The 133045-nt window shown below is 36.3% G+C and overlaps 6 protein-coding genes across 10 annotated transcripts; 3 read left to right on the top strand and 3 right to left on the bottom strand.

Moving 5' to 3' along the window:
• Positions 1-34360: 34360 nt before the first annotated feature.
• Positions 34361-47314, top strand: LOC121729901 (coiled-coil domain-containing protein 28B). Its single transcript, XM_042118594.1, has 2 exons — positions 34361-35180; positions 47295-47314. The coding sequence occupies exon 1, from the start codon at positions 34564-34566 to the stop codon at positions 35146-35148; it is 585 nt and encodes a 194-aa protein (XP_041974528.1). The 5' UTR covers positions 34361-34563; the 3' UTR covers positions 35149-35180; positions 47295-47314.
• Positions 36763-38639, bottom strand: LOC121729898. The gene has a single exon (XM_042118590.1). It carries the CDS (start codon positions 38455-38457, stop codon positions 36850-36852), a length of 1608 nt encoding a protein of 535 aa, XP_041974524.1. The 5' UTR covers positions 38458-38639; the 3' UTR covers positions 36763-36849.
• Positions 43830-52224, top strand: LOC121729897 (60 kDa SS-A/Ro ribonucleoprotein-like). 3 transcript variants are annotated; one of them, XM_042118588.1, is made up of 12 exons: positions 43830-43861; positions 44146-44437; positions 44629-44803; positions 45705-45863; positions 45947-46158; positions 46612-46817; positions 47418-47554; positions 47648-47779; positions 48130-48294; positions 48649-48782; positions 49080-49324; positions 51989-52224. In XM_042118588.1, exons 2-12 carry the CDS (start codon positions 44243-44245, stop codon positions 52122-52124), a joined length of 1896 nt encoding a protein of 631 aa, XP_041974522.1. In that variant the 5' UTR covers positions 43830-43861; positions 44146-44242; the 3' UTR covers positions 52125-52224. The 3 variants fall into 3 exon arrangements, with proteins under 3 accessions (XP_041974522.1, XP_041974523.1, XP_041974520.1); XM_042118589.1 differs by lacking the exon at positions 43830-43861 and adding an exon at positions 43919-43940; XM_042118586.1 differs by lacking the exon at positions 43830-43861 and having other exon boundaries at positions 43959-44437.
• A 6674-nt stretch (positions 52225-58898) lies between these two features.
• On the top strand, positions 58899-82740 carry LOC121729900 (serine/threonine-protein phosphatase 6 catalytic subunit). Of its 2 annotated transcripts, XM_042118593.1 has the most exons (7): positions 58899-59245; positions 59753-59898; positions 60004-60145; positions 60284-60438; positions 60600-60712; positions 60824-61039; positions 82720-82740. In XM_042118593.1, exons 1-6 carry the CDS (start codon positions 59078-59080, stop codon positions 61012-61014), a joined length of 915 nt encoding a protein of 304 aa, XP_041974527.1. In that variant the 5' UTR covers positions 58899-59077; the 3' UTR covers positions 61015-61039; positions 82720-82740. The 2 variants fall into 2 exon arrangements, with proteins under 2 accessions (XP_041974527.1, XP_041974526.1); XM_042118592.1 differs by lacking the exon at positions 82720-82740 and having other exon boundaries at positions 60824-61096.
• On the bottom strand, positions 61441-68242 carry LOC121729899 (eukaryotic translation initiation factor 3 subunit I). Its single transcript, XM_042118591.1, has 5 exons — positions 68142-68242; positions 67781-68007; positions 67428-67560; positions 66516-66683; positions 61441-62004 (listed from the first exon to the last, which is right to left on the bottom strand). Exons 1-5 carry the CDS (start codon positions 68142-68144, stop codon positions 61546-61548), a joined length of 990 nt encoding a protein of 329 aa, XP_041974525.1. The 5' UTR covers positions 68145-68242; the 3' UTR covers positions 61441-61545.
• Positions 77302-130670, bottom strand: LOC121729896 (hormone receptor 4). 2 transcript variants are annotated; one of them, XM_042118584.1, is made up of 8 exons: positions 130591-130670; positions 95851-95955; positions 86882-87973; positions 86588-86805; positions 86075-86470; positions 82281-82473; positions 79527-79642; positions 77302-78635 (listed from the first exon to the last, which is right to left on the bottom strand). In XM_042118584.1, the coding sequence occupies exons 1-8, from the start codon at positions 130613-130615 to the stop codon at positions 78555-78557; spliced, it is 2226 nt and encodes a 741-aa protein (XP_041974518.1). In that variant the 5' UTR covers positions 130616-130670; the 3' UTR covers positions 77302-78554. The 2 variants fall into 2 exon arrangements, with proteins under 2 accessions (XP_041974518.1, XP_041974519.1); XM_042118585.1 differs by lacking the exon at positions 130591-130670 and adding an exon at positions 106992-107370.
• Positions 130671-133045: the final 2375 nt, after the last annotated feature.

Raw genomic sequence — 133045 nt, 5'->3', positions numbered from 1 at the left:
ACATGAAACTATTATAAAATATTATATTTATATTATCATAATATTAATCTTAATCCCTCTGTCCTCTAACGGCCGTTCCCAATATTTGATCTATCTCTGGTTTTGCCCTACTAGAGATAGGAATAGCTCACAATTGACATAAAATATATGTCTCTAATGTCTAATGTGCGCTATTCCTATCTCTAGTAGGGCAAAACCAGAGATAGATCAAATATTGGGAACGGCCGTTAGTGTTTGCATCTACCTCACTATCTCTGCAACATCCTAAGGTTTGGCTGGAAGAAAATGCCACAAGGTATTAAGCCCACCTTTGTACTACAGTGCAAAAAGTTTTTAAATAGAAAAAAAGTAAACAATTCGATCTAAAATCTAACACATTGCACACGTCATATCTTTTGACTTTATTTGTTGACTGTCTATGCTAGTGCTGCCTCTGGCGTGAAATCATTGCAGTAATAATCCAATTGATATTGTAATTATTGAAGTTTCAAAGTTTAAAGTGAAGCAAATCACCCGTCGTTCCACTAGGGAAGTTTGAGAGGGAAAAATTGGCAGTTTGTCAGTTGGACGGTTGGACCCAATGTCTTGTTACGGAGGCTTTACATAAATGAATTTATTAAGACTTCAGTTGCCTCGCAGAAAACTTTTGTTAAGTACCACTTTGATCTTTTTAACTACAGTATTTATATAAGATGGTAAACATTATTAACATTTTCTGTCTTCTCCGTTCGTTATAATAATTAATTAAATCGCAATTTTGCTCTTCCTTTTTATCGAAGTATTATTATTATACAACATCCTTTTCGTTTCATTTTTACCCGTCTCTTTTTAACAAAAAGAGAGCAAACGAGACAAAAATAAGGAAACCGAAGAACTTTAGAAAGTAATCAAAAAAACGTTGACGCGAAAGTTTTTGCACATTTCACAAAGCACTTTGCAATAATCATCGGAATTGATGGTAACGGCGCCACTCAACTTTTTCCCGCCACTCGATAATAACGGGACGATGGGCGAATAATTCAATTATATTGAACAGATCTTGCGGTGTATAAAATTGTACGATGTGGCCGCTATTTAACCGACATTAGGCTCGATTAGTATGCGTCCGCCCGAACGCATAGTTTGGCTGTTACACCGCGAGATCACAATGAGGATTGTCGATATATTACATTTGCCACCAGACGGTAGGATCTTTCGTATCAGACGTGTCGTGTCAGACAGGCAGCTTAGATATCGTAACATGTGGAACATTGAGACCTATGAAATAGGTCTTTGTGTGGAAGCTATTTCGTGATATATGACAGCTGTTTGACATGACAATTGAAACGATAGGCCCTACGGCTTAATGTAGACACATTAAGCCGTAGGGCCTATCGTTACCCACCGCAACTTTACCAAAGTTGTCTGTGTTAGATGGCACAGAAGACTTTGGTAAAGTTGCAGTGGGTTGATCGTATCCGTAACTATGCCTAAGCGGGGAGTGGAGCACCATGGGGTTTAGTGGGCCCCGTACATACCCCGACCGATGTCCACAGTCCGCCGGGGATGCGTAAAGCATTTCCCCATATACAAAAAAAACAAGACTTTAGACATATCAAAACCTAGAATGTGAGATAAAAGCTGCAGAACCATTCAATATTGCTCCAGCGATAGACATTTAGCATTTTGAAGAATACCGAGTACCGACCGTTAATCGATGTTATTCAGATATGAAACTACTTTCGGTAAGTATTTAAAAATTGAATTCAGAATCGTTTAAAAACTCAGAATATTCACAAACATTTCAGAACTCTATTCCAAAATAATATAAGTGAATACTACACGCCCGATATTGATTTTACTATTTAATAAAATATATTATTATAATATGATTATTGATTATATAGGCGATAGTTTAAGTTCATGTAACTATAGTTTGTAGTTTTTTCGTTCTTTCTACGACTTTCAAAAAGTGTATCATGTGATACCCATTTTGAATAAAAAGATAATTTTTTTAAATATTTTTTTCATGATACAGCAATATTACTGGATACACAAGTTCATGACACAGGATAACTTTAAGACGAATAAACGCAACAAATGCAACGTTACAAAGTAAGTTGTTAACCAAATAGGTTTCACTATGTCGTGACGACACTTTGCATTCCAAGGGCACCAGAAGTCGGAAATCCGATACAATGTGTCTTGGTCGTCAAAATCAATTGGATAATACTTGGGGGCAGTGAAGTGAATATCTTCGTGTGGCAAAACAAAAGTATTCTGATAAAGTCTAACTGCAGCTGCACTCAGAGACAAATATTATAGGTCTTCCAGAATCTGATGGCAAAAAGTGAGAAAATAATTAATTGACCCTAGCAATACCGGGGTAATTTGAATAAAACATTTTGATCCCTTTTTAGGGTTCCGTAGTCAACAAGGAACCCTTTTAGTTTCGGACTGTCCGTCTTATTTCCATTTTTAAACCACACGAAACGGCACTACGAAACCCGACACGACGCGAAACTTAGGGCACAGAATAGATAGTACAAGTAGTTAGGGTCAATATTTTATATTAGCGCAGAATCGAAACGCATCGATTATTAAAACTGAACATTACAAATTCAGTTTCAAGAATTCAAGAATTTTCTGTGTTCAGCTTTTGGGAATTCGCTTCGCTTCGACTCTGCGCCTTTATAAATTGACCCTTAGGGCCAGGCTTGCGACACTGCGTTGCGGCGTCGCATCGTATAAATCTACGATGCCGCAGAACGCATCGTGAAAATTTCCGATGTAAAATGTGGTATGTACTATATACTTAAATATGAAATTTTTGCGTTGCGACATCGCATCGCATTTCTGTGCGATGTGGCCTGGCCCTTACCATTCCATAGTACTGATGTTTGTGAAAAGTAACGTAAATGTATAAAGTTAATATACCTAGCGGAATAGAGAAACAAAGGCCTGAGCAAGAGAGATGTCACTATCAGTAACACTGCGTGGTAAAAAGAGACGTGTGATACGTGACAGCAGCACTCTTTTTTTGACGTCCAGTCGGCACGTGCCGCACGGTGATAATTTAATCTCATAGAATTCATGTTCAATCATGCTTGTGTAAGTGTATACGTACACATATTTTTCACACAGATGAAAACCAATTTTGGTTACGTTTGACAGCTCGAGATTGTTGCTCTATTCCGCTAGGTATATTAACTTTATGCGTAAATGTAAATTACTTAAGAGGATACACCGGGGGCGAGAGAAATTGAAAATAGGTATTTGAAAATGTATTGCTGTCTCACCAATCTCAAGTCTCCCACCGCAGAGCGCGATAGAGACAACACGACAAAAGTTCTAATAAAAGAACAGAAAATCTTCGATTCGTTGTCCGCTGATTCCTTCTCCAAAACTTAACGATACGATTTAAGTACTTTTTTCATTAAGAATTAAAGCAAGGCTTGAGCTGTGTTCCTATGTTTTATTTTTTTTTGTATATTTTAGCCAGTTTTGTTTTCTGGGTGTTTGAACACAAAGGAAAATCTTGCCATTTCTTTGGGTTTTTGGACGTTCTTATCTTTTTTAATAATAAAATTATGAAAAAAAGGAAAACATGGGGACATGCTAATAGTGGCCATAGATATTCAGGAAAAAAATCATGACTCTACCGGCATTATCCAGGGAGGAAACAGGGGACAGCGTGTGTATGGAAAAACGGCGGTGTGGAATCCTCTTAAGAATATTCCTCAATCCGAAATTCACCGCCTGAAATTGTCCTTCACCCTTTACCACTGTCTCCCACTTGTACAGTGTACACATTGTGACAGCAACATTAGGGGCTGACACTTTATTCTATTAATAAATGATGTGACAAAATGAGGTGAAAACCTCAGTGAAACGCCTGATTATGCCAAAGACCCAAAGACAGTGTCAGCATAATATTTCATTCTGTAATTAGCTACACGCGGTACAAAGAGGTATCTTGTTTAAATTTTCAGATTTCTGTATTATAATAATTATATTGAATTAAGAAAAAAAAATGAATTCGCGTGGATGTGAAAATACAAGGGGCATCGCGGGAGTGCCGGCAGCCGTAAAGACAAAACAGCAGGCATACAAGTCCTCATGTTTTGCACAACCCAACAAAATGCACGGTGCCGCCAAAGTAGTTTTCATACTTAAAATTCATATTATCTAATATTATGAATTATTATCGAGCGGGTTCGAATCCCGCCGACGGAACAAAAATTGTTCAATGTTCCCAAGTCTGGATGTGTTGTATTAAATATATTGTCGTATGATATAATAAAAATCTTAAATATAATAATATGTATATGTATAAGTAGTATAAAAGTATTAAATATATTTCCGTTGTCTGGTACCTGTAACACAAGTCCTTTAGGTACTTAGCACGGGGCCAGACTGACGTGGTGTGAAGCGTCCATAGATATTATTATTATTATTATATTCATAATATCAGACATACGTAGCCCTACTTCTGGTGCACACGAATAAAGACAGATACAATTTTGTGTAGCCTGTAAGTAAGGCTTTTAACAGACGAACGGCACTTGTCTCAAGTCTTAACTTATCTAGAGGTAAAGTTCATTGTTTCTAAGCCCGTATGAGCTTGTTCAATGTTCAGAAACATATTGCTGAACACACTTTCTGAACCGCTCACGCCAATACCAAGATTAATTACAGTTTAAACGGGTCAGTTACGCTCGGAACGCTCAACGTGACCACAGTATAAAAATCATTCAGTAAAGTAAAGCAACAGTGTCCATAAAAACGTCGTTAACATAGTGTTACATGCGCGGACGTGACTTATGAATCATAATAAGTTTGTCCATTTGTAGTTAAATAATTCAATACATTCACATTATACAATACAATTTCAGCACATTTTCTTGCGCAGAATAATAATTATCATGCAGTACTACACTCAACCGTATTCTAGAAATCAAAATATTTACCCAGCACGGTATGAAATTTTACGCGCGTGTGACATTATGTACACCATTTTAAAGCTACCTGAAATCACGCGAAAGTGTGCTTGCGCTTTAAGGCTGATAGTAACAACGATGGTTTCAGCCTGAAACAATCGTTTTAGGTCTACTGTATACACTTATATTGTGACGTCTCAGTTTCATGGCCTTTTGTACTTCCACGATAAGGCGACAAGTAATCGTTTACAGTAAACGATAAATTCCCCTGGGGAAAATAGTGAGGCATAAAAAATTTCTTTCTTTTATTAAACTCGTAGTTCATGAATAAACGAAATGATGGAGCGTGTAGCAACGAATATTTTGCCCGACTGCGGCAACGTCTAATAAAGATTTATTTGATATTTTGGTGATTAGACCAGTGCCGATACCTTCAAAAATAATAAAAAAAAAAAAATTTAGGATTAAACCCATTACAAAAGGAGGAGACTAATATAAAAATTAAGGGAAAAATAATTTACGGGCGATCTGAGGTCGGAAAGGGGGTGTGGGGGTGGATTTTTAAGGGTACAAAACGGTTTATCTCGATTTCCGGCAAAACTAAAAGTCCTATGGAAAAAAGTTAAATAGCAAAAGTTGTAGCTAAAACTTTTGTATTTACGCTTTTTTTCACATAACCCCAAAATTTATGTGAAACCTATCTATGTGATATCCTTTTTTTAAATGCTTTACGCGGATTTAGGCGATCGGCCGGGGTATGTGAGACTCATGGGGGGTTAAGTAGCCATTACTTAACCCCATGTTGGTCCCCTTCCCGCTCAAGGCAAAGTTGCAGGTACAGTAATTTGACTCTATGGGCCATTAGAAACAGCCAGGTTGTTTTCATTGCGACCAGCCATGCACCGCGGTCGCTGTAAGCTCCAGCCACAACACTGCGTTTCGGCGTCGTATCGCAGAAACAACATCACATTCTGTGCGATGTTGTTTTTGCGTTCGAATTTTTGTGTTATAACAACGCATCGCATTTCTATGCGATGTGTTTTTCCAACGCAAAAAATTCATCGCAAATGTCGCTGACGCTTCGCCCACAATGCGTCGTGCGTTCTGCGACGTTGTAGATTTTTACGATGCGGTGCCGCAACGCATTGTTGTGGCCTAGCCTTAACCGGTATGAAACACGACATCAAACCTTTTCTATACGCCTTATTGTTTTCAGGTCAGCACGCTTTATATTGGGGACCGCCGTGATTCATGGCAATGTTGTTCTAAGCTCCGACAGTAGTTTTGTTTCACCCGACTACTCCTAAGTCAAGAGGATGTTAATGAGTTTTTTTTTGTTTTATTGGTTAATGTTTTGACATTAGTTAATCAAAAGCCCATACCTATAAGACAAACTAGGAAATATTACATTATTATAGGATTAATCTGTCAGTGTATATTAAAGGATATAAGAATAATCCTATTGAAATAACTTCATCGCATTAAAAGCTACCGGAAACGTCCTTGAATAGGACAGCGCGAGCGCGCATTTAAATGCATTGAAATGTAAAATGTATTTACTTGTGTCAATGAGCTATTGATATTAAAATCAGACTGCTGTACCATCAAAGAAATTGGTTAATGGGCAGATGACGGAACTACGTCATTCGGTCGGGACTCGGGTTACATCAATTCAATGTTAAGGAAAGGTTACACAGTGCGAGCAGTTGAAGTGACAGTAGGCAGCTACTGTGCTTGTGTACTCGCATGATAGCAGCTCGACTGGCCTCCCTGTCCCTGGCCCTCCCTAGTCGAGTTGTATCTGTGATAGGGGAAGGCGAGTGACGAGTGAAAACAAAAAATGTTGTAGTAGCTCACACACGAGCAACTGACTGGCTGTAGCCTGTAAGTAACTCGTATGATGCGATCACAAGGCGCAGGTAGCTGCACCTCAATAAGAGACATACCTCACCGGGATGCCATGGCGACGTGGCCAGTGACTATGGCCCTAACTGCCAACTGACTAGGCCAGCTCACAATATGGCCCATATAACCCAGGCCTAGATTAAACATGAGTTACTTAGTTCAATGAATTGTACATTGTACACAGGATCTCACATAAAACGCGCACAAAGTCCCAGTTACTTGTTTATCATGTTCCGTAATGAGTTGTTAATGAAATTCATTTCATCAAATTCAGAATACATTGTATCCCAAGCTCTGTTTATCTTATATCTTTAAACGAGCAATTCTTGTATATATAATATGGAATCTCGGAATCGGCTCCAACGATTTTCATGAAATTTACTATATAGGGGGTTTCGGGGGCGATAAATCGATCTAGCTAGAAATCATTTTCAGAAAATATCTTTTTATTCGTGTTTTATCGATAACCGATAAACTGAAAAATATGACTCTTCCCGACATCTATTGGCGAATAATAATACTATTTTGTTAGCAACTAATTGTTTCAACGACCAGCAGATGGCGTTATTAAGTAACACGAAGTCAATGAGTGTTTGCTATACCGAGCAAAGCTCGGTCATCCAGGTACTTATAATTTTAATACGAAGTTGAAAACGATTGGAGCCTTTGTCAATAGAGTTTCAAACGCGACGTTTCGAGACTCGGAGTGATAAACGAAATGGGAATGCGATATCAAAAGGAACAAACAAACGATATTTGTAAGACTTGTTTCACACGGCACAGTCCAGCACGTTTTTTGCCTATACGTCTACATTCACACTTCGATTGTACTGCAAAAAATCGTGCAGAACATTAGCTTTGTCCACACTGTGCCTTTTTTTGTTCATCAAGGGTGTACGGTGTCATAAATCACACCGTAGCATTTTTCACTTAACAATACATTTTACCGTCAGTACGCGTTCATAATTAGTAAGCACCGCGCGTGCTCCCCAGCACCTTTATAATATCAATCTTATGTGGGACAATAAATAAAAATCATATACTCGGGAACACATTTGGTATCATTAGCAAAACCCCCACATAATATGGTCCTTCGAGCTTTGTGACCTTCCGCGATTTGGCCAAAGCAGGATCATTCGCGAGTGAGGACTATCAGTGACTATCAGAAAATCAGTTCAATAAAATCAGCAGACAGTACAGTAGTGGTGTAGTGGTAAAAAGCAGTGTAGCATAGTAGTGGTAAAGTGAAATAGCAGAATAGTGTAGCAGAATAGCAGTGTAACAGAACAGCAGTACAGTGGAGTAGCATAGCAGTGTAGCAGAACGGTGGACTAGTGATACAGCAGAACAGTTTCCCGCGAATCAGTGCAGTTGTGGAAGTGGGAGACGAGCATCAGCAGCAGCAGTATTCAGCATAGCAGTGTGGTTCCTGTCTGCAAGCAGCAGACAGCAGCATCAGCATTAGCATCGCTTCAGCATCTCATCAGCAGATCATCACGCTCTTCAGGGCGTGAGCAGCAGCAGCAGCAGAAGGTTCCTGAGCAATCAAGTAAGATCTTTCCATTTTTTCACTTTGAGCAATAAGTTACTAAAATGGAGGATATTTACGAAAATCAAGAGCAGTTAGTAGGTGCTATAGAGCAGTTGCTTGCGTCTTTCAAAAAGACGGGGCGAGATCGTAGGACAGTAGATTACGTTAAGCGGAAGTTACAAACCCTTGACGAATATTGGGAAGAATTTAAGCAGAATCGACAGCAATTACGAGGATACGTAGACGAAAATTCTGAGCCTATGAAAAGTCTCAATGAACGGGCTACCAGAAACTACGAGATCACGAAGTCAACTTTACAGCAGTATCTCTCGCAAGTGACTTCACCAGCAGTAGCACAACCAGAGGGTAAGGTACTTGAGGTCCCAAGTCGTGGAGCAAGCCCATTACCTATCCCTGGTCCGTCAACAGCAGCATCAGCAGAACGGGTGTCGAGAACAATTTCTCAAGGTGTCGACAGCAAAACAGCAGAAATGTTACGTAAGCAGATGACGAACTTTAAAGCATTTTCACGAACAGTAAGCAACATTGACCTGGAAGCGTTAACAGAAAAGTGGCAGTTTGAAGACACGTTGCAGCAGTTACAGATGAGATGGGTAGCAATCGACGCTCAGCATTGGGAGCTCGATAATGAATTAAACGGGTCTAACTTAGAGTATGAAAAGCAATTTACAGCGCACGAGAAGAAATTTAATTTCATCAAGGAGAGCATTAACAAAAAGATGTGGTCAACGTCCCATAGGGAGAAATCAACCCCTAAATTAGATATCCCTACATTTGGCGGTAATTATCACCAATGGATGTCATTCAAAGATTTATTCAGTGAGGCCATTCATAGCAATTCCTCACTGTCTCAGGCACAAAAAATGCAGTTTTTAAGGAGTAAATTGACAGGCGAAGCTGAAAGGCTCATACAACATTTACAAATTACATCGGCTAATTATAATATTTCTTGGGAAATTCTTAACCATAGGTACAACAATAAAAGGCTCATATTTACTTCGCATGTCAACATATTGCTAGGGCTGCCAACCATTCAATATCAATCAGCAGCACAACTTAAAAAATTACACGACACAACTAAAGAATGTTTAAATGCACTAAAGAACCTGGGAGTCGATATTAGCTCATGGGACCCCTTATTGGTCCACCTGTTAGGGCAAAAATTGGACAGTGAGTCGTATACAGAATATTTGGAATCAGTTAAGAATCCTCGAGAATTGCCAATTCTAGAGGAATTCGTGAATTTTTTGGAAGCGAAATTCACTGTTCTCGAATCATCGCGCAGAAAACAAGAGCAGGGCGCATTTAAGCAACCAGCATCATCGAATCAGCAACAAAATTTTTCGCATAAACGAAGACTTCCTCCGAGCAACTTTAAATCTAGCAATAATAATTTTTATTTTAATCATAAGTCAAACTTTAAGGCGTTGCATGCAACCAAGGTAATTTGCGGACTTTGCAAAGGCGAACATGGTTTATTCAATTGTTCAAGATTTCAAGAAATGCCATGCGATCAGAAATTAAAAACCGTAACCCGGTTGCGATATTGTGTGAATTGTTTAAACGAACACGATACTAAAGAATGTTTTTCCAGTAAAAGGTGTCGCTTATGCGCAGGATTTCATAATAGTTTATTGCACGATGCATGCACAAAACCCAAACCCAGCACTTCTTCGAACCATGTGGCGACGGCCCACCACGTGTCTCAACCAAACACTTGTGAGGTCTTACTAGCAACGGCAATGGTTGGTGTGAAAGCAGCAAATGGAGATCAGCATCATCTTAGAGCCCTCATAGATTCTGGTTCTCAAATTTCAGTAATTACAGAGAGAGCAGCGCAGATTTTAGGATTAAAACGACGTAGGTGCAAGGGCACTATCTTCGGCGTCGGTGAGCATGAAAGCAGCATCAAAGGAATGCTTACTATACAATGCAAATCATTGCATAATAATTTTACATTTAGCATAGACGTTATCATCATGAGCAATCTTATCAAAAATCTTCCAAATGTTAATTTACCTAAGCCTTCATGGTCATACATCGAAAACATTAATTTAGCAGATCCAGAGTATTACATAAAACGTCCGGTAGACTTACTTTTAGGAGCAGATGTCTACTCCAAAATTTTATTGAATGGTATTTTGAGAGGTCCGACTAGCGAAGAACCCATAGCACAGCAGACTTACCTTGGCTGGATCCTCTGCGGCTCCGTCAAATCATATCAATGTAACGTCATGGTACATAACAATTATGACGACTTACAAAGATTCTGGGAATGCGAAGACATTTCCCTAGAAAAGGAGATGACGTCAGAAGATGAATTTTGTCTTCAATATTTTTCTAAAACAACTAAAAGGTTGGAGGATGGAAGATTTGAGGTTCGTTTACCTATTATAGAAGAATTAAAGCATAAATTAGGGTCATCAAAAACTACAGCATTAGCACAGTATCAGAGTTTAGAAAGGAGATTGGATCGAAATATAGCATTAGCAAACGACTATAAAAGGTTCATGCAGGAGTACATGGATCTAAGTCATATGGAACGATCAGCATCTGAAAGAAAAATGGAGTTCTACTTACCTCATCATGGTGTTATCCGAGACAGCTCCACCACAACGAAGCTACGCGTAGTATTCAACGCATCAGCAAAGTCTTCGAGTGGATATAGCTTAAATGATATAATGTACAAGGGGCCCAATCTTCAGCAGGATCTACAGCAGATAATTTTGAAATGGCGTCAGTTTAAATTTGCTTATACAGCAGACATCGAAAAGATGTACAGGCAAATTTGGGTGTTTCCCGAAGATCAAGCATATCAGAGGATATTTTGGCGGGAGTCTAAAGACCAACCCGTGCAAGCATATCAATTAAAAACAGTAACTTACGGAGAAAAAGCAGCAAGTTTCTTAGCAATAAATTGTTTAAAGCAGTTAGCAGCAGAAGAGAAGAAGAAGTATCCAGAAGCAGCGAAAGAAGTAGAAGAAAGCTTCTTCGTAGACGACTTTTGTGGAGGTCATCATACTTTACAGCAGAGCAAGCAATTACAGGCAGATTTAATTGAGCTTCTAAAATCAGGAGGTTTCAATTTACGAAAATGGAGGTCAAATGAAAAGCAACTTCTAGCAGATTTAGATACAGAGCAGTGTGACAAGCAGACGTACGAATTTAAGCATATGGAGTCGACGAAAACTTTGGGTCTAAGCTGGGATCCCCAAGGTGACGTGTTTACATTTCAATGCAAAATAGAATTATCTGAAGCAGAACCAACTAAGCGATCTTTATTGTCCGAAATATCAAGGTTATACGACCCCTTGGGTTGGCTAACGCCATTGAGTACCACACTAAAATTATTATTTCAAAATGTCTGGTTATCGAAAATAGAATGGGATAATAATCTTCCGCAGGATATTAAAACAAAATGGTTAGATTTACGCCAAGAGTTGCAAAATATAGACACATTTAAAATACAACGGTGGATCGGGACTTCTGAAAACGACAAGATCGAGTTTCATGGATTTTCCGACGCCTCTACCAAAGCATTTTCGGCGGTAATTTACTGTAAGATCATAAAAAATGGTGAATCATCGGTATCATTAGTGGCGGCCAAAGCACGGCTTGCACCATCAAGCAAAGTTCAGACCATCCCTAGATTGGAATTAATGGGGGCTGAACTATTATCAAAATTGATGAGCAAGGTTCAAAAATGTTTACATCAATATAAAGCAGAAGTGTATGGCTGGACAGACTCTACAGCAGTCTTAGGATGGATACAAGGAGACCCATTACGATGGAAAACATTTATATCCAATCGAGTCAGAGCAATAACGCAAGTAATGCCAAAATCATGTTGGCACTACGTTAAAACAGACGAAAACCCGTCCGATCCAGCGAGTCGCGGTTTAAATGTGACTCAGCTTAAAGAAGATAAGCTCTGGTGGAACGGCCCATCATGGTTACCATCATTTACAGTTAAAGAGCAAACATTATACGAGACTACACTAGAGCTAAAAAATCAATACAAACAATCTAATACTATAATTCATACGGATCCTCAAGCATTAAACATAATCGAACAATTATTAAATAAGCATAGCAACATAACTCGAGTTACTCGTATACTTGCATGGATATTGCGAATAACAAAGCACAAACAACGCCGCGAAGGATTTCTCACGTTACGAGAATTACAATACGCAAAAATGCTTATTGTAAGGAATGTACAGCTGGAGCACTTTAGTGAAGAAATTAAACTATTATTAAATAAAAGACCATTACCATCGAAAAGCAAAATTTTAAATTTGAACCCGATTTTAGACAACGATAACATTTTACGAGTTGGTGGCCGTCTCAAGAACGCGAGCGTAAGCACCGAAATAAAATATCCAATCATCCTACCATACGAAAGTCGACTCACAATTTTACTTATACAGCAAGCACACGAACTAACATTCCATGGCGGTCCACGCATTACATTGGCCAATATTAGGCAGAAGCATTGGATCATTGGTGGTATAAGAGCCACCAAAAAGCTCATCAGGAAGTGCGTGACCTGTAGGAAACACGCCCCTATTTTAGGCCAGCAGCTCATGGGCGATCTTCCCACGGCACGTGTCAACCCGAAGCCAGCATTCTATAACACCGGAGTAGATTTCACAGGATACATCGATGTAAAGGCAAACAAAGGACGAGGTATCAAGACCATGAAAGGATACATAGCATTATTTATTTGCATGGTCACAAAAGCAGTACACATAGAAGTAGTGTCAGATCTTACGAGTTCAGCATTTTTGGCGGCTCTCAATAGAATGGCAGCTCGTCGCGGTACGCCTCGTCACATCTTCAGTGACAATGGCACCAATTTTGTAGGAGCAAACAGATTAATGCAGGAGCAATTTCAGAGCATTTTTGATGATAATACTTTTAGTGAGATAGCAAGCATGAATATCACTTGGCATTTCAACGTAGCGAAGTGGTGCCATGCATCAGGTTTATGGGAAAGAAACATAAGAAGTTTAAAGCATCATTTAAAAAGGGTTGTAGGTGAGCAAAAACTTACATATGAAGAATATGCTACCCTATTGGCTAAGATAGAAGCAATTTTAAACTCTAGGCCCCTCTGTGCACTCACAGAGGACCCAGAGGACTTAGACTATTTGACACCAGCACATTTTCTAGTCGGCAGAGCAGATTTAACTATCATAGAAACGGAGCAGGATGCTAGGGCAAGATGGCATTTAATATCAAAAATATATTTCGATTTGTGGAAGAGATGGAGGATCGAATATATGACTCAGCTCTCAGTAAGATCGAAATGGTTAAGAGCACGAAATAATCTACAAGTCGGCGATTTAGTCACTATTCAGGACGAGAATATGCCCCCCGGCAAATGGCTCATGGGGAGGGTATTGGAGCAGCATCCCGGAGAAGACGGATTGGTTCGTGCCGTCACTCTGAAAACAAAAAACGGAATTATAAAAAGGCCAGTAGTTAAATTATCATTGTTACCTCTCTCGAACGCAGCAAGCAGCGACCGTGAAGAAGAACCTGAGGAACAAAAGGAAGAGCAAAAGCAAAGAAAACCTGTCGCGCAGAGTAGTTTCATGTCCATGGCGATAGCATTTATTTTATTTATGTCAATTGCGACGACTTCTTACGCAGCTACAAATTTACCTAGCAACATGTCTCTATATTTTGATTATACCGGAAGTGCAAAGGTCATTCGGGATAAGTGGACTCTCATAGCATACTACAATATGTCTCCATACTGGGAAGGATTCACCGCAGCAGAAAAGTTCATTAATTATACTGGTATAATATGTAGTTATATTCCCGACTATGACTATTGTTCAACAATTACGCTCCAATTACAGCACGAGTTCGAGGAACTGGATCACTACAATCGTTTGTTATTAAATCAGCGTTTTAAGGCGCGTGCGAGGAAGCGCCGGGCGCTTATCAATGGTGTCGGTTACGCCGCCAACTATCTGTTCGGAGTATTAGACGAGAGATTCGCGGAACAGTATAGGAACGACATTGAGCTTATCAGACAGAATGAGCATCACCTTAGCAACTTGATACAGAATCAAACATCAGTCGTCGAGGCACAATATAATTTACTGAAACGCACAGAACAATCGATTCAGCTTCAGCATAAGTCAATAAATAACCATCTTGAAGATTTGTATAATTTTACTAATTCTCTCAAGTCGGAACATATTCAGATTTCGGACGTTCAACATTTTTTACTGTCGTCATTCACTGCGATGAACCTATTTCAAAACCTGAAAAGAATTCAAGACACAATTTTAGATACTATCACAGATATATCACATGGCAAGTTTAATATGCATTTATTAACTCCGGAACAAATTAAAAGCGAATTACAATTCATAGGGAGTCAGTTGACGAAGGATATCACGTTACCCATTGACAACATACAATCAGACTTACGGAACGTTTACAGTTTACTTAGAATTAAAGCAAGAATGTTAAAGGATTATTTTATATTCGAAATATCGTTTCCATTAACTAATAGAGAAGCATACAACGTGTACAAAATTATTTCGATTCCTAAACAGATAGCAGGAAATGCGATCACTGTCCTCCCAGTAGATGATTACGTAGCAATCAATTTAGGAAAGGATTCCTATTTTACCCTTTCCACATTTGAGCTTCAATTATGCTTCAATAACGAGGAAACTTATTTATGCCATCTCAGCAAGCCCATACATTATCTCCCACCAGATGAGAGGTTCTGTAAGATCGACGTAAGAACGAAGCAATGTCTCGTCAGCAAATCAGTATGCAGAGATCAGTGGATTCAGTTGAAAGATGAATCCCAATATTTTTATTTTTGCTGCATTACATATCAGATCAGGATCATATGTTCAGATCGTGTTAGCACAGACCAGCTGAATGGGGCTGGAATATTGAGCATCGAGCCTAACTGCATTATAAATCAGACACCAGACCGAGACTTCACTATGTACTCTCAGACCAATTCCAGGAATGAGATCTATTCGAATTTGGGCGTTATTGCTCCCAAATTTCATAATATTAATCATATGATCAACCAATCACATTTGCAATATTCGGACATCGTTGATAACAGCGAAATTGAGATAAACAACTCTATCAGTGATTTAGGCAAGCAAGTTGAAGAGTTGAAAGTTGCCACTAAAGATTTAAAGACATCAGACAATCAGATATCAGGTCACGACGTTCATCAATACAGCATCTCTTACAGCCTTCTCGCTGTCGTGGTCGTAGCAGCGGCATTCATACTGTGGAAGAAGTATAGAAAAAGATTCAGCAGTGTCTCCCCGCAAGCAGAACCTAGTGTAGTGTTTAGTGCGCGAAAGCAGAGTACGGCTGACCGTCAGCCGAGTGAAGTGTGTAGTGTAAATACGAGGGACATAGCAACCTCCCCTATATTTACGAGATGTCATTTTCCTTCAAAGTCATCCTAATTTTTGTATCTTTTCGGCTCGGGAGTATGTACGGTGTCATAAATCACACCGTAGCATTTTTCACTTAACAATACATTTTACCGTCAGTACGCGTTCATAATTAGTAAGCACCGCGCGTGCTCCCCAGCACCTTTATAATATCAATCTTATGTGGGACAATAAATAAAAATCATATACTCGGGAACACATTTGGTATCATTAGCAAAACCCCCACAAAGGGCATGCGTTATAGCGCAGTCAACATCGCACGTGAGGCATGCCCGCGACGCTATGACGCCAATATATTTCCAACGCGGGTGGATTTTGACGCATTCATTGAATATATTATGCCAAACGAAAGTTGAATAAAAAGATGATGAAATTGCATAGTGTGGACATTCGACGTGTGCATGGTTCTATACACATTGTATGCCCCACTATTTATTCGGTAAGACGTATACTGCAAAAAAAACCTGCAGTAAACGTGCAGGATTGTGCCGTGCGAACCTTACTTTTTGCGATGTTTATATCTATACTAAGTGTTTTTGTGAGTCTCAAAGCATCTTATAGCACATTGACTCAGTAAAGATGATAGACAGACAATCAGAGTCTGTCTATCATTTTTTCTGAATATAAAAGTGATAAAGAAAAGATGATAGACAGACAAACAAAAAGGTACAAAAAAAGTTCGAGTATGACAATTATTTTCTGTTCAGATTACGTGCCTACCTTAAATAATTTTAAGAAACATTGCAGATGTGAGAGCATATTCCCTCTTGAAAGGCCGGCAACGCACCTGCTGCTCTTCTGATGTTGCGAGTATCCATGGACGACGGTAGTTGCTTTCCATCAGGTGACCGGTTTGCTCGCATACACCCTTATTTTATAAAAAAAAATGTTCACTATTACAAGATAAAGAGTGCTAATCACTAGTAGTTATTTAACCAATGTAATTAAACATGCAAACGCAGATGGAATGGTTCTGGGAATTGGAATGATTTACGTAGTGCACAGTCGTCTACAGAGGTTACAGATTTAATCCAGTAAGGGCCGCGCTACACCGGAATTTCAGCGGCGAGGCGAGCACAGTATCATATGATTTTAAACATTATCTTCATTATTGTAATACATAGTATCGTTCGAAAAATCTACGGCCGCCCCGTAAGGGCTACTGGCGCCTGTGTGCAAAAAAACGATTTTGGCGCCCCTTTAGGCAAATTTTTTGGGTCCTTGGTTTTGGCGCCCCTAAAGATGGCGATTTGGCGTCTCCAGAGGATGGCGCCCGTGTGCATTGCACACATTGCACATATGGTAGCGGGGGCCCTGCCGCCCGTGGCCGCTCGTGGCCGCCGACGGCCGCGATTTCTCAAGTGGTATTACAATAATGAAGATACAGTTTAAAATCTTAGCACACTGAAAGTGCTCGCCTCGCCGCTGCCATTCCGGTGTAGCGCGGCCCTAATAGTGTAGCCGCCTACATTATTACTGGATTAAATCTGTAACTGCAAATCTTTTAGATTGTTCAGAAAAAGCGTAAGAAAAGGCACTATGCTCGATTTTAAGGTCTCTCTGGTGGAACGAGGAGTGAGCGGGGTGGGTACGCGCGCATATTATTAAGTCACGCTATTGGTAGATCAGTGATCAGAAGAGTCGTGATTGGTAGATCAGATCAGACGGTGACTCGTTATTGGTTGCTGTTTGACGTTGGCTATCCATACTTCCATATCCATACTAATATCAGAAATGTGAAAGTGTGTCTGTCTGTATGTTCTTCTGTCTTTCTGTCTGTTATCTCTTAACGCCCAAACCGCTGAACCGATTTTGATGAAATTTGGTATGAGGATACTTTGAAACTCGAGAAAGGACATAAGATACTTTTTATGCCGGAAAAATGTACAGTTCCTCCGCGATAAAAGAATTTTGGCACAACGGAGTCGCGGGCGTCATGTAGTTATAAATAGTCGCACATTGTCGATTAGCCGAGTGATTTTAAAAGTTGTGAGGCCAATTTAAATTAGCCGTTGACAGAAATTTTTTTATGAGTATATTTAAAGGTTATGTCGCAGTTGTTTCGCTGTATATTCAAGAGGATCGTAAAATTGGATCCCCACGAGGAAAGTATTTAATGTGTGTGCCATGTCCGTGCCATATAAACATTATGTTAGCCCAACGCTGTCAAAATAAGATTAACATAAAACAAGTTATACTTATAGCCTAGATTAGATATATTATGTACCTATATAAGCATAATATAGGAATCTATATTTTTAGAGAACTCATGTTGTTTCATTTTAAGTGTGTGTTGGTTCCTTAATGTGTGTTCAGTTGTGATATTGTCATAATAATAATGTGCAGTTTTTTTTTAATTGGCCTTTTTTTGAATTTAGAGATAAAATAAGGTAGTTAAAGTTTTAAATGAACTGAAAACTTTAAAATTATGTAAAGAATCAAAGGGTTTAAAAATGATAAATACTCAAATGGACCTTTTCATAAATGCATTTATTTTTTACTTGACAGTTACGCTAGAAGGGTATTTATTAAAATATGGTGGCGAGTATTATGTTAATAATATTATATTATATCGCTAATATGTCACATACAGAGCGTTGCTCGCTGTGATTAATCTGGCAGAAAATCATTGCCAACACAAACTATATGCGAGGGCTGATTACTATTTATAATTAACTGATACACTACAAAGGTAATTTATCAATACATTAATTATTATAATATTTCCGTCATAGTTATTTAACTCATTAACGGTACTAGCTTTTGCCCACGGCTTCGCTCGCGTGGAATTCGGAAATCACGTAAAGTACTATATTCTTGAAAACCTCATTTGGAAACATGATGTTTTTCCAAGACCAAAAGTAGCATATGTTATTATCCATCCTTTCAACTAAGTCTATGCCAAAATCAACTCGATTGGTTGCTTCGTTAGGCCGTGAAGAAAGGACAAACAAACAAACACATTTTCGCATAATTTATAGCTGGTGCCCGCGACTTCGTCTGCGTTAGTATAGTATAATAACGGCAATGTATAATTTTCTCCTTGGTCCCGTACTCAAATGGTAAAAACAGGACCCGATTACAAAGATAGAATATCAGCCTGTCCGTCTGTCCATATCCAGGCTGTACCTCAAGAACCACGCTTAAACCAAGTAGTCGCCGGGGCAAAGCCCCCCGCATAATAATCAAATGACACTCGAAAACTGTATTTGCTCAGAATAAATTCACTTTTAATTAAGAAGTAACTTTCTAACTGTGTTCCTAAAAAATGAGAATTACAACTCAACACTAACGACACGACCCCATTTTGTTGAAAACCCCTATGACCCATGGTAAAAATGTTTAACACGAGTTCAACATTTTTACCTATCACAAAAAGTAAGGAATTCCTATGATGGTCTGGTCAAACCCCAATAGACGACTAACAATTTTGTATTATGTGGCGTACCTAGATGGCCCACGCCACATAATTCAACTTCGTCGTCGTTTATTGGGGTTCTGGGGTTTTGCCGAAATAAGTCCAGCCCTAGTAAGACAAGTGGCAAGCGATTATCGTAAACGCTAACAAAATGTATGCGGTTTGACATAAGTCATCGCTTCGCTAGCGATGTCAAATCCCATACATTTTGTGGCGTTGGCGTTGGCGTTTACGATAATCGCTTGCCGCTTGTCTAGGCCCTTTATTAGGAGGGAAATGAACTTCGTATCACTTCCCCCCTAATAAATAAGCCTTCCCTGGACTTCCACGATCACAAATATTTCAAGACTAAAATTATTCAAATCGGTTCAGCCGTTCTCGAGTTTTTGTTAGTCTCGACAAAATTAAAAAATCATTTTACTATTGATCGTCTCATCAACGAGTACAAGATGAAACGATGATGATGAATTCTGTGGCGTAGAGTTTCTCTGCAAGTCAAAACATATAAATTACAAGTAATATTTTCCCAGTAAGTTTAACTTGCTGCTCGACTACAGTATGCAGTAATATGACTTCGGAATTAGTTCGGGTAAACTGCAAAAACTATCCAGGTTAATACCAAACTAATGGTTCGTGTAATGTATTACAGTTTCTCGTTAATGCATTAGACTACTCTAAGTGTTACATATTACGGTTTTGCTCGATCGAGCAATCATGTAGATAAGAGTAAAAACCACGGCTCGGGCTTTCGTACACACATTCAGCATTGCTCGATAGTTTTACTCCTGTTCGAAGGAAATTTGCTACGAATAATAAAAACTAGTGTCAAAAAAATTATCAAGCCGGCTCGATTCGAGCCTTCAAACTGGCTCGATGCGAGCCTTCGAGCTGTGAGTTTTGCGGTCCACGCGGTAGTTTTTGCTCGATTTCGAGTAAAACTATCGAGCAAAACCGTATGTGAGTACTTAGCATTATAGAGGACGCTCACAACTCGGTTGCGCCAAAATTAGTTCATCGCGTGGGAACTGTACATTTTTCCGGGATAAAAATTATCATGTTGGGACTCAAAGTATATTCATACTTACCAAAATTTCAATTTCGGCAAAATCGGTTTAGCGGTTTGGGCGTGAAGAGGTAACAGACACACTTTCCCATTTATAATATTAAGCATGGATTCAATGTTATATATTATGTTATTTTATATCACGGTCGGTATTTCCTATACAAATACTAAGCGGAGGTAGGTAACATACAATTTTATGTGTTCCCGTTTGTGGGGTAACGTTTCCCGTCGAAAATCTTTCGGATATTTTATGTCTAATCCGACCCGAGGTTTTGCGTTCGAGTGACTTAATACGAGTACGATGTCCCATCACGGGTTCAATTCCAGGGTACTGCGACTACTTTCAATTTTACTACTACATACTTTGATATTTATTTCTGCTTTAATATATTTTACTTCTTTTAATAATATTATTATAATATTTATTTATACTACGCTTCCGTGGTCCAGTTTCTCTTGACTCGGAGGTCGTGGATTCAATTCCCGCGTTGGAAACATGTTATTTCCAAGTTTGGTTAGGACAACGCAGGCTGATCACCTGATTGTCTGACAAGTAAAAAGTCGGTTCTGCGCCTGATCTCTCGCCAGTCGTGTCCGTCTACCGTCCCACTGGGTTATGAGAAGTAAAAGGAATAGAGAGTGCTCTTGTGTATTGCGCACACACTTGGGCACTATAAAATCACTCCTGCGTAACTGGCCTGGTTTCAATGAAACCGGCCACCGTCACCGAAACCGGTGTGGGAGTTATTAGTATTATACTACGCTTACGCGTAGTACATAATTCGTTTATACCGCGAGAACTCTACATTTGATGCTATGATAGTTTCTAACTATCATAATATCCGTTTTTTTTTAGTCTTTCAAATATTACTATATTAGATTATCTCCCACGTCGGTTTTAAGCCCTTTAAACGGGAAGAGGTAACAAAAAAGTAATGAGTGCCTTCATTACTTTTTTGTTACCTCTTCCCGTGAATAGGCATGATGACTATTTTTTTTTCTTATCGGTAATTGAAAGACACTTAAAAAATAAAAACATCGTTGAAAGAATGACTCTGATAGCTTAAAAATTCACCAAGATATGAAAATTCAAATATCTCACAACAAAGACCTGTCCGAAAGGCTCCATACAAAGTGCTACGAAAGTATGACGTCAGTCTTTCGTAGTTTGTACGCATCGGGAGACAACTTTGTTCGACAGGTATATTAAATATTGCGTTTATGAAGGTGGTTTCATAACAAAAGTTGTTTTTAATTGCATAAGTTATCGAATTGTATACAAATATTAAGAAATTTAATTAAAAAAAAATCGACTTGAAAAATTCAACTTTGAAGGCGCATAACAAAAAAAATACAAATGCTATCAAGCTGAAATTTTGGGAACACTTATTTTTTACCGTGATTTTTTTTATTTTATTAACAAATTTCGCTAATCTTTGACCTTGTCATCCCTATTGCTACATCGTAAAAATTTAGAGCGCCACTGACGAACGGGACTTGTCGATGGCACGCGTCGACGGCAGCCTTCGACTGCCGTCGACAGCCGCACCGTCGACACGTGCCGTCGTCTGTAAGAAGCCTAAGTAATCTATGCCATGTCGATCAAAATGCCTAGACTAGTTTTTGCGATAAGAAGTGACAAACATACAGTCAAAATTTCCATTCTATTATATTAGTTTATGTCTACATTTAAAAGCCGCATCCATCCATATCAAAGTTTGAAGTGTTCTTTTTATTCGCTACTTTGTACGAGAATTATAAATTCATGAAAGTGATATTAAACTGCAAGAGATGCGGAAAGGCTCTTAAAAGATATTACTCGTATGCCGTACATTGCGCTTTATATTATTTAACTGCATTTTGCTATGAAATATTTTTACCCGAACCCAAAAGAAATGACTATTCTGTCCGTCCTAACTCCTACCAGTATATCCATGTGTTTGTCTGTGGCATCGTAGTTTTTGATGTATTTTCATTTGAAAGCTAAAATTATCGAAAATGCCAGCTCAGTGCTGGAAAATTTAGGTTCATCTATTTCATGAAAAGTTGTAAGCAAGTTATTGGTTCAATATTTTGCATTCTAATTCCCTGAGACTTATAAGAATTTTGATTAGGAGTTTTTTTTTAATTTCTTACAGACGCACTTAGCTATACTTTTTATGATGATTAAACTAGAATAATTATTGTATGAAGAGTTTGACAGATAATAATATATAGAGCTTCATCTTCATTTAATTACACTTTGGGGCGACTAACCCAAAAAATCAGACATACCTAGTCCTCTCTTCACACTCACGCCCGTCTTTCATGTGCCAGGTGAAAAAGGACGACGCGAAATCATCGCCAAGTTACTTTTTTCTTAATAACTCGATAAATATACAACATTTTAAAAATCCGCCAGGTCAGTGTCTCAATGATAGAATTTTATAGAATATGTTGAAATATTTAACTTAGTTTAATGCACGCGGTTATGGCAATATATGAAAAAATCGTGAAAATTAGATGCGTCTTTCTGATTTTTTTCTATCGAGAAAATTTTAAGGTATCGTGTTTCGCTTAGATCAAATTCTTGGGAATATAATGTAGTATCTATGTTTAGAAAATTCCGGGCTTATTTTCAAGTATAAAAATGAATTATAAAATCGACTATTTTTACTTAGTTGCCCCCACTGCCGCACTCAGAGACGAATTCTGAGTGCGGCAGTTAGTGTTATTTAATAATTTATATACGTGGGAGAGCCATGCTTCGGCACGAATGGGCCGGCTTGACCTGAGAAATACCACGTTCTCACAGAAAACCGGCGTGAAACAGCGCTTGCGCTGTGTTTCGCCGAGTGAGTGAGTTTACCGGAGGCCCAATCCCCCCCTACCCTATTCCTTTCCCCTATTCCCTTCCCTTCCCTTCCCTTCCCTTCCCTGCCCTCCCCTATTACCCTATTGACTATTCCCTCTTGATCCCTTCTGATGCTGCGAGTGTCCATGCGCGATGGAAGTTGCTTTCCATTAGGTGACCCGTTTGCTCGTTTACACTTTGCCCCCTTATTTCATAAAAAAATAACCAAGTTGTAATAGCTAGTGTATTTTATTTTGTGACCGTAATTTTAATGTGATCGGACATACGGCTTCGTGTCTCATATTTTTATCGTGAAAAAGTTTAGCTTTGTACTCCCGACCGGAAAGATACCACGGTCTCTCAGAAAACCAACTTGAATCGCGTTATGTTTCGCAGAGTTGATGAGGGTACCGGAGGACTCAGAACAAAAGACCGGTATATGTTAATATTACCTATGTCTGTCTGTTTGTGGCTTTATTTGAAAAACATAATATTCAACGGAATTTGGCACATTTCTGTCACAGTATAAATATTATACAGTAGAGTAACTCAGTTGTATAAATTCGTCAACCTAATTAATTCAAGATTTTGAACGACATGATACTGTATTGTTTTGCTACTAGCTATAAGAAATCAAGGCATTATGTACTAAGTTACGTATAGTATTTAAAATATTGTGCATAAGCCACATATTATATTTAACAAATCGATAAATTCAAGATACCCTTACTAATAAACATAATATTCAAGCAGCAATACTAAATATAAACGGTTTCGGTGACGGTGGCCGGTTTTTGACTTTTTACATGCCCATCCGACGCATGGATCATCTTGCTTGTCAGATAATCAGGTGATCAGCCTGCGTTGTTCTAACCAAACATAGAAATAACATGATTGCAACAGAAGAGCCAAGTGGTAGAGTCATGCTTCGGCACGAATGGGCCGGCTCGACCGGAAAAATACCACGGGCTCAAAGAAAACCGGCGTGAAACAGCGCTTGCGTTGTGTTTCGCCGAGTGAGTGAGTTTACCGGAGGCCCAATCCCCTACCCTATTCCCTTCCCTTCCCTATTCCCTTCCTTATTCTTATTAATAAAAGAATCGAACCCACAACCTCCGAGTCAATCAAGCCACGCTCTAAACCACTGGACATAGAAGGCATAACAGTTGTACCATTTCAAGAGCCACTGTCGTTATCTATCGTGTGACCTTCCCAATTTGCCAAACTGCCGCACTTGGAGACATATTAATACTCATTAATATGTACTTGGACACATATTAATACTCATTAAAATGAGTAGTTAACTTTAATTTAACGAAGAATATGACAGAAATGGAGCTTTTGTCAAAATCTTCATTGAATTAAAGTTTTTTATTGTCTTTGGGCTCAAAGAAAAGACATGATAATTGTATACTTTTATTCGCAGTTTAAATATTTAGTAAGAGGGCAAGAATATTTAGGTTAGTAAAAAGCATTTTACCTTTCTGACGTCGGGATTAAATTGGTTTGAGCCTCACGTGTTTATCTAGCGAATTTTATGAAAATGACCTAAATTCGGATGCTTAACGAATTATCCGCAGTACTAAGTGAATTTTACTGTATACACAGTGGGACGTGTTCAGAATCCTGCTCCCTTCGGAGAAAACTTCACAGTTTGATAATGTTACCTAGATTTTATGAACTTCCGACGAAAACAGAGGGCAGTCATAAGTTAGACGTGTGTGTGTGTGTGGATGGATGGACCAATTTTAATACGTGATCGAGATTTTTTTATTATCGCCTAGCTACTGAGAAAAGGTGTTTTTTTTTTTTAATTTCTCAATTTATACTTATTACCTTAACCAGTACTGATTCCGCTGTTTCTTGTGATATAAATGTTACTAGATTCCTTACTCGATTTAGTTAGTAGTAGTAGATAAAAATCATACTCCGTTGCGCTCCGCGCGCTAATTCGTTTATCGCCCGTACATTTTTCCAGGATAAAATACTTTAGAATTAGGATACTTCCTAATTCCTTAGTCTTTTCTCGGGGCTCAAAGTATACCAAATTTCAGCAAAACCGGTTCAACGGTATGGACGTGAAGAGGTAACAGACAGACACATACAATTTTTAATATTAGTAAATATGGATAGTGTAAGAGTTTTCTAGATATATTTTCTTCTTTTGGACCTTGTACTTGTAGATCATAGATATAGGTCGCACATTGCTCGTATAACTTAGGGCCAGCCCACACGTACCACAACCACACGACATCGCAACGACAAAATGTCGTCGAGCAGTGGGTACGTGTGAATGGTGTCGCTGCAGCTTTTGTAGTTGCGTTGTGGCACCGACAAAATGCCGACGTGATTGCGTTTTCGCCAGTGGTTGCGATGTGGTTACGTACGAAAATAAATGAAACGGATGAAGGTAAGAGCGCGGTTGGTGTGCGCGCACTGTCATTGCATCGACTCAACGTTGTGGTTGCGATGTGGTCGGTATCACACAAGCGGTCGATAACGACTGCAAAATGTGGTACGTGTGAATGATCCAGTTCATTTACAATACGAAATATACGCCCTCGAACACGTGGTGTGGCTGTCGTGTGGTTGACACGTCTGGGTTGGCCCTTAAGATGGATCCAGAGGGGAACTCCTAATTTAACCAAATTATTGCGTCACCAGATTCCTTTCGTAGCTCCGACTTGGCCCGACCTTCTTCCTGTAATTACATTTTTTGTGCCCACTAAAAGCCTTGACAATTTATCAGCGTTATCATATTTATGCATACTTACATACGTGTCCATACAAAATATAATAATGATAATGATGTCCATTCAAAATATGTAAAGATGGCCGCAATTCGTTTCACCTTAATTCGTTCGCGCAAGAAACGTACATAATTCAGAGATAAAAAGTGTTATATGAGCTTTCCCGGGACTCCATACCATACCAAATTCCAGCAAAATCGGTTACACGGTTTGGGCGTAAAGAGGTAACAGACCAACACACGGACAGGCAGCTGACAGACAGACAGACTTCGCATTTATAATAATAGTAAAAACTATTCATTAATATAACTTTTTAAGAATAAAAGTACGGTTCTTTATAAATTATAATGTAATAACTTCAGAATTTAAACTTTACCGACATAACATTATACAACATTGGAGTATATCCTCGCTACAAAAATCAACAAAATAAATTGGATCAGTTTTATTGTACACGGAACACCGATATATCGTAGAACAAAGATGTTCATAAATAATGTAACACACGTTCGCCAATCTCCTACACAAAGGACATACGATTATTTTGAAGGTCCAATCTTTAATCAGCTAATACAGTTTAGACTTACCACTTGTTGATTGATTCCCACTATATTTCCAAAGAATATATCCATACCAATATTATAAATGTAAAATGTGAAAGTATGTCCGTCTGTTACCTCTTCAAGCCTAAACCACTGAACCGATTTTGCTGGGTATAGAGAACATTTAAGTCCCGGGAAAGGACTAGGATACTTTTCATTTCGGAAAAAAATATAATTCCCGTGCGATAAACTGGCGCAAAGGAGTTGTGGACGTTATCTAGTGGTTAAATATTATGGTAGAGCTATTTCGCTGATACAGGATGTCAGAAATACCTGTGTTTACTGAGTTACATACTTATTGATTTGCCTTTGCCTTTGTCCCGATTTTGATTTTTAATTTGAATCTTACTTTAGTACAGTTTCTATCCAGTCTGGATCGTATTAAACAGCAAAACATGATATTCTCCAATTATATATACGTCAAACGATTGATTTTAGGAGATTTTAATAGTATTTAAACGCTTGAGTGTTTTATGTTGACTAATCATAACGTGTTGTACTTTGGTTTGACATTTTAATATGAGAATAATTTCCCAATAGAATAAAGGTACCCAAAGTCATTAAAACAATATCGAAACTCTATTAATGTTGGATTAAAATAAATTACAATATGCACAGTTTTACTACCCATACTTTTACTAGATTCCAAAAACTTTATGTGACAATATACGATCATAAATTCTTTTTTGCGAGTAGTAATAATTTTAGTTACAATTCGGTTATTTTGAATTCAAATGTAGAATTCCATTCGAACAATAATACCGGGGATTACCAGCGTAGCCGTTAAAGCCTCTTTACATATTGATTTCTGAATTCTCGTGTAAGTACATATTGGTTGCCGCAAATTCATAATCCTGATATCAAGGCTTATAAGTTCGATTGTACATTTTTATGGTGAAAACAAAACCATCCATTTTATTATCAAAACCATACATTCTTAATATTATTATTGTTTACTTTGTTAAGAGCACATTTAACAATATTATTTTGTTCATAATCTAACAGAGAGCGAAGTTAAGTTTATTTTAATACAATCTGATGTATTTGCTTTAAGTATCTTTTAAACATTACCTAAAGTATATTTTTGTAGCTAAGAACCTGATGGATTTATTTAAGCTTTGTATCAAATACTGCTTTAAGGCGCTGTGGTTGTTGCAACTACGTAAAATGGGTTTTTTAAAACACGTTTTTAGTAAAGGAAATGTCATTTTATAAGTATAAAATAAGTACCGTTTTAAAATTGAGAAAAATTCCTATGCGCAAAGGTATATCAGTACACAGTTTGAAAAATTCTGCTCGATAGAAAAAAATCTCAAAAATGACTGTTATAACGCTGTTTTTCATAATTACTTAAATCATTTTATGGCTAAATTACACACTTTCTAGAAAAAACAAAAAAATGTAGTATATATATGTGTCGTAACCTAACGTAAACGATTTGATATATTTGATTTGTGTAATACTAAAAACAAAAGGTTTTTTCTCCTATTTCCTATTATCAAGGCACGCAGCGAGCGCGTAACCGCCACTGTACAAGGCGCGCTGATATGAATGTTAATTTAATGTGCTTAACGTCGATATTCGTACTGACAGACATCGACCTGCTTAATTTAGGGACTACTGGGCCTTAAGGCGTACCGCGCGGCTCCGCCCGCGTAAATAATGAATTTCGCGGGATCCGCATATTTTCCGCTGTTCTCTTGCTATTGCAGTTCTTGAACTACAGCCTGGAGACAGGTGCACTACGGACAGACAGACGGACAGACATCGAAGTCTTACTAATACGGTCCCATTTTACCCTTTGAATACGGAACCCCAATAAAAAATAATTTTCAATTTTGTTAGTATCGTTAAAACTATAGAACAGCTAAACCGATATCGTTGATTTTAGTGCTAAAATATTCGTGAACGTCCAAAGAAGGTTATATTATATTATAATATGAGAGTTTATACATTTAAATTATCTCTCTTTATCTCTATATTATAAAGGATAAAAATAAACTAAAATATCATTGACAAGACGTGTTCGTTAAATGGTCACTTAAATCTAACGCAAATATAAACCTTAATGTTTAGGCTGTACGGTTCATTTTCTAATACTTGCCTTGCTCTTGTAGCACTGGTGGTCTCACACGGCTCTCCTCCGCTCGCCTCTCCATTGCACACTATACACTTTTACATTTTTTTCTTCATTTCTTTTTTTTCAGAAACTATTTGTTTCGTTTCCCTATCGTGTGTGAAATAACAGGTCTTATTTTTCATGAACTAATTACTAAAACTAGAAAAGTTTAAGAATATTTACTTTATCAATATGACGTTATTGTAAGGTAGCACGAAAGTTTTTATAGTAAGTAGTTGAACTTAAGAAGCATCAGACAAATATTGATGAGATATTTGATAAAATTAATATATTTTTAACAATTTAAAAAAAAAACTTTATTTAAATTTAACATATCAGAAAAAAATTGTTTTATCTCTCAAACTTCGTATCAAAGACTACTCAATCGAAATGTATTTATAACATAACTTCACATCGTAAAAATACTACTTATTATAATATTATTTCTTTTTACTACTTTGATATTATTTAGTATATTATTTTTCTATTTACAAATACAATTATTTTCTTATTTACTTTTATCACTTCGTCTCTCGAGCGTAGCGCTCTACACGCGGCGTAGCACACGACTGGCCGTAGCGCTACGAAGTGCTACGAAGTGCTACGACAGTCTACTCGGCTTAACCCTCTTATGTAAGCAGTACGGCTCAAACTTTCGATACCTTATGGGTGAAGCCAAACGAGCGTAATTTGTGAGTTGTGTCGCAGAATTTCGGCTGGCAGAAATTCTGCTGCATTAAGTTTCATACAAAAGTCCTTTTTGATACACACGAGCGTAATTTTGTGAGTCATGATTTGTATTAAAAGATACGCGGCAGAAATTACGAGACTCACGACTCACAAAATTACGGTCGTTTGGCTTCACCCTATAAGATATGTAATTGATTGTACCGTTGGTTCTTGGTGGAAATGCATGTTGAACACTAATAAAACAATATTTGCGTAATATAGTGGAAAAAGTGCACGCAAATATTGTTTTATTAGTGTTCACCCTATAAGCACACTGGCTTATGTTATAGCACAATTTCAATTATTACACGACACCTATCACTAATGCAAATTAGTTAATAATAAGGGACAATTCGTACATCGCGCGGGAAGCGTACATTTTTTCGGGATAAAAGTATCCTATCTCCATTTCCGGGTTCTCAAATTTCATCAAAATCGGTTCATTGGTTTGGGCGTGAAGAGGTAACAGACAGACACACTTTCGCATTTATATTAAGTGTGAAATTAGTATGAATATACTAGCTCCTCTCCGAGTCTTAGATAGTATTGTTTTTTTTTTTTTAATTTAGCAACCTAAGACCAAAACAAGCACTGCTTACTATAATTATAGTATATTTATAAGGCGCACTAAACAATAAAAATACCTACTATTCATTGAGTTAAAGAGCAAAGTATATATTTCTAACGTGGGAGAGCCATGCTTCGGCACGAATGGGCCGGCCGGCGACCGGAGAATTACCACGTTCTCACAGAAAGCCGGCGTGAAATAGCGCTTGCGCTGTGTTTGTTGTGTGAGTGAGTTTACCGGAGGCCCAATCCCCTACCCTATTCCGATCCCTACCCTCCCCTATTCCCTTCCCTTCCCTACCCTCCCCTATTACCCTATTCCCTCTTAAAAGGCCGGCAACGCACCTGCAGCTCCTCTGATGCTGCGAGTGTCCATGGGCGACGGAAGTTGCCTTCCATGAGGTGACCCGTTTGCTCGTTAAAAAAAAAAGGATAAAATCCGTTGTCTGATTGCCATAACACAAGTTTTTACTTAGCGTGGGATTAGACGACGTGATGTACGCCACCTAGCTTTTATACTATTGTATATGTATGCTTAATAAATAATTTGAATTTGAATATAGACATTTGTTTGTCTGTCGGTCTGTCTGTCTATTTGTCCATCTGTCCTCTCGTATTGAATCTCACACACATGACTTGGCCGTTAAAACAATTTTGTTGGTAAGGACTAATCACTAAAGATTATGAAGATACTTTGACTCCTAGGAAAAGACATCTACCTATACAGGGGATAACAAAACTAAGAACACGTACACACCCTAAAGTATTCATATCACTTAGTTTTATTACACCCTGTATAAATAAAAATGAATGTTCAATTTTACTAGTCTCGCTAAACCTTGAGAACGGCTGAACCAATTTTGATAATTTTAGTCTTGAAATGATGCAAAATTCACTGGTTCATCTACTATTTGATATTTAGAAAATAGTTAATATTATTCCGCAAAATATACGCTGCACTACGATTAAGTTACTAGACTCTATTCTTATAAATCTTTGGTTATCTCCTACTGGTTTTCTTCTCTCACTGGCAATCTTTTAGCGAGTAAAAAAAGATAATCGCATTCCAGACTCGAATTAAAGTAATTTGAATAATTTTGCCGACCTGTACAAAGTTTTCATATTAAGTACTAACTTTGAAATTAAGGATGATCGCAAACTTCTCGGCTCGGCCTTGTCGAACTGTAATATAACCCGTTTCGAATATTGCCCGTGAATATATTGGATACTTGTATCGACTCGAGGTTAAGTTATATGATATACAGAGTGTAACACAACAAGGTGATAATAGTTTAGGGCAGGGATGGCGAACCTTTTCATATTAATGTGCCCTTTTTCTGAAGAAATCTTCAGATAAGTCATTTAAACGTAAGTACGTCAATATTTTTTGTGATCCTATAGGTATTTTGAAATTTGTCTACTTTGGTGCCCACTATGCAGAGGAGGACCTTTATCCTTCATAATTGGTTAATTTTGTTATTCTTGCTAAAACTCGAGAACGGCTGAACCAATTTAGCTATTTTTAGTCTCGAACTAATCGTGGAAGTCTAAAGAAGATTTATTACGAGGAAAATGATGCGAACTATACCGGGTCATCTAGTGCAGCCTTTCCCAAAGTAGGCGATAACGCCCTAAAAGTAGCAGCACTGAAAGACAGTGCCGTAAATAGGGCGGTGCCACCGGTGCCCAGGCACAGGGCGTAGACTCTGGGGGGCGCAAGAATGACCAGACCAGACAGATCCTTATTTTTCGAATTGCTCCCGATAAGTTCCCGCTGCGCCCCAGAGATGTTTCCCAATGTAGTAAAAAATATCCACAGCCGAACATATAACCTCCTCCTTTTTGGAAGTCGGTTAAAAAACAAAGGTGCAGTTATATAGAAGCTCGCACAGGGCGTAAAAAAGGCTATTTACGGCACTGCTGAAAGATAAACTTTTTTTTTACTTTTCCATGAGCAAATCCATAGATAGCGATGAGGCGTTTCCCTATAGATATCACAAAAAATGTGCTCTTTCAAGGCTATTAATTTCAAAGTGGGAGTTTTGCCGGGAATGTGAAACAGTTGTTTTGTATTATTTTCCTAAAATTGTGTTAACTGGGTTTTAATGTGTAATATTTGTAGAATATTAACCATTAGATATTCGTTATCGTGCACAAGTGTAGGCAAATGCTGCAACCATTGAGATATACTATAATACTTTATCTATGGCTGCAACTTCCAGAAACGTGTTTTTTGTGTTCCCTCAAAAACTCCGTCAAAAGTTTCAGTGTTTGAAGCGTCTACCACTTTACTGACTTAACCGACTTGACTCCTTGACTGCTTTGACTTTTACTTTGGCTAGACTTTAGACATGACGATTATAGTAAACGTTGATGAAAATTATTATGAAGAAGACTGACTACCTTTGTATGTGGTGAAGTACACCCCCGGTGCCAGTGCCAAAAGCCAACAAAAATGTACAGTGAATTCAATATGAAGGACACGTACACACCCTTTTATGATGCGCAGGGGAAACCCATCATGGGTGCCCCGGGTTGGGGATTTGCCTCAGTTAGCTGAAGCACCCCGGGGGTATGTGGGACTCTTACCCACTAAAACCGCCTGCGGTTTGCGTTCAGCCGTATACGGATCCCTCCGTATACGGCTGAACTGTCCTGGATCTGTCTAACACAGGACTGCCTCCACATTACACGTACACACTCTAAAGTATTATCAGTTATCACTTAGTTTTGTTACACCCTGTTTAAGTCGGCGTAGGGCTTATTTTTGACCCAACGAAAACAGACAGGTTATTTTCAACTAGGGTTAAATTACTAGTGATTGGACAGTACCAAGTTTGCTTTAAAAACTGCCTGATTTAAAGAATAACAGGTAGTTTTTAAATCAACCCTAATAAATATAGTGTTTTTGTGCTCTGTCCATTGTCCAATGACTAGTACTGTCCAATCACTATTGAAATTTCGTCGGATTTGTCAGATTAAGATAAGCTTACACATAAAGCACTGATGGTTTAAGGGTACGGTAAGCCTGTAGGAACATATTTTGAAGATTTCCTACAGCCTTACATTACCTTTAAACTCATATCTAAGCTTCCAAACGATTTTATGTCACACTCGACTAAATGATTTGTCCTTGTTGTCTAAAATCTTGTAATAAACTACCTTAAGTTAATTGTTAACAATTTTTTAATGTATTTTCTTTTTCATAACTTTCAAACGGCTGTTGCTCTTTAACCCACAGTTAAAATAAAAAACGCTATTATTATTTTTCTTCCATTATACCTCACTTACAAAACCTGATAACTTTCAGTGGCGTAAATTTTCCTAAATTATGGTATAATTTAAGGTAAAATACCAGTCATTACAATTTCTCAGTAGTCGGATACTTTATACTTTGATCGTAAAAATAAAAGTTTTTTTTAAATATGAAATAAGGGGACAAACGAGCAAACGGGTCACCTGATGGAAAGCAACTTCCGTCGCCCATGGACACTCGCAGCATCAGAAGAGCTGCAGGTGCGTTGCCGGCCTTTTAAGAGGGAATAGGGTAATAGGGGAGGGTAGGGAAAGGAAGGGAAGGAAATATCGGAGGGTAGGGAAGGGTAGGGAAGGGTAGGGAAGGGAATAGGGTAGGGGATTGGGCCTCCGGTAAACTCACTCACTCGGCGAAACACAGCGCAAGCGCTGTTTCACGCCGGTTTTCTGTGAGAACGTGGTATTCTCCGGTCGAGCCGGACCATTCGTGCCGAAGCATGGCTCTCCCACGTTAGAGAGTTTGTGGTTTTTATAATAGGACGTAAATAATAATGGAATTAATATTGAGGGGCATTCACGATACAATAAAAATACCTAGAGTATTTTTATATTGTTTTTTTTTTAACTGTTTATTGCACACACAAATTTTTACATGAAATATACACAGAAGAAAAACGACACAACAGGTACTGCTTATCTCTAATAGAAATATCTTCCAGCAGTCCTACGGAAAGAGATGTGATGGGAAATATCAGATAGGGCGTGCACAGATAAAAAAAATATAAAACCTACATACTAATACACAATATACAATTAAAAATAATATCTATTATATAATACACATACATTACATAATTATTATAATATAATATACAAATTATAACATATACTATGTTATAATTTGTATATTATATTGGTTATGATTTTGCAAATGAAAAGAGAAAATTAGGAAACATGCAAAAGTTTTTAATATTATTTTTTATGATACACATGTGTATGTTATTATAAACGTGTTATTGTATGAATAACAATACTATTACGTATGTTTTGTACATTCTTAAATAGAGAAAACATAGAAATGGCTGTATGGGCAACGTTCCCTTTGCCTGTCCTGACCGAGACGAATTAAAAAAAAAGGTTGTTGTCAAATGTCAGCTGTGGTAAAATGTCATTCTTTGTTTTGAAATTTGAGTGTCAAAAGGTGCGAAATTATTTTTTTGCTTCATAAATTTTCACCTTTGTTCCCCTACTTGATTTAACATCTTAGTATTAAAAGCAATATCTACATAATTTATCAATTATCACAGTTGATCAATAATAGGTTCGGTAATTACAAGGTGAAAAGTTATGTGATTGTCTTTCAAAACTCCATACAAAACGAACATACAATATACATGAGCTTGAACTTGGAAGAGGCTAACGAAACGCAACAGCTAATGCAGAATGAGGGGGAAGAAGACGAGCAGAAAGTCGAAGCAACCTCCCCAGTCACCAGCAACAAGATATCGAGTGGGGCAGCTAGCCTTACGTCTAAGAATCATTTGACGACTACGAACACAGGTAACAATAGCATAAATGATTCTGCGAAGCTGTCCTACGTTAACGAACGTCGCGCCTACCACAGAGACTTCATGCGGAATAACAACAGGCCAAAACATGTCCCCAAAGAGACCCCAGACGTAAAACACATGGAGAAAGATCTTATGGAGCTACTGGACGATTTTCACACGGGAAAACTCAGTGCATTCGGAACAGGATGCAGTATGGAACAGATGATTAGTATACGAGACCAACAGGAGCACCTAGCCCGCCTGCACTTCCGTCTGTACGGTGAAGCCGAAAAGCCCTCTGATGACAGCTTCGAAAACAATACTTCCAAAGATAAAATGGCACAGCTAGTCCAAAGTTTAGAACAACTGTCCACTTCTATTGAACTCTTGCAGTCAAATGGGAATACAAGTACAGCTTCAGATAGCTAAGACCTAAATCAAAAATTTTAGCTTTATAATATTTAATAGTGAAAGCAGAGCAATAACAGACTATGAAATTAGTCACCACTCACCACGCTTATATTCCAGCAGATAAAAATATGGTGTATTTGTATATTTTTTATTATTTGGTGTATTTATTTTGTATTCCTTATTATTAAGCTAGTCTGTAAATTAAGCAATATTCAAATGACAATTACTTTTCAAATCTCTTAATATTATAATGATTTGTCCAAAGCTTTTGTCTTATTTCCTACTTGTATTACTAGAACAAGCTTTTGCCCGCGGCTTCGCTCGTGTTAAGAAGTATTATTATAAACAAACTTTCATCCCCTATTTTTAATTCCTTGGGGTTGGAATTTATCAAAATCCTTTCTTAGCGGATGCCTTCGTCATACCATCTACCTGCATGCAAAATTCCAGCCCGATCCATCCACTGGTTTGGGCTGTGCGTAGATAGATCACCATGTCAGTCAGTCACCTTTGAGTTTTATATATATAGATATGTTTCCCATAGCTTTATAAGTGTGTTGTTTTTTGTTATAGATTAAAGTTAAGTAATACATTTTATTTGAATATGTTTCAATTAAATTTTTATATAAAAACAATAGATAAAGTAAGTACTTAAAAAAAATTAAAGACAACACTCTTTTGTACGCAATCATTTATTTACAAAATATTTACACAGAAACATAATATTAACAATTAAATTATCACAAAAACAAATTGTAGGTCATCAAAAAATTAAAAAACATACCCAGCTTCTTTTCATAAAGAACAACACAAAACACAAAATTGGATTAGATAAAACTGACAATAAAAATTTTACACTTTGGTTACAATAGAAATATTATGCTAAGTACTCACATACAGTTTTGCTCGATAGTTTTACTCCGAATCGAAGGAAATGACATATTTGACATATTTAATTTCATCGAGCCAGCTCAAAGCAAGCCTTTGAGCTGTCAGTTTTGCGGTCCACATGGTGGTTATTGCTCAATTTGGAGTAAAACTATTGAGCAAAACTGTATGTGAGTACTTAGCATTAAAATTATAATAATTAAATACATATTATAACAAGGAATGTTGACATTTAGCTTTTTAGGGTTCCGTACCAAAAGGGTAAAAACGGGACCCTATTACTAAGACTTCGTTGTCTGTCTGTCTTGTCTGTCTCCAGGCCGTAACTCAAGCAGGGTAGTGTTGAAATTTTCACAGATTATGTGTACTTTAATATTTAATTTATAATTAATATTTATAAATAATTTGTGTACTTTAATTTTAAAATAAAATAAAAAATTAAGCAGGGCTCCCATATAACAATAATCCCATATAAATAACATTAGAGCAAAATTTTGGCCTAATTTTGCTCTATAATAGTACGGAACCCTTTGTGCGCGAGTCCGACTCACACTTGGCCGATTTTATTTTGTCTTTTAGAAATGATGATTAAGTCATGTAATAATAATATTTTGATTTTTTCTCTTCATCATTATAAATTAAGTATTAAAATATTTAAAAAGAAAATTGATAATTCTGAACAATTTAGAAATATGGCACAGCTGCCTAATACTAAATTATAAATATAATAAAATATTTTACAGTTTTATAATATTATAAAGTTGATTTTTTTACATTGTTGATTATAAAATTACCTCTAGTATAATCAACAATGTAAATATTTAAGTTACATTATAGGAAGAGCCTGTGATACCCATTATTGCCCTTAATAGTTTTTCTACATGTAGGACACTTTCTGGAGCTTCTAAGAGCCCGTTTTATACAGTCCATACAGAAGATATGGCCACATAGTGTTGATGCACATTCTGTTGATCGGAGGTTGTCTAAACAGATCGGACAGTTCAAACCGACAGAAACTTCCGGACCTTGGGAACTATTAGATATACTTGAAGTTTGTGACACATTCGTTTGTGGATTAGAATTATTCAAAATATTGCTATTCGATGAGTTTCTTAAAGCATTACTTGAAGAATGGATATGATTTATTAATGGAGTACTGCTAATTGCTCTATTTGTAACATTTGTAGATTGGGTGCTAGTTCCTGATAAACCTTCCCTGGACATTGCATTAACTGTAGGGTTGTTAATTGATTCGTTTGTAGAGCTTAAATCTGTTGCAGTTGAAGGTTGAATTCTTTGCTTAGTTGCCTGCCTGGGCGGAATTTCAATTTCAACACTTGACAAATCATGTGTAACATTAGTAATGTTTTGAACTGGTGAAACTTCAATAACTGCTGGCAGGTTGTCAACAGTCTTATATTTTGTTAGTATAGTTCTATTGTGTGCTATTATTTCATCTATGTCTATATCAACATCAATAGTGCTGGTTGAGGCTACATCATCAACGTCTATTACAAGCTGTGAGTCTTCACTTCTAGTATTAATACTGACGAAAGGTAATTCATAATCATCATCAATAACAATTGGTAATTCTTGATTATTTCTTGTATTTACCTCTCGGTCTTCTATTTCTATAGTTGAGTTATTGGCAGACAAGCATTCCAAGAAGATTTTGTCATTCTTCAGAATAGTTTCACTATCTGTCGAGGTACTGGGTAAAGGTGAAAACCTCTTGTATGGAGAACTACTGATAGGAGATAACGCAGGAGGGCCTTCTAGATCATACACAACTGTAACATCACTGTCAGACCCAATGTCTTCTTTTGGTATATCAAGTTTCCTTAATTTTAGCGGTTTTTCACCATGTAGGTCTTCTAACTTAACTTCAGCATTATTTTGAGGAGAAGAAACCTTCCTTTTTCTATCATATTCAATTAATTCTAGCTCATCATCATCTATAGTAATAATTTCATTACAGTCTATTGCTTTTGGCATCACAGTTTCTATAAAACTGATTGTTGGTATAGAATTATCACATGTTTTATCATGATTCTCAACTATACTGTCATTAATCAGTTGGGGGTTGTCAGTATTACTAGTTATATCACTTTTTTCCATACTCACATTGTCTGTTTTGTTTTCCTCTAATACTTTATTATCCTCTGTTGTCGTTACACTTGTATTATTACTATTTTGGTTGACTACAAGAGTAGTAGGCACTGCAGGATCTTCAAACATTTTTTCCAAATCTTTAAATGTAGGCATTGCTTTATTTTGAGAACATGGTCTTCTGTTCATAGTTCTTTTAACAGGGGTCTTTTTTATTCTACTTCTGGCTTGTTTCTTACTTTTGAGTAGCCTCGACATGGGAATATTGTTTAAGTCTGGTCCTGACTGCTTTGAAGTTCCAGCTATTTGTGACCGTTTTTGTTTGTTCATTTTAGTTTGTAAAAATGCACATTCTTGTCGTGTAGGGAAAAAATCGGAAAATCAAGTAATTTTAGTATTCAATTTGACTGACAATTAGACATTTTAGTTTTAGTAACAAACAGATCCTATATAAGATTGTACCATGGAACTAATAAGTACTACCGTATATTAAGTCCATGGATTGTACCTATTGACTTGTATTGACATTAATTTGTTTATAACTTGAATAGTGAATGGTTTTCACTGTTTCACGATTCTTTCCTCTTTCCACTGGCTTCAATTTAGAGAGTAAAGCGATTAAACCGTAAAGAAATCTCGTTTTCTTCGCTATTCGCGCAACAACCAAAACATTTCAATTTGCATTTCAAACACGAATACAATGACATTTTATTTTTTAAATACCTATTCAAAATGAGGCATTTTCTTATTTTTTTTAATTTGATTGTCAAACAGTTTCCATTTTAGTAACTAGATGGCGTATGGGTAGACAAGTATCGGTAATACCAGGCAATACCATCAATCATTGAGGTAGGTACTATAGACTGGAGAGAGCCTTATATCGGTGTTTAAGCGTCAAAAGCGTGTAATGTTATGTCCTACTTACTAGGACATAACAAAGGAATCGGTCTGCATATTTCATGTAATAAAAGTGTTAATAAAGGTTTTTAGTGAACATATTTTAATGCTAGATATTGTTGAGTTTTGTAGTTCCGCTAAATAATAAACCATAAAAATGGTCAAAGAATGCCTCAAACACGTGGATTTAACATTAAATACGTAAGTTTTGAACAACGTTTTTTGGTCTTTTCAGTCGGTATTTTTGTAAGCTAAAAAGATAATTTATAAGTTTATTAATCCTTTATTCGTGCTATTTAAGGCATTAGTGCTAAAAATATCACATCAATTAATAATTTGGCCATAAAAATTGCATAGCTTTTTATTTTTCATTTATATTTTTTAATTTTATTTTCAACAATCTTAACTAGATGGCGTAAGGATAAACACTTCTAGATTTTCTATTGGTTCCTCACTGATCTGAAATTATCTGCAGGTTGGCACCTCTGACTATATATGGGTTGTGTTTCCAAAAAATATCAGTGTACTGTCAAGTGTGACATAAATCAAAATATCCTAAACCTAAGCGTTCATTGGCCTAAGCTATTAGGCCAGTATATGCTGACACGTCAAACTGAAAACTGACAACTGAAACTGAAAGAGTTTTGGCGGGCATGTCACTTTCAAACTTCTTCTACTTTTTATTGTTGGTGTGGTTTTTATTATTTTTTCCCAAATTGTATTATTTGGGTTTTTGATGTTAAAATATTAGCCATTAAATATCCTAGTTATCTTGCACAAGTGCAGGTAAGATGTTGTCAAAACCAAAATGTATAATTCCAGTGACATTTGGTGTGAATATCGGTAAATAGGGCTATTTCTTCCGTAAGTTTTAGCTAAAACATCGTTATAATAACTTTATTATCCTATTCATTGGAATATTATTGCGTCTTTTTCAAATTGAAACGTATCAAGTTTTACATTCTTTTGCCCAGGTTTTATAGCAATTATTGATGGTATTCCCTGGTATTACCGATAGTTGTCTACCCATACGCCATCTAGTTACTGAAATAGAAACTGTTTGACAATCAAATTAAAAATATAGGAAAATCCCTCATTGACTTTCTTTCTTGTATCATAATGTGCTTCGAAATAATCGAGAAATAGAAATATTCAAGAAAATAAACGCATACTACTTGTATGAAAATAAGCACAAAATGGCCACGCGATGACGGGCTAAGACTACATCAATATAATACTTTATCTATGCCATCAATAATTGCTACAAATGTGGGCAAAAGAATGTAAAATAATTAATGTGTTAATATGTTTCAAATAATGTAATGTAATTATTTTTATAATTATATACTTGGATAATCTTGCGAAATAACAAAAAACAAGCCATATAAAGCCATATAAAGATATTCACACCAAATGTCACAGGAATTATACATTTTGGTTTTGACAACATCTTACCTGCACTTGTGCAAGGTAACGGATATTTAATGGCTAATATTTTACCAATAATGAACATCAAAAACCCAAATATAATATTTTGAATTACAACAAAATAATTATTATGTGTTGAAGCATAAACACAGCGTCGATATGAAGATTGCGCGTGTAAGCTCACCTTAATGTCGTGTATACTCACTGACAATTTTATCTGTTTATCCCAGCTAATTCTTGACTTAGCTAATAAATGTTTGGCAACACTAGATTCCTTCAACGTCAACGTCATAGTCTTCACCAGGATGTTCTTCCTGCGACGCTGTGTTTATGCTTCAACATATAATAATTATTTTGTTGTAATTCAAAATATTATATTATGTGTTTTCACATAAACACAGCGTCGATATGAAGACCTGTTTGATATCTGCTGGTGACAAACAAAAAACGCTATATGAAATAACTTAATTATATTTAGTATAATATCAATATCATACCTAAATGAAAAAAATATTGCAAAAACACTAATGTCATAAGCCAACAAAAATGTATGTAAACATAAAATAAATTCTTAACAAAAAAAAAACACAAAATAACCCTTATGTTCTTTTGTTACGTGGGTCACACTGAAAGTGTTTAGAACTAGCCAGTTAGAAACATTACTAATGAAAACTTTTTTTAAATTACAATTTTAGAACTCTTTGGTAGCATAATCTGGTATATAACATTTATTTGTCGTTTGTTTTGGTGAATTTTATACGTGGGAGAGCCATGCCTCGGCACGAATGGCCGGCTCGACTGGAGAAATACCACGTTCTCACAGAAAACCGGCGTGAAACAGCGCTTGCGCTGTGTTTCGCCGAATGAGTGAGTTTACCGGAGGCCCAATCCCCTACCCTGTTCCCTTCCCTACCCTCCCCTATTCCCTTCCCATCCCATCCTTACCCTCCCCTATTACCCTCTTTCCTCTTAAAAGGCCGGCAACGCACCTGCATCTCTTCTGATGCTGCGAGTGTCCATGGGCGACGAAAGTTGCTTTCATCAGGTGACCCGGTTGCTCGTTTGCCCCCTTATTTCATTAAAAAAAAAGGTATTCATGAGCGAGTCCGATTAGTAAAAAAATACAAATAAATAATCGGCCAAGTGCGAGTCGGACTGGCGCATGAAGAGTTCCGTACCGCTACAGTGATTTTTGTATGGGAGCCCCCCTTAAATTTTTATTTTATTTTAATATTATTATTAAATATTAAAGTACACATATAATAGTATCATCATATAGTAGTTATTAGATATTAAAGTAGGTACACGTATAATAGTGTAATAATATAGTAGTTTGAAGTCACACGGTAACCAGGCGACCGCGTCGTACGGTTACAACTACTAGACCTGGATCCCAGAAGGATAAGACATAACTTACTCTCTGATGGATGAAACCATAGGTTATTAGTAGTGCCTCGTGTACTTAGAATACCTACAAATTTGTGTAGCTCTAAGTGTGACACCTGGTCAGGTACCAGGAACCAAAGTGGACTAAAAATGAGTCTTACTTTACTTATTTTCAAATGGCTAATATTTATATATAATTTGTAGATTTTTGTTCTGAACTAGTATCGTGTAGTGTAAGACACTTTTCAATGACCAAAACTATTGTCAGACGTTTTAAAAGTAACTTTGTTGCTATTTTTTTTTTTCAAAGGCATTATTTTTATTTTATAAATTTATATAATACCTTATAAAACAATACGATATTGCAAGAATTTATTTTCTACTAGCTGTTGCCCGCGACTTTGTCCGTGGCAGCATACTGCATAGTATAATAACAAAGATGGTCAATTTTCCCCTGTTTCCTTACCCAAAGGGTAAAAACGGAACGTTTTGCTTATAAATCGGAAAGTAATTGACGTATATCGAAAAATTTTTTTCACTAATATTTTTTTATTTTTGACAGAGAATATGGAATGCTAATAATCAAAATTAGGTAACACGAGCTTTTGCCCGCGGCTTCGCTCGCGTTAAGAAGTATTATTATATACAAACTTTCATCCCCTATTTGAAGCCCTTGAGGTTGGAATTTATCAAAATCCTTTCTTAGCGGATGCCTACGTTATAGCATCTACCTGCATGCCAAATTTCAGCCCGATCCGTCCAGTGGTTTGGGCTGTGCGTTGATAGATCACTATGTCAATCAGTCAGTCAGTCACCTTTAAGTTTTTTATATATATATATATATATATATATATATATATATATATATATATATATATATATATATATATATATATATATATATATATATATATATATATATATTAAATATAATATTAAAGTACACATATAATTAAGGCCTTGCTGAAAATTTCAAGTGCCTACCTGTTGCCGTTATTGAGATAGAGCAAAAATCACGTTTATTGTATGGGGCCCGCGGCGGAATGGGCATTGTCCAAAAAAAAAATCACATATACTTTTTATATTTTTTTTCGTTAAAATAGGGTATTTTAAGAATACAAATTAAATAATTTTGAAATTCATTGGCTAGTTTTTTCTCAATAAATTTTTCAAGTTTCGCTCTGACGTCATCATCGGCGGCTAATTGACATCTGCAGTGTTTTAAATTTCCTTTCAATCTTATTTATAATGGCTGGTTCGTAAAATGCAAGTTCTCATTATGTGAAAGCTGATACGAGAAGCTTACCAAAAGTTCGAAACATAATGTTGGTCGAATTTATTGCTAATTTAACGCCATTGAATGTCAAACTAAGGTTAAACATACTTATATATTTGTTCAAAAATATAAGTAACTAATGGGTATTTTTTTTCTTTTATATACAGAAAAACGATCACTGACCTTATTCCTCGAAATGTTTTTGTAATGAGCAAAATTAAAAAAAAAATGGACAATCCCCATTGTGCTATGACGTCACACCGTTACCGGGCGCCCGCGTCGTACAGTGACAACTTGTTTTGCTTTTAAATCGGAAACTTATTATATTAAACTTAGTATCCAAGTAATTCTTTCAGTCACTAATATTCTTTATTTTTGACAGAGAATGTGGACTGCTAATAATCAAAATTAGGTAATATTCTCCATTGAGCATACATACCATTTTCCACGTTTGATATCTAATATCTCGCTGATTGTGTAATGATTTATGGTACATGCGCTTATACGCTAGTTCCTTCCGCTATTCCACCTGGTGAGGGTATTCTAGGGGATTTCTGGGGGGAAATCAAATTAGTTCAGGGGTACGTCGCCGACAACGAGACCATCTGGCAACATTGGTATAAACTTTTTCCTGTTTCTTATATTCTACTAGCAACACCATACTTATCTGTCAAAGGCGAAAACAAATTTTGTAGGTACTAGTAATCTGTGGGCGAAAAAAAAGAAAAGCTCCGTTACGAATAGACGGTATATTTATTATTTTTATTTTATGCACATAATTTTCTCTATTAATTTCAAATATAATTACACCCATGATTTCTAGAAAGTAACTAGAGTTAAATAAATCTCCAATGTATCTCTTTTGTCTGTTTACATTACTGTAAATTGCTTCGAAAGAGTGGTTCAGATGGGCTCCATTGTGCGTTTTTTCAGGCCACATCTACAGTATTTGGGACACATGTACCTATTAATTAACGTTACAAACGCGTTTCTTATCATTTAAATCCAGTATTTTTTAAATTAATTTTTAGGCTAATACCCTCTGCAGGGTAACAAATTATAAATTTTACTCGAAGTGAACGACTACGACCGAGCAACCCTGCTAGCGCTCACAACGAACGGATTACGATGACGACTACCGCCTTGGACCCAAGTCTCAAGAACCGTTTGACTAGGTACCTTCACACTGGGTGCGAGGTACCAAAGTACTACCCAGGATGTTGGATGTCCCACAAGTACTTTGAGGCTGACAAGCTGAAGGCAATTGAAGAAGCACTCCAAAGAGGCGTCAACCACAACGAAATCATTGATATAATTGTGAAGGTAATTTGAATCTTGCAGTTTTAATTAATATGCTAAGTGCTCACTTAAGGTAGTGATGCAAATTATTTAATTTGGATAATTTGAACATAACTCAGTTATTTGTCACTTTTGTGATTTTCTTTAAGTTACTCTAAGAAGTGCTAAGTAAGATAGTTTCTTAAGGAAAACAATTTCAACTAATTATCCCACAGGCCTACAAAGATGGGTGGTATACCAGGTTTGAGACAATTGCTTTTGCTCTCATCAAATGTCTGATGGTTGGTACTCCAGCAGTGAAGGAAGCTGTGTACAAGGCAGCATCGGAAGTGTGTGTGACTACCGAGGAAATGTTACTCTTCAACAAGTTCACAAGGCTCATGCATACTGGTAAAGTCATTTGGAAAACCATCCTAATATTAAACTAAACTGACTTCTCACTTCTTAACTGATTTTGATGCAATTTGTTATCCTTTGTAATAACATGAGATTATTTTTTATCCGACTACGCCAAAGCAAAAGGAGGGTTATGATTTTGACAAGCTATGTAATTATGTATGTATGTATGTTCATCTGTTCCCTCGTAACTTCTGAACTACTTATCAGAATTCGACAAATAACATATCATTAGAAGTATCTTAATTTAAAAACAATCTTGCAAAATAATAAAAAATATCATATGGGTATATAGTAATATAATCATTAGACATCAGATTATATGCACGATCAAAGTGCATGCAAATATGCACGAAAAATGGCCGAAATATGCACAATTAATAGTCACTTATTATAGAATTTATTTGGAAGAGTTTTCCAATGTTGCCTTGATAAATGCGTCAATTTTCATATTTCCATCAAATCTAGGATTTTTTCTTCTTTCCTATTGCAACCTTAGTGGCCATGGAAGTTCATTACCTACTTTATTCCATATTTTTTTTCAAATGTTACCTATTGCAAATAAACATTTTGTATCTAGAAAGATATTGTACCTATCGGGCGTATGAGGAAGTATTTTAACAAGGGTGGGGCCACATATTGAAGTATTTTGATCTATCATACCTATGTTTTGTGGCCTCGGTGTGTAATAAGACTAATAAGACAGCTAGTTTGGAGACTATGAGGGCATAATATGGTCGAAATATGCACTATCGCCTAAAAGTGCCATTATATGCATTTGCATATGCAAATGCATATAATCCGATGTGTAATAATCATCATAGTAATGTATAAAATATTGGACATAAAGTTAAAATATGTTGAAAGCTAACATCCCATTCAAATCATGACATAGGTAACGGCCATGGGTGGTGCAAACATGTTAGGGAGTGGTATCTGTCTAAAGATGCTATGGTGCTGGCTTTAGAGATGTCTAGAGTACGAAGCAGACATGGACGCTCACACAAGACATTGCTACGAAAATCCCATGTGAAGATTCCTGAAAATGATCATGGTATAGCACATTTTTACCACAATTTTATTGTTTTTAGTATATATAATTTTCAAAATACAATACATTTTATGGTTTATTTTCAGAACGGGATGCAGTTTTCAAATATGCAATATTCGGTCTTAAACGTGCCAAGCAATTGTTGAGCAAACACGAAGAGACAAAACCAATCTTTGAGTATTTACAAAAAGTGGAAGATCTCCGTGTGTGCGAGTGTGCAATCACAGCAGCTAGTAGTATAGAGCAAAACAAATTCACACTGGATCATGTCCCAGGGCATTTTTTGACTTCTCAAGATGTAAGTGCCATTTTTATGTATTTTTGACAGTTCATTCATAAATATACCTAATATTTATGAGTCAAAAATATGTCAGTTAACATGGACTGTTAACTTTAAGATGCAATGCATTTGTGCTTAAGTCAAAACTATCTTCAAACACTGTCAGATTCCATTGTGTGCAATATTCATTTAGACACAGATCAATACTTCCATAATATCCATACTTTCTTATTCTTACTAATTTATAAATGCAAAAATGTGTCTATCTGACCTGTCTGTCAGTTACCTCTTCATGTCCAACCACTGGAGCGATTTTGCTAGGTATGGAGACACTTTAATTCCCGGGTAAGGTCATAGGACACTTTTCATCCCAGAAAAATGTACAGTTCCCCATGATAAACGAATTTCGATGCAACGAACTTGCGCGCCATGTTTAATAAATAAACATAATATAATAATTGTTATTTGTAGGTATGGAATGCAGTCCTACCGCAGATGCCATTGAAGGAGATTCTCTACAATATTCAGCGCATTCACAACATGGGTTTCCTTACGGATGACTCAATGACTACATCCATCCTCCTATCCCTGCTCACCAATTCCGATGTGATCAAAAGCAGCAAAGTCACTCCGATCGAAGTTTACATTACGTTATGCAACTACAAGAAAAAGTCCAGGTATTATTGTCATTGTTTTAAATATTGCCAATTTTTTTATTTGTAAATAAGACTTTTTTGTGTAAATAAACATTTAAAAGTAACACATTTTAAAAATCATAAAAGAAATTGGTATAAAATAGAAATTTGATTTATAATTCACACATGCAACGGACCAGAAAAAATGGGTTACAAAGATCAGTCACACAACTGTAATCATAAAAACTTCTGAGTGTGTAATTAATAGTTGCTACAGTTGCAATAATATTACAATTATTTTTGTGTGTATTTTCTAATATACTGCCAGAGTAATTATTTACAATTATTACAAGGTGGATAACAAAACTTTTATTTTTGCATTATGTCAATGTAAGCCATTAATTATTGGGATTGTGGCATCATAATCATTATCTAAAGATTGTCCGCCTATCCTACAGGAGGATAGTCCTAAGTTTCGTGTCACATTTCGTGACTTTGACTGTGTAAATGGAGCACTAATTAATTCATCAAGCCCCATACAGTTACCGGTTTAGTATTTACTAAATACTAAAAGAAAAAAAGCTTTTTTAGGGTTACGTTTGTAAAACTAAAAAGCTATTAATTTATTATTAATTTCCATAGGCCAATGAAGTACGAGAAAGCGAAGGTAGCGCACGAGAAGCAGATGCGGCGGCGCGTCCGCCAGATATACGACCCCAAGACAGACCAGTGGGAGTGGAACGTCACCCGGCGACATCCTAAAGAAGTTAAAAACTGGGGTATGCCGTAAATTTTTATAAAGCGCTTGTGTACTGCGCACACACTTGGGCACTATACATTTTTAACACATTTGAATCAATAAATGTTTACAGGTATCGACCGCCCGCCAAACCCTGAAGTCTTAGTTGCTCTTAACAAGCTGATTGATCAAACTTGGCTGTTGACTCCACCGACCAAGGCTCGCTATTTGATCACGTTGGATATGAGACACCATATGTTTAAGGGTAAGTGAGGTCTACGACAAGCAAACACGACTGTCGTGCGAGCTGCAGACATTGAAATTGGATACAGTATAAATAATATATAGTATAAAAATTAGAATATCATGGACCACCATAATATTTTGCTAAGTAATCTTTGCGTGACAAACGAAAATCTCATGAGAACCATTCATTTTCTCGTAATGTAACTAGGCCATGTTGCATACTTCCCCAGTACACAAAATTTCATTATTTGTGCAGTACTTTCAATTTCAAGAAAAACATATTTCAATACAATCAAATATTTCTCCTATGATAGTGTTTATTTATTTTCAACCCGTATCTGAGTTGTAAACACATGCTTCAAACTTCAGGTCGTCACTTCTGCAAGAACTTACAAGTAGCGAGGAAGGGTAAGAAGACAACAGCCAAAAGCACACCCAGCGGCAGCGGGGAGCCCGAGGTAGAGAAGAAGGAGAGCAAGAAACACCTGCATGCCGAGTGTTTCTACAACAAGCACGTCACTCCTGGACACGCTGGTATGTTATTTGATTTGATTAGTTGCGAAAGGGGATAGACGTAAAATTAAGACCAAAAGTTTTAACAACACTTTTTGCTATAGATGTAAGGCGTGCGCGTGTGAACTTCGTTACATCTGGGTGTCCCTTGACTCTCAAGTTTTTTTTATATGAAAATGTATAGGATGTGACGATCAACTGGACCTATGTTCGTTCCTAAATAAGATTTCAGAAGATTTAAAATTTCATAACAAGATTTATTCATGCCAAATCCTGATTGCATTATCCAAATTATATTTCTACAATATTGCATAGTAATTAAACTCTTGTTTCCATTGTGTAAATACTATTTATTATTACAAAATTCCATTTCAGCAATAATCCTGGCTCTACAAATTCTGAAACGAGAGCACAACGCCAAAGTAGCGGTGTTCACGGATGAGGGCATTCAGATGGTCACCATCGAGCGCAACTTCAGCAATATTGAGGAAGCTGAGTTTGTGTTGCGGGTAAGTGTATAGTTTACACTTTCATTCTTGCATCAGTTCAGTCCATTGTTCTGTACAATGATACTGATTCTGTTTCTACCAAAAAATATAATAGTTATGAAATGACAATGTCGTTGGTATGATATATCATCATGAGTATTGTATTTTATAGTTTGAAAGGAGGTGGATTGAACAAGGAATGGTGTTGCAATAAAATACTAGAACAGGGAGACCGGCGACATTTTCCGGCAGCTGCTTCGGATCCCCATGAAAATGTCTTAACTGCCAAACGCGTGATCTAAACTCACGTTTTTACAGAAAGCCAACCTCGGCCGCGTGCAACTGGACGCTCCCATCAGATGGGCGACGGAGAGCAAGCAGAAGTTCGACGTGTTCATCAACATGATCGACCGTCCGTCCCGCTACATGGAGCTGGACGTCGAGGACCGCGGGGGCCGGGGGCCGGGGGGCCGGTTCGGACCGCCGCCTCCAGAGGATATTGTCGACCATTGCCCAGTTAGGGCCCTACAGAAGTATAGGACCAAGGGTGTGCGGGATGCTAAGTGAGTATCATAAGAGCTATTATAACCTTCGATCACTAATATACAAGATACACAGTCCGCGGCAAAAAACGACCTCACTAAAAGAGCACCAAACGCAACATTCTGGTGGACATTCGATTTAGTAGTTCTCGAACGCTCCGCTGGAAAACATGCCCCAGTGCTCGTTCAACAATTGTAAAAATCATACGCTTAAAACGCAAAAAAAGGATGGAATTTCATATTTCTGGTAAGTATTAATTTTATCCTAATATATTTCATAGAATTGTATTGTAAATATTGGTATTTCGTTAAGAAATCTACAAAAAACAGTTTTAAAATTAATTTGTAAATAAATCGACACGAGGTATAAACCATCTCAATTGCGAATACTCATACTAAAGGTACTTGTCGTAGTTTATCATGCCCACTTGAAATGTTCGGGTTATACACAGTGTTTCTGTTCCATTTGGTGGAGTCGCTATTAATTATTATTTATTTTATTGAGGAATATATACTTTTTTAGGTTTCCTCGAGATCCAGTTAGATGTGGAGATTGGATATCAGTTATAGCACGGCAAAGATGCGAACAATTTTTCAAGCCGACTTTAGCGAGCGTTGTATGTTCTAAGCATTTACATTCAATGTATACACGTATATTTTAGTTAACTATAAAATTAAACATATTAGAACAACATAATATAACAAGTAACAAATAATTACTCCGCACTTTATGCATTAAACTTTAAAAAATAGACCATTAAAATTATTACAATCAACAAAAAAATGTTGAACAGTTCGACTCCACTCATACTTCACTTCGCCCTGTTCCAGCGACGAAGTGCGGCCGTAAAATTGAAGTGCTTTTTTGGCATTGTTATAATTTAAATATATATGCGGATGGTTGAATTTAGTTTGAAGCGTACGTCATTCGTAAAAGTTTATTGCTTTGTAAACACACAATGTACATTGTTTTATAAAAAGATCTTTAATAACTATAATTAAGGTTGATTTTAGATAAATGTATACTTTTTTAAACTCTATTACTCGGCGACAGATTTTCGAGAGGTTTTGTATGGGACTGTGTATCTTGTATATTAGTGATCGAAGGCTATTAGTCACCGGGACGCCATCGCGACGTAGCCAGCGACATTACCATGTCACCTCTACGTCGTTGGAAAGCGGTGTTTTTAATCCTTACACATACGATTTTAACTTTATTTGGGTTTTTAAGTAGTGTGATACGAAGTAACGTGGCTTCAGAAACAAAGCTTCGCTCTAATCATCCTCCTCATCACCTTGATGAGTGGCAGTCTTCCACAGTGCGTTTTTCGCGTAACTTTCTGCCGCGCACTGTAAAACTCTGGAATGAACTGTCACCAGCAGTATTTCCGGACCGATACGACCTGCAAACCTTCAAGAAAAGAGCGTATTCCCTCTTAAAAGGCCGACAACGCACCTGCAGCTCTTCTGATGTTGCGAGTGTCCATGGGCGACGGTAGTTGCTTACCATCAGGTGACCCGTTTGCTCGTTTACCCCCTTATTTAATTTAAAAAAAAAAAACATGTTTCATTGCAACAAACTATGACAACAATCGATGGCGGACGTACATAATTCATTCGGATTACATGATACGTCATGTGAATACAAAAATCGTAGTGTGTCGGCTGGGCTTAACTTAGGGCTCCCACACAAAACTGCGAATTCGCATCGCTTTGCAAATATCTGCGACAAAATTCATTCTAAAAATGACATTGCGATGCGAATTTGAATAGGCTGCTTGACCTAATTTTTTTCTGTATGCTAATCGCTTCTTAGTCATTCATTTTCACAAAAAAAAAACTAATATTTTAACATTTTACACAGTAGAAACCCATAAAAATGTTGATTGAAAAATATGCCTTATATATGGCGCCGAAAACACTGTCCGCCATAGTGTGACGTCATACGTTTTGTATTTTAAACTCTTTTTATTGAACATTTTTATGTGCTAAATGTACGAGTCTAAAAGTGGCCAAAAATTATAAAATAATTAAATAAGAAATTAGAAATCATTTGTAATGTTGAAAATTTTTGGAGAAAAGTTTTGGCAATTTCATTTCCCGTCTACAATAAATGGAGATAATATATAAAACTGATGTTTTATTTGAATTATTCAAGAAAATATATTTTAGAAATCTTTCTAGGCTTATTCTTATTATTTATGTACAAAAATAAACTTACATATAACGAGTGCGATAAATAAAAGATATTAAATTAGGAGTCTGATGACGTCACATCCAAATCGGAAGTACCGCAAAAGCGTTTTCGTCAGTACAAATCCTATTTTCATAAAATCATATTTTCTAATCGACTTTATTTATCAATCATAAGCTTTTATTTGATGATAAGGGTGAAATACGGTTTCCTAAGCCAAGTTTTACTAGAAATATGCATAAATTGTTTAATGAAATTTAATATAGGTCAAGTAACCTATTGTGCAGGTCTGACATCTGCTTATGAATGATCTTCTCTAACAATACATGACTTATTACACAACTTATTACACAGTCCCCGCGTTCCATTTAGCGTTAAAAACGATCAAAACGCTCAAAATAGGAGGCATTTTGAGCGTTTCATAGTTTTTAACGCTAAATGGAATGCGGGGTCAGTGTAACTTTGCTTACTATATTTATTACAATTTTCAGGTTAATCGTGCTGTCTCTGGCAACGCACAACTCGGCCACGACTGACGGCAGCCACGAGGGAGTTTTGGACATAGTCGGCGTCGATGAGCACGTACCCAAACTTATGGACGCGTTCGTGCTTGGACAATTCAAATAAACATCATCAGTCATTAGCACACTGACTTCGCGAAACAGCGGTGGAAACACGACAAAGCGAGATGTACCATCGAAGAAATTGATTAATAGGCAGTTGACGGACCTACGTCATTCGGTCGGTGAGTTAGACATAACGCGACCAAATATCGCAGGTCCGCCATCATCAACTTCTCTATTCTCTTCTTCTCTCTTCTCGCATTACATTCGAAACGACGCTTTTTTGCAGAACGCGGCATCGGTGTGCTAATATTAAATCAAATCAGAAATACAAGCTCCAAATATTTCAGTATTTTTCTTCAAAAAATATTAGTAAGGCAATCATTCTTTGAGTTTGAGACTAAATATGATACATTGTTTATTTCAGAATTCAGATATATAAGTTTATTTTCTAGAGCTAGAATCTTAACTGTAATACATCTAAAGAAAGATTGCAGAAAGTAATGAAATATTTGAAGCTTATCTTAGCTTATCCATTTTATTCGCTGTCAATTGATATACAATACGCATTGAAATTTAGATGCATGATTAGTACTGAATCAGGGTGAAATAATTTAAAAACTGATCAAGTCTCTCAATGGAAATCTAATGCCTTATGTGAACCTTTAACTTTCTTTGTCGTATATACGAAGAACGATGGAGATAAGAGATAAATGATTAATCTTTATTAATATACGTTCAGACTATGTTCGTCATAAAAACATTTCATATAAAGGTGTTATAAAAACATTTGCTATTGCCTATTGTATATCAACTGACCTAAACCAAGTCTCCTAGCCATCACATGAGATTCCATAAAATATGTTTCTGACCAAATTCAAATTGTGAACACTTGAGACTTGGTTAACATAAATCCCTTTATTATGTAGGTACCTACCTCATTCTGAATACCGCAATGTGTTTCGAACTGTTCAATGTCAAAATGTCAAAATTAAGTGATTTTCATAATATTGACTTTTTAAAATCTTTCGTAGTTTCGTCACAGGTTTTTTGGATTAACGTGTGTTAGGTTATAAAATTTTGAAAAAGTGATAATTATAATAAGCTTTTTGGTATAACACTTTGTTTTTCATAAATGTTATATGTGATTGAGTCGCTAACAATACTGTCCGATCTCTGTTAAAGTCCTAAGTTTTATTTATGATTCATTAAGTTTTTTGCCTGCACGGGCGCTAAGGATCTAGCTTGCTTTTATTACCCTAATTGTAAGAAATTGTTTTGACAACTTATGTTTCGTTGGTATTTTATTGTTAATTATTAAAAGCTTTTATTATGGCTTTTCGGGTCGTCGTAGCGTAGGCGCATGTATTTTAGGTTAAGGTTCTAACCTTAGGATAATTACCCAAGGGTTGAATAATATAGTTTAGGTACGCTTGTAGTTTTTGAAAGGTCCACACTGTTAGGCTTTGTGTAACGGTTCTTAGTGCGGTGACAATATGTGAAATTTCTTTTATTTGTAAACTATAAAAGGGCATATTTCAATAGCAGCCGCCGCTCCTTCCGGCTACTTATGTTTGGGAGATAGTACTCTGCGAATTAAATTGTTTATTACTGCTAAGCGGTTAAGTCAGTTTCATAGTTTAAATATCAGTAAATGGCGCGTCTATTGCATTTTTTACAATTAAAACGAGAAATTTGAAAGGAGATCGACAACAATACTGCTAATTGTTACAATCACACCCACAAGAAGAAATAATTCAATAAACTTCATGGTAGTTCCATATTGTTAAATCTTGCAGTAGAAGTTGTTTAAATTCTAGTTAATCTGATTGCCAAAGGGAGCTGCATTTGTATTTATATTTGGAGTACTGCCTGTCAAATGTATGCGTAGCACTTATTATCATATCTTAATAGCTTGAAGAAAGCTGATATATGCTCACTCTTTTGTAACCGTTTTGGTACGGGTTAAAGTGTCAAATATTTTTTATTAATCCAATGAGTATATATCAGATTTCCGTCGCTCGTAGTAGTAAGATGATCCGTTTATTCGTGTTACTTTTGTACTGACATAAACGGAGTTTCAGAATCTGTGATCACTTGGTACTCTCTCGGGTTTAAGTAATTTTTATATTTCATGTTGTAAAAGTTTGAAAACTAAAACTCTAAATTGCTAGATACGCTTGTAATACGGAATATAATATTGTGTTGTTATGATTTTTTAATTGTAAGTTAAGATGTAAACGATTAATAAAATTTTTTTTCTAAGGCGTAAAGGCGCCTTGCAGCATAATATTTTTTAAGTAAGAGGGTTTACACCTGACGCGGTACGAAATCGTATGTCGCTGACATGAAACGCATTATCGTAACCTGAGATCGTAACGCATAATGTGTAAACGCTCCGATGCTAAATATCCACGAGTCGATATAGCACGCAACAGTCGTTTATTAGGTTTTACTGACAGAGGTCCGTGTAAAGTGAATTAGAATTTTTGGATCCCACACATATTGGTGGTTGCTTAACTAAATCAAAGCCAAATGTAACTAGAAAAATTGGCTCTATGAAACATGGGCGCCGGCAGGGGGGTGCCACTTGCACCCCTTGGGAATCTCGGGATCGACAGGAATTTGATTGAATTTTGAATTCAATTCAGAGACGTATTCTATAAAGTTATCTTTATTGGTTATCTTCCCTTGGTATAATCCAGACATGTTGTTCGTAAAAAGTAAAAAGAAAAGAAAGAAAACTAAAATCTGCACCCCCTGGAAATTATTTCTGCCGGCGCCTATGCTATGAAATGAAAATTACTATTTCACTATCTCCAATATTTTGTATCAGATTAAAGTTATTTAATAATACCTATGCAAAAGGGAAGCAAAAATAGATGTTAACATTTTGTTTCTAGAAAATGAAACGTTACTTCAAAATAGCTAATTCAAGTTTACAAAAGTTATTTGATTTATTGCGTTGTTAGCTGATAAATAAAATTGAGGTCTATTTTCTTAATAATTTAGTGAAAAAAAAAGGCTTAAAAAGGTAAGGATAAAAAAACTGGCATTTCCTATAGTATTTTCAGTTGGTAAATCCGTCCCCAATGGAGGAAATCATTGAATAATTGTATTATTCCTATATTTACATAATTTAAGTGTTCATTTTATAACCATTCACTGCGGCATATCGTATGCACCTTTATGTAATAACATAGGTATTATGTAATTGCATGTATGTATGTTATTTTAAATATAATACTTTTTCTAAAGAAATGTGTTTTAAACTTTTAATGCACTTAGTTTAGAGCAGCTATCCCCAAGCCGCGGCCCGCGGGCCGTATGCGACCCGCCGGGACTTTATCTGTGCCCCGCGTGATATATTTTGAAATTCACGCCCACTGACAAAATAATGTAGTACTTAGTCGTAAAAGTCATGAAATTTGTTCCACTTTTAAATCATTAATTTTGAGGAACGTTATTTTTTAACCCTCAGGCCGGGCGCGCACTAGCGGCCAGGTCTCGGCGGCCGTCGAAAGTATGGTGTAGCCGCTGGCCGCCGTGCGGCCAGGTTCGCGTGGTCTATGGCGGTTTCATACAAAGGTCATCTATCTCGCTGGCCGTCGCGACCTGGCCGCTAGTGCGCGCCCGGGCTAAACATTTTTCTTGCGGCGCGGGCTGCACCAAGACCAAAATATGTTTGTGGCCCGTTTGAAAAAATGGTTGGGGACCACTGGTTTAGGTTTTATTACTTTAAGGGCCTGTTTCACCACTTTCTGATAAAGTGCCTAATAGGCTATTCACAATTTTTTGACAGATTCTCCATACTTGATCTGTCAACTTAATTGGTGGATATTCTATCCACCAATTAACTTGACAGATCTTGACAGAAGGCTATCCTTATCAGGAAGTGGTGAAACAGGCCCTTATAATAATATTTCTGATAACTTGAGCTATATTATATCAGGCTCACAAACTAAAGCAGTGAAAAGATGATAAGTACAATACCTACTTAGATCGTAAATCGTTACGGGCAAGTAAGTAATTTCATGTGGCTACCTGTTACCGATATAGATTTACGAAAAAAAAGAGACAGACGGACAGACAACGAAGTCACAGTATAGCAATAGGGATATTACGGTATGTCATATTGCTATACTGTGACGAAGTTGATGCCTGTTTTCACTAACGGTCTCCTAACGCTAAGTGTTCCCTAGCGATCTTTGCGGGTTAAATATATCTTAAAACAAACACATTAAAAAAAATGTTTTGCAAAAGTTCTTACGCCCTAAGGACGAACGTGACACACAAAAATTTGTGAAATCTTGAAGGATATGTACCCTTAATGGCCGCTAGGAGACGACTTAGCGTTAGGAGGCGGTTGGTGAAAACAGGCATTAGGCCGGTATTAATATTCAGTACCTACTCAAGATGCATCTCGGTCTATGGAGGGTAGATGGAGGAGAACTATCTTATATGGGGGATATTTGAAAAAGTGTCCAGCTGTACGCAGTAAATAACAGTTGGAAAATCCTCCAAGAGTGGCGCTAGCTGCAGCAATGGGTATGGAATGAATATAGCCGTTGGTGGCAAAATATAAATTGAAGTTAGCCGAATAGCCGAGTCACAGAATTACTGGGTTAATACCAATATATTTTGAAAAATATAACCTAAAATAGCTGAAATAAAAGCTGCTAAATGATTTAAAATTGTCCTGTTGCTACTGTAGCGGCACCCTAATTTAACGCATTTCAGCGGATACTTTTTACATACAGAGACAGTTCTCCTCCATCTACACTCCATCCCCGCGTTCCAGATGACGTTAGAAACGCTCACGCTCAAGACCGTAGTTTTTCCCGTTCCACTAGCATGTGAGCGTCAGTGATACAAACCCAAGTGGAACGGATTATGGATCGTTTTGAGCGTTTTGAGAAAAGTTTAAAAAAATAACTTTTTTTTTATACATAGGTACATTGAACCGAACTTGGATATTACGATCCTTTTCTTCAAGTCGTAAATAAAATTAATTTTATTGTTTATAGTTACATTTATCTTACAAATAAAATACATAATATTATATTTGTTTCGTTTTTAGTATTACATTTTTTTTACTTAGTTAAACTTTTATTATATTTGAGTTTTCACATTGAATCATATTTTAATAACAAAACCACATACTTTGAATATTGACTATTGTCAAAATATACATATAAACGTTAGCTAACAGTACCGCTTAATGCTTAGTCAAGTACGAGTAAGTCAACAGGTATGGGAGAGATGAAAATTAATATTAATTATTATATTTTATAAGAAATCATTTGACCTTTCATTTAAAACAATTTATTTGCCAATCAAAATATTTCATTAAGTGTTATTTAATTTATTTAATTAAAATATTATTTGTAATGAAATAATATTGTAAGGTTTTTTTGTCTCTACTCTCTCCTGAAAACTTTCTGAACATGGCTTTCGCGATATAGTTACGTTAAAATTTTAAAAAAAAACTAGAACGCCCCCTATGACCCATCTTCGTCAAGGGTAGTTTTGAGCGAAAATGATGACGTCATAAGTGACGTCATAGCCGCGATCAAAACGACCCCGGTCGCCAAAGGGAACGGCAGAAGGGGACGTTTTGAGCGTTTTGGTCAAAATTAACGTCATCTGGAACGCAGCCCATATCTCGGTTTCTAGACACGGTTCAGGCTCTGTGATTGGTTGGCTGTCAAAATTTGGACCAATCACAGAGCCGAACCGCTAAAGTCTAGTCAATGTCTAAGCATTGACTAGACTTTGGACCTGACGGACATGACGATTTAGAAAACCGATGATGGCTGCGTTCCAGATGACGTTAATTTTGACCAAAACGCTCAAAACGTCCCCTTCTGCCGTTCCCTTTGGCGACCGGGGTCGTTTTGATCGCGGCTATGACGTCACTCATGACGTCATCATTTTCGCTCAAAACTACCCTTGACGAAGATGGGTCAAAGTGGGCGTTCTAGTTTTTTTTTAATTTTAACGTAACTATATCGCGAAAGCCATGTTCGGAAAGTTTTCAGGAGAGAGTAGAGACAAAAAAAACTTTATATTATTTCATTACAAATATGTAAGTAATATTTAAATTACTTAAATAAATTAAATAACATTTAATGAAATATTTTGATTGGAAAATAAATTGTTTTAAATGAAAGGTCAAATGATTTCTTATAAAATATAATAATTAATACTACTTACTCGTACTTGACTAAGCATTTATGCGGTATTGTTACCTAACGTTTATATGTATATTGTGACAATAGTCAATATTCAAAGTATGTGGTTTTGTTATTAAAATATGATTCAATGTGAAAACTCAAATATAATAAAAGTGTAACTATATTAAAATATGATTACTTAAGTAAAAAAATTTAATACAAAAAACGAAACAAATATAATATTATGTAAGTATTTTATTTGTAAAATAAATGTAACTATAAACAATAAAATTACTTTTATTTACGACTTGAAGAAAAGGATAATATCCAAGTTCGGTTCAATTTACCTATGTATAAAAAAAAATATAGTTATTTTTTTAAACTTTTCTCAAAACGCTCAAAACGATCCATAATCCGTTCCACTTGGGTTTGTATCACTGACGCTCACATGCTAGTGGAACGGGAAAAACTACGGTCTTAAGCGTGAGTGTTACTAACGTCATCTGGAACGCGGGGGATGAAGATTGTAATATAGAATTGTTTTCCCGCCATAATATACTCGGCACTGGCCATGGTTATTTAACCGAAGTGCCATAATAAGAAATTGTTTGACATAATTTGACATTAGACATTTCTGATACATTTGACAGATGAATAAAAAAATTAGGAGAAGAAGGGGAGGATCACCGTTTTTTCGTATTTCGGCTGTAAAATCTAAAAGAACTTGAATTTGCATCTTCTGAAAAGTTATTATCGTGAGCTATTGTAACGATAACATTCGATTGAGCGACCAAGACAAAAGTAAAATATATTTCAAACAAAGTTCACACTATTCGCAACAATGACGGGTGACATAGATAGATGGATAGAAATCGCGAAAAAGTGTAAATATCTCCCTGAAGATGATTTACGGGAGCTGTGTAATATCGTTTGTGACTTGCTGCTGGAGGAGCCCAATGTGCAGCCAGTACAGACGCCGGTGACGGTCTGCGGCGACATACATGGACAGGTAACATTTATATCTTTTTCATCAACATTTTATATTTCGAAGCTGTCGCCCGCAGCTCCGAATGTGCTAATTGTAATATACTTCCAATTACTTTTGATAAAAAGGAAAGTAGATTATACTGCATTAGAATCTGTACGGCACAAGACTTGCTAAAAATGTTTCTGCCTAGCCAATAAACATACAAACTCTATGTTATGAACTGGACTCAAAAGTTCAATGAACTGTATCTCCAAAAGAAAGGCAAAATAATGTAATTTTTATTTGCAAATAAAATAAAAAAAAGGTTTTGCGTGTGAAAAATATTTCATTTCATTACCTAAAATTGCTTACTATTTGATAAAAAGTGAAATATCAAGTATGATAACAAGAAGCCAGTAAATGTGGTCAGTGCATACAATAATTAACTGAGTGATGAGTTTGGTGAATACAATTTGTTATGTGTTGGAATCAGACATAAATAGGAATTGTGTAAAGTTCATAAACAATCTTTATTTAATTATTTTTCAGTTTTATGACTTAGAAGAATTATTCCACATTGGAGGACAAGTACCTGACACAAAATATATTTTCATGGGTGACTACGTAGATAGAGGGTATTATAGTCTTGAAACTTTGACTCTCCTCATGGCACTAAAAGCAAGATATCCTGACAGGTAAAAATTCTTTAAGGCTATTTTTGCCTTAATTTTTATTAAAAACAAACTTTGTTTGGTCAAAAGTTTGATCATATTTTAATTCTTACTTATATTTGTTTTTAGGATAGTTTTGTTACGAGGAAATCATGAGACATGCCAAACAACAAAAGTATATGGGTTCTATGATGAATGCCTCAACAAATATGGTAATGCTAATGCGTGGAAAGATTGCTGCAAAGTATTTGACATGCTGACCGTTGCTGCTGTAAGTGTTAATACAAACAATCACAATTTACATAATTATTATTTAAAACACATGATATAAGAATTATTTATGGTAAAGCAAATTTTATCAATTTTTTTTAAAGACTTAGTTTACTAATCCTACAATTTTTTTTTACAGTTAATAGATGAAACCGTTTTGTGCGTTCATGGTGGCTTATCTCCGGATATATCAATGGTTGATCAAATACGCTGTATTGATAGAAACCAGCAAATACCTCATAAAGGTGCTTTCTGTGATCTTCTGTGGTCGGACCCTGCAGATGTTAAAATGTGGTAAGTTACAAATTCCACCAAGTAATAAAAAATAAAAGGCTACCACAATAAATAGTCATGTACATTATTTGGCAGTTTTGCAGACTCTATCTGGATCAAATGAAAAGAAAATAAACATTTTAATATTAAAATACATAAATAATTACTGTTTTTTTTTGCAGGAAAGTCAGTCCAAGAGGTGCTGGATGGCTGTTTGGTAGTTATGTAACAGAACTATTTATGATCTATAACAATTTAAACCTAATATGCAGAGCACATCAGCTTGTAAATGAAGGTAAGTGGAACAATTAAAAAATCTAGCTTATACAATATGATTGCCCAAGGCTAGACGATCATAATGTTATGTCTTTATGTTGTTTTTTGTCTAATCTTTTTTTTTTTTCAGGTTATAAATACATGTTCGACGAAAGGCTCGTGACGGTCTGGTCCGCGCCTAATTATTGCTATAGGTGTGGGAACGTCGCTTCAATATTAGAATTCAAGACAGTGAATGAACGAAATCCTAAAATATTTAATGCGGTGCCCGACAGTGATAGAACAGTTCCATCCCAGTATAAAACCCCGTATTTCCTATAATCGTCTAAGTGTACAGCTTAATATTGTAACTAGTATTCCACTCTTGTAAGATAACATTTTGTATATTAAATTGTTCTATTTACTTTTTTGTTGTTTTATTTTGGTGTGGGTGTTAATAAGAAAATACAGTTAAAAAAGCAGCTTATTTGCAGTTGCAAAATCCTGTTTTGTAAAAAATTTAGATTTTTGCCAGTCGTATACTACGATTTCATATTATAGTAGTTCAACGGAAGTCAATTACAGAGCTGTCAGTCAAGTATATGGAATAAAATTACCCGCTCAAATAAAAATCTACTACTAATTTTCGCAAGATACTAGGATCTCATACATACAAAATTAGAGTTATATTTTTTTTCTTTATAGAGAAAAACGTTATAGAAAATATGAAGTTATGGTAAAGACTAAAGATAAAAGTAAAACGAAACATATTCTTAATACTTTATTGCGATGTGAGTCGCATTTACAAAAAGTTTTCTGTATTAAAATTTGCATAAATTTATACTGGAAGAAAAATTTACAACCGAAAATTATTTAATCCCTATTGTAATCGAAAGTATAGTCAAAATATGATTGATCAAAACTCTGTACACGCACGTAACCATCTTCGCCACCTGATGCGTAACTTTTTCCGTCGGGGTGGAATGCCAAACTGTTGATAGGTCCAAAATGACCCTTGACTCGTCCAAACTCCTCTTCGAAGACAAGGTGGAAGAATCTAGCATCGAATTTGCCCTGTCTGGTGGACGTGGTTGTCACCTCCATAGCATCTTGACCTCCACCGAGTACGACATGGTCCAAAATAGGACTGAGAGCGGCAGAATTCACTGGACGTTCAGTTTTATATTCCTTGAGGAGCTCCAGGGAACTGGTATCAAATAATTTGGCAGTTTGGTCCTTGGAGGCAGTTACAAACATGGTACCATCACGAGACAGCTGCATGTCGTTGATCTGGTGTGTGTGCTCCTTGACTGAATGCACTTTCTTGCCAGTCTAAAGAAAACAAGTATAATATAAAATTAAAAATATAAAAACAAATGATACTGTAACTTATATATTATGTAAAATTTCCTAAAATGTACCATGAAAGAAATTGTTTCATAGCAAGTTGAGATCTACGTCAGTAACCCGACCAGGGGGCAATTCAATTAAATTAAATTCAAAAAAATTCGACGCAACGTTGTGGTTGCGATGTGGTCGGCATCACACAAGCGGTCGATAACAACTGCAATATGTGGTACATGTGAACAGTCCAATTCATTTACAATACGAAATATACGCCCGACCATGTGGTGAGGTTGTGGTTGTTGTGTGGTTGTGGTACGTGTCCAACCCAACAACACGTACCACAACCACTTAGGTAATCTATACTATAAATGCGATGAGATAATATTATAAATGCGAAAGTATCTCTGTCTGTCTGTCTGTCTCGCTTTCACGCCAAAACTACCGAACTGATTGTTATGAAATTTTGTACACAGATAGTCTAAAGCCTGAGAAAAGACATAGGCTAGCTTTTTAACTGGAAAAATGGGTAAATTCGTTCAAATTACTTAAGTTAAAAAACTCACATCAACCATGTTGATGTGAGTTTTTCGATTCTTTCGATTGTTATACACGTTATTAATTAATAACTCACCTACCAACTTAGATATCAGAAACAACAGCGCCAAAACTACTGAACCGATTGTAATGAAATTTTCTACACAGATAGTCTAAAGCCTGAGAAAGGACATAGGCTACTTTTTTATTGGAAAAAGGGGTTGTAAGGGGGTGTATGCGTAAATTTGTTCAAATTAAGTTAGTTCCAAAACTCATAACAGATGGCGCCAAAAGTCGTTTAGATCGCGCTATCGCTTGCTCATATGTATTTCTATAAGAGGTGGTACCATGTAGGGCTCAATTTTTCGATTCCTTTGATTGTTATACACTATATCTATATCAAATAACTCACCTACCAACATAGATATCAGAAACAACAGCATACCAATAATAAATACTAAATAGTTTATGGGTAAAGCTAAAGTTGTGTAATGCAGCTAAGTTGTGTAAAGCTAAATAAGCGCCTTTAAAATTTGGTATAAAAAAAGTTTAATTTAAAAAAAAAAAAAAAAAAAAATATATATATATATATATATATACAGGGTGTCAAAAGACCGCTTCCGATAACTTCGTGGGGTTATTATAGGGCATGAGATATATCCATTGGTGCAAGAAATTTTCATGTAATCGCCAGTTTTTAAAATAGTCAAAATTTTCAACACGCAATGTATAATGCGTGCAGTTAATGAGCGATAATATCGCCCGCCGCCAATGAATGAAACCCCGGGCCGAGCCGGCCCCCCCGCGCCGCCCGCGCCGAATACCGCGCGCGCGGCTCTGCGCTAGTCATGAGTTAAGACAAAACAGCTGATCGTGGTGTGCCCTATACCCTAGCCCGTAGGTAGTGAATAAACCACCAATATTGTAATGATTATTAAATTACAATAGTTTTCACGATTTAACAAAATGTTACAATTTATTAATTACCGTTTCTCAGGTTTTTACTCAAAAATACTCAGTTTTTACTTCCGGCCAAAAAGGAAAAGAAATCATAATTCACATCCGATCATCATCCGATTTACACATCTGTAAAAATACATACACAGTTACCTACTGCACCTATTAATACCTATCAATGGAAAACATACGTGATAACATGTTCACTGACCTGTGATCAGCTGTCTGCTTTTATGAAATGCAGTTCGAACTGTGCTCCATGATCCATCTAACTCGATGTAGATTGCAGAGTTATTCAACACTTAACAAAAGTAATTACAGGAGACATTCCAATTCTTTAAACACTTTTTATTGCACTGTTTAAACCGCACTATCGTCTATCGACGACGATGTTCACCTGTTCCTTAAAGCATCGCACATTCATCGGACGTATCTTGTCACGGCCCGTTATTAATTACAAACATAAAAAAAAATAGTTAACAATACACAAAACAAGCAATAATATGACAACATCTAAACGTAAAATTACAAAACTTAAACAAAAACGTCACAGTACCTACACCAGCACGGCGCGTGTTAGACAGCCGACTGAACAAAATTGAAGAAAAAACTTTGTAAAATAATAGGGATGTATCCCTGTGCAATGTGAATATTTTGAGTAATCGATAATTTTTTTATCGATAAATCGTATTAATTGTTTTACATACGAGTACGTATTGATTACTGTCAAACTAAAAATAAACAAATATCTACTCAATATTAAGAAAAGCGACAATAATTAAAAGTTATTTAATTAATTAGGTATTAAAGTATTTTAGACGCGCATAACGCGTACCACGGTATAACAATCACTTTATCACGATAATGTAGGTATCGAATTTAAAAAATGAGATGAGATCTACTAAATAATAGTTATAATTTTTATTATTTAATGGTAATTTAAATATCGACTAAATAGTATTGAATTTATAGGGTACAACACTTAGATTGTCCTTGAAATGGATTAGCGACACGTGCGTCGGCACCTGCAGAGCGGCGCGCTTTGTCGGCGCCGCGATCAAAGCAAGCCGCCGCCGTTCGGTGTCTTTTGACTACTTCCGAAAGTCGATACACGACGAACATTATTTCAAAAATTAAAATAGATTTTTTAATTTAGTAGCCATTTGAGCATTGAGGTAATAGGTTGTTAGAGTTGTTAGGAGATAAGTTTGATTTTTTAACAATTACTTCAAGTATCAAAACGTGGTAGTATTGTGTAAAGTGTTAATAATTGATTATTATTTCAGTTGTAATAAAATACTTTGTGGTGTGATACATTTCGTTAACGAGAAGTTTTTTTGACGTTCTTGGTGGTGACTGGTCTTATTGCTTGGTGTTAAGGACTATTTTCAAAATGCATAAAGAAGTAAGAACACTTGAACTCAACATTTTTCACGTAAGTTAATTGCCAGTTTTATGTATGAGGTTTTTTCGTGTATCATCTGTTATTTCGATTGATAAGTGACGATTGCGGATAAACAGTTCATCCGCATAGGTTTCGTTACTTACGATGAACTTTTTAACGAGTCTAATAATCTTAGAAGTTTGCCATACTGTCGTAAGTTGTTACACATGCACAGACAGTTACTTACATTTTTCTACATGAGCTACCATTAAACTCTTAAGAGGATTCCACACCGCCCTTTTTTCCATACAACCGTTGTCCCCTGTTTCCTCCCTGGATAATGCTAGTAGAGTTATAATTTTTTTCCTGAATATCTACGGCCACTAATACAATGTCCCTATGTTTTCTTTTTTTTCATAATTTAATTATTAAATAAGATATGAACGTTCAAAAACCCAAAAAAATGGCCAGATTTTCCACTGTGTTCAAACGTCCAGAAAACAGATTTGGCTAGATTATACAAAAAAAGCAAAATATAGGAACACAGCTCAAGCCTTTTTTTAATCTTTAATGAAAAAAGTACTTAAATCGGTTAAGTTTTGGAGAAGGAATCAGGGGACAACGAATCGTTGATTTTCTGGATTTTCTGCAGTTGTCTCTATTGCGTTCTGCGGTATAGGCTTGAGGTAAGGGAGACAGCTATAGATATTACACGTACTTTTTTTTCATTTCTCTAGCCCCTGTTGTATCCTCTTAACACTGCAAGTAGCTTAGATGAGAGGTCAGAGGTCAGAGTTCTAAGTTCCACGTCATGGTGACCTTCATGGGTTTGAAATTGAAAAGACATACATTAGGGTTTCTGTGTGTTCTGTCGTAAGTCGTAACTCGTAGTGTATCGTCATTCGTCGCATACGACCTTTCGACTTAGCGTGCGTAGGGCGGAGCTAACAGCTGATTAACGCGGTCAACGTTCTCGGGTTTGTACCTACTCGGAACACGAGAACGTTGACCGCGCGCTTGCAAATGCTTATTGGGGTAAAAATAATAAAATTTAAAAAAATATTTTAAAATATTTTTCTATGTGGTTTATTATCATGTTTAAAGGGTTTTAATTATAAAAAAATAAAGAATAAAAAATTTAAAAAATTAAAAAAAAATTAAAAAAAAAATACATATTCGTAATCAGAAAATGTAGTATAATCATACCCCAAAGTTATCGGAAGTGGTCTTATTACACCCTGTATATATATATATATATATATATATATATATATATATATATATATATATATATATATATATATTACGTGCACACTACACGGCTGTTTTGGGTATTTTGATTAAAGGAGTGAGCACACTGAGGGCCGTGCCGGGGCTCAGAGTGCTCACTCCTTTAAGGGGTACCAGGGTTTTAACAAGCTTTTGACACCCATTTTGTTGACACCGCGTGCTACAAACTGAAGTTCACGCGGACGAAGTCGCGGGCAACAGCTAGTTAATATTAAGGAGGAAATTAATTCGTTTAACCCATCAAGCCCTAAGCGGCAGCCAGCTGCCCCATAAAAAATCTATTGTGTCTACAATACCCATGATGGAGGTGTTAAGTAAGAATTATACACACCCTCAAATCCCACTGTATGAGATCTCCAGCTTCATGGCCTGTGATGATAGTTTCATCCAGCGTTCCCCAAACCATGGAGGTTACTTTTGAGTCTGTGATCTCCCATTTTAATATTGGAGCTTGGGTGGAAATTGAGTCATCAATTGTCCTTGTGTCAACAATGAAAACCTGTAATAAAAATAAGTATATAAGTAACTAGAAAGGATGTCTAAAATTTTAAAATGAGAAATTGAATAATATAATGCTCATTATAAATATTTCTTTTTGTGCAAAAATGTCAAGATTTGTACTGAATAAGCGTCATTTGCGGGAATTATTACTTCACTTCTTTAATTTGAAGAAAACTGCAGCTGAGGCCCATCAATTACTTGTAGGAGCTTATGGTGAAGCTACTTAGAGCGAGAGAAGTTGTCGTGAGTGGTTTCAAAAATTTAAAAACTGTGATCGTTTGAAATCGTTGGGAATGATTCAAAAACAAGGAAATTTTGTTCCACATGAACTGAAGCTGAGAGATGTTGAACACCGGGTTTTGCACATGTAAAATTCTTCTTGCCAGGCATCAGACAGGCAAACAAAATAATTTTATACATCGTATAGTTACTGGTGATGAAAAGTGGATTCACTTCAATAACTCAAAGAAGAGAAAATCATAGGGACCACCTTTAGCAATTCCTCTCAATCAATTCAGCAAATGAATTGTCAAAACTGTCAAACAGACAAATGTCAAATTAGTACGAATTACTACAAAGCAGAGTGAACATTTTGCAATTTTAAGAAAATGAATCTTATTACGATTCATATTATGATTCTACAAAGCGACCATTTTAGTGTCCGCCATTTGTTTTAAGTTTCCGCCATTCCTTTTTTTGTAAAGAATGGCGGAAACTTATTTGTACATTTTAAAATATTTACCTCACACGGATGACCCATGGCTTTGTCTGTGGTGTAAGCAGCTTGATTAGCACTGAAGCTGAAGTTACATGTTCTCACTGATGAGTTGGTTTTAATTGTGGCTATGTTTTTACCAGTCTCTAAGTCCCATAGTCTGAAAAATAAAATTTATAATATTAGGCATGCCATGCTCATAAAAGATTAACACTTGTCATTGCAAATACAAGAATATAAGTTATAGTCTGTTATGTTGTATACTTTATCAGTTAGTTCATTTAGATTTTAGATTCTTGAGAACATAATGTAATGCATGAATTGTACACATACCGTACATACTTTGTACACAAACAAAACACCTTTTTACCAATGCATACCTGCAAGAACTGTCACCTCCTCCGGTGATGAGGTTAATGGTCTGCCAGTCCACGTCCAGGCACCAGACGACGCCACCATGGCCATTAAACGTACCCAGACGCTCTCCATTCAGTGACCACCACACGTTAGGCCTGGCATCCTTAGCTGCTGAAAACAGCAAGTCCCCCTCACGATTGTATTTAATCTGTGTAATAGCACGCTCGTGCCCTTGTAACATAAGCGGTTTCTGAAAATGAGATGGCAAATGCGTCAGTCATTTGTTAGGAGGTACTAACCTGTAACTAAGCAAAACAGTTTAGTCTAGTATCACTATTAACTTTCACAAGTACAATGTAATGTATGAATTATAATTCATATTACCATTTTTGTGCTGTAGTTTTAATAATTTTTAACAAATTTTAGAAAACAATTTACAGCCGTGTGACATGTGGCGGAGCAAAGAACTTGTCAAATTGACGTTTAGTTTTTTTTACGTACACACGCGCATTAAGATCTACTATGATTCAGCCTTGATAAAAATAATATTAAAATATTCTACGAATAATAAAATATTCAGTAAATTAATATTGCTAATAGTTGAAAAAATTTATGTAAATCATAAAAATGTTAAAATTTAATTTAACCCTTATGTGTCGTGGGGTAAATGTATACCCCACTCCACAGTGTACGGAGGAGACGAAAAGTCGGAAATTTTCTATTTTCTTCATTTTTTTTGTGTGTATAGAATGCTTGTATATTTTTAATTTATCAATATTTCCGATTGCGCATTTTGTTTGGGTTTGGATAAAAAAAAAAACTAAATGAAAATTATTTTATTGTAGGACTGTAGGTAAAAAATCGACACATCGGATCAGGAAAAAAGCTTGAAATATACCTTATTTAATAGGCTTTCAGGTGGAATACAAAATTTTATTTATTATGTAAAAGTCTTGGAGAAATATGGATTTTTCCCTTCCGGGCCGCAAAAAAACGCTAAATTTTGGTAGCTCGCAGCATCAAAACTATTGCGAATTGACACGCGGGTGTTCTACTCTCGCATTCATTTTACTAATGCCTATTTAAAATTGAAGAAAATAGAAAATTTCCGATTTTTCGTCTCCTCCGTACACTGTGCACTCGCATAAAATCTGCAATGATTTTTTAGGGTAGTGTACTCATAGTAGGTGAAAAATCATCCGTTTAAGAGCTGTGCAGACCTATGGGGTAAGTTTTTACCCCATGGTGTTTAATACGTAGGTATGTAGTTTTTTTACTTTCCTAAAAATTCGTTTTTTCTATATTTTTATAATTGAGGCCATAATATGAGTATTTTTTTATCTAGTTCAAATTAGTTGCTAACCGGCATATATCTAGCTTGTGCTTATTTCTAGTATTCCTACAGTGAATGTCACTTTTAACTTTAAATTTACTTATATTTTTTCTAACATAATATATAACATTATCCAAAATGTATTGAGAAGCAACAGTTAGAATACTAATTTCTTTGAATTTATCTCTCAGAGATTCTAAAGCAGACATTTTATACGTACGTATGACAAATAGAAGTAAAAGTATGACAAATAGAAGAATTAAATAGAATTGAGTGTTTCTTATGTGTGGAAGAAATGTTTTTCTTTTGAGAAAATTTTGCAACATTTTTGTTTCAGAAAAGTAGTTAACATTTTTTCTGTATACATATTTCATTACAAGACTTATAATTGAATTTTTATTAGTTATCCTGCATTAACCTACTCAAATATATTTAAGAAAGTCAGCTATACCGTTCTTACTGTTTTATTTAATAATTTTGTAGAAGAGTGATTACAAGCCAAATGTAAAAAAAGGTTAAAAGTTACTTCTTTCCACAATTGGAATTATAAAGACATTTTCTTAAACAAATATTGTTTTTTTTTTTTTTTTTTTTAAGATTTATATGATGTGCTTGTTTAGAATGTAAATTATTCATAAATATAGTAATTTTCTAACCATCACGTCATTTTTTCAAGTTTTTATGTGGGGTAAAATTATACCCCACGGTGTTAGTTGTGTAACAAAAAATCACCATGTTAGTTGAGGGTTAAGTATTCTTACCGTATCATCGTGATTCGTGACCTGGTGGATGAGCACAGGGCCGTAGCTAGGGGGGGGGCATAGTGGGGCAATGCCCTACCTTAAAATCACAATGCCCTACCTTAAAAATACCAATAATTGGCCAAGTGCGAGTCGGACCCGCGCACGAAGGGTTATACCGCGCACGTACCGTTATAGAGCAAAAATAGTATGGGACCTACCTACCTACCTAACCCTTAAATTTTTTTTTTAACTTTTATTATTATTTATTAAATTACATATATTATTAAGGCCTTTGTGAAAATTTCAAGTGCCTACCTGTTGTGATCATTGATAGTTAAGCAAAAAATGTTAGAAAAATCACGTTTGTTGTATGGGAGCCCTCCTTAAATATTTAATTTATTTTGTTTTTAGTATTTGTTGTTATAGCGGCAACAGAAATACATAATCTGTGAAAATCCCGTTTTTACCCTTTGGGTACGGAACCCTTAAAAGGAAGACCTAAAGGACTTGCATTACAGGTATTAGACAACAGAAATATACTTTATTCTTATATAAACTATACATTATATAGTTAAGATTTTTATTATACCTTTAAAAACTTTTTGTTCCGTTGGCAGGATTCGAACCCGCGTCCCCCGGATTAAGCTGCCACACGCCCAACCATTGGGCCACAGAGGTCGTCGATAATAATTCTTTGTTCTGTGTATAGATGACATTTGAATCACGATTACATGAAGCGATGCGTCCATTTAATTATAATCTTAATGAAAAAAAAAGATGTAGTACTGCAGTGTGCGAGTCCACGTTTTCAACTTTAACTGCAATTAATAGGCCTCAAAGACTGTCAATGGGTCACGAAAGAATGGCTGGTATGGTATTTCTGGCCTTTGAAAAAAAAAGAACAAAAAAAGTTGATCTGAACGAAGTTCTTCGTATTTTTAATAATATGGCGAATCGTAGAATTCAGCTGTTTTAAATATTTTATGTTATTTTATTATTAATTATTATTTTAATAAGTTTGCAGAAACAATAATAATCTAAATATATTTTTAGTCGTATCTATTGACTCGTATCACCCAACCCAACAATTAATTATTATTTCCTCACTCTCACTCACACGTGGATCGCTACATCCAGAAGTTTAACCATATTTTTCGCTTGTTCTTCGTAATTGAGGATTTAATAATATGTAGTTCTTAGATATAGTGCTCATGCTTTGTCACAGAATTTTTTTAAGTATCTAAGAATAACTATTGAATGAATTGAATACATCATTGACCTAGAGATAAATCAAAACAACAATTTATACTAAAAACAAAATAAAATCAATATTTAAGGATTCGTGTTTTTTGGCCTTTTTTGCTGCATATTGATATTAATGGCAACAGTAGGCACTGGACATTTTTGCGAAATCACTTAATTAATTATTAATAATACAATTAAAATAACATTTATATTTAAAGGGGGCTCAATTACAAAAAACACAATTTTGGCCTATTTTTTATCTATAACGGTACGAAACCCTTCGTGCACGAATCCGACTCGCACTTGACCGATTTTTTTTGCTTCCGCCCTACCTGTAACCGACGCTGCCCTACCTCAAATTTGACTCTAGCTACAGCCCTGGATGAGCAACGTCTCAAATTCGTTTGCTTTGCGCATTTTTGTGATTTGTGAAGTCGTGAAACCCGGTGAACTAAATTTATTCTATACTTATACAAAAATATTTTTACTAGCTGTTGCCCGCGACTTCGTCCGCGTCAATATAGTATAATAACAAAGATGGATAGTCCGCAAATAGATATTATGAAAAAAGTTAAATATAACCTCCTCCTTTTTGGAAGTCGGTTAAAAAGTAACCTAAGTTACACCTTACTGCATCAGCTATCTACCAAAAACAGTCCTGGCAAAATAGTTCCAGCTGTTTCAGAGATTAGCCGGAACAAACAGACAGACAGACAGACAAAATTGTAAAAATGTTGTTTTGGTGTATGTATCGTATATAGATATTATGCATGTAGTAAAAACGGCTCTTTCAATATTACAAACAGACACTCCAATTTTATTTATTTGTACAGATTTCCACATGTAAGTAAATAAAACATTTTCAAGAAATGTTAATTTTTAATATTACCAAAATCGATTAAGTCTAGGGATGTGCTGTGTGTCAAATTTTGTCGATAACAATTTTTTGTTCGTCATATTTTGTAAACTATACTTTACTTTTGATAGCAAATAAAATTATACTTAAGTATTTTATGAGTTAGGTAGGTATCCATAGTCCAATAATATTATAAATACGAAGGTGTCTGTTTGAGACTGTTTGCTGCACTTTTAGGCTTTACCTAGTACCTGAACCAATTTTGATAAAATTAGTATTTATTACCAGGAAAGGACGGATTTTTTGAAGAAAAATATATTATTATGAAAACTTGGAATTATTAATAGTAACGTAAGTAAAATGTATACTTAGTCATAAATTATTGATAAAAATATGAATAATCGGGTTGAATTAAAATTGAAAATACATAAAATTTCACATACATTTTATTTTCTTAAGTTATTAACCATTGATTTCCAAGAGTACAACTAAAAAACAAATTAAAGTACAAACACGTTATGCATCGCTAACTTAACACAACTGTAGGTAACTTCTCTTGGCAAACCAGTACAAGATCGATTGACTAACAACACTCGGCGCAAAACTCGAACGAGACAAAAGACAAAACCACAATTTAACGGGATTCTTGATCAAATTCAACAAGGGCCTAGTCCGTCTAAACGCGTTACAGCAATCAGAAACTAATGTGAACAGCTAGTGAACATAGAAATCCTATGGCATTGTAATACTTAAACGTATCCTATTTCTGAAAGCGATATAAGTCTTGAAATTGAGCGAACCCAACTAAATATTTTAGTGACATACGGCACACTCAAACATCCTAGTGGCTTACTCCTGATTTGATCTCGATTCGAAATTATAGTTGTTTTTTAAAATACATACTTAATTAATCTTGACGAAAAAATTCAAGCGAATTGAAATCAAATCTTTATCGAAACAATATTATTATTATGTACCCAGTGTGAATTTTAGAAGTTAAAAGTTTGCTATCTTAAATATACCTAGGTACGCCGTACGTACTTACTGTTATCAGTATAAAACACATTAAAACGTACATAAATTTATATTTCACTGGTAAAACTCACAAAAGGCTTCTATGTATGGAAAATGGTATTAATATCCGTTCAGAAAATATTTAAAAGTATGTACATGAAATTTACAAAGAATATTTTATCAATATTGATTTTTGGATAATTATGTAAATTATTTACCTGTATAATCAAATTAAGACGTTATTAATAATGTGGGTAGAGGCACTTTATGTGAGACTGCGTGGTGTGGCTGTGACTTTTTACACTTTACATATTTTATTTACAACGCCAGAATTAGCAAGAAAAGCGAAACGTGTTTGTAAATCCGCAACAAAAACACTGTTTGAGTCAAACATATAACCAGAAGTATAGATATCTAATATAGATATTAAATGTATATTTATATACTTAGAATTCAATAACCATCTGTGACATGAACTTACAACAAACTCATCAACATTTCCAAATATATAATATTCTCTATGGCTTTACACGCGTTATCGATAACTATTTTATTACAACACTAATGTACAGTAACCCTTCTCACCCAAGTACAGGGAACACTAATTTTTACACAACAAACCTTACACTATTGATGTGAAAATATTTTGTCATTATCTTAGATATCAGTTACTTATGGACTGTAAAAGAAAGTGTGAAATGCATTAAGTTTTTGTTATAACCTTATAAATAACTATATTATAAACATCATTTATATTATTATAATATAATTTTTATCAGTCGAAATATTTTGCAATACACATACACTACAACGGACACCTATAGTTTAAATCGAAAATTGACCAAACATAAATGTGTATTTGCATTGCCGTTTAAGCTACCATGTAGTATAAGTCATTTATTGATAGACTCTACTAACACCTACTTTAAGTTCGTTTGAATGTTGTAGCTGATCTAGGAGAGATCGCGGGACGTACTACGTGGAATTTAGACGGGTACAACTGAAGCAAATTTAGTGAAGCCCGACACTGTCGATTACGGGTATCGATAGTTTGCAAATAGAGTCGAAAGTTTTAGGAGAGCAACGAAAAGCAAGATGACTATTTTACATGTCATTACCTTTTATCTACAAATTATTATTGTATAGCCTCTGAAGGCTTTTCGTGTACTATACTAATTAGGTACTCGCCAGTAATGCGCCAATTTCATATTTACTTCTAACAATACTATCTTTTGTACAACGCCAATAACTCTTACAATTAAATACATCTCTATCCTCCATCGTTAGTTTGTCCTTACCGTACGCTACGCTATTAACAAAATAAGTGTCAATATTACTTACAAATTACCTTTAACATACTAGTAGAACGATGCAAGATCGTAATTGCAGTCCAACCTACAATTTCGGTCATTATACGTTTTAAAATCTATAAAGGCATCTTTACCTCAGACTTTAGATTAACACCAATTAGTGTTTGTATCGACTAATATTATATTCAATAATTTAAATTAGATATTTAAGAATAAATAAATATGCAGCTATCCAATTGTCATTATCTTTCGCCATCCTGGCGCCAATGAAGAAGGATAAAAGCGAGAGCCTTTTAAAACGCATAGTCCGAGAATAAGTATTAGGAACGCGAAGTGTTTTTAAATTTTCCTAATTTTCAATTATCACATTTAACTAATAATTTCATCATTAACTTATCGATATAAAAACAAAATAATTGAAATCTATTTAGGCATTTAATGGCAGTATCGAAATTGAATTTATTCATACTAATTAAAATATACAAAATATTATAACTACACTTAACTAATGGTAACACAAGAGGAACGGACGCGCATCGCTTTTTCAGGTAACAGATGGCATTTGCGTACTATTCTGACAAAGAGAGTTTATCACCTACTTATAAAAGTAAATATGAAGAGGTTTCATAATTCGGTCTCAGTAAAGATTGATGTTCATTAAATAAATAAGTTGGAAAAAAAGATTTCAACTCGTTTGAATTAAGGAAAATTATGTGAAAATGAACATTAAAAATTGTCTCTGAAATGATTCAGTGCTCATAAATCGTAAGATACAAAACTAAACGTTATATCAAAATTTTACGGAAATTAATAAATATTTTTCATGTGTAATACGTATTATATCACAAATTACCCTTTACTTAATGTATCACTAGATAAATATGTAAGAAGATCATAAAGAGTAATAATATTTGATGAAACTAAAATATAAATAGACTAAAAGTGGCCTATTTAGTTGCAGTCTCTTATAGATAGTTCAGTTATAACGCCAAAGTTCAAAGTCAGTTATAATTTACGCGAATATTTATAACACATTCGTCATAGTTTTGAAGCTGATATAAAATTGTAAATCGAACTCAAAAATTACGAGCTGGCATGCTACTTTGATAAAACAATCGATAAATTGATGTGAGTAAAATCCGTCCCTAGTAACGGTAGCACGTTCTTTGGCTCGTCAATGTTTTTTTTAAGTATTCTTACATTAACGTTTTAGATGAATTAATACCTAAAACCTAAGTCCTTAGAACGAACTTTTTGGTTGTTATTACTTAAATTTAGTGGCGTACATTGCCCATACTTATTCTATTGGTAACTGTTCACCGTTGTTGGAACGTTTAATACATTACATTAACGAGTAATAAGACTGGTATCAAATATGCACAAGTTATTATAACACTGATTATGTTAGTGAAATTTAGAAATTATTGTTATGATTGTAAATGAGAATAAATAATGATTAAAACCTTTTTAACGTAAATCGTATACAGAATAATATAGTTGATCGTTTACTACTTTATTAAAAATGGTTAAGCATTAAGATTTAAGAATATTATAGTAATGGTAACTTGTCTCGAAACGTTATATTTTTTACACCTGGCTGTGTTTTTTTAGGAAATAATTTATCGATAAAAATTTATTGAACATGTGGACATCACTAGCAAGATATTGAAGATACTTACTGATATTTTTAAATTTAACTTTAGATATAAAACTTAAGTGTACCACAACTACAATATTATATTTAGTATGAAGATATTATTTATGTGAAGATAAAAAAGGTAAGTAAGTAAAATTTTTATGGCTGGTGAATTTGAAATTGGAGATGAAATTTTATTTTGAAAAGAATAATTGGTAAGTATAAAAATAGTACTTTGATTAAGTGCATGCAATAGGTTAGGATTTTATGAATGTTACTATAAAACTATGAATATTTATAAATTTATGAGTTATTTAAAATTATTGAGACTATTATAGCTAAAGTCAGTTTCGAGCAGTTGATAAATTGGCTCCTCAAATCATAATCTCCTTGTTTTAGCTAGACAAGGATACAAAATGAATTGACAACCAAAAAAGCAACCTTTTCAAAAATCAAACCAATGATGCTGCGACTTCTAAATAAAGCCTAGTCGTCATGACTGCCTTTAACGGACTTCCAAAGTGGAGAGTATTCTTTAACCCTCTCTATGAGCCTATCGGCCGTTCCCGTTTTTTGCAACCAATGATATTCTACTTATACAGATCTGTTACGTCCATACTATTTTCCGGCTTAAATCTCTTCCGAACAATTTTCAAATTCAAAATTGCAAACATTGACAAATTTGACAGATAAGTGAAACAAAAGATACGAAAAACCATTTACATAAAAGAGACAGTTCTATTTTTAAACGTCGAATCGTATCGCTGTCTCTTTTTTCGCCTGAGCTATGACGAAAATTAGATTTTTTCCAGATTGTTCGAAAAAATAATTTAAAATGTAAATAATCGAGGTCTTTATTGCAATCAAGACATGTGGTAAGAGATTCCATGTGTTTTGTTTTCTTTTGAGTCATAATTGGTACATTTTCGAAACGTGCACGACGTCATCTTCAATTTATTTAGGTAAGACAAGACGCGGCACGTTCGTGACTGCGCTGGATGCAGACTAAACAACAGACGACCCAATTGGGCCATATTTGAATCTTCACAACGCGCGCGGTAGTAACATATCTGCTTTGAGTTTTTCATCATTGTTTGCAACAAAAAACGGCCACGCAGTCTTTTACTCGTATATTTTAAATGATAAATGATCAAATGAAATCTTACAGTGCCTTAAATAATATCATGATGATATTGAGCAGAATTGAACACATTCAAGGAAGCAAAGTAACAACTAAACTACCTGTAGCACCGCATCGCCATAAAAATATCATGCACAGCCCTCGAAACGGAGTTTTTAACTGATGAAGGATGTTCTGGGTGTTTTCGAATTTTGAAAAGGAACTCAATAAAAAAATAAAACGTCAAAATTATGACATTTACATTTTTTAAATTGTGTTTTAAAAGTTGAAAAAAAACGTCAAAATGATGACCTTGAAGTATTAACCAAAATCAAACCCTTGTGAATGAAATTTGTATGACAATAATTATAGTGCTACACCTACATGGGCATAGGACGAGTTTTTATTTTCGTGTTCGATTACGGTTACAAACCATTTAAAGCTTTTGGTAATATCCACCTGGTCATTTGAGACGGTTTCTGGCACGAGACAATGCTGTCACTAGAATGAATAGAGATTCCTCTAGAGTCTAGTAGCCTCATTTATTTGACATCTTTAATAAAACTCAGATGGCGCCACAATGATGTTAGTGAGTGGGGGCCCTTTACAATGCAGGCAGTTACTAAGGTTGGCGATATGCGATAATTCTCTACAAAATATATTTCCGTACAGCTTCAAAAAGCGTCTCCATGGTAGTAGGCCAAACACTGGAACATTCGATTAAAAACTTGCACTAAGCGTCCGAAGTGATCGCACAAATTGCAAATTATTGACAATAGAAATGCAAAAGTTGTGACTACAGATTGTGGCGTCGCGCGCCTGTGGGAGACTGGGGTAAGACGGGACACCTTAGTTACCGAGCATTTAATAACTCTACAAGTTTTATGCTCTGAACCTAATGTGTCCCAACTTACCGCGCCCTCCCCTATATGTTAGCATAAAAACAGTATAGTATACAAGCAGTCTTGGTAAACACTGAGAATAGGTACTTAGTGCTACTTATAACGAGTCGTAAAATAAGAAATCCTCCGTAATACGCCAGCGGCCCTGGTTTACGTAAGTCTACACAAAAAAATGCAAACTAAAATAGCAATATTTCATTTACAAGAAACGTCTCATAACAACGAGCTTACACTATACATTAAACCTATATGTACAGAAATAATATATTATGCGATTTCCGATTGACAAAATTTAAATAGTAACGTAACTATATTTAACACTATATAAACTACGTATAAAACACGCATTCGAGTCCCTATTGCCTACGGATTAAGAGCTATTTATTTATAAATCAGTCTGTCGATTGGGACGTTATATTTCAACTAAACATAGCACACATCACTATCCTTGCACGCACTCAAGAGTCAGTCCGAGATCCGACAGCGTCAGTTCCGATGCTTATTGTCGTTGCCTAGCGTTGGGCGAGTGAACACAGCGTGGTGTGGCGTGTGACGACGACACGTGTGGCGCGAGGGGCGCGTGTGGTGGGGGCGGGTGTTCCGTACATCGCGAACTAGACGCCCTGCTGCGCCATGTACTATCTGATCTCCGCGGAGTTCAGTACGAAGGGCACGTAGAACATCTTGCTCTCCAGCAGCAGGTTCGCCGCAGCTTGGATCTGGAAGTTGTATTAAACAAATGAATACTCCTTTAGTATCCCTTAGAACTTTACACAGGGTGTAACAAAACTAAGTGATAATACTTTAGGGTGTGTATGTGTCACTATACAGAGTTTACTGTGAAAGAAGCAGCGCTGAAAGAGCAACTTTTTTTAAAACATTTGTATGGGAAAATTCATGACGCTGGGGCGCTTGCCCGTACGATTTATGAATCACCACAAAATTGGTACTGCTACTTTCAGTGAATAAATCCCTCACTCACAGTCGACAGTCAGTGAGGGACTTATAAATCAGTTTTATTACTACTAATGTATATTTTGATATAAAAAAAACATACATTTTTAAGGTTAATAAATTACAATAGTTGTGAACTATATTTCAATATAACCAAGCTTTATGCATTGTATCTAACTTAAAAACCTTATTTTAAATGATAAAGTGAACGGGCCCTGAGATGTCCTTAAGATAAGACTAAATGTCACCGCTTTAACGGACATATACGGAGTACCACAACCACGGACACTTTACAAGTTTACACAATAACACGAGTACAAAGCTGAAGGGGAAAGGAAGTCTGGAGTCGATTTAATAATAAGACTACTGGCGCCTCTGGTGGCCGTTTGGTGAACTAGTCGTGTATCATGTATTTGAAAAAAAAAACTTGTCAAAATTACTGGACGTTGATCCGTTGAGCGGGACTCGGGAGTAAGGCAATTTTACAAAATTCAAAGCATAATAGCTCTTTAGCCAGAAGAGACATTATAATGCTCTGAGTCATAATATTTATTATGTGTCCCAAGTGATTGGCCATTATACCCCACTTTCCCCTACACGGTTTTTTTTTAATTTCTACTTTAAAAGATAATGTTTAAGTTTTAACCAATAATTACCTCTGGTATCCTCGCAAACAGTTCCTGTAATCTTCCCGGGTGATGTGGCGCGGCGTGCTCCAAGTAGCTGCGCAGCACTTGCACATACCTATCTTGAATACTCTCTAGCTCGACTTCTAGAAAGAAGGAAACTTCAAGTTAAATTCTTCAATTAATGGTTACTCTTAAAAAAAAAACAATTTCAAAAAAAGAATATTCGGAATTTTAATTTTTCTATCAAGTCTACAGTTGTATCTATCCGCCGCTAGATGGCGCCGCGCGGTACTCAACGGCGGCACAACGCGCGGCGTGACGTCACGCGCTCAGTAGGTCACTCCGATAGCGGGGCAACGACCGCAGCTAGCCGTTGACCTCCGAGCTCGCTCGTGTCCTTACCCGCTATACCCGTCTCGCTCTCGCCGCGCGCCGTATCAAACATTTTACGTGTAATACTATCGTGGTTTTTATTAGCTTTACATAAACCTTCGTTATTGTTAGCTGCTATTGATTATATCGTTAAAATCATCATCAGTAATTTGCCGCTCGAATTATATTCGCCAACTACATTAAAATATTGCACACCATTTAATTACTTTAATGTAAAAACTACCATTTTAAAACGTATACAAGTTACAAAGACAAACCACGTGTGCATATTACATAAGCCCGCTTGAGAACTAACAGTTTTTTCGCCGCGAGCAAAAGAGAAAGTCGTTTCCGCCTGCCGAGAGTGAAATGCTGTGCCGTTACTGACGTAACTATTGTGCGCCATAATAAATCGTCCGAGTCTTTGCCCATTGTGACCATGACAATTGACATCTCATTACTTTTCAAGCGGTTTCCATTCGCTCGAGTAACCGCGTTGAAAAAAAAAATCATTTTAATGCAAAAAATGTAAATGTGAAACAAAAAATTACCTTTTTTGTAAAATTTATAATTATTATTCCATTATTCTACTACCTAATTTTATTAATAAGTCTTATGTTTCGATGTTCCGACTGTTTTTGGACATTACTATTATAGCTATTAAAGATCACTTCTAATTTAACAGCACATGCGGCACTCATGGCCCTTGTATGTGTTGCTCACCCACACAGACGCACAGACACACAGACACACACAAACCCGGTCGACGCGGAACGGTTGCTTGCGCAAGAGCTTTCCATTTCACTATAGCTTCGTGCTACGATAGCACTTATTTTATTCGAACTTTCGATTTTGTAGACACAACTCACAAGTTATCTACTTTGGTATTACTTGAAAAAGCATTAGAGTTAAGAAAATTATAAATATTTTGTACTAAGTATTTTTTATGTCGAGATTTCAATATTCTAAATTAATAGTGTTAAAAATATGTAGAGATCTTGACACAAAGGCTTATTAGGGTTATTCAAGTATTCATTGCTTTGAAAGTTGAAATTAAAAGGCTAAAATATAAATAGGAAGCTTGAACATTTTAAAATAGAAAAAAAAACGAAGCTGCTCTATGACTCTATCTCTGCGCTATTTATGCAACACGTTGCACGCATTTCTACTAAACATTGTTATTGTGTGTTCGGTGAAAATATTTGTGTGTGTGTGTGTGTATGTGTGTGTGTGTGTATGTGTGTGTGTGACCCACTTAGTTTGATAACGTAGATGTTTTCTTGAGACGCACAAAACGACAAGGCCCCGAGCGTTTAGAACGTTGCAATTTATTTTTGGGTTGGACTTGTATATTCTTTTCTGAAACTCATCTTTTTTTAAATACAGTTTTTTTTACTAGTATTTGTATTATCGAGAATGTAATTGAAGGTTCGTCAAGCCCGTGGCTTTTCCGACGTATGAAACAAAGATGGCAACAATCAATAATTGAATGAAGCTAAAAAAAGAGAGACTTTTAATAAGTTGTATATTAATTAAATAATTTTGATATTATTCAATGTTTTTAGTTTATTATTTTATTTTATGTACATCTAAAAAGAGTAAGGCGTAATAATTAACCAGCATAAAGAGAACTGTATAAAACAGTGAAAACAAATTAAAAGTAAACAGTAGTATACGCGACGCTTACTACAGTACATAACAACAGTAGTATACGCGACGTGTACTAGTACATAACAACTACATACACAGTATACTACATAGTACATATACAGTACAAGACAGTGGCTGACGTCACTTAGGTCTAGCGCCGACCTACATCAACACGAGGCGATGCACCCCTCAGCTATAAGTGGACTGCTCTAACACGTCGATATTCGCTCTAAAATAGGCGCATTCTTGAACGCGAAATTGCCTGATGGTAAGCGATTGATGCTGACCATATCAGACTACCTATCCGATTTCGGTGCCAAATAGCAAGCTATAGTATGGTGCCCAGATATGTGTGCAATACAAGGATACTTCTTAAACTGACTTTTTACATGCCATTACGTCACACAAATCTTATAACTTGCGCTACACATAAAGTCTGAGATCTATGAAAAAACTCTTATAGCTGCTGTTTTTATTTTATCAGGAGGAAATGCCATGATGCCAGCTGGCACTTTAACCCGTCCATCGTAGGTATCGCAGACACAATAGATTTTCAATTGCTATGCGACAGCCGGCTGCCGCTTGGGGCTTGATAGGATAAGAACTTGACTTGTTAACCTCACAGACACCTATATTAAGTTTAATAAATCGAAACCGTGTTCTTATTTTCTCAAGATATAAATAAAACTGTGACACTAAAAAAGGGCCCTATTCCGTTTTGATGGGGATAAAACCACGACAATAAAAAAAGTCACCCACCTTGGTTAAGCAGTATGTACACCTTCAGACACACGTATTCCTCCATCCTGAGCTGGATACGGCGAAAGACGCAGGTGATCTGCGTCATCTTCTCCACCACCAGCCCCACGTCCAGCCGCAGCTGTTCCAGGGTTATCGGCCGCCCCATCAGCGACGTCAGACAGTTCTGGAGGGTCCGTAGGTTGGCGTTTACCTGAAAATTGGGACGTGTGAAAGAGGGTAGCGATAAAGAAGATCTTTAAGCTTCCTTACCAGCAGGCTTATAATGGTCACTATAGAAACGGTTTCTCTCTACGGAAGAATAGACAAAGTGATAGAAAAAGGAAATCCGCCATTTTGTTACTAAAATTTGTCAGTATGTCCATTCTTTCCCGTTTCTAATACCGTCATGCTAAGCCTGCAGGAACGATGATAAATTTTGACGTATTGAAAAAAATAAAAAGCAAACAATGTATCTAATTAATAAGTTATTTCTTTGTTCTTTCTTTTTTCTGTCTATTATTTTTACTGTTGTAGTCATAATTATTTATTGTTTATCCCTGCATGTTATGTTGTGAAGTCACTCTTTGGCCCCTGCAGAATACCAGTGCAGCAAGCTTGCTTGCTGCGTATAGCTGAGCTGGGGCCAATTTTTGACATCACATAACATATACCTATAATTATAATTGTACATAGCTTAAGTCCTTTTTACTTTTTATTTTCTATTCTTCTATTCTGTATATGTTGTGTGTTGGAAAAAATAAACGTATTCTATTCTATTCTAATTTTATATAACTAAACTTCCTTTTGAGGAAGCTATCTAGATTCCTCAACTTTAAATGCTAAGTAAAGATAATAAAATTGTACAGAAGCCGATAGAAACACAATATTTTAGAAGCTTTTTTAGACGTGACAGTGAATAGCGATTGTTTGGTTTCATATTGTAGCTAAAAGTTTTTTTCTTTCTACCCATTTTTGAGGAGTAATAGAAACCATAGATTAAGTATTATAGTATAGATGTAGTCTTAGCTCGTCATCGCGTGGCCATTTTGTGCTTATTTTCATACAAGTAGTGTGCGTTTATTTCCTTGAATATTTCTATTTGTCGATTATTTCGAAGCGCTTTATGATACAAGAAAGAAAGTCAATTAGTTCATGATATCGATTAACTATAGTTCAAGTGATGAGAATCCGTAAACACACGTAAAAGCTATGCAATTTTTATAGCCAAATTATTAATTGATGTGACATTTTAGCACTAATGCCTTATAAAGCACGAATAAGGGATTAATAAACTTAAAAGCCCAAAAAACGTTATTCAAAACTTACGTATTTAATGTTAAATCCACGTGTTTGAGGCATTTTTTGACTATTTTGACTTTATGGTTTATTATTTAGCGGAACCACAAAACTCAACAATATCTAGCATTAAATGTCCACTAAAAACCTTTATTAACACTTTTATTACATGAAATATGCCGACCGACTCCTTTGTTATGTCCTAGTAAGTAGGACATAACATTACACGCTTTTGACGCTTATACACCGATATAAGGCTCTCTCCAGTCTATAGTACCTCAATGATAAAAACTGTCAAATAAAACAAAACAAACATTTTTATTTCATTAATTCGATTATTATGAGTGTTTATTGAAGGCAACAAAAATAATATTCATTTGGATATAAATGTTAACCTGTAACCACTAACATGATCGTTTGATTATGAAATAAGCGTACGCTCGCGTAACACACGTGAAGGAAATGCACTAGACAATGAAATTATTTTTCTACCGGTGTTACTGTATCATTTACTTTTTATGGCAACATTTTTTTTATTTGTAAACAAAAGTTAGTAATAGCAAGTCATTGGAATAGTGCCAATGTTAGGTTTTACCCTATTGTGCATAGGTTTGTTATAGTCTATTGGCGAGACGTTAGCTATTGTTAAATTACTACGAGTAGTTACTTCTATGATAGTTGTATGCTAATTCTAAGTTATTTTCAAAAAGAAAATTGTTCGTAACATCTTTTTACTAGTACCTAACTATCCAGCTATACGACTAAGTTAGGGTAACGTAGCCATTTTTACAGACTTTTTTAATTTCAAATCTATATAATAAAATTTCAGTCCGCTAATTATAAATAATAATTATTATAAAAGCTCTTAAATTCCTTAAGTTTCTGATATTTAATTTTACTTTTGGAATCAATCGAACGCAAGCTATCCCATCACCCAGCTGGGGTGACCTGAAGAATGAACATGATGTATTGTATAATTGTGTGTTACTATTTACAACTCATTTAGTAAACTCAAGAAGCTTCTAGCTTCTACAAAGGTTCCAGTTCTTTTCAGTAACCTTCTATAGCCTGATACTGTATAGATATTCAAGTTCTGCACCGTGAGTGCTTACACCAGAGGCGTAGTAATAGTTAACGTTAAGGTTACCGTCAAATATGGCATCCATTATGGACTTTTACTATTTGACAGTTCATTTTAAATTTCGTTATAGTTAAAGTTAAAGTTATAGTTAAAGTAAGTTGGTGCAACCCACCCTTAGAGTTAGAAACTATTGCACTTCAACTGGTTATGCACGTCCGAGTGCAGCAGACTTTCACCTTGCGCAAGCGCCCACGTAACTGCGCTCGCGCACGGAAGTGTTAGGGTAATGTGAGATTCAGGGCTATGTACCAGTACTGTGCTAATTAATACCATTATATAACCTAACCTTTCTAACTTAATGTAGTTGAAATGGCAAATAAGTTAACTGGCTCTTAGCGAATGAATAGTAAACGGCGAATATGTATTATTGCATTTAATTAACGAAGTTAAACTTTACGACACTATATTGTTTAAGTTTATGATCATTATTATGGCAAAATCTATCTTATTCGAGCTACTTTCGGTTTTAGATGGATGGTTCATGCGAGACAGTCTAGTTAACTTAATAAAAGATAGTCAAAATTAATATTGAAAATTTAAGATAAGTGCAAGCTACTAACAATAAAAAAGATAACAATCATTGCGCGTTATCAGTAGACATCGGATTATATGCATTTGCATACTTGCATATGCAAATGCATATAATGGGGCTTTTTAGGCGATAGTGCATATTTTGGCATTTTTTCGTTGATAGTGCATATTTCGGCCATATTATGCCCTCGTTGTCTCCAAACAGCTATCATAATACACACCGAGGCCGCGAGACAGAGGTATGATAGATCAAAATCCTTCAAATATATAGCCCACCCTTGTTTAAAGACTTGCGCAATACACCCGAAGTACAATATCTTTCTAGAAACAAAATGTTTCTTTGTAGTTGGCCACATTTGAAAAAAAAATTTAATAAAGTCAGTACTTCCATGGGCACTAAGATTGTAAGTAAGGAAAGAAGAAAAAGTCCTGGATTTAATGGAATTATGAAAATTAGTGCATTTATTATGAGCAACACCAGAAAACTCTTCCAAAAAGAATACATTTTTATAATAAGTGACTTTTGGTTGTGCATATTTCGGCCATTTTTTCGTGCATATTTGCATGCATATTTCGGCACTTTGATCATGCATATAATCCGATGTCTAGTTATCAGTATTACATTCTCATTATCAACGCCTACTTTAAATATAAAATTCTCGTGTCACAGTGTTTGTGCGCGAAACGCCTCAACCGATTCTAATCAAATTTTGAATGCACATTCGTGAGGCCCGAGAATAGATTTTTATCTACGTTTTATATTCATACTAGAAATAATTCATATGGCAAAACAACGTTTGGCGGGTCAGCTAGTTTTTATTAAAAATCCAGATTCCAGACTCACCTCTTGCATGAAGTCGTGCTCGTGGTCCGAGGAAGGCGGCGCGTGCGCGAGTTTCCCGTGCATCGCCTGGTAAGCCGCTGTCGTCAGCACCGAGATCTCGTGCCATTTCTCCATCAGCAGCTTCGAGTGGATCTCCATGGGGATCTCCATGATGAAGGGCAGCTTCTTCGTCCACGCCACCATCTTGTGGACGATGGAGTCGCCGATCTTGCACAGCTTGTCCCCGATCTCTGAGGTGTCGTGAAGGAGATCTGGTAGGTGGCGGACCGTCGCGATGTCCTCCATCGCGTCGCAGTCTATTAAAGCTCTTATCATATGTAACGCTCTTTCTAAAGGAACTGCTCGATCCCGTGATGAGGAAACGGCGCTCTCTAGTCTTGCTCTTAAATGTACCACCTGGAACAAATTTACAATTAAGTGACTTGAAATGCGCGTATGTTTACAAAAAACTTTTAGAAAATTAGTTTTGTATTTTTGCGAAAACAAAAAAAAAATATCACGTTAAATTATCACCTCGCTCGGATTGGTTAGTGCAGTCTTAAGTATGGTCCCGTTGACGAGGTGCGGTGGGATGGGCGGGAGGGGGTCCTTGGGCTTCTCCGGGGGCGACGACCGGCTCGTGGTCGTCGCCGCCTTCGTGTTGGGTTTGGTTTTCTTCTTATATTTTACTTTGTACAAGTTGTAGACGGCCCCGCTGTTGCGGCCCCCGGGCATGCGGTCCTCCCGTACGGCTGTGAACAGAAAAGTGAATAAGTACACCACATTAGACGATAGCTCCGGCGCACGAAACGATCAAATTATACTGACCTTGTAAAACCATTCCCTGCTCGATGCACTTCTTGAACCGGCAGTACTGGCACCTGTTCCTCTGCGCCTTCGTGATCTCGCAGCCGCCGTCCGCCACGCACGTGTACACCCGCCGGTTCTGGACGGTCCGCTTGAAGAAGCCCTTGCAGCCCTCGCACGTGATGATGCCGTAGTGCAGGCCCGTGGCCTTGTCCTCGCAGATCATGCAGATCATGGGCTGCTCGTCCTCCTCGCGGTCCGTCTCCGGCGCGTACGTCCGCAGCTCGGGGCGCGCAAGGCCGGCGCCCGACACGCCGGCGACGCCCGCCACCGCGCCCGCCGCCGCGCTCAGGTTCAGTGCGTGCATCTGCTGGTGCGCCGGCAGCTGCGACACGTCGCCCGCCCACAGCAGCTCCATGTTGAGCGGCGGACCGCGCGGCCGGCGCAGCTCGCCGCCCAGGTTCAGCAGCAGCCGCGCCGCCGATTCCTCGCTGCACGTGCCCGGGTCCGGCGCGGGCGGCGTGGGCGCGTGCGACGCCCCGGCCGCCGGCTCGCCGCCCGCGGTGGGCGCCGGCAGCGTCCAGAACATCGTCCGGACGCCGCCCGACTCCCCCATGATGACGGCCGGCGCCCCCCGCCACTGCGTCGATCCCCGGCCGCCCTTCGGCTCGAGCGGCTGGGGCGGGAAGTGGCCCCCGATGAGCTCCGGCTTGACGCCGTTGATGCAGGCCGTCGAGGGCCAGGGGCCCGGTGACATAGAGGCGGGGGTGCTAGTGGGCGGCGGCGCCAGCGCGCGCGGCCGATACTGCTGCTGCAGCTCCGGTGGCGCGACCTCCAGCTTGACGGACGACAGCTGCGCCTGCGCCGACTCGTGCTTGACGGGCGGCGCGTTCTCTATCTTGATGGGCGCTGGCGCCCCCTCAAACTTGATGCAGGAGTAGGGCGGCGCGGAGCGGATGACGGTGGGGTGGCAGGCGGGCGCGGGCGAGGGCGAGCCGCCGCCGTCGAACACGGGCGGCGGGTGCGGCGGCGTGCTGCAGCCCGCCTCGGCCATGCGCGGGGACGGCGGACCCGGGTCCGGCGACGACGTGCTGGTGTCGGCTGCGGACTCGCCTGCGGGAAAGCGGAGCATCGTTAGCGACGCGGGGCTCTCGTCCGGCCGCGAGCGGGAGCGGGCGGGCTTTCGACGAGTGATAAATAGAAACTAGGTGAAACGTCAACGACCGCGCGCGCGGTCGCGGCTAGAAGGTGCGGGGTGCGGCGCAGGGACGCGACACTGCACTTCCCGCCGCCGCCGACTAGATTAGACGGTTGCGTCACTGCGTCGCGGCCCCGACCACATAGAAAAATAATCTACGGCGCGTACGGTACCGGAGGACCTCCGCTCCGACTCCTACCGCCGTTTCGGCGCGGGCCTCGGTCGGCGTCGCGAGCGGCAGAATCTAGTCGGATTACGTAACGATCCGGAACACTGCAAGAATAAAGAAAATGTAGGAAGCGCGGGCGCGGGCGTGCGCCGGCGAGCGAGATGCGGCGCGGCGTGGAGCGAAAGTGAAAGCCGCGCAACACAGATGCAGCGCCCGGAAGCCGCTGCGAGCGCTACCGCGGCTACGAAGGGATAAAAGAATTAGTCTACTCTATCGGTACTCTATCGATACAATAAAATAAATAAACGGGACTCACACAAAAATAAAACGTTAACTGAGATTACGTACAACACAACAAATAAACATTTACCAGATAAGAGATAAACTTTACCACAGAGTATCGAGAATCTTTACCGACTTTTTGGTAAATCCATATGCGTCGTTACATTATCACATCACAAACCGCGCGGCGGGAGACCGACTCGTTTACGCGGGGAAAAGTCGCGAAGAAAGTTTTTCCAGCGGTCGGCGAGCGAGTGGGCCCGACCTACCGCACGGTCGGCGTCGCCCCTCCTGCCGCTCCCGGCCCCTCCACTATTAGGTCACTCAGGCGTCCGTGCGTGCGAACTGCAACCGCACAATGACTAATGCGACGCGTGCACCGCTCTCGCTTCGAGGACGATCTCTATTTCACTCCGCGTCCTTTGCCACATTGGAGGGGACCGATCTTTCTAGCCGGGTGATGCAAGCCTAGGTGAGCTAGCAGCTAGACTAGCGGCGGATAAATGTCTGAATGTCGGTTGCATCACGACCATCGGTTCCATAACGCCCCTACTCTAAACCTTAAACTGCATCCGTTTGAATGGTGGTAATTAGCGAGCGAAATGGCGATCATTCTGTAGTCATCATCATCATGGTAGTATTTACTTTACGTAATGTAAACTACTAAATAGTGTATCAAAATATAAACACTGTCTCATTGTTTAGATATTATCCGCGTACGTACATTTCCGCGCGTAGCTTAAATTAGTAACTGTATGAAAAATTTTTATTGCCAAAAAAATCACCTGAAAGATCCCAATAACTAAATAAGACATTTAAAGCCTAATGCGGAAAGATAAAAAACTTATCTTTTTAGAATATTAATAGAAAAACTAAGGATAGTTTTCCGGAAAATTATTAACGGCTTTGAATTACTACTACTTTCCGCTATTTTCCAATAAACACATAACCTGAATAACGCCAGAGAAGAAGTTAGGTTTTTCACTTAATTGAAACGCGGAAGGAAAGCTAATTATGTCTCTATTAGCTACGAAAAAAAAAAAATGATCCCGTGTTATTTATTTACTTTGGACGGAACGAAGTCACAGGAAAGTCAAGCTACCAATGCAACAGTGTGTCTATCTTCAACTCTTCGCGCTTAAACGCCGAAACCGATTTATGAAAGGTATGGAGAGACTATAGTTTGTATTAAATGTACGGTTCTATGAATTGCTGGACAACAAATACGTCCCTATTATTACGATTAGATCTTTATAACTATACGTAAAGGATATTCAAACTTATTTTAAAGGATAGAGTGATTCAAGAGGAAGTTTATATTATTATATGTGTGTGACTTATAAAAGCAACGCATGCCGGGTCCATTTAAAAATTTAACAACGGTCAACGGTCATTCGAGATGTAAAGTTTTACAGGTTGTATAAATGGTTATGCAATGGTTATCGCCGATCGTTGCGACGAAGGTCGGCGGCGGTCAGCGACCGGGGAAACTGGGTCAGCCCCCATCCCCAGCCCCCATCCCCATCTAGCCCCCATCCCGCCCCGCGCCATGTGCTATGCGCCTCCCATTATGGTAAGTGTACTCGGAGTAACGAGCACTTGTTTCTTAAAAGGTCAACGCAGAGGTTGCCGGTGCCGATTGCGTTTTGTTCATTAGGGTCAATTCAGACCGCAACGCGACGCGTAGATGCATTTCTAAAGTATTGAATTGACAGACTTCAAATGCGTGACACTTCATACAAATCTGTCTATTTCATAAAGTTAATATACCTTGCGGAATAGAGAAACAAAGGCCTGAGCAAGAGAGATGTCACTGTTAAACACTGCGTGGCAAAAAGAGACGTGAAAACATGACAGCAGCATTCTTCTTTTGACGTCCAGTCGGCACGTGCCGCACGTTGACAATTTAATCTCATAGAAATCATGTTCAATAATGCATGTGTAAGTGTATACGTACACATATTTTTCACACAGATGAAACCAATTTCGGTTTCGATTGACAGCTCGAGATTGTTGCATTCCGCTAGGTATATTAACTTTATGGTCTATTTATAAATAATTCAATACAAAAGAAATGCATCTACGCGTCGCGTTGCGGTCTGAATTACCCTTAGGGTCGCGAATCGCGATATTTTTTAAATGAGTCATGCAAATTTGGGACAGGGGGCAAAATGTATCGCATCGTGACGTTGCAATGTAAATTGACCCTTAATTGATCTATGTTTGATTACGAGTATAATCAACTTTATTATTTCGCCGATATTCCTTTATCGCGCGGGAATCGTACATTATTCTGGCATACCTATTACATATCCTATATGCCCTTTCCTTCTCTTAATGAGTGCTTCAATCTAATATATAAAATTCTCGTGTCACAGTTTTCGTTGCCATACTCCTCCGAAACGGCTTGACCGATTCTCATGAAATTTTGTGAGCATATTGAGTAGGTCTGAGAATCGGCCAACATCTATTTTTCATACCAAAAATTATTTATATGGCAAAACAACGTGTGCCGGGACAGCTAGTTACTCATAAAAATCGGTATTAAGGTTTAAGAGTGAATAGCTAAGCCGACAGACTCATTTCCGCATTTTTAATGAGATCCTGATAGAGTAATGATTTTGACGAAGAGTAACGAGTATCAAATCTCGATGCTTAGAAGCAATTATATCGATAAAACGGGATCTCGCTTATCTCGTGTCACAGTCGCGTGTCGCGTCACGCTCCGTCACGTCACACCCACGTGACGTGACGCGAGCGTCACACTCTCCTGTCGTGACGCGAACACCGTTATCACACGCCACCGAATCTAATAATATTTTTTAGATCATTTCACTCGCTGTGAATGAACTTGAGTTATTTTTAATTTCGTTTTATCGAAAGTTTTGAGTGTTGCGAATTTGTTATGACTGCTAATTTTAATAAGATTTTTTCTCTTCAAATAAATAAGCTGAAGTACGTCATAACTCATAACATTTATTATATTAACAAGCATAAGGATTCAGTCCTTGCTAATATTATAAATTAAATCTGTTACTTATTCACACTTAAACCTCCGTGGTCCAGTGGTCTTGACTCAGAGGGCGTGGGTTCGATTCCCGCGTTGGAGATCACCTGATTGCCTTACAAGTGAGATGATCCATGCGTCGGATGGGAATGTTAAAAGTCGGTCCTGCGCTGTACTATTATCTATTCTGTGCCTGCGCTCTTTCGCCAGTCATGTCGGTCGTCCGTTCCACTGGGTTATGAGAGTAAAAGAGAGTGCTCTTGTGAACTGCGCACACACTTGGGTACTCGCTTTGGAGAGTCATATTATGACTCATTATATGATTTTTTTTATCGCAAAATGATCACTCCCTGCAATTCATGTCTAATAATTAGTCCTAATTTGACATTCGTCAGTTTGACAGTTTTGACAATTCATATGCTGAATTGATGGAAAGGAATTGCTAAATGTGACCGTTTTAGCCCCACTAGTTTCAATGAAACCGGCCACCGTCACCGAAACCGGTGTGGGAGTAATTACACTTAAACCAGTGAACCGATTTAGGCGAAATTTGATATGGAAATATACCCCTGGATAAGGACATAGTTTTATTGCAGCTTGGCTTAAGTATTAGAAATTTTGTTTCGGAATTTGTTTTATTGTATAAAGTTACAGACGGTATAATATGGTAGGTTTATCTACTAGCTAAATTATGATTTTATTAGATCTACTTATTGCAGTTATACATAAAATTTTGACTCCTAAGTTAAGGGCCAGATGACACCGGAAAACTACTGAATCGAATTCGATTGGCTCTGGAAAGGACATAGAATAGTTTTCATTCTGAAAAATGTACGGCTCCAACGCTATAAACGAACTTCGAAATGCCTATCTTTTACCTTTTTTCACAATTAAGCCACTCAACCAAATTTGATGAAATTTGGTATAAAATATAAATATACATTGAGTACTGATAAAGAATATAGGATATTTTTCATCCCGGATAAATGTACGGTTCCGCGCGATAAGCAAAGTTTCGGGCGACATCTAATATAATGAATTCTAAACTCATTACGCGTAAGCCATTGAACCGAATTTAACAAAATTTGGTATGGATATACTTTGATTCCCGGGGATATTTTTCATCCCGGAAAAATGTAAGGTTCCCCTGCGAAAAATGGACATCTAGTTGGCGATGATAACGGCATTGCCATTGGACTCTTCATCCTAAACGCTGGACCGAAGTTAACATTTTGTGTGGATATATTTTGAGTCCCGGGGATATTTTTCATCCAGGAAAAATGTAAGGTTTACGCGCGAAAAACGGACATCTAGTTGGCGATAATAACGGCATTGCCATTGGACCTGCTGAACCGGATTTCGGAAGATTATAATTTCGTGAGTGAAAGTCAGTTTCACGAGCTCTTTGTTAGGAGGTCGACGAACTTTCGGTTATGGAATATGTAAAATTATATAATACTAAAAGTAAAAGTTTCCACAAAGTCAAGAGCAGTGGTTTTTTGAACTCGAAGTGAAATCCATTTTTAAAGGCGATACTGAATTAATACGTCGATATGAACATTTTCAACCATTTAGACACTTCGGTTTTGATTATTTGTACAATCTTTCATCTTACATTTCTTACACACAAGTGTTCGTAATTCGTAAGTGAACGTGGCTCACATACGAATTACGATGCAATGCAATTGAATGAATACGGCGATATGAACATTTTCAACCATTTAGACACTTCGGTTTTGATTATTTGTACAATCTTTCATCTTACATTTCTTACACACAAGTGTTCGTAATTCGTATGTGAACGTGGCTCACATACGAATTACGATGTGAACATTACAATACGTCGATATGAACATTTTCAACCATTTAGAGTTTAGACACTTCGGTTTTGATTATTTCTACAATCTTTCATCTTACATTTCTTACACAAGTGTTCGTAATTCGTAAGTGAACGTGGCTCACATACGAATTACGATGTGAACATTACAATACGTCGATATGAACATTTTCAACCATTTAGAGTTTAGACACTTCGGTTTTGATTATTTCTACAATCTTTCATCTTACATTTCATACACACAAGTGTTCGTAATTCGTAAGTGAACGTGGCTCACTTACGAATTACGATGCAATGCAATAAAAAATCGAATATCATTTAAATGGTATCACCAATCTTTTACGCCATTATGTATCACCGTTATAATATGATTATCGCCGTAGTTATTGTCGCAGTACGTTGTGCTGTGTTGAACCAGGGGGGCTAAAATGGTCGCATTTTGCAATTTCTCTAAAATCAATTCAGAAACTGAATCGTCAAAACAGTGAAACTGACGAATGTCAAATTAGTACGAATTACTAGACGTGAATTGCAAGCAGAGTGACCGTTTTGTGATTTTTAAAAAATTAATCATATTATGATTCTTAATAAGTATAATTCTCCAAAGCGACCATTTTAGCCCCCTTGACGTCTAGTTTCTGTGTGAACTGCCATAATTAACTCAGAAATCATAACCTTTTACTGTTACATAAAAATGACGAATTCGGAATTGTAAAGGCAATTTCACTATCGCATTGAAAGTGATAACCGTCGGTGAGGCTTCGAGGGAATACTAATTGCTTGACCTTACACTCCAACACGTAGCTATCGTAACATTAGATTTAATTAATGATTAATTATTTTATAAGAGACAATTTCAAATTTAAAATTTATTCCATTTCAATTCGTTAATTTGCCCACAATTTCATTTTATTCAACTGCTAGATGGTTACATACAAGTCGCAGTCTCTAAATTTATTTTAGTTTGTATGATCAAGATATTTTATAATAGTAATTAAATTAACAACACAATCGGCTAAGTGCGAGTCGGGCTCGCGCACGAAGGGTTCCGTACCGTTATAGAGCAAAAAGAGGCCAAAAATTATGTTTTTTATGTACTACGGGAGAACTTATACAACTTATCTTAACCAAATCTATAAATTGCAAGTCAAAATCCTGAAAACAATATTACCTCTAAAATCTAAATCAAACGACGGCTGCTTGGAATTATTGTTCAAACAGTGTAAAGTTTTACCTGTACTCGATATGATAAAATAGAATTTACTAAAGGAATACTTTTTTGACGATGACTTAAAACATCCTATTGAACATCCAGTGTGCACGCGGGCCGTCACTCATAACCGGCTCCGTACACTGCGCGCGAGCAATGTGTACGGTGAGAGGACGGCGAGATACCTAATACCGCGCTTATTAAATCAATTACCACCTGAATTAATAACTACCATAACTCCTTCTAACATAAAAAATAAATTAAAATCTTCCTTTCTTTCGGCACATTGATATTAATCTTCAAAATATGTAACACCATTGGAATGCACTCATCTTACTTCTAAAAATTTCGTACAGAGACGTAAACTGATAACTTGTACTACGTCATTAAACCTACGTGGTTTTTCTGTTAGTACTTAATTATAATTTTTTTCATCTTGTTGTATTAATAAATAAATAAATAAAATTATATAGGAGCTCTTCTATTTTTTTATTTTATTTAAATGTTATCATTAATTATTAAAGTACACATAATATAGTTAAGGCCTTTGTGAAAATTTCAAGTGCCTACCTGTTGTCATCAGTGCGAGCAAAAAATGTTTGAAAAATTACGTTTGTTGTATGGAAGCAGCCCTTAAATATTTAATTTATTTTGTTTTTATAGCGGCAACAGAAATACATAATCTGTAAAAATTTCAACTCTCTAGCTATTACCGTTCTTGAGTTACAGCCTGGAGACAGACGAAGAGACGGACAGACATCGAAGTCTTAGTAATGGGGTCCCGTTTTTACCCTTTTGGTACGGAACCCTAAAAAAGGTAAATAAATTGAATAACTTATTGATTCGCGTCAAGAGGAACATGCTAATTAGATATTTTAAAGTGCTGTAGGCTACGAATAAGAAGGTAACGTATTTACCTGATGTTTTTTATGTACAAAACTATAGTTTTCACGTTCACGAATCGTTGAAATATTTTCACCTAGTTTCGTATGGAGGAGAGATGCAAGCCACCTGGCGTAGCAGATGTCTACCTTTCCTTTGAGGTCATTCACCTGATTACTTTTTTTGACATCCCCGCAGTCACTGCTACCCCATGGAGTTAAATCATCAGGACTTATATTTAAACTGCAACTTTTTCAGTTGTGCTACGGGTATTGGACGAAGGCGTTTGAAACTCTATGGGGTGAGAAATGTCTTTGTAATTTGCGAGACGTAAAAAAAGTTATTATATAAACGACCTCAATCAAAGTCTTTATCTTTTCATTGAATTAATAAAAAAAAACTCACCATCACTACTACAACGGGAGTCAACTTTCCGCCTCTTGAGTTTGAGGTCTTGGAATAGACTCATGTTGTCCAGGTCACACGGGCCGCGGCTGAGTGTCATTATTCCTGTGGACAAACGAGAAATACTGTTAGTACATTTTATATACAAAATTACAAGGCAAACGAGCAAACGGGTAACCTGATGAGAAGCAACTACTGTCGCACTCTCGCAACGTTAGAAGAGTTGCGGGTGCGTTGCCGGCCTTGGACAATTTTATTAAGTGACACTTTTAATGTAAGATGTATTTATATGATATACAGTAAAAATTAAGGAATTTACTGTAAGTTGCTTGTAACAGACACACAAATACACTTTAATATTAATTAGTTGTATGAAAGTGGTAAGCAAATTAATTGCGGGATTTTGTAAATAGCAAATAACATAATAATAATGTTATTTGTAATGCATATTAACAAATTGTACAAGAAATAAGAATTCATGGCGTAAATAATCAATTTGTAAAGTAAAGTGCGTCGAAATAAAATCGAAACCTGATTTCATACATCACAAAAAATTATCGTAAATACAAGATATTGATTACAACTGTCTTATTTAAAGTTATCGGTAAAAAAACAATTTCTATCGTTTTAGACAAAAATAAAATATGTATATTATGTTACCGTTAATGTGTGTAAACCAGTTAGACTGCAGATTAACGAAGGTATTCTGCAGATTATCTGGGTGAGTCAGTTATTGTGCAAACATTTTATTCTATTTTCATTAAATTACATAAAACAAGTTAAAAGCGGGTTTACATTATCCCAATCCAGTAGCAATAAAGCGCTGAATTGCATCACTGGATAGGAAAAATGTAAACCGGCCATAATGTTTGACAGACTGAGTGTGGATATTTTTATTAGCAAGAGACTGATTAATTGTCTTCAAAATACAAGTGAGATAAACTTACGTCTACCGGGAGACATATCGGGCTCGTCAATATAAAAAGGCCCTACTATTTGGTTCTCAAACATCTTTCACTTGAAAACCAATTTAAAAAAATCCCATCACTTATAAATTAAAATATATAAAATGCCATTTATCACTTTTAAATAAAAAAAATAATATAAAATGCCATTTATCACTTGTAAATCTAAGTATGAAATCCCATTTTTTCCCGTAAGAAATTTATCAATTCCACATTTTTTATGTAAAGAAGGCCGCGTACGATTTCGTTGTCTAATCACAAGATGAAGTTACGTTTATTTATATCGCTGTACGCTATTGTTTGATGTTAGTCGACGTCACGAAAGCCGTGAAATTTATTGCCATGTTGAAGTTATTATACATACGATCAATTTGGGGGAACTTTTTTAAATGAAAATAAGAAATGTGCATCTTTTTTATGAACTTAAAAATTGAGTTTATATTCATCAAATAATATAATTCTACGTATGTATTGTTTAAGCATCTATAATTTAGATGAAAGAAATGTAGAGTCCTAGCTACGAGTTAGAGTATATTATTATGTTTTAAAACAGCAAAATGTTTTTTTTACACTACATATTTTAAAGCATTAAACTTTATTAAAAATAACTACTAAGTACTACTGTGTTATCTTATACAAAATATTAAAATGTATCTTTCGTTCTAAACTACTTCCAAAAGTGAAGAATTCTATGTTGGGTTGTGAATTTTTCTAAAAGTCTGTTGCCATTTCTTTAGCTCTCACTGTCTTTTTAAAGTCAACATTTTGATTTAAACCTCTCGAGTTCTTTTTCATTCATTTGAAAATAGCTGGAACATTATGTAGAAAATCTACTTTAAATATTTTTCCTAATAAAAATTCAATAAGAAAATTCATAGCTGCGCATTTAAATTCGCTACTAAAACGTTTCATTGACGTCGAACTTTTATATCGGAGATGTAGTATGCTGTATGACGTTTGCATGACGATTACACATATTATATCAATGAAAGAATGAATCACTCGGCTATTATACTCGTCCACGTCATATTCATACTGAGATTTCTTACGAGGCGAGTAAAAGAGGACTTATGGGATGTAAAGTCGTTAACATGAAATGTACTTGTTGAATATGTTAGGCTTTGTCCACATCTGTATCATTTTCTCGATCACATCTCCGATCAGCAAAGCTAGCACAAGCACGTAGATAAACGAAAGAAACTAAATTTTGACAGTTTTACCGGAAAAACATTGGAGAAAAAGTTTCTTTCGTATCTCGTATCTTCCGCTTTTGAAAATCTATATGTCAAGCATGACGATCCGCTTTTGACATTTAGTTTCTTGATTCTGTCTTTATTTTTATTATGGCACTTGGCTATAAAACCATGGCCAGTGTCGAGTAAATGGCGGCAAATTCAACAAATCGATGTATAGCAACCCTGTCTATAGCCGGAATTATAGTTTTGATCTATAAACTACGAAAAATAAAGTTCCTTAGTTTTTATTATTCGAATTTCGTAGATCAAAACTATAATTCCGGCTATAGACAGGGTTGCTACACGTCGATTTTTTTAATTTGCCGCCATTTACTCGACACTGGCCATGGTTTTATAGCCGAGGTGCCATAATAAAAAAAAAGAACCAAGAAACTAAATGCCAAAAAAATAATTGCCGTTGCTTTAATGGTTGCTATGAAAAGAGTTTCTTGTGTTTGTCCACTGAAACTCAAGTGGATGGGTGGTGCCATGCTCGGGAAAAAGATATGTAGACATGGGAAAGAAACTGCCATTACTTTCTTCCGAAGAATCGAATGGGAAACCCCGTGCTAGCTATGCAGATCTCCGTCGCGTAGCATCGAAGCGTATCATGATCGCAAGTGTGGACGCAAAATGATCGCGATCATCGGGGCGTATCATGATACGAAGTGTATCATGATCGCGATCATTTTGCGTCCACACTAGCGATCGTTATACGCTTCGATGCTACGCGACGGAGATCTGCTGATCGGAGATCTGATCGCAAAAATGATACAGATGTGGACAAAGCCTTAGGTTTGTAGAGCAATGCGTGAGTGAAGCTGCGCATAAGAAACAACTTTTAGCACATTACTAAATTGTTATTCTTGTATTATCTTTAATAAATTTTTGATTACGTTGAGTCTAGAATGTTATCTACCACCGGTACCCAAGTCGTCGAGAATAATCTGCGTATCATTCATAGTCAATAGAGACTTTTGTTTTTAAAAAACCTACATAGAAATAAACAGTCCTTTGTGTCGTTTTTCTATGTCAATTTCTATGTAAATAGTGCACACAAGCAATAAATATTTAAATAAAAAATATATAATAGTATTTTCTAAGGAAATTTCGCACGCACATCTACGTGACAAATAAGGGGGTTCCTCGACATAAACTAGAAGTAGTATGGTAAAAATTATCACGTATCATTATTATTATATGCCATGAAGTATTTTAACTTTTATAATTATTAATGGAAGTTTGAGTTAGAATACGGTATAATACGGTATAATTCACAATATTACTAAAAGCTAATACAGACAACTCTTTAAATGAGTACAAAGATTTGGCCAGCAATGTCAACAAGCGTGTTTAGACTGTGACTCACACTGACGATTGTTTACTACGGTCAAGAATTCGTTATGTTACTACAACGTAGTATAACGAACAAACACGTCTAGACGATTTAAATCAGAATGAACCAGTATTTTATCTCAATTTAATCAATAACATTATTTATATTTATAACTTTTAAATTAAGCAACTGAGCACGGAATTTTACGAAACTTTGTCATTTTGTATGAAGTTTTGTGCCTCGATTCACCGTTTGGGCTAAAGAATCTTTATGTCGAATATTATATTTGGAAAATTGTGCATTATTAAACCTGAGGGCCTAGACAAGCGGCAAGCGATTATCGTAAACGCCACAAAATGTATGACATTTGACATTAGTATTCGCTAACGAAGCGATGATAGCGTTTACGATAATCGCTTGCCACTTGTCTACTAGGGCTGACGATATTTAGCATCATTGTAGACTGAATGTTCTAAAAGTGTATTGAAAACATATTTAATGTTTTTTTAATATTTCATATTATAATATAGACCAAAGACTTCATATCCAGACTTTAAGTCTATAATTCCATATGTCCAGACTATAATAATTAATACAATTGCAGTCTACAATTCAAAACATTACAATTGAAACATTAACATTGTCATGCTGTACTAAAATAACTCTAACTGTTCGGGGTTAAGGACACTTTTTGCGTAATTAAATTATTTTAGGCGCTGCATTTGTCCGAGGCATATAAATACTACCTCGTAATGTAAAGTGTTTATTATGCGTTAACATATTAATTAAAAATGCATTAAATTGTATCATTATCGTTGTCGGAGCGTTAACCTTAAGATGTTCATTGCCTTTATTTACTCCGAGTAATGAATAAATCTACATACATAAGAAATGTGTATTTTTATAAGCGATATTTTTCCTCTGGGGTTTAAACTGGTGACATTTTCCGGTTATGTTATTTCGTAAAAGCCCTGCAAATAGTCTAATAGCAACAGGGGGATAATATGTAAACTCTAGATTGCAAATACAATATCAGCTAGAATAGTATGGTAAAGCCTTCAAAATTTATAAATTACTTTAAAGTTTGCGATCTACAGATATTTATTTTTTTTAAGAAAAAATAAGAGTTGATGTTATCGATTGTACCTGCTCAATTCTATTATGGCGCATACAGATGCGCCATAATAGAATTGAGCATTGAGTTCATGTCACCGACTGTACCTGGCATGGTTTCATATTAAAAACACAATAGATAAATTTTATCTGCCACTTTCGCGAGTGCAATGCTCCGGTGTTTTCGCGATAAAAACTAGTCTTCCAAAATAACTCGATTGTGTCAAAGACCTTGATAAAATGAAAACAACGTCTTGCCGCGGATTGCTTCCTTAAGCGACGCGACGGTAGGAAATAGTTTTCAAGTTTATTAGCAAATAAATCGTCTGGTATATGACAAAAATCTTCCAAATGGTTAATTTATTAAAATTCGTGATTTTGCGTCTTAGTGATTGATGCTGAAGTCATTAAATTGAGGGACTCTTAATATTGTCTTGGCATTGTCCACCGTTCCCTCCGTTTCACTCTAACCAAGTGGCAATAGTCAATAGATAATATAATTGCAGCATTAGTGGCTTACAGATATGAAGCTTTTATTAATCTAATATAATGCTGAAAATTAACATGCTTATTACCATAATAGTAGTAAAACAGAAACGAGACGTCGGAGACGATAATCTTATATATAAAATTCTCGTGTCACAATGTTGTTACCGTACTCCTCCGAAACGGCTTTACTGATTTTAACCTTTTATATGCACATTTAGTGGATATGAGAATCGGCTACTGGGTACTTATTATATTGATAAGCGCATTTGTTGAATAAATAATAGTAAATTATTACAACTTGAGACTGACGGCGACCATTATTTGTGCGACGGGATAGCGATGGACGTTGCCATGGTGACATTCTTATCTAGTCACTTCAATAAAATAATACGGGCGAAATACTTTATATGGCAAAGAAATGTTTGCCGGGACAGCTAGTAATAATATAATTATTGACGCTGTAACTAACTCTTTCTGAAAACTACTGCGGGGTGCAGACCCCTAATCAGTGTAGCACTCTGCACAGCCTATAAAATGTACTTTGAATTGTGTCATCTTCTTGTGTATTAAATTACTAGATGACGCCCGCAACTCCGTTGCGCCTAAACTCGCTTAACGCGGCGGAATCGTACATTTTTTCAGGATAAAAAGTATCCTATATCTTTTCCTGGGTCTCAAAGTATCCCCATACCAAATTTCATCAAAATCGGTTCAGCGGTTTGGGCGTGAAGAGGTCACAGACAGACAGATACACTTTCGCATTTATAATATTAGTATATGGATGTCCAATTTAAAAACGCTATATTATAGACACCGCAACGTTTAATCTCGTGCCCTAATCTTAATATCCTAAGTTTTGAGAAGTATAATATGTCAGATGTCAATTAGTCGGCCATTGGTCGGACAAGCGAAGTCGGAAGTCCGGTCCGACCTTTTCCAGGGCCGCTGTCCTATCACACCTACACCTGTTCTTGTTTGAGTTTCCTTCAAAGTTCGTGCCCTGACGATTAAAGAGTCAATCACTTTGTTTTAGTAAATTTTAAATTAACTTGCCCACTGTGTGTAATTCAAATGAATAATATGTAAAGTAGTTCATGTAAAATCAAACAAATTATAATTTAACTTAATATTATAATCTTGTACTGAATTTGATCTTTTACTCGTCAACTCGTATTTTACGTCAACAAGGAATTGAAGCTCAAATAGTGCTATTTCCTTACGCGGTTACTACGTGACATTAAAATTGGTAAAATAGACAATACTGTGCTTTGAGACTATGATTAATTAAAACAGACTACAGTCCTATAATAACTCCCACACCGGTTTCGGTGACGGTAGCCGGTTTCATTAAAACCAGCCCTAGTAGACAAGTGGCAAGCGATTATCGTAAACGCTAACAAAGTTTGACATAAGTCATCGCTTCGCTAGCGAATACTAATGTCAAATCCCATACATTTTGTGGCGTTAGCGTTGGCGTTTACGATAATCGCTTGCCGCTTGTCTTGGCCCTCAGGCCAGTTAAGCAAGAGTAATTTTAAAGTGCCCAAGTGTTTTCGCAGTACACAACAATATTCTCTATTACTTTAACTCTCATAACCCAGTGGGACGGAAGACCGACACGATTGGCGAGAGATCAGGCGCAGGACCGACTTTTTACATGCCCATCCGACACATGGATTATCTTACTTTTCAGACAATCAAGTGATCAGCCTGCATTGTCCTAACCAAACTTGGAAATAACATGTTTCCAACGCGGGAATCGAACCCACGACTTCCGAGTCAAGAGCCACGCTCTAAAGTTTAAACCATTTTATTTTATTTTCTTTATTGGAACAAAAACAGTTACATGTTTTAATCTTAAAGTAAGTACAATTACATAAAATATAAAAGTGATAACACATAACCCACACCATTGTTCGTGGCGTAAAACTGGACCTTGGCGGCGTCAAAGTCCTATAGTTTATAAATAAATAGCGAAATATGGTACCCAAATTTATCTAAAGTGTAGGAAGCCAAGCAAGGAAGTGTAGACCAATGTCAGTGTCGACGCGAGGCCAGCGTGTTCGGGTGACAGCGGGTAATGAACTAGAATGGGTCACTTGCGATCGAATAAGGCTATTTTTAAACGTGACACCCGTGTCAAAAAACTAAGGTGTTCCGTAGGCAAGTTTTCTGAGGTTCTCGACAGGTTTAGTGACCCTTTTAGTTGACTGACGTCGAAACGTTAGCCAATCCACACAATCAAAAAATTCAGAAACTCGACCTAAGATACTATAGATCATCGAGGCTCAAAAGAACCAATTCGGCATTGTTTGGGGCCATTTTCATATTTGAATTTTTTGCTAAACGTTTTTCTGCCAGTTACTTGAATCGAAAAGTTTGAATTCGGCTAAATAAATAACTTCGATAACTGGTTAAATAACTTAAAATTCTTTTTCTCCGAAAGATTAATATTCGAACAAACACTTTAGAAATGTTTACTAAATAGTGGACATAGATAAAATCGATCCATCTCAAAGCCTTTTAATATAAACCAGGAAGCATTTTAGCGTTTAAAACTTCTTCGGCTACAAACTGGATTTCGGAGGGCCTTCGTCACACCTTGACATTCAACACATCGACGCCATTACTTCCGATCTAACCACTTCCTAGCTCATTTGACTTATAACACTTCCGGGGTATATATAGTTTATATAGCTTGTATACTTTATGATTAACTTTGATCTAAATTTGAAAAAAAATCACGACATTGACATTGGTGACTTTTGTAAATGGTTCATTCATCCTTGGTGATTCACCAAGGATGAAGGAACCATTTACAAAAGAAAAGAAAAATATTAAAAAAATGACTAGATTAAAATCCTATTTTTGTAATTATAGCCTCCTATGTAACATAACTTAATATATAAAGGTATTATAAAACAATGCAGTCTATGCTTTTTGAAACTTGTACCGCGTTAAAAGCTTTGTCGTAGTGTTAATATGACTGAAAATTGGGAAGTATTGATATCCATTTACCGTAAAACATTAATGTCTATTTACAGCAAAATAAATAAACAAATCTTTTAAAATTTATAACATTCTGTTAACGCACATGAATACTATGTTAAAAACTTTCTAAGTGACCGCTATAAGCATTAAGCATATTATAAGCATATGGCAGCGTATTAGCATTAGCGACATTTTTAATACGGCTAATGAGTAATGACGGTCTAGTTTAGTGTTATTCACCTTAGTTATTTCAGCCGACACACTAATCTAGGGTCAACAATCACCCCAGTTGACATTACCATACTGTACTCCCACAACGAAAGGAAGTGACACTGTATTTTCGCTTTCACCGCATTGGAAAGTGAGCGTAAAAAACCGCATTTTGGCAAGCGAGTCCGTTGACCCCGAGTCATAGACCATAGACGAAGGGCGGCCATTTTGACGAAAGTAAAAGTGTCGAGATGCACTAGATGATTTCGGAATGTCACGGTTAAAATTTTGCAACATGCGAGCTTATTGAAACGATTTCAGACGAATCTTTGCTCAATAAGACATTGAACGGGTTGCTCAACTGAGTAAGTACTAGGTCTCGCTTTACATTCCTCGCATAACTACATTCGAAATACCTAAAACCTAAAATTATCTGATAATTTAGTATTGCGGTTTTCGTTTCAACCATTCAAGATTATAATACAGCTTTGCTAATTTTATTGTTCGGCGTATCGTTTTTTACACATTATATATTCAGTTATTTTACTTTAAATCATATATAAAATTCTCTTGTCACAATGTTAGTTACTGTACTCCTCCGAAACGGCTTTACTGATTTTTATCAAATTTTATATTAAGCATATTCAGTAAGTCTGAGAATCGGCTACTGGGTACTTTTTATATTGATAAGTGGATTTGTCGAATAAATAATAGTAAATTATTACAATTTGAGACCGACGGCGACCATTGTCTGTGCGACGGGATAGCGATGGACGTTGCCATGTTGCCATACTTATTTAGTCGCTTCAATAAAATAATAAAGATTATATAGGTACAACATTACAACTACCTTACCTAATTTATATGGCAAAATAACGTTTGCCGGGTTAGCTAGTTACTTCATAATATTATGTTGAGTATGGAGTTACTGATAGTTCAAAATTACTTTTTTTTCAAGAGTATTTTTTGTTAACTATCCCTTTAAATACCTTTGTTTTATACATGTAAGTAATATTATCATCAATATTATCGTTGTCATTATTCGCTAAGAAATAAATTTATTTAACAGTGCTTATTAGCATAGTTATGCAAGCAGAGGATGCAATGTAATCGAATTATTGAGTAGGATATAGTTTATTACGGTTTGCATGCAATAACGCATTATGCCCGCCACACACGTTCAAACTGTATCCAACATCCAACAATAATATTTATAATTAGCCTGATATGGCGAATTTTCAATTAACGCATATTAATATTGTCATTTATTTGTTTATTTCCCAGAATGCAATATACACATTTACACTAAATTAGCAAAAAAGTATCAGAATCCAGATAAGGGGCTGTTTAAGAAGCATTTGACACATTATTCTTGCTATAAAGTGCTCTTTATATAAGTAAAATTTTGTTGTTTACCATGTCGAAGAGACAGATTTTGTTGTTTTGCGTTTGGCTCGTGGCTGTAAATTTGAGCGTCTGTACCGGCTTTTATGGAACAGTTTTATGTCAAAAGGAGCTTTGAGTCTGACATGAGCCAGAGGCTAATTCATCAAAGTACTTAGTCCAGGTTTACATGTTAGGTCATTGACATTTTATCCTGGCTTTTTAGGTGCTTGCTTTGATATTTATCAGAGCTAGATGGTGTTTAGTGCGATATATTATGTACATTAGTAAAATTTTATTAAATTATTTATGTAAATTTATTTATTACTAGCTGTTGCCCGCGACTTCGTCCGCGTTAACATAGTATAATAACAAAGATGGATACTGGATAGTCCGCGGACAAATATGAAAAAAGTAAAATATAACCTCCTTCCTTTTTGGAAGTCGGTTAAAAAGTAGCCTAAGTTACACCTCACTACATCAGCTATCTACCAAAAAAAGTTCCGGCAAAATAGCTCCAGCCGTTTCAGAGATTAGCCGGAACAAACAGACCGACAGACAGACAGACAGACATACGGACAAAAATTGTAAAAAATGTTGTTTTGGTGTATGTATCGTATATAGATTCATATGCATGTAGTAAAAAACGGTTCTTTCAATATTACAAACAGACACTCCAATTTTATTTATATGTATGTATGTATGTATGTATAGATGTATAGATGTTTCTAAAAAATGTGTGTAAAAGTTATATAATATTATTGTGGTTTAAGACATTTATTTTCTCAAAAGAATTAATTATTATGTTTCTTTTTTTAAGACTACATTTTACAATGGCACACGCTGACGATAGCATCACTTAATTTAAGCATTAATTTTTCCATAAGAAAAATAATAACTATCACGAATGAGTCTATGGTATTAAATATTTATAGTCTAAAGATAAAATATATATTTTTATTACGTATGAAAATCTATAATGCTCTATTAATGTAATGCTCTATTAATGTATTTAAAAAAAACAAATATTATAATTTTATATTTTGACGAATAAAAATATTGTTTACTTAAATTAAAAAATACGAACCCTAAAAAGAATATAAAAAATATTAAATTTAAATTTATTTACTACCAAAATATTAATTGTATATTTAAAATTAAATTATTTAAACCATAAAACAATTTGTTTATGGCAATAAAATTAATATAATGTTTGGATTTTGATAGCACAGACTCGTTTTCCCATGATCGAGATCGTCGTAGCGGCTCGTAGCGCGCGGCTACGGCGCTCGTCAGGTCTACAACTTTTACCTCTACGAGTCTACGACATCTCACTTTCAGGCCTTACATGACGGGTTATTTTTTTCTAATGAAGGATATTCTTGTTAATCGATGAGTATATATCACTGAGGTATTTACCCATGGTGGATGTCATCGTCTGCAATTGCAGGGCGTGCGCGGAGGCGGCGAGCGCCTCGGGTCCCAGATTGTCGCCAGTCGACAGTTTGCTCAGCACCACAGTTCGCACATCATACGAAGGTCCTCACGATAATCCACGAATCACCTTTTTAATTTGCGTCTCCGAAAATTCTCAACACCGACTCTCAGCATCGCTGGCCAGCACCGATCACTGCGAATTCCCTGCGAACGCGGGTAAGTCAGCGGGAGCGAACCGAACCTCTAGATTCGGCAGAATCACGATAACGACTGCGCGCGAATGTCGTCATGTCGAAATTCGAAACACTTTCACCTAAATATTCCGGCTCCGTTTCGGACGCGGGCGTCGCTCTCGGCGCGCACGCACACACGGCCCGAGCCCGAGCGATTACGTGCGCTGTAAAAATTGCGTCAGTGTTTTTCGTCGACCTCGCGCGGCGCGCCGCCGAAATACTGTTATCTCTGTCTTTTTTATTAGGCGGCGGGCAGCGGATTTTTTGTTTCTCTTTATTCGCGCGATCGCGGGTGTGCGTGTGAGTGTGCGATTTCGATAGCGGGGTCGACGAACTCCTAGGGTTTTAAAAATTTCGGTGGAGGGATGGGTGGCGGCCGGCTAGGCGGGCTAGGTCTAGCTGGTCGTGTGTGGTCGCGAGGGGAGGAAACTGGGTCAGTGGTAGCTGGCGCCGCACGCGCGCCTCTTCGTGCGCCGATGTATCTAACGATATATTACACAAATTATTACTATATTACGGCTCCGTCACCGCCAACGACTTCTTTAATTTTAATAATTTAATTAATCTGTCAAATTCATATTAGAATGAAGTAAACGAAATTTTATTTATATTATTAGAAGGTGTCACGTTTTTTATACCAGCGCTGTTTATATCGTGTAAAGAACCGTAATTTGTCAGTACTGGTAAAATCGAAAGTGATATTTTGAATTCACATAATGTCGAGCAACAATTTAAAGCAGAATGAGTGTACTAGGGGTTAGAGACCTTGCAAAATTGATGATGATTGATGAAACTACGTACAGTATGTACACTAGTTGAAAAGGTTATAAGGCCGATGGCACACTTAATTCTGGACTGAAAGAGTTCGTTCGCACCGCCCCCTATTTGTGAATATCTAGATTACTGACTCATTGTGTTCATAACTATTAAACAGATGGTAACACAAATACGACAACAAAAGAACATTTTTGAATTAGACGCCATGTTATATTTAAATATCTAATGTATATGTCGCAGCCGACTGGCCAACCAAAACAAAAAAAAAACAGTTAAGTCAAAGGGCTAGCTGTTTGATTGAACGGCTATTTAAACCAGTTGGCTGCGACATATATATTATGCGACTTTAACTTTAGCTTGGGTTTTAAACACAAGCTAACATAAGAACATAATATGCTTATTGAAGCAAGAGAATTTATGTTATTTTTGCCACCAAACTACTGCTTCTTGCTCTACTGAAAATACACTGTTCAGAATGTCAGATCCAACCATTAGTGTCGCGACACATCTGCAGAACGTTCGGCGCCGAACGTTCAACGCCGAATGTTCGGCTCAATACGCTCGGCGCTCGCAATGTATTTCAAGTTCTCTATGACACATCATATAAATAAACGAGCTTTTGCCCGCGGCTTCGCTCGCGTTAAGAAGTATTATTATATACAAACTTTCATCCCCTATTTGAACCCGTCGGGGTTGGAATTTATCAAAATCCTTTCTTACCGGATGCCTACGTCATTACATCTACCTGCATGCCAAATTTCAGCCCGATCCGTCCAGTGGTTTGGGCTGTGCGTTGATAGATCACTATGTCAATCAGTCAGTCAGTCACCTTTGAGTTTTATATATATACAGATAAATAAATAAAATAAAATATATTTTTATTCAAAATGGGTATCATGATACACTTTTTGAAAGCCGTAGAAAGAACGAAGAAACTACGATGCCTACCACCAGTATCAGCGTAAATTACGCCGCGTTAACCTTCCGTCGACGGAAACTTTCGGCGCCGTACGTTCGGCAGATGTGTCCCTACGCTTATGATCAAACTGGTCTTTGCATCGGCCGATCACGCGAATGCAAATCTCCAGTATTATAAGGTACTTGCGTACTTCTTCTCATGTCTCATACTTACTACATTACTAAAAAAACTGTCTGTCCGTCTGGTACCTCTTCACGCCCAAACCGGTGAACCGATTTTGCAGGGTATGGATATACTCTGTGTCTCAGGAAAGGATAAAGGATACGTTTTATCCCGATAAAAGAATTTTGTGTCATCTAGTAATACAATAAGAATAAGAACGTATATAACACAGTATACAATGGCTATAACCCTACTGCAGTCTACAGCAGCTCCCATACAATGTGACTGTCGGTGTATGCGTCACAGGTAGCGGGGTATATTTAGCAGGTGCGGTCGAAACTGGGTTAACTATTCTCCTGCGGCCGCTTAAGATATTGACGAAACGGGATGGGGGAATATGACGCTTTAAAGTGAAAGTTTGGATGTCAAGCTGATGAGTCTGTGCGGTAGGGACAGGTTTTGATTATAAAAAAAAAACTTTTTTTACTTTTGTATAGGAAAACTCATGACACGGGGCGCTTGCCCTAAAAAAATCACAAAAATGTTTGCTCTTTTAGCGCTGCTACTTTCACAATGATCTCTATAAGTTCACCCTAAAGTATTATCACCTAGTTTTGTTACACCCTGTATATACAAAGTGTTACAAAACTAAGTGATAATTCTCTAGCGTGTATATGTATCTCCAGGATTTTTATTTTTTATAATACTAATTTATATGAAATTACAATAAATGACGCCCGCATCTCCGTTGCGCCAAAATTCATTTATTGCGCGGGACCGTACGTTTTTCCGGGACAAAAAGTGTCCTTTGTGCTTTCCCGGAACTCAAAGTATCTCCATATCATTCTTTTTTGCGTTATCCATATAAAATGTTTGTATATGAAGAGGTAACAGACAGACAGACGAACATACAAACAGATGTTTGTCTGTCTGTCTGCGAAAGTGCGTATGACTTTCGCATTTATAATATTAGTATGGAAGTATGGATATGGATCTAGAAACGTATCTAATGGCCTAAAGAATTAGCCTAGTGTTGTGCCTAAGTGCACGTGTTATATAAGATTTGACATTCAACAGTAATATGCAATACAATCTCCACCATATTTGGAGGCCAGCGATGTGCAGTAATGCTCGTCCTTCCTATTTCAGAAAATATATTCCTTATGTAACACAAAATGAGACACCTACACAAATTTATTGAATTACTCGATGGTAATTTTGCGACTGACTATTTCCTCTTAAAGGGCCGGAAACGCACCTGCAGCTCTTCTAATGTTGCGAGTATCCATGGGCGATGGTATTTGCTTTTCATCAGGTGACCCGTTTGCTCCTTTATTTAAAAAAAAAACATTTAACGCACAGGAACTGTCCATTTTCCTAGTCGAAAATCTATGCCACTTTCGGAGACTTCAAGTATCTCTTTTTTTTCTTCTTCTTCAAGTATTTCAACATAATTTTGGCTAAGCGTGAAAAGGTAACAAACATACACTCTGGCGCATCTTTAATATTAATACAGGGGTACAATTTCTAGAGGTATTTTCTACTGGTGCGACGTAAGATTCATCAAGCAGATTAAAGTGTGCATACAATACTTTATTCTGCTTGAATGTTACCAATTTTTCAATCATCAGAGAAATTGACTCGAAGATGGCGGAACTACTTAACTTTGTCAGGTTATGTAAAGCCCAGTGGAAAGATCACGTTTATTAACCTAGCCCGACCAAATTACGTTGATACATCATCCGCCTCCGAATAAACTTTGATAGTATGTTAGTATCAAACTAGATAAAATTCGCACGTCACAAGTCCGCTAGGTACTCGCGGTTGAACAACCTGGTACTGTCTGATAGCTAATAAGCCGAGACGGAAATATGATTAACCATAAGTGGGAGAGAGATGGAGATAAATGATTTAGTAATTTGAATATCATGTTTTACCTTTATTCCACACCTAATGATGCCTACATCTAAATCCCAATTCTTTTTTTTTGTTAAACATTAATGCAGCTTTGTTTTTTATTCGATACAGTCCGTTTCGTTCCAAACTATAAAATGATATTTTCATAAATGATAAAATATCAATTCAGTTGTTCTGATACCTCACGTGAATTTTGCAGTTTGATAGGTAACGGATTGGATTAAATAAAGAATAACATAAAGCTGAGTTGACATTTTGAAGAATTGAGATACAGGTCAAAACCTTGCTAGGGCTGAATCATCAGGTCAATGACATCGAGAGAAATCATGCTGATGATAGTTCCACTTATGCCTTTCTCATCAATTTTATACCAATGACTCACAATCAAAAAGTAAGTCGGACTCCAAAAACAGAATACACAATAAACAATACTAATGTCAATGACATGCAACCATTTTTAATTCGCTAACTGTAAAATTCTTTCTGGAAGTATTCCAGGCCCCGCCAAATTATTGTTATGATGTCTATCGCTGACACTTTAACAATCCGATAATAAGGATCGTTTAAGCGAGATATAAAAACGTTGTAAAATCGTATTCGGAGGTGTTTATTTTTGGATTAAATGTTTTATTTTCTTTTCATGTTAGCCGTATTTTTTCTTTATAACTCTTTTGAGCGCACCACGGTTTATATGGTATATGAATGGGTGAATTAATTTTATTTAACTATGTATAATGAGAGGCCGGGTCGGCCTCTCATAGAAAACAAGAAATGGAAAGGGCGTATGCGACAAAATGGTTTTTGTCGCGTAATTTAAAAACCATAAATATATTTCATATAAGCTATGGGCAAATTATAGTGTATGCTTAAACTAATCGATGTATAAATTTTGAAAGCTTAAATCACTCTCCTCTGTTGGAAAAAATAAGAATCCCTGCTTTTATAGAGGTCTTTTTGATTAATTATTCTGTGTTATAAAAGTTGACCAATCGTGTTATGCTATGGGTAATTCAAAGATAAAGACATGATGAATGCTGACAATGAACTTTAATTTCGTAGCTTTAGTCATTGTTGAGAAAAATCGATATCGCTGCAGCCAAATTATCAAGGCGTCACCTTAAGGTTGGGTTGCACTAGAGGCGTGGTTAAAGTTAAAGTTAAGGTTAAAGTTATGGTTATATCTAAATGTGGCGACCTTTAGCTTTAACTTTAACCTTAACTTTAACTGTAGAAATTTACAGATGTCTGTTGCGTTTATTTTCTTATTCAAGCTGTACGGAAACGGGCTTGACAGTATAAAAAAAATATTATCCGTAAAAATCGTCAGGAAAAATATAACCCTGTGAAACATAGTAAATTTTCACGAAAAATTTAGATATACGTATGAGCGGTTATGGTTAAATGGTCCGTGGACGCCATATTTAACTTTAACCAAAAATCTGACATTTTGCACAGTAGTTAAAGTTACAGTTATAGTTAAAGTTTGTTGGAGCAACCTAACCTTAGAATGGGCCAGAAGTGTAAATGCTTATGAATGAATCCGCAAGAAAGAACAAAATTAGAGTTTGAATTTGCTAATATGACCTATAAGTATTATTCCATGCTTTAAATTTTAAATTCAATGTTATTATTGTAATTTGTAATAAAGTGAATTCATTATTATTACAACAAACATAATATCGTGTACTTAAATGGGTGGTATAGGTTCTGGTTTGTAAAATTAAATACTTAGTAATAAACAAGTAAAACTTTCGTTCGTTAAAAATTAAAAAAAAAATGGGTGCTCACTTTTGGGAGAGACCTTCAAAAGTTTTGGTCAGGAATGGAAAACTACATTAAAGGCCAAAGATGATAAGATGATAATTTGAATAATCCTACAATTAAAGGACCTTGCACTAGGCTCTGCCTCAAGCGGAGGAAGCAGGAACACCGTTGGGGTTCTAGTGGGTATGCCCGGGCGCGGCCCTCTGCCCCCAGGGAGTCCCACATACCCCGGTAGCCCTCCCCAGACTCCCGGGGAAGCGTAAACGCATTTCCCCAATGCAAGAAAAGGTTATACTGCATACTGCATACCACCGTCCCATTCATTCTTATGCACCTGAATATCCAAAATTTCCTTCTTAATTTGATTATGTGATTGTTATTGGCTGAAAGAGTGACGCAACAGTGTTTACGGCAGTAACATTCGACGGAGTCACCCATGTCAGTCGCCTAGTTTCACAACGCTCATCTACCACGACCGTTTTCACTTTTTGGCTGTCAAGAACGCGCGAACGATAAACAAACTACTCGTAACATTTTGGCCGTCATTGCTAAGCGAGCTCTGCGTATAAAAACGACGCATCTACACAACATAGATATAAAATTGTACACTTTATAACCGCGATATAAAGTCCAAAATGCAGCAATCGAATCGATGCATACGCCCAAACGCACCGGCTAACTACAGGAAGCCCGCGGAATCGTAAGGCTGTAAAGTCGGAAATTGTTTAAAGTAAATTAAACTGTATTACAATGTAATAACGCTGTAATTAACTCCATCGGAACACACTCTGGGGCCGTTATCATATTCGGTTAGATTGTAGAAACGTCGAGGCTGGTCAATGACCTTTTTTGGCACTTACGCCAACGAAACAAAAGACTTAATTTATAAGAGGCATTAGAGGAACCTTGATTTGTAATTGTTTTGTATGTAAATATACTTTTATGTTGTACTACAGACTGAAATACGGCTCAGTTTCATTCACTGAGGTAAACTGAACTGTAGCTACCAATTTAAAAAGTTGTCTTACGTCGTCTTCACTGCCAGTTTTTCAGTGCTGATTGCCTCTGTATCTATGTATCTATATTCAATAGAGTATGATTTTTTTAAAGTCACATTAAACATTTTTAGATCGCCTTTGATTATGATTTAGGTAGGTACTTTTTAACAACATTCTAAAGAACTATTATAACTACTAACACTTTAGTGAAAAACCGGTCGATATAAAAAGAAAATGTTTTGCATTAAACAAAATCGAACTAGGTACGTTACAATAAAATATTGCAATTAATTTTAATGTCTTAACATATTCATTATTAAAATTATATCAATATGCGCAATTAATTAGTCAAGTTGAGAAAATACTGACGCATCAGCAAAATGTTTATGAAATTGCATTTTCATCAATGATTTCATTACTATGGTGAGGCAACATACAGCATATTTTTAACAGAAGAAACTTATTCAAATCCTGGGCAGAAATAACAGTAGGTCGAAAATATTATTATGTAGAATATGACATTACTTTAAAATATGTTAAATTGTTTTTCAGCACCTGAACACAAAAAAATTGTAATATCTTCTTCCAGAAATGTCACTTCTCGATTTGATCTTTCACCACTACATTAAAGCTGGCTTCTCAATACAGGTGATTTTTTACCCTCAATAAAACACTGATGTTTCTGGAGTTAAATCGATTTAAGTCATTGTTTTGTATGAGAATCGCTGGTGTTAGCAAGGCTGACATTGCCTCTCACCGACCACGTAACATATTACGCAAAAGGTCTTTACCCTCGCTTATTTAGGACAATTTTATATAAAGAATATTTAAATAAACGTGCATAGTATTGGCTAGTGATAAAACTGTATTTACTATATGTCAAAGTGTTCTGTTTCATTTAAATCTAGCGGTAGTCTTGAACAGACATATTTGGATGACGTTTTTTGAACAGTTACGAGTTTTTTTAATATATTGAAAAGAAGTGATTAGTATTACTTACTGGATATTAAATTATCCAGTAAGTCAGTGTCAATGTTTATACATGAATAAAAGTAAAGCCAAATAATTAAGTAACTCTATGTAAGAAGTATGTGTTACAGGTATGACACACAATAATACCTTCAAATCCATACTACCATTCTTTAACCGTACATCTACGGCCATATAGCAGAAATCTATCGCGAACTCACAAATTGCTAATGTGTGTGCGCAATAATATGCAAGGGCTCTCTACTCTCTTATACTCTCGTAACCTAGTAGGCTGTAGGATGCCTCGGTTAAACTAAGGAGCGACTTTACAATATGTTTATGTGAAAGATGGTCCATAGATAATTTTTCAGGTCACACAATCAGGTGATCAGCATGAACAGTTGTCCTCACTACAAGATTTCCTTGTTTCATCGCGGGGATCGAACCACCTCCGAAAGCCCAGCTCTAGCCTCTATGCCACTGAACACATATATGTAGCGTCTACGTTATGTAGTGTGTATTATGTAGCGTTGATGGTGCAAGCTGTTAATAAGAAGCACAAGATGAATCAATTATCTAATGATACATACACTTGCAACATATAAGCTTTTAGCGAAGTCTTTTCTTTTGAACACTTAGTATTACAACAACCGAAATACGTAGGTTTCTTTTCATGCAGGAAAAATGTTATTATATTTATGAAACATTGTATTTAATTCTTTAACACAAAACAGTACAACGTTATTCTTTTGTTAACTGAAAATACTTATTATGATACAAAAAGTTGTATTTTTGGTACAAATCTAATTATGTTGATCTTTTGTTACATAAGGTCTACCTTAAATAATTATAATTAATTCTACAATAGTCAGTCAACCTCTTTTAACTTTAACAATAAACGCCTACTCAACACCTACTTATTTTGAGTGTTAGGTAATGTACTGTCGATAAAGTCTGTCTGAGTATTGCAACCATAGGATCATGTGGTGACTAGATTATTTTAGAATTTAATAGAAATAAATGTAATTGATTAGAAATAGAAATATGAGAGATGAAAGAGAAAGAACAGAAATTATTATTGCTAATTGCTACGTAGGTACTATCAGAGAAGTTGATTCCTATGCAAATCGGGGACCTAAGTAGTTTGGTTGCGTTACGTCAAACCCAGCTGACAGATCACAATTAACATTGAATTGACAATTTGACCAAATAATGTTGGTCTGTCAATTGCATAGGAATCAACTTCCTCGATGGTACATTACGGAGGGAAAGGCTTATATAAACCAGCAGGCTTAGCAGGAATGCGAAAGAAAAGAAACACATAATGTTCAAGATGTACCAAAAAAAAGTAGAGTTTGTGAGTGTCCCTTATAATATAAAGTTCACTGTCAAACTTTTTTTGTAATTTGTGTGGGCAAGCGCCCCAGCGTTATGAAAGCAAAAAAAGTTACTCTTTCAACGCTGCTGCTTTCATAGTGAACTCTGTATACCTATACGGTATACCCTTAATATTGTTACATTCTGTAGGAAAAAACATATTTCTTGCCATTTTGTCACTTCAAAGTTCAAAATAATTTATTCAAAATAGGTTTACAAAAACACTTTTGGACGTCAAAGATAATTAATTATTTGCTACTTCCTTTTTATGGTGGCTATGTTAGCATAGCTTGTTACTCATGCGTATTCTACGCATGTTTTTATTATTATTATTATTATTATTATTATCAGCCTACAGTGTCCCACTGCTGGGCAAAGGCCTCCCCTCTCTCTTTCCAAAGTTCACGATCCTGTGAAGTTGTTGGCCACTCTTTATCAAACGCATCTAGTTCGTCGCGCCACCTTTTCTTGGGTCGGCCTCTGTTACGCCGACCAACGCATGTTTTTATGTCGAGTAAATAAAAGCCCACGTAATCTAAACGTCTGAAAGAAAATTTGACGATCGAACCTTTATTATGTTTCTTGTATCATGTATGTATGAAAAATTGTCTATTGTATTGTATAAAAACTAGTACATAATATTGTATAAAAAATCTCGATCAAAATCATGTTCTAAAGATCTTTTAAACAATATATTGTTTACGTATACGTGCAAAGCGGTATTGAAAACACACGATGCTTTAATGCGGGCGGTGTCGCAAGCGGTGCATCTTTGCGTAAGCGCGCAACAATGTCAGTTATGTAAATGTCGACAACATTGACAATTAAACCACCGTGACTCCTGTTCCCGGAAAGTTCTGATGATTATATAATCGATATTTTATCGATTTATAGTTGTAAAAAGAAATAAAGTGCACTCTAGGTGGTTAGTCAAGAAGTATTCTAACAAGATAAATTCAAAATTTCGACTGCAAAGTTAAAAATAATGATTTTGGACTTTTACTACAACAACAATTCTCAAACCTTTATTTAAATTGGTCGCATTATATTTTGCTGTCATTTTCTTGTATACAATTAAAGCCACAATTTGACAGAAACTTTTGGCCGCATTTAATTTTAAGATTCATTCATTAACATGTGTGACCTATCTCTTCTCTATGGTCACCGCTCCGCCATTTTTAAAATTCAAATTTAGAACTGGAACACTTGACCTATTTCAAAAATGTAATTAGTCAGAGCGGGTGCCATGATAGTGATGTTCTCGAAAATTTCAGCTTCAAGAATGCGCGCTTACCATAATGTAGAGCAAGGCGCTTATATTTTCCTGTTTTTCCTCTTCGATATTTTGAGAGTAAGTATTGAATTTCAGGTAAACGGTGAAATTTTTGTGCCAATATATTCCTGGTGTAAAATGATAAGAATTATGTTCTTTTTCTTTAAGATTTTGGAGCCTAGAAAAATGAGATTTAGTGTTAAGGACCACAACTTCTATGAGATCTGTAAGCAAGGAAAACTGGTTGATATTTCTAATGTTTACGATATAATTCGGTCAGTCGGTTGCACGCAACCATACTGTAAACTATCCGAATGAAATTATAATTGCGTGGTTGTATGTGATCAGACAGCCGGTTGCGACTAAATGGCGTAAATACATGTCATGTCATTAATCACTGAATTACCTACTGGGAATTGTTAAACATACCGATGCATACTCTAGTGAGCTCTAGCGTTAAAAAATATAACAATTTTGTTGTCATTTCTTTCTAATTAATATGTCCCTACCACCCTTCTAAAATCTGTGGCACAAACCTACTAGGATGAAAATATTTTAAAACGTCTGTACCTAAAAGTGTAAAAACATAAAAATATGATTTATTGTAGCTAACTCAATGAGATTTATGCTATAGTAGCCTGGATAACAATTTACTCTTAATTTGTTAAACATCTAAGCCTATCTAGACAGTTTTTGTGTGTTACAAAAGTTATAGATAGATCTATAAATGTCTAAAGTTTCCTGATAAAATTAAAGTTGTCCGGTCATCAAAACAAAATCAATTGACATACCCTGGTTTAATAATTCTACCAAATGTGCAAATATTATCTTTTAATTATAACTCATTCGCGGAAAAAACAAGCGGCTTTTTTAGACTTTGTGGCTTTATAGAGGTTACCTAATCGTTTCAGTAATGCTAAGATCTAGCTGATACTAGTACAATGAGATCGTAATACTAACACAGTTAGAGACACGCGAACACGCACGAAGAAACTGAGGAAAACACCTTCCGGGGTGAACGACCTTGTTGCGTAAAAACAAGATGGCGCAACGTGCGCGTGCGCACCCACAGCGACATCTGTGTGCCTGGAACCGTGAAGGACGGTGTTACAATATGTAGGGCCAAAATTTTTACATTTGGGATGAAAATATTCGCCCCTTTTTAGGCTTTATACCTCACCTAAAACAAAAAGAACCTAAGAAATAAAGTTTTTGCTTGGGAGATAAGTAATACTTACATTGTCAAAGCGATACATTTTAATTATTAATTTTTGATTTTGAAATGTACGAAATATTATACTGTATGTTTGTGAATTGTGTCCCCTACTCTTTCATGTATAAAAACCTGCAACTGTAGATTTACTTAGCAAACTTTAAAGCTTTAGTTATTGAAAAGTAATAATTGTAATTTTAGAATAATTTTAAACATTCGATAGTTTGCAATGTGTCACTGGTATGACGAAATATAATTTAACTCCTAGGTCAAGGTCCGGCTTCTCTTCGAAATGGGAAAATTGCTCAATTCGCGACCTTAACTTGTGCTACAACGAGTCTGTGTGTTTCTCAACATCGCATAATACACTGTATTATGCTAAAACACGTTTACGACTATAGGCTGGGGCTGGGGGTTTTTACGTCGTATTTCGTACTAAGGGCGTAACAGGTGGCGATAGGTGTCGATACTACATTTACGGGAGATAATAATATTATCATAATATACATTATATTATGCTTTATTTCAACGTCGTAATGCCACAAACAAATCATACTCTTTAACCATTTGTGATAGTTTGATCCATTCGTTTCATTCATCAATTTGATTTTGAAACGTGGAAGGTATTGATGAAAACTTGTACAGTATAAACTTTAATTCTGCGTAAATTCTTACATACATCTACACAGAATATCCAGCCGAAAAATATAATTTTTAGCTCAAGTAAGGTACAAATACGATGTAATAATAATAATATAATGGCATATCTTTATTAAATCTCCATACCGGATTAGTTACTTAAATATTTTCGTACTATACACCTGACACTGATAGAGCCGTGAAAGGAGCGCGCGTTTTTTAATGTCAGACACAGTGGTCAAGGTTTTTTAATTTTGACAGGCTTTGGCTGAGAACTAAAATCGTATGCCATGATCTGGTTGTTATAAATAATACTTACACAATACCACAATAAATCTAACTATCACACTCAGAGACGAATATGAATTACATAAATATAATTAAATGAAGAATTTGACAGATAATATATTATGGGACTACAGATAAGGAATCAACATTCGTTTCTAAGTGCAGCAATAACACTTAAAATATGGAGGAAAACAGTGACGAAATACCGCAGCGTTCGCGCTGAAAAAAAAAAAACAAAAAGTTTGAAAAACGAACAGTTCGGAAAGAAAACGCGGCATTGAAATACCGTTGAACAGACAAAAACCTGTGAATGAAAGTGAGAGCGGTCTAGGCGTCAGACGGACAACGGTACCGGTTGTGGGTCGTGATTCGTGCATCCCACCGACAACGGACTTGGTCGTAAATGCTGCAGGAGTAACGGGATTTCGAGTTGTATTTTAACCGAGTTAAGAAGAAGGAGGATTCTCAATTCGACCTACGCTTTTTCGATGTTTGTTCCAGGATGACTTCGTCGTTTATGAACCGATTTTAATCCTTCGATCGCGATTCGCGGATTCTTGGAAATCAATTGTTATTCTATTGTTGTCGCGGTCACCGGTGTCCTTATGGGGCTTGATAGGTTAAATTAACTCTTTTTTTTGTTGAAAAGGAGATAATATTACAAAGGTGGTCCCATGGAAACGAAATACTATTTTTTAGGGTCAACAATAGCAGTACGAATGGTATACTTGTTAAAATATTTCTAAAACCTAATAAACTATTTGGAAAACACTGACAGTATTTAATGACTCATTAATTAAACCTATGTATTATTGTTTACATGATATAAGACAAGTAATAGAACTGTCACAACGTAACTTATGTTCAAGAGATGAACTCTTATAAGAAGTTATTTTATTGAACGACTTTTATTTTCAATAGCATATTAATATTAAAAACAGCTTTGAATATGCTATGTTATCGCATAGAGCATCGTTCAACCATAGAACAACTTTCTCCTTCGAACTATGCTGGTGTATGTGTGTGTGTATGTGTGAGTGGTTACATCATGTACTTAGCTGACGCATCAAGCAATAGGTCACTTAGGATATGTGCGTTCACTTTCCATAAGAATCTGTGCTTTGAAAAAGATTTTGCTGCAATATGACTTACACATCGTTTTTTTTTTTTTTAATCTTTATTTGCTTAGTATTTTGCTGAATACGTATGCGTATTTGATTCTTAGTTATTTTACAACGATGAGTTTTTTAATTACTTAAATTTTAGTTAGTTTTTTTGTTTTTAATATATTTTGTGTCATTGTAACCTTTCAGATCAACACATTTGATTCGTGGTTATTTTGCAATTATGCGTTTTGTAATTAATTAAATGTCAGTTACCATATTTTTGGCTACCAAATAGTTTCATTATTGTAAACCTTATCTTTTTTAAAATGTAGTCGTAATCACCTTTAAAACATTTTCTTTATAGATATGAATACACATTTTGAAATTCGATACCTATGTCCTTTTAAGAATTTTGTTATTATTATTTGTGTTATCATAAATATCGTGTTTAAAATGTATTTGAAATCACCTTTTTTAAACATTTTTCCGTAGATATAAATACCCAATTCGAATTTTGTCCTTTTCGTACTGGAAATACTGATTGATTTTATTAAATGCAGTTTTCAGCAGAAATGTATTACTTTACAGTTTACACAGCGAGTCGCAATGAAAATTGAAAAGACCTTTTAATTAATTTCACTGCAATCGCTTTTGAAGTATTTATATAGAATCCATACTAATATTATAAATGCGAAAGTGTGTCTGTCTGTCTGTTACCTCTTCACGCCTACGCCCCACGCCATAAACTAATTTTGGCGCAACGGAGTTGCGGGTGTCATCTAGTTATTATAATAAATTCGAAATTTTGCCTGTCTGTTACCTATTCAGGCCAAAGCCGCTTAATCCTTCGATTGTGGATTCTTGGAAATATATTGTAATTCTATTGTTTCTCGCTCACCGGTGAGCTTATGGAGCTTGACGGGTTAACCGATTTTGTTGAAATTTGGTATGGTGATATTTTGTGTCCCGGAAACTTTTCTCAGGACTAATACATAGGATATTTTTAACACGAAAAAAAAAGCGGTTCTCGCGCGATTAAATAATTTTGGTGCATTGGAGCAGCGTACTTAGTCATCTACTAATATCTAAAGCTCAAATTCGACAAGCCTTTTTGGCTTTTAAGCTAGCAAAATACTATACATTGTTTAGCGTCTAAAAATATAGCCCTCCTTTCTTTGGTCGGGTAAAAATCATCACTAACATTAAAACAGTATAGCAACATGGAGGAAAATTGTATTAGTTGTAACTTGTGAGTCCATGACTCCGTCGAGTTGCCGCTGGGGTTCAGACACAAGGCCACCTCTCGCGGGTCTGCGTGGGAATACTATTCTATATTTTATGTTATATCGCATGCCGATATATTTTTAAATAGCTAACTGCCGCACTCAAAGACGGGTATTAATTACTTAACTGTAATTCAAATTCAAATTGTTTATTTCAGACATGGTCCATATTATAAATTTAAAAATTACATAATATTATAACAATAACTGCACAACATTAAATAATCACGTGAGACTGTGTGACTGTGCATGCATTAGAGTCCATTTTATCATGAATGGACACTCAGTGTCCATTCGACTCGCAATGAGTTGCAGGTAACTGTTGGAGCTGCTGCGTACTCTTCTCATCAGGGATGCAGATCTTTTTCGCAAATAAATTAAATGAATGAAATTATATTAAATTAAATTAAATTTTATACGTGGGAGAGCCATGCTTCGGCACGTTCTCACAGAAAACCGGCGTGAAACAGCGCTTGCGCTGTGTTTCGCCGAGTGAGTGAGTTTACCGGAGGCCCAATCCCCTTACCCCTACCCTATTCCCTTCCCTTCCCTTCCTTTCCCTCCCCTATTGCCCTATTCCCTCTTAAAAGGCCGGCAACGCACTTGCAGCTCTTCTGATGCTGCGAGTGTACATGGGTGACAGAAGTTGCTTTTCATCAGGTGACCCGTTTGCTCGTTTGCCCCCTTATTTCATAAAAAAAAAATGAAGATTTGACATAAAATCCAGGTACATTATCTGTCAAACTGTTCATCAAATTGAACTTTAATCATCGATAAATGTCTCTGCGTGTAGAAGTAACACCTTGTTCAGAAAGCGCTAATTTAAGCTCCCATTTTTCTAAAAAAATGCAAGTGAATTTTCATAATTCAAGTCCAAAATACAAGCTTCCAAAAGTCCAATATAATTATAAGCTTCCAAAGTTCAGGACCGACTTTGATCAAATTTGGCATAAATATAAAAAAAGGATATTATTTAGTGAAAAATAGGCATCCATTACACGCTCATGCAAGCGACAGTCAATTCCGTCAATCATGAATTATGTTTGACTGATGGACTGACGAGTGGTATTAGACGGTCACTCAATTTTCTTCAGTTTTATGTCAGTCAAAGCAAAAATTTTCAAAGGTACCATATACGCTTCTAATTTTTTTTCTACGTACTCAGTCGCAAGACGTCTTAAGTCCAGATATGACATTTTAAGATATCATCATTGACCTTAATTTCCTACATCGCTAACGCCCCTCACTTTGAGCATAAAGTTTTTAATATCAAATCAAGTAACCAGTACAATATGACTTCAATTTTTGACCTTTGATTGATTGGCAGCTATTAACTAAAGTTTCTAAGCTATTTGAAAGAGCAGGAGCATTAAGTTACAAAAATTTAAAATGCTTTGCTTAGGTAGCGCAAAATAATTGATAACTTTATCTACTCTGCAAAAGATGGCGCTTAAAATGCCAATAATAAGATTTCAATTTCAAAGAGTTTTTTAAGATTGCTTTTTTTAATTATTTAATATTTTGTATTGAATTTTAAATAAGGAAGGTTAAGAACCATTTCCGAGTTTCTGGGTCACGCTTATTTTCAACATAAAACACACCTCCTGCCGCACCTGGTAATATGCTATATTAGTAATTTTCCGGATTTTATCCAAAATTTTCTTCTTGTAAGCTTTTTCTGAGCCAATATGATTATTTTAAGACCAAAATTAACCAAACCAGCCCAGTCGTTCTTACCTGCTCCACTCAGAGACGAATATTAATCACTTAACTGTAATTAAATGAAAATTTTGAAGTAGCCAAACATTTTCTGTAAAACTCTTCATTAAATAAATAAGTTTAATCATTAAATATCTCTGAGTGCAGTTAGCCCGATATTCAACCTGCAACTTCTATAAACAATAATTCCCTGCTCGGGAATCTGAAAAGAGCGGTTTCAGTGTGGCAATACAGTCCGTTACATAAATGTATTGGTTACGCTGTATTTATGAATTTTTCAACATGCAACTATTACGCATCCAGTGGCATAAAACATTCCTATTGACAATGCGTCACCTTGCTAGCGTACGTTGACGCAGCTACGTTTTGTCTAGCTGACCTTATGTCTATTGCGCGATAGATTCACTGGTAAAATACGGCCCTCCCGCTCGCTCTCGTGACGATTGTCGTGAGCGGGAAAGAGATGACTCGCTGTGATTTCGTCTGCGATCGCTTACCTTCATGAAGGTAAAGTACGCTAACAAAAATGAAGGGAATACTTTGAACCTCTGAAGGTAGCTCGCTAATTATGGCAGCTATAAAAATTTATGCTTCCGATTAATTATTATTTAAGGCCCTTCCTAAGTCAGAAATGATTATTAATATTTTTACGACCTCTACAAAATCTAAAAGGTCCCGTCTGCAACTTCGCAACATTTTTTTGCTTATTTATGTTGTTAAGCTCGATTCTGCGGCAAAGTAATACATTAAATAGACAATATATATCATTGAATATAAATATCTATAGTCTACACTATAAATAATCTTTTTTTTTTTTACGTGGGAGAGCCATGCTTCGGCATGAATGGGCCGGCTCGACCGGAGAAATACCACGGGCTCACAGAAAACCGGCGTGAAACAGCGCTTGCGCTGTGTTTCGCCGAGTGAGTGAGTTTACCGGACGCCTAATCCCCTACCCCTTTTCCCTTCCCTGCCCTCCCCTGTTCCCCTCCCTACCCTCCCCTACCCTATTACCCTATTCCCTCTTAACAACGCACCTGCAGCTCTTCTGATACTGCGAGTGTCCATGGGCGACGGAAGTTGCTCTCCATCAAGTGACTCTCCATAAAAAAATCTAAGCTTAACATACTATAGCAGAAATATTAAATAAACTTAAATTTACCCTATGCTATCAGACTATAGCATATTACATTTCACATCTCAAAACTGACTAAAATATAGTGCGATTTACGTAAAGTTCAAATATCTTTGATACTCGGTACAGTGTAGCAGCGCTCAGTGACGTCACTACTTTGCATATCCTTTCTCTTACTTTCACTGTCCTTGAGCGCATAATGTTGTCGGATTTTATTTGTTTTATATCTAGAAAGTTGTATATATTTACATGATTCGTATTCAAATTATGAGAATATAACATAAGGTCGCGAGAAAGTTGGTTTTTAAAATATAATTAAATAAAATATTGTATCAGTAAAACAGTTAAGGAATAGAGTTACCGCTAAGCTAACAATAAAGTTGCTCGAATAATATACCTTGTTTACTTTTTTAGTGACGCCTACAACATTATTTTCAGCTGAAATCGTAAAAAACTTTTCAGTTACTATTAACATTTTTTATACAATTTTTCTGTATTTAAATATATTAAAAAATAATAATATAGCAATGTAGTATAAAATTAAATTAAAAATTATATTGCTTATATACTTCCCGCGTGTTTTAAATATATTTTTTTATATACTTTGAGCTAGTGACAAATGAAAAACTTACCAAAGTCCATTAAGGTTGGGTTGCACCAGAGGCGTGGTTAAAGTTAAAGTTATGGTTATAGTTAAATATGGCGTCCTTTAGCTTTAACTTTAACCTTAACTTTAACTGCAGAAATTCACAGATGTCTGTTGCGTTTATTTTTTTATCGAAGCTACAGGTAACGGGGTTGAGGGTAATAAAAAATTGAATTATCCGTAAAAATCGACAGGAAAAATATAACACTGTAAAAAATAGTTCAGATATACGTATGAGCGGAGGATATGGCGTCCTTGGACGCCTTATTTAACTTTAACCAAAGATTTGACATTTTGCACTGTAGTTACAGTTAAAGTTAAAGTTACAGTTAAAGTTAGTTGGTGCAACCCAACCTAAGGCAATATAACTTTCTCTTTATTCAAAATAAACATAATATAATTAAAAAAGTTTTGCATATCCGATGAGCAGCTGCTATAAGGAAAAACTACTATGTAACAAACATGTCGAAAAGAGAAAAAAGAGTCCAAAAAGTCGGCCCCCAGTAATTTAACACAAAATACCTCCTCGTTTTTGAAAGTCGGTTAAAAAGAATAAAAATATAGGAAGTACTTATTCAAAAAAAAACTGTAAGCAAAGCCAAAAAAATATATAAGAGTGAAAGAGAAAGATAATACAAATATATTATATTTGCCTCTTTACTTGCTTCTAATGTTGTTTTAGAGTTTAAAATTACTATTGCTACCAATAATAATGCAAAACTTACTTCTAAAATCTGTGTGCAAAACCGTCCCAATTTTTATCGTCCAAAAATTTGACTCTATGGCAATAATTTTATTGTGAGGATATGACAGGCGACAGCGCTTTAACCACAATGGATAGAACGAACCAGTAGGCTGACTTCAAACAAGCTCAACAAATCTGCGCATTGTACCATGTAGATCGCTGCAAGCATTCTATGAACTGCTCAGCAACGCATTAACGGTGCGCGCCAGTCGACATGACATACTACGTCAAACTTTTTGAATTTGAATGAATTTTGAAAACAATTCTAAGTCGGTCTACTGGTTCGTTCTCTGTTTATAATGCTTTAGCGGTACTTAAGCCCGGTCGCACATTGTCCGAATTCTGATCAGAAACAGTTGAATTTTACCGGACCGCCACCTCGCACACTATCCGAAATATCCTTCCAGCGAGTTCGAGCTCACTCGGCTCAGCAATAAATGTAAGAGACAGCGCGGATGTTCAACTCTTTCTACTTTCTGATCAGACATTTCGGACAATGTGCGACCGGGCTTAAGCGTAGTTAGTACTATTAATAAATAGTTACTACTTTAAAGCCCTGTCTACACTCGCGGCGCGAATTGCGGCCGCGATTCACGGGTGCTACGCATCGTGCACTCGACGCGAACAAATACGGCCCTCTACACTCGCAATCTTTGCATTTACGTTCGCGCATTCGAGTAAAATGGACGTTGAAGTCACTGTTGCTGCTGCTCTGACATTGTGTGCGACTGCGAAAAAAGCGAGTGTGGATGATGTTCGCGTTCGCGCTTCGCGCTTCGCGAGCCCTTTGTCGCGGGCTAAAAAACCGACACCGGACGGGGAAAGCCGCGAACGCGTAGCCACGAAACCCTCCACACTCACGGTTCGCGGGCTTTCGCACCGCAGGTGTGGAGCCCGCATAATAGTATACTGGCCGCATTGAAACAACAATACGAATAAAGAAAATAGAAACTTTACGATTTTCAAATTTAGAACGCAACATTATCTGTTTCAAAACGTCGTTCGCTATTTAAATAGCTCTCAAACGAAACACTCTGACCTAAATGATTAAGCATCACGGAAATACAAGAGCGCAGTACAAATATAGTTCTTATCTTAGGAATAGCAGGAGACAGGTTGCCGTGATAACCTACACCAAAACGCGATATGATAGCGCTCGAATCGTTAGATAAACATATAGGTCAGTGAACCGACCCAGTTTCGGGTGCGTCTGTGTGCGTACGCGTCCTTGTATGTGATTTAAGGCGTATACGGAGTAAGGCGAGTTCCACACTGGGGAAATAATATAAGTGGCTGCTTCAATATTGTTGAGAAGAGTTTGATCGTGTGCTATAGGTTTTCCTTCCTATTCCTTATATAAATCCTTCTTATTTTCAAGTATAGAGCCACTGAATAAAAAAAAAAATACACAACATACTATTGTAGCAGTATGCAGCAGCATGTGAGAATATACCATATATTATAAGCCCTAGGGGCATGTAATGCTAACAGAAGTCTTATTATTTGTATAATCAAGTACATAACTTGTCAGAGTAATTTTTTTTATTATATTATTCTAATTATTACGAACATATTAATAAAAAAACTGTACTGCAAATGCCTTTTATGTGTGAATTTTAGGACCAACACGTGGTCCCATACGTTTTTCGTACGCGTGTAAATCGAACTAAATTGCTTGGCGCGTATTGTTCGCGCTACTTTATCGGTTGTGGACGTGGTTTAGTTCATGCTTATATAATTGTATACCAAACCGTTTGTGATTTCCTCCATGACGTCATGAGTAACCACGTCATTTCTTTTGTTTAAGTCGACGTTTAGAAGCTATTTTAAAAGCCGTCTCTGTACTTCTCTTCTTCTGTAGTTGATATGGTTATCTTATATCTTTAAACGAGCAATTCTTGTAGTAGCAGCTAGTATGTATAAAGAAAGTAAAAAATAAGTTAGGCAAATAGTTTTTTAGACTCGCGGGCATAATACTTTTTTATGTGGTGATTAATTGTTACATATAGAAATAATAATGTTGCGAGTCTTTTTATTAAATTCATCATTTTTGCGTGAATGTATTTATGAGCAACATTTAGACTTATATTTAGAATCCAGGTGCCGCGTTTGTTCAAAAACTCCTACGCAATGTCTGAATCGATTTTGATGTTTGTTGATTTTAATAACGATAAAAACATAGTTGGATCGAGAGAAATGGAGGACTTTGGGGGAGGCTTGCCCAGCAGTGGGACATCATAGGCTCTTAAAAAAATATAACATAGTATAATATAATATGTCAAAACAACATTTTCCGGATCAGCTCGCAAAACTATGAAAACTATACTACTATTTCAAATTTCTTTCTTATGAGCACATAGTATTATGTCGACATACGCGGCAAGAGTATGTTTCGAGAGGGTTATAATGAGGCCGGCCGGACGAACACAATTTGTCTACAAGACACCTTTGACAGGAGTAGGGAGTGTTATTATTCGAATATATTCGAATACTTTTATAGAAATATTCGAATATAAACGTTCCCTAGTCGCAAAAGTCTTGCTGATATTTTCATCCATAGTAATATTATTATGAACGTGTAAGTGTGTCTTTTTATTGCCTTTTCACGCTAAAATGGCTGCACCCATTTAGATGTTGACAATTTTTGTTTACATTCAATGAAAAATAAAATTTTCATTCTCTGTAAGCGTAGACCACCCGACACATAGTACTACATAGTACACATAGTACCCGATAAAAAATACATAAAAATTAAAACATAATTTATAAGTAGAACCTATACTAGTCAAAGAAGATTTAAGACAGGTCTTAAGTCTTAACATAATATTTCACATACTTACACTATATTATTTATAAATAAATTCAAATATTAAAATATTTTGGTCAATGAAATAAAAATATTAAAAATAAATACTTATAAAGAAACTACATTCAAAGTCTACAGGATATAATCTATGTTACAGGTTCCAGATCGAAAATGTCTACAGAATCAGCGCGTGACGTCATCGAGGCTCTACGCCGTAGCCGCGTCGTAGACCCATCGTAGGCTGCTCTACGCATTTTACATTTTCTACAATATTGTTATTGTAATAAAGCTCCCCTTATTATATTAAATTAATTTATTTTTCTAATGACCACATGTCAACAAAAGGAACCTACGGACATCATACATTTTGCCATGACGTGATGATTTTCATATCAGTGGTCTGCACTGTGCGAGACATCAAAATAGACCTAATCGTTTCGTAGTATTTTTAATAGTAGAAAATGAAAACAAACAAATACTTATTTATCTTCATATTATCCATAATATAAAGATAAATTTGACGACCTCTGTGGCTCAGTGGTGAGCGCGTTGGTAGCTCAAGCGGGTCGCGGGTTCGAATCCCGCCGACGGAACAAAAAGTTTTCAAAGTTCCTGGGTCATGGATGTGTATAATATAATAAAAATCTTAAATATATGTATAGTATAAAAGTATTAAATATATTTCCGTTGTCTGGTACCTGTAACACAAGTCCATCAGGTACTTACCACAGGGCCAGACTAACGTGGTGTGAAGCGTCCATAGATATATATAAGAAGTTTATCGTAAGAGTTATTATTATTATTGATGTTGTAAATAAAGAATAACGTATAATTTAAGATTACGGCCCAGAGATACGTACGGCCAATGAACGGTCAGAAAAATATAGACGATATAGGCGACTATAGACAAAGTGTAGAGAAAAAAATGCTTGCAACAAATTTTGTAAAAAAGTAAAAATTTTGGATTATTATTTCGATAAAATCCTCTTCGATACCAACCTCATTTTATAGTATTTTTGTAGTAAGTACAGAATTATTCATTGCTAAGTCGGTATATTATTTCTAGAAAATTTGTTCATTGAAATTGATTATAAATTGCCCATGACGTGTTACATGTTACAACCCTTCATTTTAACTGATTATAAAATGTCATTATTAGATTATTATCAGTATGGTTTGTTACTTATAATACTGTGTTACTGTAGTGACATTCTACAAGATGGCGCTGGTCATAGGATAATATCCAATATGGCGGCCATCAATAGATAAAAAAATATTGTCATTAATAAGTATGCATAATAATAAATACTTTTGCTTTGCAACGATATTTAACACACATATTATATAGTTTTTTTACATAACATTTGGGTTGTAATATAAAAAACTTGTTGATTTTGAAAAAAAAATTTGGTTTATTTTGGTTACGCTACAAAATTGTCTACGAAATAAATAATTTTTAAAAGTATAATAATATACTCTCGTTTGTTATCGCCTAAAAATATTCCAAACGAAAAAAAAACTAGCTACCAAATAAAAAAAAACACCCATTTAAAAAAAGAACGAAAAAAGGCGCGAAAAACACGTGCGTGAGAAATAAACGGCACATCCTCACCGTCAAACATCGTTGGTGCTTTCATTAAGGTCCGAAAAAAGTTCAACACTGGCCATAGATAACGAACACAGAACCCGCGCGTTGGCGCTCGCACGGAAGTAGGTTAGTAACTAAAGTTTTGTTTGCGTGAGGCTGCGGTGCGCTGCACTCGCTAGCTGCGCGCCGCGGCGCCTCCCGCCGCCCAACCGCCCTAGCTCCATTCATCCCTAACGTACTATTGTTATATATTAATAGCTTTGTGCGTGTTGAGATTAGCAAGTGTCACTAATCAAGTCATCCCAGCAAAGAATATACCGAATTTTGTAAAAAAATGCGTAATAAAGATATAATTCTGCAATTAAATCGTGCGAGCGGTTCAAAAATTATCAAAGTCTGGTTTTTAGAGTCTGTACTTACACGCGATTAGGCGTATAGTAGGACAATATATTTGTTTCTATCGACCCAACTTGTAAAAATATGGACCAAAAACATGAAATATGAACCAGTCATGATTCAATCTAGATTTAAATTTCGATCCATTTCGATCTAGATCCCAGATTTTTTATAGTATCTCCAGTCCCAATCATACACAATGCATCCTTTCGTCATAGGTAACGGTTGGGTACGTCGCACGCTCGCGCTGGTTATGTAAGGCGGAGGCCGCGTCGATCCGCTCGGTGTCAACGGACGGCATTGACACGCCCCCCCTCCCCCCGCGGCGTTTCCCCCCGCCCCCTCGTCCGCCCTCCTGCCCGCCTCCTCACGCCGCGCGCGTCCTGCTGAAAGCGGGAGAATTAGGTCACGCTGCATCATATCTGATACACAAGTTCAAATGTACTACGGGTTTTTTTGAAGTGCCATTAAGATGTGGTCTAAGTCCTAAGGTTGCGCAGGTCTGGGATCGCGGATTTGTTGTAACTACGTAGGCTTCGTTTTTTTATGTGTGAAAGAGAAGGCACGATATTTTGACAAATATTAATAAACCACACTGACGCAAGTGTACATTATCATTTCAAAGATTGACGCAAAACAAACCTATGAATATTGCCGAAAAATCTCATGACGTACTCAGTATTAGATTAAGGGCCTGTTTCACCACTTTCTGATAAAGTGCCTAATAGGCTATTCACAACTTTTATGACAGATTCTCCATACTTGATCTGTCAAGTTAATTATCAGGAAGTGGTGAAACAGGCCCTAAGAATAATATTATACTTATAAGATAGTCTAGCAGAGAGCTTCTTTAGGAGATTGTCACTAGGATATTTTCAAAAGTTACCAAGTGCGACAAAAACGTGTACAAAATATTAAATTTGAATAGAAGCCAGCACCTGCAAGATTTTTTTTAATAAACAAAAAGAGACGGGAAGAAACGTCTTGCCTAGTGAAGGTGCAAGATGGTGGAATTCCGAAGTACTTAACGAACGAACGAAAGGTCTAATCGTTTCTCAGAATAAACAGTATGAAGCAACAGTTACTCAGAACTCATAAAGCTAGATAGATCAAAGATACCTAGGTCTATCTGAGTTAGTGAATTGGTTCTAATGTTATATGGCTACAAGTTGAATACTACTTCATAGTTCCAATAGTTTAAATTGTAGCAAATACATTATTTTTGGCGCCAGCTTACACAGGTGCCAACTAGGTCATATTATCCGAAAAGCGTGTTTTTTTATTTTACCAAGAAGTACAGATTAAAAATACCTCTCGTTTTGCCAAACGCGTATTTGGCATCTAAGATTTAAAAAAAGTTATGATTTTAAAAATAGAATAACACGTTATTATTTACAAACCTGGGTATTTTCAATGGTTAGACGGGGCAATTATTATTTAATCATAAACAAGGTTATACCTATTATTATACAAACAAGTGTGTCGTAGAACACAGAATAAATAGTTTCTAATATCTATGTATGAAAACAGAGAAGGAAAACAGCAATGCGCCGACATCGAACGCTAGAGTCAACGAACGTCATTGAAGCCCTATTACATCACAATATCTACTTTAAACCCATATGAAATAGAGTTTAAAATTGCTCGACGCAATTGCACAACCTAGCCTTGGCTTCTACTGGCCTGGCTGACTTAGACATTCTATCTACTTTTACGAGTACATAGGCGAAGGCTCCTACACTTTGGTACTTAGGCCGTGCAATAAGTATTGGACTAGAATGTACAAGTAATTTTAAGCATACTTACGTAAATACTCTTACTTGTTGACTGCATAAATGCACTGAATTTTTACGGCGTTATTTGCATGTTATACGTCTTTCTTTGCGATGAATGTGGAATATTCGGAAACATTTTTAATGACCTCATTTCCATAGTCTTATACTTAGACATAATATTTTTTGAGGCAAAATGTGATCAAATGTATGGCCTAACAACAAAAAATGGGGGTAGTTTTGGTCTATTTTGAAATGTATTTATGTGATGACTGTTAGTACTGACCGTAGCTCAGGCTTTATAGTTCGTA

Source organism: Aricia agestis, chromosome 8 (genome assembly GCF_905147365.1).
Source record: "Aricia agestis chromosome 8, ilAriAges1.1, whole genome shotgun sequence".
Taxonomy (NCBI): domain Eukaryota; kingdom Metazoa; phylum Arthropoda; class Insecta; order Lepidoptera; family Lycaenidae; genus Aricia; species Aricia agestis.
The sequence above is the reverse complement of the archived record's forward strand: the minus strand, read 5'-3'. Positions and strand labels throughout refer to the sequence as shown.

Coding starts and splice junctions, on each gene's coding strand:
- LOC121729901 (XM_042118594.1), top strand. CDS start 34,564: ATGAGCTTGAACTTGGAAGAGGCTAACGAAACGCAACAGCTAATGCAG.
- LOC121729897 (XM_042118588.1), top strand. CDS start 44,243: ATGACGACTACCGCCTTGGACCCAAGTCTCAAGAACCGTTTGACTAGG. Junction 44,438..44,628: donor TCATTGATATAATTGTGAAG/GTAATTTGAATC, acceptor ATTATCCCACAG/GCCTACAAAGATGGGTGGTA. Junction 46,818..47,417: donor AACTACAAGAAAAAGTCCAG/GTATTATTGTCA, acceptor TAATTTCCATAG/GCCAATGAAGTACGAGAAAG.
- LOC121729899 (XM_042118591.1), bottom strand. Junction 67,561..67,780: donor GGAGGTGACAGTTCTTGCAG/GTATGCATTGGT, acceptor TTTATTTTTCAG/ACTATGGGACTTAGAGACTG. Junction 66,684..67,427: donor CCATGGGTCATCCGTGTGAG/GTAAATATTTTA, acceptor TTTTTATTACAG/GTTTTCATTGTTGACACAAG.
- LOC121729898 (XM_042118590.1), bottom strand. CDS start 38,457: ATGAACAAACAAAAACGGTCACAAATAGCTGGAACTTCAAAGCAGTCA.
- LOC121729896 (XM_042118584.1), bottom strand. CDS start 130,615: ATGAAAGCACCAACGATGTTTGACG. Junction 86,806..86,881: donor GCAGGGAATGGTTTTACAAG/GTCAGTATAATT, acceptor TTCTGTTCACAG/CCGTACGGGAGGACCGCATG. Junction 82,474..86,074: donor AGCACGACTTCATGCAAGAG/GTGAGTCTGGAA, acceptor CCCAATTTTCAG/GTAAACGCCAACCTACGGAC.
- LOC121729900 (XM_042118593.1), top strand. CDS start 59,078: ATGACGGGTGACATAGATAGATGGATAGAAATCGCGAAAAAGTGTAAA. Junction 59,246..59,752: donor GCGGCGACATACATGGACAG/GTAACATTTATA, acceptor ATTATTTTTCAG/TTTTATGACTTAGAAGAATT. Junction 59,899..60,003: donor AAAGCAAGATATCCTGACAG/GTAAAAATTCTT, acceptor ATTTGTTTTTAG/GATAGTTTTGTTACGAGGAA.